The sequence below is a fragment of the Squalius cephalus genome (assembly GCF_949319135.1).
Source record: "Squalius cephalus genome assembly, chromosome: 4".
NCBI lineage: Eukaryota > Metazoa > Chordata > Actinopteri > Cypriniformes > Leuciscidae > Squalius > Squalius cephalus.
In genome coordinates, this window is record NC_137125.1 from 41,448,179 (window position 1) to 41,592,357 (window position 144,179).

At 36.6% G+C, this 144,179-nt stretch overlaps 8 protein-coding genes across 12 annotated transcripts; 5 read left to right on the forward strand and 3 right to left on the reverse strand.

Annotated features, from left to right (window-relative positions):
- The first annotated feature begins 21,008 nt into the window (after positions 1–21,008).
- Positions 21,009–27,371, forward strand: rint1 (RAD50 interactor 1). Its single transcript, XM_079869445.1, has 13 exons — positions 21,009–21,266; positions 21,639–21,880; positions 21,986–22,159; positions 22,231–22,371; positions 23,316–23,472; positions 23,640–23,750; positions 24,046–24,271; positions 24,353–24,490; positions 24,571–24,770; positions 25,469–25,686; positions 25,904–26,084; positions 26,680–26,798; positions 26,875–27,371. Exons 1-13 carry the CDS (start codon positions 21,042–21,044, stop codon positions 27,083–27,085), a joined length of 2,343 nt encoding a protein of 780 aa, XP_079725571.1. The 5' UTR covers positions 21,009–21,041; the 3' UTR covers positions 27,086–27,371.
- Positions 27,318–61,854, reverse strand: cfap54 (cilia and flagella associated 54). Its single transcript, XM_079869444.1, has 69 exons — positions 61,544–61,854; positions 61,310–61,415; positions 61,038–61,181; positions 60,750–60,918; positions 60,605–60,663; positions 59,764–59,907; positions 59,520–59,633; positions 59,304–59,405; positions 59,020–59,212; positions 58,847–58,942; positions 58,651–58,763; positions 58,448–58,574; positions 57,687–57,772; positions 57,467–57,604; positions 57,141–57,288; positions 56,251–56,312; positions 55,918–56,043; positions 55,666–55,813; positions 55,505–55,582; positions 52,613–52,734; positions 52,326–52,508; positions 52,114–52,206; positions 51,822–52,007; positions 51,601–51,743; positions 51,227–51,374; positions 50,938–51,093; positions 50,621–50,743; positions 49,642–49,767; positions 49,052–49,178; positions 48,855–48,947; positions 48,634–48,760; positions 48,452–48,548; positions 48,287–48,372; positions 47,749–47,934; positions 47,401–47,585; positions 46,834–47,009; positions 46,531–46,743; positions 45,841–46,034; positions 45,561–45,696; positions 45,294–45,399; positions 44,968–45,123; positions 43,996–44,199; positions 43,813–43,900; positions 43,056–43,226; positions 42,916–42,982; positions 42,627–42,812; positions 40,759–40,845; positions 40,519–40,641; positions 39,731–39,784; positions 39,472–39,622; positions 39,286–39,389; positions 38,903–39,054; positions 38,206–38,335; positions 37,881–38,043; positions 37,639–37,799; positions 37,393–37,539; positions 37,045–37,165; positions 36,350–36,514; positions 36,144–36,255; positions 30,426–30,546; positions 30,272–30,331; positions 29,751–29,877; positions 29,051–29,209; positions 28,733–28,902; positions 28,561–28,656; positions 28,194–28,300; positions 27,891–28,026; positions 27,691–27,786; positions 27,318–27,555 (listed from the first exon to the last, which is right to left on the reverse strand). The coding sequence occupies exons 1-69, from the start codon at positions 61,690–61,692 to the stop codon at positions 27,436–27,438; spliced, it is 9,042 nt and encodes a 3,013-aa protein (XP_079725570.1). The 5' UTR covers positions 61,693–61,854; the 3' UTR covers positions 27,318–27,435.
- Positions 61,855–62,149: 295 nt separating this feature from the next.
- On the forward strand, positions 62,150–63,673 carry LOC307157076 (uncharacterized protein). Its single transcript, XM_079868849.1, has 2 exons — positions 62,150–62,628; positions 62,857–63,673. The coding sequence occupies exons 1-2, from the start codon at positions 62,213–62,215 to the stop codon at positions 62,942–62,944; spliced, it is 504 nt and encodes a 167-aa protein (XP_079724975.1). The 5' UTR covers positions 62,150–62,212; the 3' UTR covers positions 62,945–63,673.
- Positions 63,674–65,037: 1,364 nt separating this feature from the next.
- Positions 65,038–67,844, forward strand: sco2 (synthesis of cytochrome C oxidase 2). The gene is made up of 3 exons (XM_079868935.1): positions 65,038–65,083; positions 65,760–65,831; positions 66,465–67,844. The coding sequence occupies exon 3, from the start codon at positions 66,476–66,478 to the stop codon at positions 67,385–67,387; it is 912 nt and encodes a 303-aa protein (XP_079725061.1). The 5' UTR covers positions 65,038–65,083; positions 65,760–65,831; positions 66,465–66,475; the 3' UTR covers positions 67,388–67,844.
- Positions 67,845–68,284: 440 nt separating this feature from the next.
- On the reverse strand, positions 68,285–78,103 carry ncaph2 (non-SMC condensin II complex, subunit H2). Of its 4 annotated transcripts, none has more exons than XM_079868932.1 (19): positions 78,054–78,103; positions 73,708–73,837; positions 73,513–73,614; positions 73,082–73,143; positions 72,922–72,997; positions 72,769–72,834; positions 72,446–72,525; positions 72,079–72,245; positions 70,997–71,115; positions 70,822–70,896; positions 70,599–70,668; positions 70,375–70,476; positions 70,243–70,287; positions 70,094–70,164; positions 69,380–69,476; positions 69,086–69,225; positions 68,895–68,996; positions 68,646–68,795; positions 68,285–68,429 (listed from the first exon to the last, which is right to left on the reverse strand). In XM_079868932.1, the coding sequence occupies exons 2-19, from the start codon at positions 73,819–73,821 to the stop codon at positions 68,286–68,288; spliced, it is 1,782 nt and encodes a 593-aa protein (XP_079725058.1). In that variant the 5' UTR covers positions 73,822–73,837; positions 78,054–78,103; the 3' UTR covers position 68,285. The 4 variants fall into 4 exon arrangements, with proteins under 4 accessions (XP_079725058.1, XP_079725059.1, XP_079725057.1 ...); XM_079868933.1 differs by lacking the exon at positions 78,054–78,103 and adding an exon at positions 74,283–74,458; XM_079868931.1 differs by lacking the exon at positions 78,054–78,103 and adding an exon at positions 74,277–74,458.
- On the forward strand, positions 76,795–84,262 carry socs2 (suppressor of cytokine signaling 2). 2 transcript variants are annotated; one of them, XM_079868937.1, is made up of 3 exons: positions 76,795–77,194; positions 79,430–79,684; positions 81,010–84,262. In XM_079868937.1, the coding sequence occupies exons 2-3, from the start codon at positions 79,558–79,560 to the stop codon at positions 81,477–81,479; spliced, it is 597 nt and encodes a 198-aa protein (XP_079725063.1). In that variant the 5' UTR covers positions 76,795–77,194; positions 79,430–79,557; the 3' UTR covers positions 81,480–84,262. The 2 variants fall into 2 exon arrangements, with proteins under 2 accessions (XP_079725063.1, XP_079725064.1); XM_079868938.1 differs by having other exon boundaries at positions 76,796–77,194; positions 81,013–84,262.
- A 3,479-nt stretch (positions 84,263–87,741) lies between these two features.
- On the forward strand, positions 87,742–105,093 carry cradd (CARD and death domain containing adaptor protein). The gene is made up of 2 exons (XM_079868936.1): positions 87,742–88,301; positions 102,195–105,093. The coding sequence occupies exons 1-2, from the start codon at positions 87,986–87,988 to the stop codon at positions 102,488–102,490; spliced, it is 612 nt and encodes a 203-aa protein (XP_079725062.1). The 5' UTR covers positions 87,742–87,985; the 3' UTR covers positions 102,491–105,093.
- Positions 105,094–121,405: 16,312 nt separating this feature from the next.
- LOC307157152 (plexin-C1-like) lies at positions 121,406–141,682 on the reverse strand (the record flags this gene model as incomplete). Its single annotated transcript, XM_079868941.1, has 15 exons — positions 121,406–121,788; positions 121,946–122,107; positions 136,015–136,182; positions 137,017–137,125; positions 137,592–137,771; positions 137,868–138,001; positions 138,937–138,975; positions 139,149–139,242; positions 139,346–139,448; positions 139,561–139,717; positions 139,814–139,922; positions 140,088–140,188; positions 140,301–140,432; positions 140,554–140,673; positions 140,774–141,682. 15 exons carry the CDS (start codon positions 141,680–141,682, stop codon positions 121,576–121,578), a joined length of 2,730 nt encoding a protein of 909 aa, XP_079725067.1. The 3' UTR covers positions 121,406–121,575.
- Positions 141,683–144,179: the final 2,497 nt, after the last annotated feature.

A 144,179-nucleotide genomic window follows, 5' to 3' on the forward strand; every position in this document is an offset into this window, starting at 1 on the left:
TCTTAAAGTGAGGCTAATATTCCTGCTGTTGTCTGTGTCATTAATGTTAAGAAACAAAACAAAAAAAAAACATCATCATCCACCATGTTCGAGAGAAAAGAAGATAGTGAGGAGAGCCTATTGGGGACTAAAACAGGTATTTTTCAACTTTTCATCAAAAAACAAAAAACAAAAAAAATGCAAACTGGTTTGAAATGACATGCAATTGAGTAAATAATGATAGATTTTTCATTTCAACAAAGCTGATGAAGGCTGCTCTGTTTATTTAATGGTATAGCAAATATAATTTAATTTTAATGCAGAACAGTAAAGTTTCACTTGAGCATTTCATTGGCCCCTGAGCAGCTAACACAACCAGACAGAGCTGAGTGAGGTGAAACAGGAACTTCAATTTGACCTATTTCACAGAGTTCATTTCCTGTTTTGCCCACTAGCAGAGAGACGCGTGAAACGAGACACCAAAACACTGTTAATGAATGTGGCCACAGAGAGCGGATGTCACAGCCCCGCATAATAAATGCCAATAATAAGACTCAGTCTGAAACAATAGCCATCTTAACGCAGTCAGGTTCAATGCACGTACATCCCGTACTTTTCTTTGAAGATCAAAGCGCAGTAAATGGCAGACTCATATACGTTCTTGTTTAAAGTTTAGCCAGTGTGCACACGCTAAATGAGCTGGGGTGCTCCCCTGGCAGAAAAAAAGCTTTATCTTAAATCTCATCACCCATACACCTATGATTTATGTCGTTGACCCACCTACTGTGCTGCATTAGTGGGATGAAATGTTCTGTGCTGTGATAATAGAAAATGAATGGGAGGCTTTAAAAAATGCTGTTCCAGGACATTATATTTAAAGAAAGAGGTTTTTTTTATATACACTTGGACAATATCAGGTTCTGCTTTTATTTACCATGATCCTTGCTTTCATAAGCATACCTTAATGCATAGTTAAGTAACTACCAATATATCTACAAAGTAAACATCACTTTTCCTTGAGCCAAGTATATTGGCTAGTACACTTGTTACAGTACGTAACAATCTTTAAGATCTTATTATAAATATATTCAGAGGTCATTTTTAATCTGTGCCATTCTCGGGTTTTTTAAATTCAATTTCACGCTTGCTTTGACAAATTTTCTTCCTTTTTGCATTCAACATACTATAAAAGACTTGGAGGGGGTGCAACTCATAGCTTTATCTCCTTTCATTAGTGTAAATGTCATAACAGGGGTGGGATGTTTTAGACAGCACTTTGAGAGCTCTCTGTCTGCAGAGAGCAGCTCAGCGAGTTGCAAGAATATTCAGAGGATAGGTCCTTTATGTTTCCTGCACCTCTTGCTCAAAGGCAATTCAGTCCAGCGTGGCCAATTCAATTGAAAACCCAGACAGAATCTGTTCCAAGCAGGCCCAGAGCCATTCTATGAGAAAACTGAATAATTAGACCGATTAAAGAGCTCTGATTCTGCGCAGACACTGTGGTAAGGATCGTCTGGTGGGGGAGGGGGTGTTTTCGAGTTAAGGGATTCCTTTAGTAACTATGAGTCTGTCCCGCTTCACCAGCCAGTAAGGGCCCATTATACATGCCCAGTGAAATTTAGCAGTTTAGCAGATAGCATAATTTAGACGTCATGAGATTTCAAATTAGAGCTCTGTCTTTTTTTTTTTTAATAGTGAGACAAATGTGTGGAATAACTGCTGTGAAATACAAGCGGTTTATCAATTGCTCATGTGGCAAAACTCAGGGACCACACTAACTGCAGCTAATGCTATACATTTACATTTTTTTTACATTTAGTCATTTAGCAGATGCTTTTATCCAAAGCGACTTACAAATTAGGACTAAATTAAGCGAGTCATCGTGAAGAGGCAAAAACAACGCAAGAAGTGCTCAAAATACGAAGTTCAGGCATTATTCAGAGTAGCATAAGCCCGATAAGTGAGGTTTTAAAGGGGAAAGGGACGTTTTTTTTGGGGGTTTTTTTTATGAGGCATTAAATACTTGGAGTATAGTACCACCCCCTTTTTTTATACTTAGCATAAAAATATAAAAAAATATACAGTGCATAGTACTAAAGACTTTAAAACTTCTATATTTTCAACACCTAAAATGAATAGCTTTGGGAAAGTTTACTAATACGCAGACTGTTCTTTTCTGGTTTACATTAAAAATGAAACTGAGATGAAAAAAAAAACAAAAAACTATGGTCTCAGACTAACCCTATTGTATTTTCATGGGTGTGATGAGAAATCAATTTTAGGAGGCATGGGTTGTGTCTTCTGTAGGTGTGTTCTCCACAGCTGTGCATGTTGTCTACAGGTCAAAGGTCAGATATAGCAGGCCCACTAAAAGACAAGATAGTAGACTGCCCACAGACATCCAACAGCAGCACACATTTGCACAGTGTCCCGCAAGAGAAACATGCTACACCCCTTCACTCCATTTGGCTCCTCCCTTCCAGAGAGAGATGAGGCACCATTCACACCCTGGAGAATGTTAATTTATAAGTAAATAAAAGCAAAACTAAGAACATTCCACACAGCCCTTTTCATATAATATCTTAATTTTTCACACACACAGAATAAAATGGTGCATGCCAACTCTCTGTAAAACATTTCAACAATAATTACTTCTATTATTTGCTAAATACATTCTTGGTTGTTATTTGGGTCAAGTAAAAATGCCTGAGATTATGAAATCAACACAGAGTTCCGAGACCCAGTGAATGAAATTGTGCACGCATTTTAGTGAAGCATATCAGGTGTTCCTGTGTAGCATAAGCGCTCCCTTGTGGCAATCACAAAACTCGCAAAAGTGATGAACTTGGCCCAGTGCTTTGTCATCAGATCTGCACTTTTGGGTTTACTTTCTTTTCGTTAAGAGCCAGACACAATTTGTTTAGCTGATATTACACAGAAGCAGTTTCTGTGGAAAACAGCTTACTGTAACTGGACGGCCGTCAGGCTGTGTGAGGTTCTGTGCTAATGCCATGAGGTTCGAGTCACGGCTTGGAGAGGGTACCTGTTAGTTGTAATTACCCTTAAAATGCACAGCTGGATTTAAATGGCAGTAAAACAGCAACAAACAGGTGTGAGGGCTGTTAAGGTCTGCTTCCAAGTCAGTCACACAAAACACACCAGGCCAATAAAGTCGCAACCTCACACCAAGGTGTACACGCATGCCTCTGAGATTGTAACTTAGTTACGGTGCAATCACGATCCCTGCAGCTGGCAACAAGTGGTTCCTTTAGACTGTAGACTAAACAAATACCAGTGTCAAAAGACGCTCTGGATGTGACTGGGCTTCCTCAGTGGAAACTGAACCAAGAGGGAAGGACTGACAGAGCTGGAAACAAGTGAAGGAGATGGCGTGTTTGTAGAAGTGTTTGGACCTGGCTGGCCGCTGGACATTTTTCTGAATGAAAGAGACGACTTTTAAAAATCGCACCTCCCTCCATGGGCCTCAGATGCGTAGCTTCCCGAAAATGTGAAACGTTCCAATAAACTGATGCCTCACCCTGTAGGAATCCCTCCAAAAAACACACTGCGCAGGTGCATCTGCACTGAAATAAATTATTTCACTCTTGATCGTTACGAAGTCAGAAGACTATTAGCGTTCCAGAGTGGTGGAAATATTCATGAGTTTTCCCCATCTTCAGATAATAAATCCCCAAGAAGAGTACAATCTAGTGCTAATACATAAATCAGCCTAAATGACCTTGACACAACTACAAAAAGCAGTATGTAAACTATTGCTGACATTGTCATTCATTGGTGCCAAAGAATTATATTTTGCCTTAGTAAAGGTATAGTATACTCTTAAAAATAAAGGTTGAGGGGTTTTCACAGTAATAACTATTCTGAGTTTGCTAAAGAACATTTCAGTGAACAGTTCTTAAAATAACTCTTAGAGTGAAGAACCTTTCTCCACTACAAAGAACCTTTTGTGGAATGGAAAGGTTATTCATGAAACTATACAATGTAAAAACATGCAAGTTACCTTACAATCTATGTATGGTGAAAAACTGTTTAATATCGCATTACATGTAATTTTATTGTAAAATACCATTAAATCTATGGTTTTTGCAAAGTAAAAACTATGACAAACCATATCATTTATGGTAAAAAAAAAAAAACTCATCTTAACGTACATTAGTGTGTGTGGTTTTTTTGTTTCATTTTATGTTATTTAGTTAATGTTTACTGCATTATTTTAGTGTAGCATTAACCTGATTATGTTTTGTCTTTATGTGTATGACCTTGTACACCTATATATGAGTATGAGTCTATGAGTCTAGTATTGGCCATGTTTTATGGAAAGGCCACTTGAACTGATTCATCTTGTGGCTTTCTATTGTGCCACCTGCATTCTTGTGGTGGTTAGGGATACATTTTAAGAAAAAATGGCAGATTTTGGTAGTTAAAGTCGTTATATTAACGTTACATCACTTAATGAAATATATGGTTATAAGTTAATATACAGGCATCCTTTAAAACTGGAAATATTGTCACAGTATTTTTTTACGGTGAATTTCTTGCAAACACAACCGGCAATTTTTTACTGTAAATTTAACGGGTTATTTGTAAAGTGTAGATTCCAATATAGGACAATACAAAATATACTTTGACAAATGTTTCATCTGTTTTTGTCCATACAATGAAAGTCAATGGGGTCCAAAACTATATATCGCATCTTGTTTTCCTCATTTGTAAGTGGCTTAATGTAATTTGTAAGAGCTAAATGAAATGTAAATAGACCCCATTGATTTTCATTGTATGGACAAAAAAGAAAAAAGACGTCACATTTCCAAAATATCTTTTGTGTTCCATAAAAAAAAAAAAAAGGTTTGGAACGACATAACGGTGAGAATATTTATTTTTGGGTGAACTATTATTTAAATGTTTGAGTTAAAGAAAGAGTCTGGGGTAACAAACAATTTCCTACATCTGTTTTCACAGCTATATACTATTTTCCATAATGAGATTATATGTCCAAAACAAATGAGGCTGAATGCTTCTGAGCTATTCCACCATATTTATCAATGATATTTTAAAGAAATGGACGTAACTTGATATCTCCCTGGTTTAAGTCACAAACACTCACCACCTGCTGAGGCTGGGGAGAGGGGCGGCTGGAACCTCGGTGCAAATCAATCAGCAGGCTAGTTCAGACGAGGACACTGGCAAACGCTCCTCAGGAGCTTGCGTGTCGAGAGGCCTGGCGTGAACTGTGGAACCAAAGCTCGCTGCCAGCCCTCTCCATAACTAAAGCTGATTTAGACTGAGGGCCTAGAACGGGATTAGGTTTCATCCTCTGTCATGCATTTTCATAGTGATGTTTTGAGTCCTGCGGCACTCTTTGATTCGGCCAAAAAAAGCCTGTTTTTTTTTTTGTCTGAATCTATGTAACGTAAGATGAAGAGCACAGCAGGATGAAATGCAGTCCTCTCGATTTCAGTCTTTCCCTCCAAACACTACGAAAAACAAATCTAATGTTCACTAAACTGACCTTGGTGTTATTTAGTACGGTAAACGCTCTCCTTCGCGTTTCCAATTTGTTATTCCTAAGCGAGCCACTCGAGATTATATAAATGGACAAGTCAAGAGAGGCATGGGGATATATATATGCAATGGGGGAATGCTTTTTCACTGTTACATCATGATTTACATACTGAATAAATAAAAAATATCTCTCCTGCTTCAAGTATGAGGCTGTGTCCCAAAGAGCCTTTCAAAGATTTTACAGTGAGTGCAAAATATTATGAAATGTGTTAAATAAAAGAAATGCAATAAAAAGGGAGTTTTGCAAAAGCCTTCGTGCTCCCTACAGCCTAATAAACATCTAATGCCAGCTTGCAATGTTCTGACAGAACAGGGAACTTAAATATACATGCCTAGTCTAGTTTAATTTGAAGGGATATTCAAAACATGGGTCAATGACAAATAAGGCAGTCCAAGATAAAGAAAATAAAATGTTCTAATTTCTAGTTTATAGCAATGTAGTTTGGATTCATATTGGTTTCATGTGGTTCTGAAAAAAAAAAAAAAAAAAAATTCAATAAAAATGTCGTGATGTAACCCTCAAGTAAAAAAGTAATAAGATGTTACATCTTTATCATTTTATAAAAAGTTTTTAAATATATTTTCATGGTACAATTTGTATTTATATTTTCACAAATACCATAAATTATTATAAAATGTCATTACATTTTTTGGGGCGGTTTTACCATATGACATTTTATATCATGAACTAACCGTGAAATAGGCCAAATTGTCTGATATTTTAAGAAACATATTGATCTTAAACCAGTATTGATCTTTTTTTTGTAAGAAATTATTACAAAAAAAAAAAAAAAAGATTGGAATAAGGTTGTACTTAAATAGATCTAGACATAATGCTTATTTAAATCATTGACCTAAATATTAAATTATGTTATGCTCTACATTATGCTCTACATTGTACCCGGGGAGAAGAACATATATCAACAGTTACTTTAAGAGTGATGAAGTGTTTAACTAGCCAGGTTCAACAGGTAAACTAAGGTCTGCCCTTCACACATGAAAGAATCTTAGAACACCAATAAATGACCATTATCTAAAATGTCATATGTTTGACTTAAGTCAAAGCATCCTTCACAGTTCCACAAAGATGGCTTATCAGTATAAGCCCTTCCACTCTCACTCTCGACAGCTGATCCATAGTAAACAAAGAAAAATGGACCCATGCCAGAGTCGGTCATTATGATCTTGTCTTCCTGACCTAGAGTTTACATGGCTTGGCCCGGTGAGCTGGATTTCCAATTAAAAACTGGAATTCTCATGGTAGGAATTTGTGGTAGAAAAAAATCAAAATTCAAAATTACATGAAATGAAAACCATTTTAACAGTTGGTCAGATGTTCTTGCTTCCAATGTAGCTCAAGATGCTCTTTGGATTATCTCAAATCATGCTGGAGAATATGATCATCAGGACTTGTGGAGTTCATGCAGCTCGAGTGCTCCTGTCATTAATGCAAAAGTGGGACAAACCAAATATTAAGAGATTAAATACAGACCCTCCAATCACCTGCTAGCCAAACATAACACTATAGCCTTAGTGTGACATCCAACCAAAGTATTTAACATCTCTAATGTCCAAAGTCTTTGTTCCAAAACCTAGCATTTCCTTAAATCGAAGCAAAGAGGTAGGCAGGGGTTAAATGAAAAAGCAGCTCTTGTTCAAGCTATCAGCCCTCCACCCCCACCCTGGTTGCACTTGAATCTTTTTGCCACGCGCTCGCGGTTCTTCCCTGCCAACTTTTTTTTTTTGTGCGTTCCTCCTCCTCTCTTTCTCCGTGCCTCAAACCTGTCAAATCCTATAAGCGAAAACATATTGAACGCACACTATTTTCTTTCTTACTCCCCCCACCCTCCCTCCCTCTCCCCGTTTTTCACGGGACTGATGGATTTTCAATCTCCGAAACATTTGTCTGCATGACATCACCCCTGGGTTTTAACTGCATTATTTCACCAGATACTGTACTGAGGAGAGAAACACTTTCATTACCTCCATAATTCACTTTGGAAAATGTTCCTCAGACGTCTTCCTTCTCTTTAGTTTAGCTGGTTATTACTACAGGAGCAAACCCCCATCCTTACTTGTCACAATGGCATGCATTTCATTAACTGCCTAATAACAAACTGTGATTACAAAACACTGTGGAGGATGAAATTCCTGGATGCTGACCTTGATAAAACCGCAGTGCATGGTCATTAAATACTACATCAAATTTCCTTTTTGAATGGTTAAACACATGAAACTCGAGTAAAATGCATTACCTTTACACTATTTGAGCTATTATTTGAGCAGTTATCACTGTACATACATTACCGTTCAAAAGTATGGGGTCAGTCAGATTTTTTAATTATTCAACAAGGATGCATTAAATTGATCAAAAGTGACAGTTAAGACATGTATTGTTACAAAACACTTCAGGATTTTAAATAAATGCTGTTCTTTTTTTGAATTTTTAAAATTTTTTATCAAAGAATCCTGAAAAATGAAATAATGGTTTCCACAAAAATATTAAGTAGCACAACTGTTTTCAACATTGATAATAATCAGAAATGTTTATCAGCATATTAGAATGATTTCTGTAGGATCATGTGACACTAAAGACTGGAGTAATGATGCTGAAAATTCAGGAATCCATCACAGGAATTTGTTTTACTGTATTTTTAATCAAATAAATGCATTCTTGGTGAGCACAATAGATGAGATGTTTCAAAAACATCAAAACATCTTACAGACCCCAAACTTCTGAACAGTATAGTTGTAATTAAAATTATTCAACCCCCATTGCAAATCAGATTTATTGGCAACATTTACAGACTTTTAGCTGTTTGCAATGAACAAATCAAACAAAAGTAATTGAAATCGCTCAACACAACAAATGTTTCAAGTAGTTCCTGCAAATTCAACTGAAAATGCAACTTTTAATGACTTCCGCAGTCTCAAAATTATTCAATAGAATCCCTCACAACAGCACAAATCTGCAAGACACGTGTTGTCTCAAGCACACCGGATGCAACTAATCAACAGCTTCGTTAGTTGCACCAGGTGTGCTTGAGCTAGAACACGACATATCTGAACTGGCTAGGTTTGTTGAGTCACGTTTGACTGCATGTTAGAAATACAAAAGAATGGTCCAAAAAAGTTAAGAGATCTCATCGCCCTTCACAAGGAACAGGATACAAAAAGATAAATGTTACTAGAGACACCCATTGGAAGCATAGTTCGCAAGTTCAAAGTTAAAGGAACAGTGGTCACACTACTCTAATGAATGGGGCAGAAAAACTACACTACTGGATGGGGCAGAAAAAGGAAGCTATCAACAACTGCAACCAGATTTCTGAGAAGGTCACAGAAAAACCCTCGAGTGACTGCAAAAGACCTGCAGCAAGACTTGGTGGCAACAGGCACTGAGGTTTCAGCTTGCACAGTAAGGCGCATACTAAACGCATGCCAGAAGTCCAAGATGGTCTGTGGAGCGGTGAAACAAAACTAGAACTTTTCGGCCCTATGGATCAGTGGTATGTCTGGAGGAAGAAGAATGAAGCATATGCTGAAAATAACTCTCCGTCTACAGTTAAGCATGGTGGGGCTTGGTGATGCTCTGGGGCTGCTTTGCATCCTCTGGCACTGGAAAACTGCAGCGTGTGGAAGGCAAGATGGATTCATTGAAGTATCAGGAAATCCTAGGAGAAAAAGTAATGCTGCCAGTGAGGAAGTTGAAGCTTGGACGTCATTGGACCTTCCAACAGGACAATAATCCAAAGCATACCTCAAATTCCACCAAGGCTTGGTTGCAAAAGAAGTCCTGGAAGATTATACAGTGCCCATCACAGTCACCTGAACCCCATAGAAAAATCTCTGGTGGGATTTGAAGAAGTCAAGTCAACTTTATTTATATAGCGCTTTTCACAATACAGATTGTATCAAAACAGCTTCACAGTATTAAATAAAATAGTACATCAGTGTTTGTTTCTAGTGTAAAACGTCCACGTTTGGTAATGCTGATCAATAGTATTGTTGATTGATTAATTAAATTAAGTATCCCCAACTGAGCAAGCCAAAGGCAACAGTGGCAAGGAACCGAAAAACTCCATCAGGTGACCTGATGGAGAAAAAAAAACCTTGGGAGAACCCAGGCTCAGTTGGGGGCCAGTTCTCCTCTGGCGTTTATGAACTAGAGACCGGATTTAACTGTAAGATTAAAAATATTATATAAATGCCTGGCTGAAGAGATGCGTCTTTAATTTAGTTTTAAACTGGGAGAGCGAGTCTGAGCAACGAACAGTATCAGGAAGGCTATTCCAGAGTTTTGGAGCTAAATATGAAAATGATCTCCCTCCTTTGGTTGATCTGGATATCCTAGGTATGACCAAAAGCCTCGAATTTAGTGATCTTAAAGAGCGCGATGGATTATAGGGCGATAGAAGATCCGTTAAATAAACTGGAGCTAAGCCGTTTAGGGCTTTATAAGTCAGTAGCAATACCTTGTAATTAATACGGAACTTTATAGGTAACCAATGTAGTGATGATAAAATTGGTGTTATATGGTCAAATTTTCTTGATCTAGTAAGAACTCTAGCGGCGGCATTTTGGACTAACTGTAGCTTGTTTATTGAGGATGCAGGACAACCAGCTAATAAAGCATTACAGTAATCTAGTCTCGAGGTCATGAACGCATGAACTAACTTTTCTGCATCAGAAACTGATAGCATATTATGTAGCTTAGCAATGTTTCTAAGGTGGAAAAACGCTGTTTTTGTAACATATGAAATATGATTTTCAAAAGACAGGTTGCAGTCAAGTATAACACCCAGGTCTTTTACTGTAGAGGATAAAGTAACAGGACATCCTACTATGTTAAAGTTGTATTGTGAGAGGTTTTGTGGGCGGTTTTTTGAACCGATAAGTATTACCTCTGTCTTGTCTGGATTTAATAAAAGAAAATTGCGCGTCATCCAATCTTTTATATCTTTAACACACTCTGTCAATTTGGATAATTTAGCGTTTTCATCCGGCCGTGATGAAATATATATTTGAGTGTCATCAGCATAACAATGGAAACTAATTCCATGTTTCCTTATAATATTTCCAAGTGGCAGCATATATATTGAGAATAATAGAGGGCCTAACACAGATCCTTGCAGCACTCCATAGTTTACTGGAGTTATGATCGATTTTTCTCCATTTAAACAGACAAAATGGTATCGGTCAGATAGGTATGATCTGAACCAGCTTAATGCTTGTCCTTGAACACCAGTATAATTTTGTAGTCGATCTAAGAGTATTGTGTGATCTATAGTATCGAACGCAGCACTAAGATCAAGTAAAACTAGTATTGAAGGCGGTTGCAGCACACAAACCAAGAATATTACTGAACTGGAGGCCATTGTCCATGAATAATTGAATAATTTTATGAATGCAGAAGTCATTAAAAGTTGCATTTTCAGTTGAATTTGGGGAAACTACTTGAAATGTTTGTTGTGTTGAGCTATTTCAATTACTTTTGTTTGATTTGTTCATTGCAAACAGCTGAAAGTCTGTACATTTTGCAAATAAACCTAATTTGTAAAGGGGGCTGAATGATTTCGATTATGACTGTATTTACATATATACACACACACACACACACTGATCAGCCACCACATTAAAGCCACTGACAGGTGAAGTGAATAACAAATTATATCGTTACAATGGCAATACATGCAGCTCGAGTGCTGCTCAAAATGCAGTAAAACTTAAGGCTGCTCATAACAGAAAGGTGTCAGAACAAGGGGTGGGATATATTAGGCAGGAAGTAAATAGTCCGTTCTTGAATTTTATGTGAGAAACAGGAAAAATGGGCAAGTGAATAGATCTGAGTGACTTTGACAAGGACCAAACAGTGATGGCTAGAAGACTGGGTCAGAGCATCTCCAAAACAGCAAGTCTAGTGGGGTGTTCCTGGTATGCTGTGGTTAGTACATATCAAAAGTGGTACAAGAAAGGAGAAGTGGTAAACCGGCATCAGAGTCATGAGCACCCAAAGGTCATTGATGATTTTGTGCGGAAAGAAGCTAGCCCGTCTGGTCCGTTCACACAGAAGAGCTACTGTAGCTCAAATTGCTGAAAAACTGAAGGCTGAGGTTGAGGAACATGAGAACATGAGTGTTGCCTTGGCCTCCAATTTCCCCAGATCTCAATCCTATTGAAAACATCTATGGGATGTGCTGGACCAACAAATCCAATCCACTGAATCTGCTGCTAATGTCTCAGTGCCAGATACTGTACGACAGGACACATTCAGATGTCTCGTGGAGTCCATGCCTCGACGCAACAGAGCTGTTTTAACAGCATAAGTGGGATCTACACTATATTAGGAAAGTGGTTTTAATGTTGTGGATGATTGTTCAAAAAATATATTTTATTGATAGCTATAAATTTATATTAATATTAATTTTAACCTCTTTTCCACTGCCGCAACTATTTTAAACTGAATTAAAAAAAATTAAAACAAACTGTTGATATTGTTATAAAACTATTTTAATTTTTAATAGAATTATTAGAGGACTAATTTATATCATCAATATGCTATAGTTTATATTTTTAGATGATATACATTTTCTTTACATCAATATTCACATCAATATTCACATAAATCAGTGTCAGAAAATAATTAGAGATTACAAAAGGTGGCTTTAGCGGCCATTGTGTTGCGTCTCACCAGCTGACAGCCTTACGCTGAACCCAATGCGGATGAGGGTACACTGAAAGCATGCTTACAAAGAGAGTCATCAAGGCAAAGGCTATGCCTATCAGTCTCTCTTCCAGCTTGCATGGGAGTGTAGGTGACTTTACCTTCTTTCATCAGCCCCAGAATTCACAGACGACGACAATTTGAGATGTTGTTCTGGCCTCATTTGCAGTTCTGGAAACCAAACGTAAAAGAAATTAGCTTTTATACCTTCAAACATCACAGAAATACATTTGGTACAAGCAAATTATTCCTGCAAAAAGAATTTGTTTAACTTTCAAGGAAGCAAGCGTTCGATTATAAGGCTTGTTACTGTGCAAAAGGTCCCTCGGCTGTAGAAATCACTGTAAACAGTTCTGGTGAATAATTACTGTTTTATCAGTTTTGAAAAACACATCTGATTGGCTCGTGGATGTGGGATGCCAGCAGACACAACACACAGCAGACTCAAGGTAAGCACATCTTACCCCGGCATGTGTGGTGGTTTATTAGAGGGAAGGCAAAAAGCATGCTGAGAGATGTGTCAGGTCTGGAAGAGCCAGATAGAGCCAAGCGACGCCCTCTGATGACAGACAGCCTCACGAGTACTGACGTCTACAGCACCATGGGCAGATGAGGCCTCTTGTAAAGAATTAAAGAGCAAACAAACATAAGTTAATAAGCCTGTATAAGGACTGCTAATCTTACATTAAAAGGTAATGAGTGACTGTTGGAGCTGATAAAGGGCTGCTTTAAATGGGATTTGGTCATTGTTACATTACTGGTACGGCTTTTATCCTCTAAGCCAAAAATGACAGCAGTCCTAACCGCCACAGCAAATGTGGGAAAACAATGCGTTGACAACAGTTAACATCAACCTGAAATGGCTTATGAGTCATCATCAGGTGCCATGTAGTCTGGTGGTGTGTCAAATATTTAAAACCTCCTCTGAATCATTTGGTCACCCTTTTGTTGAATCTAGCTCGTTGTTGAAATAACTCGTTGGGACTAATCTCTCTGGGTGCCAGACATCACTGCAGTCAACCTGTCTGATGGTAATAGCACTGCACTGTGGGTCACAAACCATTTTAGTCAATTGTTTTTTATAATTGAGAAGATGAGAAAAGCATATGGCCATTTTAAGAGACTGCAATTGTCACTCATAAAGCTTTATAATCTATCAGGCATTGTAAAGCAATCAGAGAGGCTGGGAATGAATTCACAGGTCTGTCTTATTCACTCGTTTATAAATAACCTTAGAAGACTCTGTAATGGATTTTTTCTAAACCTGACTATCTATCGTCTGCAAATCTGTCGCGTCTACTGATCGACACAGAGCGTCTGCAAATCGACACTTAACCTTTATACTCTAGCTCTCTGCGTCTTCCGTCGACAACTGGCCGAGTCTCTTACCCTAACTTCTTTGCTACGCAGCATAAATAACAAAAGTAAATGTCCCTCAGATGGTTTATTCAAACGGCCGGGATTTCTCAAGCAATACTCAGAGAACCTCAACCCAACAGAAGAATACAACAGGCTTTATAGGATAAAGCCAGACACATCAAAATAGAATCATCATGACTAACATGTCAAGCTCTATCAATATGATTGGTTAAATTTTTTAAAGCAAGCCACCCCCTTTCATTACCCTTTGTTAGTGACATCAGCAAAATATCAAAAACATTGTAAGGGGTTAATATTCCAGTCAATCATTTCACAATACATTCAAAGAACAGAACATTGAGTCCATTTTCAAAGTTCCATTTGACCAAGGTTACATTGAGTCAAAAGTTTGTCAGAAGGTTAGATCATATTGGAAGTTTGTCTGATGGCTACATCCTAAATAAAAGGAAGTAAGAATTATGGAATGGAAAGTTAGTCACCATCAGACATGAAAATGGGAAGTGTGATAAAAGTTTAAAATCTAAAGTCAGATTTCCATGGTTAGTAACATAAGCTTATCTATAAAAAATCCACCGCAACTCCCATGAAGTATAATGAATGAGTGTCATGACACAGATGAGCTTTACAGCTAAAAATGAATGCTAGTGTGTAAACCATACGACAAAAAAATAATTTTTCAAAAATGTTTCCTATCATTGTTTGGATAAGCAGGAAGTCCCAACTTACACCACTGGTTGAACCTGAAGTTGACATGAACAAGGTGCGCTCAGTATTTTTGGTAACCCTTTGCTAAAAGTCTTTGTATTTCGTTTTCATAAAAGTATTTCATTTGTATTAATTTCCCATTATAATGCATTGTATGGTCTCATGAATAATTGTAACCACAGTTATAATACATTAAAATACTTATGTTACACCTTTAGAAAGTATAATGCATGAGTAAACACAAAAAGTAAAGTAAAAACACATGACAATCAACCAATTTCCAGAGTAAGCAAATATTACTTTTGGCTACAATTATTTATAAAAATTATAATGCATTAATGTATATATAAATACTTGTATAAATACATTTATAATGCATTATGCATAAAGGCTTTTATTAAAGTGTTACTGTATTTTTTTCCCTCATTAAAAAAGTGTATGCAAAGAAATGAGTAATAATGATAGATATTACATTTAAATGGTAATTAAGAGAGATTTAAATAACATTCTGGACAATACGAACATGCTTATATTTATTTACATATTATGGATGAAAATTGATAAGTAGAAAATATAAAATTTTGTATAATAATAATAATTTGTCAAAATAAATGAAAAGTAACACTAAATACAATAAGGTGCGGTTTAAAAATGCATAATCTTTTTGAGATTTGCAAAAGATTAGATGTAACAGTGCTAATAAATTAGAAGTGATTTTAAAGAGTAACTTTAAGTGAGTGTTAAATGACAGCAAAGGTATTCTAAATGAGAAAAGGGGGAAATGAGCAGCACGCACAATTAAATGCAATATCCAGTGTTGTTATAATTATCTAAGACTATTATAATATTACTTAATATAGTAATATTAGTTAACATTAGATGAAAAACAAGAATGTTAACCAAATTAACTGAAATAAGTTGAAGTTGAAGTGTATTAAAATGACTAAAACTAGAACTGAAACAAAAATTAATTAAAGAAATAATACAAATGGCAAAAGATACATAACAGTTACTAAACTCATAATTAATAAAAGTTAAACTAAAATTCAAATGAAAACTGAAAATATAAAAATAAAAGCTATTTAAAAATATGAAAACATACTGTAACAATATAATGTACAATACAATGTACAAATAATACTAAAATATACCAACAATAAAATAACAATACCAACAATATCGGCCGATAACGATTAAAAAAACAACAACTCTAATTTCAGCTGATAACAGATTGATATATTGTACTTTTCTAGTAGTCAAGTTAAAAATTATGCACACTTACAGTATTATCAGTGGCAGAAAAAAAAGCCGTTTTATTTTACATGGAGCTGAAGGCCACAAATATTTAAGATCACATGACTAGCAAAAACATTTAAAAAATACTGAGTGCACTTTGACCATTTTACCGTGCACAAAAACAGCATTGAAAATGTGTTGTGAGCGTCACTCTCAAAAGAGGAGGTGGATGCATCTCATCTGACATCTTCAGACCACACCGACCTCAAATTTATGAGCATTCTTTCAGCTGCAGACCACACTTACTCAGAGGGACTTACTGGACCTCTTCACCCATACCCAGGTGGGCTGGGTAAGGTGAGACATTTCATCACTTTAAAAGAAGAGAGGGGGCAAATTTTATCAGCAGATCTGAGATCCAATGACAAGCAGTGGAGCGAGGCGGCTTGGGTCCTGGCAGAGCACTCCACACAGGCCTGATACTCTCCCTGGGGCTTCGCTCTCCATGTGTGGTCCCCCTCTCTGTTTCTCTCAGGGCTGTGTGCCTCCATGCACATGGACAATATGACAACACTGACGGCCTGAGATGAGCCAAGACAAGAAAAACAATCAAGCGAGGGCTGTGAACTCGACTGTGAGAGCTGGATTTTCACTGCCCTCCACTCCCTATCTGAAAGCGTCTCCCACAAACACGCACATACACACTGGCTCCTCTCTTTTTCTTCCACACTCGGCTCGGTAACGTAGCTTAATGGAACGATGGTAAAGATCCAGATAAAACATGCCCCCCTTCTTTTACGTCCTCCATATGCTTTGATTTCACTGCTCTGAAAGGAGGGAAAATGATTCATGCCGTTGGCGTGCGCAGCGGAGCTGCAGCTGGACACTGCACCTGCAACTCCCAAATCTGGGAAAACAAGCTCCCGGGAGCAGGCGGAGAGAAACAGGCCAGGCTTCACACACACATACACAATCCCTCGTCACAATCTAAGGGCTAATTGATTTTTTGTATACAGGAGAGTAGCTTAAACTCTTTCATTTATAGAAATTCAATTGATGCATTTATTAAAACAGCTATGTTGCCACAAAAACAGGAGGCATCATCACCTTTGTGATTCAAGTCAGTAAAAAGCAACTTTTCCCAACAATAAAGGCTTTATTTATCAAGAACAGTTGACTTTTGGCTTTCATGATGACTTGTTGGACTGTTTATTAACGAAACTGGAATGTCAAAGCAGTACTAGATCAAGAGATCGTTATGTCGTCTTTTGTCCTGTCCACAGGAGAGCCTCTAACTCATAACACAGTCCTGTGCGACTGTTGCCCCCAAAAGCGAATTCTCCACAGTCTCTCTCACACACACGTACACACATTCCACAAGATACCCCTGCACATACACAAACATACCAAGAATAATGACCCTATCATTTCTTAATCCTCAGAGACTCGAGCATTGAGATTTATGGTGTTTTTAGGAATCGGTATTAAAGCATCTTTTGTTGCACTGAATTCTTGAAAAAAAGTCTTTAATGTTGCAAAATATCAGCAGTTATAATTAATTGATTTTGTTTTAATTTCTTGAGAAGTGTCAGGACATCTACGCCTCACTTGCCCCTGTAAATTGCCCTAGCATATTTTAAACGCATAAAACACAAGTCTGATACATTTAGATAAAAACTTTGTTTTTGATTTTATATACATTTATTTATTCATAAATTACTTGATGTAACTGATGTATGTAATTTTAACCCATATTTAGAGAAAATTAATTACAATAAATATTGCTTAAATTATTTATTACAATTACTAATTAAATATAGATATCATTTAATTGCAAAGTTCACATATAATAATAATAACAATAATATAATTTTACTAATTACTCCCAAAAAATGTGAATAAATATGAGAAAATATTTCTATATTTAATAATTGTATGCTTGTTGCTTTAAAATAAGAGCTGTTGTAATTGCACTAAATATTGTTTAAAATTATGTATTACAATTATTTGAATGTAATATAATATTATATTAATTTGAATATAATTGAATAACATGGGTATTTTTTAATTGCAAAGTGCAAATCTAATAATAATAAATTATATAATTTATTATTTATTGTAATACCCTCCCCCCCCATAAATGAGACCATTTTACTATATTTAAGGATTTTTGCTATAATGTATTTCAGATGTGTGAGCTGCTGTTGTAATTAGTTATTGTAAATAGGCGTTATTTAATTGCAAAGTGATGCTACAGTGTGTTTCTGAGGGTTAAACATTAATTCATATACAAAAGGGATTATTACAGAACTTAAAATGTCTTTAAATCAGTGATATTTGCATGCCAAGCTATGACACAGGAAAACAGACGCACAAGGACACTGACACACACACACTCTCTCACGCAAACTTGTGCAGCCTCTCTATTCACACGCAAACAGCTGGGTAAGGAATGTGGGAAAAACATGCTCCCAGATCTGTTTTGAATAGCACTAACTTCGCTGGTCACCCACTGCCGCTTTGAAGCATTCAGAGGCACTCTTGATACTTCACAGAAAGACTGTAATGCGGGATTATGGAGGTGCGGCTGGATGTTAGAATTGCTATGACCTTTGTCCTATAGTGAAAGAGATGACTGTACCTTATGATGGTGAATTTGGCTCCATAACATGCATATGGTTCCTGTTTAAAAAAAAAAAAAAAAACATGAGATTTGTATCCATGTGTATACATGACAAAAACACAACAATAAAAGACTGTTTGACCTCTATCTCACAGTTAGATCAAATAATCTGTTTCAACGCCCATGATGGTGACAGACATAGTAACATATCAACCTCAGGTAAGTCCTGAATCATGGCCACCCACATTCTTTACTAAATACACATAACATGATAGCAACTTAAGAGATTTTTTGGGAGATATGAGCTACTTAGAACTAAATATGCAACTTTGGTTAAGTCTTTGGCATGAACTGTACAAAAGGGGCTGATTTGGTTTGGAAAGTTTCCCTATAAACAGTCCCTTCTCCCTGGTTGATTCAGATTTTCCTGGGCTGACAGCACTGCTCAGCTTCACTCCCTGACTCAGACTGGGAGGGTCACACTGTAAGACCAAGGTTGTCGCTAAAATGCTCAGGGCCCAGAACCAAAATTTTATGGGTGAGCTGCTTTTCCCCCGGGGGGCTGAACGAGTAAGCTATGCTCATCAACGGTCCAGGGACAATGTTCTCGTTTGCCCGCTCTCCTGACGATAACCGTGCGTGGCTGTACTTGACTGACTTGTTTCATTCTGACAGTTTGAAAATGCCAATATGTTCCAAATGCCTTTAATGTATATACAGTAGGTAATCTATATGACTTTTCAGGACTTATTGTATATACACTATTTACATTTTATATAGACACTATATTAATAATGCACAAATACTATTTGAATACGTACAGTATGGGTCCAAAAATTTGGAAACATTACTATTTTTAATGTTTTTGAAAGAAGTGACTTATGAGTGACTCATCAAGCCTGCATTTATTTGATCAAAAATACAGAAAAAAACTTATTGTGAAATACTATTACAATTTGAAATAATGTTTTTTCATATACTTTAAAATATAATTCATTCCTGTGATGCAAAGCTGAATTTTCAGCATCATTACTCCAGTCTTAAGTCACACAATCCTTCAGAAATCATTTTTATATGCCGATTTGATACTCAGTTATTATCAATGTTGGAAACAGTTGTGCTGCGTAATATTTTTTTGAAACCTGTGATACTTTTATCAGGATTCATTGATGAATAAAAAGTTAAAAAGAACAGCATTTATATAAAATAGAAATCTTTTTCCAAAATTTTGACCTGTACTGTGTGTGTGTGTGTGTGTAATATATATATATATATATATATATATATATATATATATATATATATATATATATATATATATATATATATATAAATACACACACATATACACACACATATTTACAAAAATAATAAGAATATAATTAATATTTGTATTAATATTAGTGTATATTATTAACAATAAATTGTGTGTGTCTATGTATTTTTATTTTACTATCCCGAAAACAACAGACTCACCAGTATTCATCTGGGCACTGTTACAGAAGAAGGGGGTCCAGGGTTTTTCTAGGGTGCTATACATAAACTTGAAGGCACTGTGTGATGCTTACTGCCATGTTAAGCTGGACTGGTATACCTTGCCAGTTTAAGAAACTACATACAGCTGCTGCTCAGGCCAGAATTGACTTTGGCAAACACTCTGAAACCTCAAGATCCTTAACAACTTATGTCCTTTCTGCCATCCAAGGCAAGCAGAGCCCTGTCAGAGTCATGTCAGGAAACCTCAAACCAGCATAGTGTATCAAAGAGGCCTTCAGGCACTAATGCCAGCGCCTCCTGCAACTAAATGAGCCAAGCAATAACATTTTGGGCGATTTATGTCTTTTGCACGACCACAATACTAGGAAATGACATGAAATATTGTATAAATGCTTTTACAGCACTAAACGTGGTGACAGTAATGCTTGAACGCAAGTTAAATATAATGTTACCAATGTAGTAACGCACAAAGCATATGTTTGGCAAATATTTAGACATAATAAAATATATATGCAGGCACCTCTGCAGCGATATTTGTATTTTATGCGAGTTAGCCATTGTTCACGCCGTTATTAATTGAGATAACGTTAGCTGTCTTAAAGCTGTCGTCTCCACGCTATTTTAGACTTTTGTTTCAACTATATGGTGAAAATTTAGCATATACAGGTTTCTAAACACAAAAGTGTCGAATAGTTGTGAAATAAATGTCTTAATCCACGCTGCCAGTGCCAGGTAGAGAAATTGAAACGCCACAAACAAGATCGAAGGTTGAGCTCATGAATGTTAATTAGATTACGTCGCAAACGGTTTTGTCTGGATTACGTTTCTGGAGTGTTGCGTACGTCATTACGTATATTAATATTCATGAGACAGAACGTGTAGTCCAAAATTCACAATTAAAAACATTTCACAAATAAATTCAAATAAATTATTCAAATTTGAATAAAATGTAATATGTCTGCTACAATGTAGGCACTGCATAAGAACAGCTTTCTTTATCCGAAAAATTACAATATCTTAAAATCATGATGTTATCCATGATTTGCTATTATTTTATCATGATTATTATCATGATAATTATTTTAATGTAATTAAATTAATTAACGTGTATTGAAAGACCTAGTTTCTGTAAACGAAAAGGTCTGGAACAAGAATTTTTGTTACCATTTTATCTGAAGTAAAAAACAGAAAAAAAAATCATAACATCGCTCATAAGAATTATACACAAGTAGAACTACTAATAATTTCAGTAGCATTTGTCTGCCAAAAGAGGGAGCCGCTGAGACTAAACCCACTGATGACGTGTCGAGCAACATGGCAGCGCCTATGATGGAGCATAACAACCACATCAGCAATGATTTTTCTCATCTAAAACGTACAGATAGCAGTACATCTGAATCTTCATCAGAGGATGGAAACCTTACAGATGATGTAGTCGAACTTGTACAGAAAGAGATAGGTGGCGATCTTAAGTCGCTAAAGAAGGTGTCAGGGCTTTTGGAGAAATTGACATTAGAAAACAAGCAGCTGGAGGAGCAGGTAAATACAGCTATAGAGACTCTGTGAACATTTTATATGTGTTTATATTTACATACACCTTGCAGAATGTCATTCAAAATGCATGTTATTTGTTTTTTTTAATACCGTCCCGAACAAGTTATTTTACATAAAAGATGTGTACATATAACGTTAGTCTACACAAGACAAAAAAAAAATAGCTGAATTTATGAAAATTACCCTGTTCAAAAGTTTGCACACTCTTGATTCTTAAGTGTGTCATTACCTGGATGATCCACAACTGTTTTTTTGTTTGTTTTTGTTTTGTGATGGTTGTTCTTGAGTCCCTTGTTACACAGAATTTAGCATTCATCCTAATGCAAATCCAAAAGAACACTTTGTCTATGCGTGCAGGTGCTGACCGTATCCTCTTCAGTGCCGTTGCGTGTGTCCGCTGCCCTCTCCGCAGCAGAGGAATCTCGAGTGAAGCTGGAGTCTTTACTGGAGCAAGAGAGACTTTTGTCAAACACTTTGCAGCAGCATCTGCAGGGCGCACAGGTCTGGGCTGACAGCATCGGGCAGGTCTTGGGTCAGCTTGACACATTAGAGAGGCATATGAAATACCTGCAGTGTCTGGCTCGTATTGAGGAGCTCAGGTAAGGCTTAAACCCTACATTGTGTGTCCAAATGTTATGGAGGCTCATGTAGGTTTATATTGGTATCCAACACATTTGCTCTTCCCTTCTTTCATGTTGCGTTAGTGACCGTATCCAGCAGTGCCTGATGACCAATAGCGTGTGGGATGCGGTGGGTGCAATAGACAGCATGGCCTCTCTGGATATGGGTTTGCGGGAGTCAGGCTGTAGCCACCTGCAGGCTTTCATCAGGGAAACACTTCGCTTTTGGCACAAGATCCTTAAAGACAAACTGTCCAGGTATTAGACGTTTTCCGAGTTATGCTATTTGAAAGTGCTGATTTCACGCTAAATGTTTGGTTCTTATTCAGTGATTTTGAGGAAGTCCTGACGCAGTTCCACTGGCCATTCATCTCGCCCCCAACACAGACCCTCTCTCCCCCAGCCAACGCACAGGAGATCAACAGCCAGCTGGAGCTACTGGTCTCCCAACTTCTCTCTCTCCAAACCTCGTATCCTTAATATTCTGGAATCAAATCCACCTAAATACAGATTCATTTTCTCAATACGCTCCACTAGATTGCTTAATGTCCGTAACTCGAAGTAAAGTGTGAGACGAACTACACCTACTGTTAAGACTTACTATTTTTTTTATTATTATTATTTATTTATGCTTTCAATTTCCCTTATGATGTCTACAACAATTTGCTTAAAGTGTGAGACTAACTACATGATGACTAACTTAAAGGGATACTTCACCGATTAGCATTAAGCTTTGTATCAGTAGAAACCCGGTAGAATTTTCGAATGACCGTGCTTCCCTCCCTCATGTCCCCCTGAGACGAGAGATTTCTGTATTGTGTGTCTGGAAAAAAAACTTTTTTGTCCAGAGGCTAGAGACTACAGCCAGTAGTAGGAGCTAGTTCCGCATGTTTTCAACCCGCCCATAGGGGGATCTCACGATAAAACGGCGTCTTTTCAGTTTCGAGTCAACTAGTAGCCTAGTTGTATCATTTCTTCCGATACTGCCCTCTGTAACCGGTAGGCGTGGCTTGGGAGTGACCTCGTAGGCCAGCTAAGCAAGTGCATTCTGGGAGTTGTTGTCTTTCATCCACATGAGCCAAAAATACATTTTCTGGCTTTTCTCAGTCTAGAAGGCACCAACTTCAAAAATAATTTCACATTTCTACTACATAAATGACCCAATTTAAATACACTGTTAAGGACAACTGTTTTATTTTTATTTATATATTATTATTTATAGTTATTTCCTTTTTTTAAAAGGTATGAAGCTAGTAATTTTTCTTAATTTACAACACCAATTTTGAGACAAACTACAGCAGACCCTGTTATTTATTTATTGTTTATTATTATTTTCTTTTTTTAAGTTATTTATTTCAGGGTTTTTTTCTTTTTTAAATGCGAGGCTGATCATTTTCCTTAACAGGTGTTGAAGTGATGACCTTATATCTGAGAAGAAGGAAATACCATCTCATCCTGGACAGTCCCAGACTCCTCCACTCTCATTGCCCATTCAGATCATGCTGCTTCCCCTTAGTAAGCGGTTCAGGTATCACTTCACTGGAAACCGCCAGACCAACAATTTAACAAAGGTCAGAGATTACACATTTACTGTCATTCAGACTAAAATAAGTTTCCTTCTTCATTTTGTAAAACAAACAAACACAAAGAGTTGTGTGAATGTGCAAGCTACTGATAAGTAAACATATGTACAACAATAAGATCTGATATTCACTTAAATCTTCTGTCACCTTTACAGCCAGAGTGGTATTTGACCCAAGTCCTCATTTGGATGGGAAACAGCTCCAACTTTATGGACGAGAAGATTCAGCCTATATTGGATCGTGCTGGGAACAAAGTTAACGCTAGGGTATGTTCAGAATTGCATTGGTTAATATTGGCACGCAATGAACATTTTCCAAATGCATGTAAATGCTCTTAATGTTTCATTCTAAAAAAATACAAAATGCCATTACTCGATCTTCCTGTGAAACGTCAGACTTCTCTCTGTTGATATTTGCCAAAATGTATCTTTCAATCGTTTCATTAGACGTTCATCACATTACAGAAGAAAAGATCTGTCGCTTCTTCCCGCTTTATCACGACTTGAAAAATGCTGACAAAGCCATCTCTAAGCTTTAAAGTCTTCTCAATCTATCCTCCAGGTGGAGTTGTGCAGAGGACTCCTGACTCTGGCGCAGGAGAAGTTAGCCCAAGATGCTCCTCGATTGCTCTATGACGATGCTCTCTTCTGCCACCTAGTGGATGAGGTGCTGCAGTTCGAAAAAGAGCTCCGCAGCACCCACAGTTACCCGCGCGCCTACCCTGGCGTCTTGCACATACTACTGGAGGAGACCGTGTTCCAGAAGTGGCTCAGTGTGGAGAGAAAAAGTGAGTCTAAATGCTGCATACTTGGGTCACGACTCGATTTCAGTTTTGATGATAAATTAAATTGTGTATGTTGCCCTCTAGTGGCTGTGGAAAAAGTGGACGCCATGCTGTCTACAGAGGGAGCATGGAGCTCTCAGTACAAGGACATCACCGATGTGGACGAGCTCAAAGCACCAGATTGTGCAGAGACCTTCATGACCCTTCTGCTGGTCATCACAGGTATTGATAAAAATTCATCCTCAGATTTGATTCTTCTAGTTAAAACTTGTTTCTGAACCTATCCGCCATCCTTTTTTCAGAACGGTACCGCTCTCTGCCATGTCCGCGGGCTCAGCTCAGTTTCCTGGCTTTGCAGAAGGAGCTGGTGGATGATTTCCGCATCCGCCTCACACAGGTCATGAAAGAAGAGTCCCGACAGCCGCTGAGCCCCCGCTACTGCGCCATCCTCAACGCTGCCAACTACATCTCCACTGTTCTCAGTGACTGGGGGGACAATATTGTAAGTGTTTTTGAGTCACACTGAGGCTAACAGGAGTTCACTTTGTATGAGGGTGTTGATGCTAAGTTTTTTGTAGTAGTCGTTTGCCATCTTTTAAGATAATTTCTTAGTAAAAAAAAAAAAAAAAAAAAGACTTTCCAAAAACCGCTTAATATTTTTTAAAAGTTGTCCACCAAATCAAAGTCATGTGGTGCAACCAAGAGGCAGAAAAAAAATCAAATCAAATAAAATGAAATCATAGAGAAGAACCCCTGAGGACCCAAACCCAATAACTCAGATATAAATAGCATATATTTTGACCTTTTTATGACAAGGCAAAGTTAGTTCAGGTTGTAAAATGTCATGTGACCTTCTCAAAAAAAAGTAATATTTATTTATACAATGTAATAAATCATTATATTAAATATAAAAATATTTTTTTTTAACTTGTTCGAAAATAATGACTAGGATGTGTACACTTGCATGTATTCAAGGTGAGAGGAAAATATGTTATTACTATTTACTTCATTGTTAGACCACATGACAATTTTAAAGTTATTATATTTAATCTTTGGTTTAAAAACCATTTGAAACCAACATGAATACAAAGAGTACATTTCTAAGATTTAAAAAAAAAAGATTCTTTCTTATTTTTGTTGTGGACACATACAATTAATAAAAACTGTGTACAGATTCACTTTCATTGTGTTTTCTCTCAGTTCTTCTTGCAGTTACAGCAGGCGGCGGTGTCAGTGGGCGAGGAGATCCTAGGCCCTCTAGGGGCCACGGAGACAGGCCGACTGGCCTCTCTGGAGGGATCTTTGTTTGAGGCTCTTTTGGCTCTGCTGGAGAGGCTACGAGGAGACATGCTGGGACGATTATTGGATGCGGTCATGAGAGACGTCAAGGAGAAGGCACAGTCATACTGCAAGGACAGGTATGGGTGGAAATAACCTGAAACTGTTGTGCTTATGATGCATTTAAATAATTTCTTGTGAGAATATGCTTTTTGCCAGTGTAGTTTAATGTTAAGCCTCAAGAGCCTTTACATTGCTCTTTGACTAAAATTAGATAATTAGGAGCATCTCAATCTGAGCATCTGGGTAGCTGGAGGAAGTCATGGTGGCATTACTTCAAGGATCTTTTTGTTTCAGGTGGATCTCCTTGCCATCACAAAATGACCAAGCCACTATGTCGTTATCCAGCTCTGCATGTCCCATGATGCTTTGCCTGCGGGATCACCTGCTCCAGCTGCAGCAGATGTTGTGTCTTCCTCTTTTTCAGATGTTCTGGCAGGGCCTCACAGAGAGGCTCGACTGCTTCATCTACGAAAACGTCAGTCTCTTGCTTCAACGTTTTCACTGTTAAACCCTAATTTACCACAAGCGAATGTTGACACAACTATTCAGAAGTTTCTTATACTCAAAAAGGAAGTTGATCAAAATACAGTTAAACAGTAATATTGTGAAATATTATTACAATTTAAAATAATTACAAATTTATATTTCAATATATTTTAAAATATAATTTATTCCTGTGATGCAAAGATGAATTTTCAGCATTATTATTCCAGACTTCATCAGATCCTTCAGAAATCATTCTAAAATTTGCAGCTCAAGAAACAATTCTTATTATCAGTGTTAAAAACAGTTGTGCTTTTTTATATTTTTGTGGAAAGCGTGATACGTTTTTTTTTCAATAAATTATGTCTTTGATAAATTGAATGCATCCTTGCTAAAAAAAAAAAAGTCTTTCCAAAAAATAAAAAATCTTACTGACCCCAAACGTTTAAAAAATAGTGTAAAAAAATGTAGAATGCTTCAAGAAAGAGACGTTCATTTCATAGGCAGGATTACATGTACATGTACATGAAGTCTGTGTACAGTAGTTTGATGGAGTGTGTTTATCTGTTTTTTGCTCTCACTCACAGTTGATCCTGTATAACCATTTCAATGAAGGCGGAGCTGCACAGCTTCAATACGATATGACCAGAAACCTCTTCCCTCTGTTTGGACACTACTGCAAGAGACCTGAAAACTTCTTTAAACAGTACGTCTGTTTATTCAGAGCTAATACTGTAAATAGAAAAAAAAAACATTTTAATTTCTCTCTTTCCTTGTCTCAGTGTGAAGGAGGCCTGCATCATCCTGACTCTTAAGGTTGGTCCGGCATTGTTGTTGTGTGATGTGCTGAAGCAGTCAGATGAAGATGATGGCCTTCTAAACCATCAGCAGTCCAGTCCAGAGTCAACGCTCAATGAGCTGGGAGTCTACAAGCTGGCTCCCAGTGACGTGCAGATCCTTCTCAACCTCCGCTCAGCCTGGCTGAACCAATGATAATGAATACACCAATCCCTTATTTAGGATGCTTTACCAAGCACTAAAACACCTCTCATACTCCAGATATGAATGAATAATTCTCCTACATCGGATGAGCTACAGTATTTAAAGTGAACTGAGGGAAATACGAAGAGGATGCGGATGCTGATGTAAAAACAAAACATAATAAAGTATAAAAAGGAAAAGTAGAAGCTTTTGCTGACATTATGAATAAATTAATACATGTTTTAGTGCTTTCCTCTTTATTTGGTGTTAAAACATTAAAATATTTTTTATAGCATATTAAATGTGTAGTTGGGCTATTTTGTGTTATCTTATGAATCCAGGGCAGATCAAGGCTGCAGGTTTTAACTCAGAAGAGAGAGGAGCCACGTGATGAGGACTGTATCTTGCAGCATGCCTCCTGTTGCAGGATTAAAGCAGCATTCCAGGCTCTGAAGAGTCTGCATGCTTGGGTCAAAGGGCATCTGCATTGGTAGAATCAAACATTAGAGACAGAAGCACACACACAAAAAGATAAAGAAAGTTGAACATTTTAAAATCTAATCAAATTAAAAATATGAATAAATACTATAATAGTATATAAATAATTCTAAAATTACAGTAAAAATGTCTGTGACGGGTGCTGAATTGAAATCAGGCTTAAAAAAATTCCTGATCTCAGTGCAGACATGTTTGGCCTTTTCCAAAAGCATTTCCTATAAGAAACAATTGCAAGAGAATGAAAAAAGAGGTTAATAGTGTATTCAACATTTAGTGTTCGACTGAAGGTACATCATGGCAATTTAGGGCTCAGAAAGACCTGTTGGTGTGTGGTGGAGGTAGCCGTTCTGTTCTGCTCTTCTGGGCTGAAGGAGGAGGCTGAGCTGGTGGAGGGTGAAACATGCCCATCAACCTCTACACATGTTGAGCTCAGTAAGGCATGAACAGCCATCAGCCTGCCAGTGCATTAAGCCATAAGAGAAAACTCAGTTGTAATAACTGCCACTTAAATGAAATAAACAGAAACAGAAAGGTCGGACAATAATGCACTCCACATTGCACCTAATGTGAAGAAGTTTTTCTTTATTACGTTTTTCTTTGGATAGATGAACATAAAGTCTACCTGTCCAAACAGATTGTCCTCTGTCCAGCCTGTAGTACAGCTATTGTGTCTGCAGTAGAGTTTATTGCTGATATAGGAGCTTTATTCACAGTGAACAGAAGCAGAATCTGAAGAGATCAAACACAAATCTGCTGCTTAGGATCTAGAAATACATCATATGAACAGACTATACAGCTCATTTGGTCCGAACAATTTCCATTTCTAAAATTAAAAAAAAAAAAAAAGTGTTTTTAGCTGATGTTCATTGACAGAGAGAACCAATTAATCTATATACAAAGATAGCTACGGTAAATGACCAAAAAAAAAAAACGCTTAAATAATTTTTGAAAACACAATGACAAACAGAAATGGACGAGTATCTGACTACCATGTTGTCCTCGGAGGAGGGTCTGTACCACTGGATGATCAGTTCCTGTATGTCCGTGTTGGCCCAGGGGAACAGATCTGACAAGGGCTGATCGTGCTGGCACAGAGTAATAAAGAAACAATGTTTTTATTTTTTTTTCTCATCATTTTAAGATAAATGTGTGAATATGAACCTGTATTCGCTGAGGCGTCAGTATTAGAGCTGAAAGGGGATCAGGAATAGCCCACTGTCCTCTGTAAGATGGGTGGTGACAGCTGAAGAAGGTGTGCAAATATGAGAGTCTGAGAGCAAGTTTGGGGTCACCGGACGTGGACAGCAATCCATCAACACCCTGCATTGCACCTGAATAGCACAGCCAATTATACCATCATATAAAACCGGATTGCATTAAACAAATAAACATATACAGTACAAATGCTTTCAAAGAGTAGATTTATTGATTGATTAATGAATTGAATAACCTAGTTTAAAAGAGATACTTGTGCTGTACCTGGTTGTGAGGACACCTGTAGAAGGTTGATTAAGTGCATGTAGTAGCGGGACATATGAACCCAGGTCAGCTGAGGGCACTTCCTGCTGTGTATCTCGCTCTCAGCGTCTATGAATGCTTCAGGTCTGGGGATACAATTCTCAGTGTTTCCTAGCCCCCCTGCCAATGAAATCAGCAAGAAATTAATACTTTTATTCAGCAGGGATGCATTAAATTTATTAAAAGTGTCAGTTTATAATGTTACAAAAGATTTATAATTCCAATAAATGCTGTTCTTTTGAACTTTCTATTCATCAAAGAAAAACTAATTAAGGTTTCCACAAAAAGAATAGGCATTTTCAACGTTGAAATGTTTTCTGAGCAGCAAATCAACATATTAGAATAATTTCTGAAGGATCATGTGACACTGAAGACTGGAGTAATGATGCTGAAAATTCAGCTTTGCCAACACAGGATTATTACATTTTACAATATTTGTTATTTAAAATTGTAAAAATATTTTTTCTGTATTTTTAAGCAAATAAATGCAGCCTTGGTGAATATGAGACTTCTTTCAAAAATATTAGAAAATCTTACCAATCCCAAACTTTTGAACTGCAGTGTACATCAGGGTACAAAATCGTAATCATAAAAAGAATAAAATACAGTACTCCAAAATCCTATGTCTAATACAAAACTGTGATTTGGGGTTAAAGGTTACCACAAGGGTGGAGAAGATCATTCAATGCAAAGTCAGGCAGGGCTTTTATTGAAGAGAGGGGTACGGGGCCTTCAGTTACTCCAGTGAATCCATGCGAATGGCCATATTTGCCAAAAACTTCTGAGGTCTATGAAGCAAAAGGATAAAAGAAGAATGGTTATCATTAGTTAATGTATAATCTGACATGAACTAACAATGAACAAAACATTTATTACAGTATTTATTAATCTTTGTTAATGTTAGTTAATAAAAATACAGTCGTTCATTGTTTGTTCATGTTAGTTCACAGTGCATTATCTAACGTTAACAAATACAACTTTTGATTTTAATAATGTATTAGTAAATGTTGAAATTGACATTAACTAAGATGAATAAATGCTGTAGAAGTACTGTTCATTGTTAGTTCTTGTTATCTAAAGTAGTTAATTAATGTTAACTAATGAAACCTTTTTGTAAAGTGTTACCGAATAATTTACATTGAACACACTCCATACAGATGTGTGGATGATGTCAATACAGACCTTTAAAGCTATTCTCAAACAAATCCAGCAGAGCAATAGGCAGGTCTCTCTGACTGTTTCCTGAGGAAATCACACACATGTGTACATAAATATTACAATATTAAACATTTATATACATAACTCGGCTGTTATATACAAACACATTTCACAACACCTTGCTGGTCTCGTCAGGTGTTGGTGATGGGGGAGGAGTCGGATGTCCAGGGGGAGGGGGAATCTGCACAAACTCTTGCAAGTATATCAATGCCATTTCCAGGTAGCACCTATGTGCCAATCTGAAATACACACATACAAAACAATGTGAGTCCTGTCTATATATCATATCATGAAAAAAGGAAAAATTACCAAAAAAAAAATCTTTAAAGCTACACTGTGTAACTTTTTTAGTTGATTCTTAGCAAAAAACACTTAGTTCTTTCAAAAATATCTGTGCTCATTAATGTATATTTACTTCTTTCAAGTAATAAAGTATTCTCTTAAGTTTATAATCTGCCATTGAAAGTACATACGGGTGAGGGGTTCGAATGCCGGTCGCCATGTTGCCCCTCCATCTTGAAACTACATTAGCCAAAGAGGGACATGCCTGTAAATTCAAGCTTCGCCTTTTGCGTTTTTCACTCAGTGACACCGTGACGAATGCGAGGGGGAGATTACTCGCGAGCTCGCGAGTGCCGGCAGATTTAAAAAAAAATAGTGTGGTGTGTGTGTGTGCGTGCGTACTCACATTTGAAAGAGAGAATTAAAACGTCAACGCGACAGACAAATCATCAAGAAGACCATAGTCAATATTGGAGTAACTTTTCCCAGATGGAAAGAGCTCATGAGGAGAAAAGATTTTAAAACGGACGCCGAGGTTGCCTGCTTTCTTCTCGACAGGTAATTCAGCCTGTTGTAATTCATTTGTGTAAATTCGAAGTTTTATAGTTTCTTGTCTAACCATAGCATGGTTGTGCATAACGCCAGAACGACCTCTAGTATAACTTCATCCTCACGTCATTGGTGAAAAAGTATTGTTTACCTTGTAACATAAATCTGTGCTGCGACGGATCACAGGTAATGAATAGTTTTAAAGGCGCAATTTTTTAAGCTATATAAAAAAAGGACACTGTAAATTTTAGTTATTTTTAATTGCTTTTACTTTGTACACATTGTAACGTTAGCCTAATCTGATTATGCTGGGATAGCCGATTCCAAGGGTGACGTTTACCTCCTGACATCTGTCCTGTAGTTTTATTCATAGACGTATTGTTTATTATTGTCATGGACGAAGTCGATAACTGGAAGCCATGTTAATCTTGGAATAATACGGCCACCGTAGGAGTTGAGAGGAATATTCAATATTCACTGGGTAGTCATATACAATTTCACCGCTAGATGGGGGTAAAAATCACACAGTGTAGCTTTAAAATGATGCTGGTTAAACTTCATCCACACACAAAATAAAATCAGCATCTTTTAAGCCATTACATCAACATCTCTCATCATGGGGGTGGGGGAACGGATTCTGACAGCTGGATTGTTTGCCGTTTAATTCTGTTCCCCCCATGTTTCTTACACAGGGAGGTTCTAAAATGTATCAAACTGATCCTGTCTAGTTGGAGTCCATAGCCTTGTGGGCAGTGCACTTGCATATTGTACAGTTCTGCTTTGGGAGACCCAAGTTCAAGTCCCAGCTAGTGGACTTTTCCTGATTTTTTCCCCCTTCTCTCTCTCCCACTTCACTTTCTGCTTACATACTGTCTTATCATAAAAAAGGCCAAAAACAACAAAAAGTTTAACTTTGAAGTACTGACAGCTTATCTTTAAGCTCCATCCACAAACATTGGAATCGGAATCTTTTAAGCCACTACATCAACATCACTCATCATGGGGGTGGGGGAACGAATTCTGACAGCTGGATTGTTTGCCGTCGGATTCTGTTCCCCCTTGTTTCTTACACAATGAGGTTCTAAGATTTATAAGATTGAAGCTGACTAGTTGGAGCCCATAGCCTCATGGGCATCATGCTTATATGTTGTGCAGTTGCGCTTTGGGAGACCAAAGTTCAAGTCTCAGCTTGTGGACTTTTCTTGATTTTTTCCCCCCTTCTCTCTCTCCCACTTCGCTTCCTCCGTACATACTGTCTTATCATAATAAAAGACAAAAACACCAAATTATTAATCTTTAAACTGATGCTGGTTAAGCTCCATCCCCACACAGATTGGAATCAGCATATTTTAAGCCACTACATCAACATCACTCATCATGGGGGTAGGGGAATGGATTCTGACAGCTGGATTATTTGCCGTCGAATTCTGTTCCCCCTTGTTTCTTACACAATGAGGTTCTAAGATTTACAAAACTGACACTGGCTTGTTGGAGCCCATAGCCTCGTGGGCAACACTCTTACATATTGTGCAGTTGTGCTTTAGGAGACCCAAGTTCAAATCCCAGCTCATGGACATATCTTGATTTTTTCCCCCTTCTCTCTCTCCCACTTCCCTTCCTGCCTACATACTATCTTATCATAATAAAAGGCAAAAACACCTAAATATCAATCTTTAAACTGATGTTGGTTAAGCTCCATGCCCACACAGATTGGAATCAGCATCTTTTAAGCCACTACATAAACATCTCTCATCATGGAGGTAGGGGAACGGATTCTGACAGCTGGATTGTTTGCTGTCGGATTCTGTGCACCCATGTTTCTCACACAAGGGGGTTCTAATATTTAACAAATTGGTGCTGGATAAGCTTCATGCACACACAGGATAGAGTAGCATATTTTAAGTCACTACATGATCATCTCTCATCATATCAGCTTAATCATCTTTTTGAACAAATCAGCTGAATCAATGATTCAATGACTCACTCGTTAAGACAGTAAAATGCTTCGTTCCTGAATGAATCAGCCATTTGAATGAATCGGTTGAATCTCAATGACTCACTCATTAACAGGGACTTGCTGCCACCTCCTGGCGAGTTTAATTTCACAATTAAAGTATCTTGTTTCTTAAACAAGGAGGTTCTAATATTTATCAAACTGGTGCAGGATAAGCTCCATGCACACTCAGGATAGAATCAGCATCTTTTAAATCACTAAATGAACATCTCTCATCATATGGGTGGGGGAACGGATTCCGACAGCTGGATTATTTGCAATCAAATTCTGTTCCCCCCTTGTTTCTTACACAATGAGGTTCTAAGATTTACAAAACTTAATCTGGTTAGATGGAGCCCATAGCCTCGTGGGCAGCATGCTTACATATCATGCAGTTCTGCTTTGGGAGAAACAAGTTCAAATCCCAACTCGTTGACCTTTCTTGATTTTTTCCCCCCTTCTCTCTCTCCCACTTCACTTCCTCCATACATACTGTCTTATCATAAAAAAAGCAAAAAAAACAACTAATAATTAATCTTTAAACTGATGCTGGTTAAGCTCCATCCACACACAGAATAAAATCAGCATCTTTTAAGCCACTACATCAACATCTCTCATCATAGGGGTGGGGGAACGAATTCTGAAAGCTGGATTGTTTGACATCAGATTCTGTTCCCCCCATGTTTCTGACATACTGAGGTTCTAAGATTTAAGAAACTGATGCTGGCTAGTTGGAGCCTATAGCCTTGTGGGCAGTGCACTTGCATATTGTGCAGTTGTGCTTTGCGAAACCCAAGTTCAAGTCGCAGCTTATGGACTTTTCATGATTTTTCCCCTTCTCTCTCTCCCACTTCGCTTCCTCCGTACATACTGTCTTATCATAATAAAAAAACAAAAACACCAAATAATTAATCTTTAAACTGATGCTGGTAAAGCTCCAACCACACACAGAATAAAATCAGCATCTTTTAAGCCACTACATAAAGATCTCTCATCATGGGGGTGGGGGAACGAATTCTGAAAGCTGGATTGTTTGCCGTCGGATTCTGTTCACCCATGTTTCTCACACAAGGGGGTTCTAATATTTAACAAATTGGTGCTGGATAAGCTCCATCCACAAACACATTGGAATCAGAATCTTTTAAGCCACTACATCAACATCACTCATCATAGGGGTGGGGGAACAGATTCTGACAGCTGGATTATTTACAGTAAAATTCTGTTCCCCCTTGTTTCTTACACTATGAGGTTCTAAGATTTACAAAACTGACACGGGCTAGTTAGAGCCCATAGCCTCGTGGGCAACACACTTACATATTGTGCAGTTGTGCTTTAGGAGACCCAAGTTCAAATCCCAGCTCATGGACTTTTCCTGATTTTTTTCCCCCTTCTCTCTCTCCCACTTCCCTTCCTGCCTACATACTATCTTATCATGATAAAAGCCAAAAACACCAAACTATTAATCTTTAAACTGATGCTGGTTAAGCTGCATCCACACACAGATTGGAATCAGCATCTTTTAAGCTACTACATCAACATCACTCATCATAGGGGTGGGGGAACAAATTCTTACAGCTGGATTGTTTGCAGTCGCATTCTGTTCCCCCATGTTTCTCACACAAGGGGCTTCTAATATTTAACAAATTGATACAGGATAAGCTCCATGCACAGACAGGACAGAGTCTGAATCTTTTAAATCACTACATGAGCATCTCTCATCATATGGGTGGGGAAACGGATTCCGACAGCTGGATTATTTGCCGTTCAATTCTGTTCCCCCCTTGTTTCTTACACAATGAGGTTCTAAGATTTACAAAACTGATGCTGGCTAGTTGGAGCCCATAGCCTCGTGGGCAGCACATTTACGTAGTGTGCAGTTGTGCTTTGGGAGACCCAGGTTCAAGTTGCAGCTTGTGGACTTTTTTTCTTGATTTTTTCCCCCATCTCTCTCTCCCACTTCGCTTCCTGCCTACTTACTGTCTTATCATATTAAAAGGCAAAAAAAAACACCAAAATATTAATCTTTAAACTGATGCTGGATAAGCTCCATCCACACACAGATTGGAATCAGCATCTTTTAATACATAAACATCACTCATCATAGGGGTGTGGGAACGGATTCTGACAGCTGGATTGTTTGCTGTCGGATTCTGTTCCCCCCATGTTTCTTAAACAAGGAGGTTCTAATATTTATCAAACTGGTGCTGGATAAGTTCCATCCACACACACAAAAAAAAATCAGCATCTTTTAAGCCACTACATAAACATCTCTCATCATGGGGGTGGGGGAACGGATTCTGACAGCTGGATTGTTTGCAGTCGGATTCTGTTCCCCCTTGTTTCTAACACAATGAGGTTCTAATTACGGCTACAGCTATCGATTATTTTAGTAATCAAGTATTCTACCGATTATTCCATCGATTAATCGAGTAATTGGATAAAAAATAGTGGTAATAAAAATAGATCCAAGTGAACAACAGCCTTTAAAATGAAATATAAAAATACAAATATATAATAACAAACAATAATAATTGGTTCAAATACTGTAAAGTATCAAAGTAATCATATGGGTTTTATTGAACAACACTGTAATATTACCACTTTAATATGATAAGACAGTAAGTAGGCAGGAAGCGAAGTGGGAGAGAGAGATGGGGGAAAAAATCAAGAAAAAAAGTCCACAAGCTGCAACTTGAACCTGGGTCTCCCAAACACCATGTAAAATAAATGATATAAACTAATATAAACATAACTTGTTTACATTATGTATTATAACAAATGCCTGCAGAGGGCGCCAACAGCCTGGTGTTGGTTGTTGTTACACTACGGAATGATCAAATCCTTGTTTAATATTGGCCAAACAACATGTAATTCAAATGTCCACTTAATCTTTAATATTTGCCCACTTCTGTACGATAGAAATGCAACAGCCGCTGTAAAACCATCTGCGTTAACACAAAATTGGAATGCGGATGGCCGAAGTATACTTTGGGCTTTAGTTAAACAACTTACCGTAAGCTTTGGCCATGAGTGTGCTTAAATGTGGTTAAACACCCAAGCAAGGCCTCTAGGACTTCCTGGGGACCAGATTTTTGCATGGAAATGAGATGTCTACCCACCACTCCTGCAGACACAAATGATCAACCATCCATAACTGGTTCACAAGATAAGATATATCAAATATAAAATATATATAAAAAACACTCCATATTGATCACCTGTACAGTAGAGGATATCAGCCTCCAGCTGGCGGTCTCTGTTGGCAGAGGCCTGAGAGATGCTGAGTGCAGACTGCAAAACTTCTTGAGCAAATATTAAGGGCCTCCAGGGCTCCTCACCTCCCTCAGAAGAACGTGACAAGGCTTGTAATGCCAAAGAGCGACCTGAAACAGAAAGAATCAATACACAGCATAATAACATTTTGAGCCTTCAAAATTGCAGTACAAACTAAGTTTGCATTTTTAGAAGGAAATACCCCTGCATAGCAAAATAATTATTTTAAAGTTTTAAGTTAGGTGTAGGTTCGAAATGTAACATTTTATTTTGTGTAGAAGAAATGCGTAAACAGACGCGAGGAAGAAAATACCAATAACAGCTTAGTATGCAAAATTATATAAGAAAGAAGACCAATCACAATTTAGTACTCAAATTTTACATATTTTCAATTCTGAACATTCTTTCAATATAAGTCAATAGGAGAATTATGTGCATTTATCTAAAACAAAACCAAAATAAAGCAAGAAACAAAAAAACAAAGCAAAAAACAACAACACAAAGCATAGCATACGTAAGGGTATTAAAAAAAGTTTCTATACATTAAGCTGTTCTGAATTAATTGCAGGTTAAGAACAAACACCTAACCATAATGTTAGAGGAATATCAATACAGAGCTGCCTTATTGTAGTTGTCATACCAATCCGCATGGTTGTCTTGGCAAGCAGGGGAAGCTGTGGAAGATAAATATTCTTTAGGCCAGCTCGTAGTTCCACCTCGCCTCCTTTTTTGAGACCTATAGACTCTCCAGTGGCACAGAGCTGAAAACAAAGAATAATATTACCACTACAAAATATGTAAAACACATGCATTTAATATTTTTGTACTTGTATGTTAAATATGACCATGTGATCTGGGAGCTGTACAACTTTACCAGATCTTTACTGTCCTAAAACATTTTAGATAACAACAAATGGGAATTTTACATACATTTTTTCTCTTGCGACTAGTTATAACAAACATTTTGAGCATAAAAATGTAACAAAACCTGTTGCTGCAGTAGTTTCTGTGTGAGCAGGTGGAGAGTCTGGCTTCCTGTTCCTCTCAGTTCACTAAGTAATAATGCAGCCTCAGCTAGAGCCATTTGAGAACGCAGAGATAGAGCACTACGCCCAGACAACAAGCTCACAATTTCCTAAACAGACACATACAGTATGTGATCGGCCAACAGAAACAGTCAAGTTCAGGTCAAATAGCACTAAATCACAAGCAACTGTCATAGCTACCTACTGACCTGTAGCATGGCTGTACTGTCTTCTCTGGGTCTGCCACGGTGTGTGTTGAGTTGGACGCCTTGTAGGAGCAGGAGGGCTTTAGTGTCAGGATCTCCCCAGGCCTCTGCCTCAGCCAGACCCTCTTTCAGCAGCCGGAGCGCCTCTGCACTACTGTCTGTACCTGCACAAACACGTGCGAGAATCATCAACAAACACCATCCAATGATATTTCCACCAGATTAAGCTTTTCGGAGCAGCTAACCAGAGTAGATTGCAGTTCCAGGGATATGGCCTACGAGGGAACGAACAACTGCTAGCCTACAGCGCAGCCAGAAAAGGAGATCCATGCGTTCTCTCGCTTCCAACTCTTCTGGAAGATCTCCGGTATGGAGATCGAGAACAGACTTTGAATCCCGGGAGCTAGTCTGTAGAGAAAAGACAGATTTTCTTTAAAACTCTTAAAAAACTCTTAAAACTCTTTCATTTCATTTTTTTTTTATGAAACTGAATCTGTCCTTTAGAACATGAGACTCAAGATCTGAATTAAGTATTGAATTTATTTAAGTAAATCAGAGGTTGATCATTACCTGATATGCTTTGGCTCTGGGCCGTCTGAGAGCAGAGGAGGGTGGTTTAGGAGGAGGTAGCGGGCGTAAATCACTTTGAAACACAAGAGAACTCTGGAGGAGCCTCAAAGCAGACACTGACAGATCTGCACTACAATAGAAATGAAAAATGTTTAGATTTTTAGTAGATTCAAACATCTAGACATACATGAATCCCCTGGAACATACACTACCGTTCAAAAGTTTGGGGCTGGTTAGGTTTTTTAATGTTTATGAAAGAGGTCTCTAATGCTCACTAAGGCTGCATTTATTTACTCAAAAATATAGTAATATTGTGAAATTTTACAATTTAAAATAACTGTGTTCTATTGTAATATTTTCAGCATAATTACTCCAGTCTAAATTGCTGATTTTTAGCTCAAGAAACATTTCTTATTATCAATGCTAAATCAACGTTGGGAGGCTAAATATTTTTGTGGAAAACTTGATACATTTTTGTCAGGATCCTTTTGGGGAATAAAGAACAGCATTTATTTGAAATAGAAATCTTTTAAAACATTATACATGTCTTTGTTGTCATTTTTGATCAATTTAATGTTTCCTTGCTAAATAAATAAAATTCTTCAAAAAAAAATCGTAATGATTTTGTAACAGTAGTGTATACACCCACACAACTACAAACTAGCACTCTTCCTCATGATTTATGTTTCTGCACTACCTGGCAGCCATTCTGCCCTGCTGCATGTTGATATTGGACATCAACAGTCTGATCTCCACTGCCAGCTCCATTTCTTCAGGATCAATGCTCAGCGGATGTGGGGTGAAGAGCTCAGGACTAACCAGAGCATGTGCTTCTTTTAGGAGTATGGCCTGAACAGGGCAATAGAGAGACATTATGTTAACTTTGTCCTTAATGTTCTTGGCATTTGGTAGATGCATTTACTGTATATTTGTGTTTATAACGTCATACATCATAGCCATTATTGCTATAGGGTCAAATAATGTTAAAAACATTGTATAAGCCTAGATCTGGAAGAACAATCTAACAGTAAGGATAGTTGGACAGCTTTAATGTCATAAAATGAAGATAAAATGGATCACCTTGACTTCTCCTAATGTGAGTTTCCTGGCACTGAGCTGGAGACGCTTGGACTTGTCACTGCTGGAGGCATCAAGCAAACTTTTCTCCTGAGATTTGGATAACTCTGTGGGTTAAAGTATATGATTCAGTAAGGGTTTATGTAGATTTATAATCTGTTATTGTCCATAACAAACTAGTAATGAGACCTGGAGGTGGTGGCTCAGGCAGGTCTTGTATAGTACTGCATATAGCCAAGATGAGATGAACTCTGGCCATCAAGAGCCATGTGGTGAATCTTGAGCCATAAACAGCCATGATGTCCTTACTTGGCCTCCTATTGACCACTTCTTCCAGAACCTAAGAAATGGATTGTATAAAGCATGATATTCATATTCAACAGTACAGTATGAAGTGAATATCGATCATTTTTATTAATGATACAGCTGTGAAAACAGGTCAACTTACTTGAAGATTGGAAGGATCCAACAGGGGTTTTCCTTCAATAAATGTTTCATTTGCCTGTGGGGTTTAATGTGCATTTAAAAATTACAAGACATAAAAAAGGATAATGTAACAATTATTATACTATATTCATTAGCATACAAAAGTGTGGGGTCAGTAAGACTTTTTTAATGTTTTTGTAAGAAGTCTCTCATTCTCACCAAGGCTGCGAGGTAAAAACAGTGATTGTTTTTATTTAATTTGTGAAACAAATTAACTGTTTAAAATAAGTGTTTCTATTTGAACATATTTAAAACATAATTTATTCCTTTGATGCCAAAGCTGAATTTTCAGCATCATTACTCCAGTCTTCAGTGTCACATGCTGATTTGCAGCTCAAGAAACATTTCTTCTTATTATCAATGCTGCAGAAACCATGAAACATATTTTTTCAGGGTTCAGCGTTTCAGGAACAGCATTTATTAGAAATAGATTTTTTTGCAATAAAATAAAATGTGAAAGTCTTAACTATCACTTTTTTATCAATTCAATGCATCCTTGCTGAATAAAAATATTATTAAAAAAAAAAAAAAAATCTTACTAACCCCAACTATTGAATGGTAGTCTAGAAGTGTAATGTAAAAAGCATAAAGTGATGAAATAAAAAAGAAAAGAAAAAGTTTTTAAGATATTCAAGAAAAAAAGAAAAAATTAACTGAACACTTCACTATACAGAAGATAATTGCATGTATTGTTTTTGTCTAAATATATATGTAAGCTAAACATATCCTATATTGTTTATGGTGTTTTACCCAAGATGGCTTCTCCACTCTGTGGGGGCATCCATGAGGCACAGGGATTTCTACGCCAAATGTGAGATTACTGAGTTCTTTAACCGCTTGAGAGAAGGCCCCTAATTCAGTCAATACCTTTATCTGTATACACACAGAAACACTTGATTAAAACTCATAAAACAGACAAATACATCCACTGCAATACAGCTTTTCAATACATACAAGAATAACAGAAAGACACAATGAAGTCTTTCAAACCTTCAGGATTCTGCATCTGACAGTAAGGTGTGGATCCAGACACACAGTTTTGGCAATATACAGGTACAGAGCCAGAACAGGAAGAGACTGAAATAAGCAGTAAGACAGGTGTTGAATATTAAGATGTATCAGACATCAAATGCACAAAGGCTGCTCTTAATATGAGTGTGTTTAGGGGTGTGTGATATTGACAAAAAATTATATCTCAATATTTTCTGGAATTTTATCGATAACGATAATTAGACGATATTTTGCTGTGTTATTGTACTGGTATCTTTGTAAGTTTAGGACTGCCATGGACAGCTGACTCCTAAAGTCTTTGATATTCTGTGTGGTGGCAGTTTCCAGCAATGACAGAAATGATCTGAAGTTTAAATAGATTTTTTACCTTTTATGGGCATTTTTTTCTAACCTAATTAAATGTATGCATCATCTTTTGTGTCAAAATTCTTACATTTAATCAATAAATTAAATTACAATAAGATGACACAAGATGGGCTGTTGCCAATCAAATGAAATCAGTATTGACAAAATTTATTTTTGCAATGCAGAGGAAACAGAGAAGCTGCATCTGAAGTGGCATTTGGATATATTTACAGACTGTTTAATGCAGCTCAGAGGCGACATGAATGCATTTAACCTGCAGTTACAAATGCATGGATGATGTTTTGATGTTTTAAACAAAAAACGTTGAACATTGATATTTGAAATTATAAAAAAAATGAAAAGATATGAAATTAAAACTGCCGGTAGGTGGCAGCAAGTCACTGTTAATGAGTAAGGCCACTATTTTAACAATCTAAGCGCATAGTCTAAAGTGCAGGATGCAATTGCACTTATGCTAGTTTTACGATGGGAAAAATGGTCGACGCGCGCGGCGCATGGTCTAAAAGGGTTGTCCCTATTCTCTTAATGAGTAATTAAGGATTGTGGACCCGCATATAGGCGCACATTACAAACGCGCTCTTTAAATAAAAAAATATATTGCGCCATTGACTTTAGACCAGGTTTTGGTGGTCAATGGTGCGGTTTATTTCAGTTCCCTCAAAATAGCAACACGCCAACAATGCGCCTGAACACACCTCGTTTTCAGACCAGCACACCCATATTTGCATAAATAGGTGCAAATGCATTTGCTATTTAAACAACGTGGCGCAAGACGTGAAAATGATAACTGCGTCAGACTGAAACTAGCAAAAAAACAATTGCGTTGCGCTTGGCTGTATGATAGGGCCCTAAGTCCAAGATATTTAACCGATTCATTCAAATGGCTGATTCATTCAGGAAGGAAGCATTTGACTATCTTAATGACTCAGTCATTGAATCATTTATTCAAATGATTTGTTCATTCACCGCTGTGTGTTGCTAAGAGATGCAAAACGTTCCTATGGCTTTTTTAAAAACTATTTACATTGACAAAATGGATAATAAAGGCAATATTTTGTCTAAAATGTAAGTCTTAACTTCTTGTTTATTGAACTGTTGTAAACATCAATATCACATTTGTAATCGTGCTAATATTTGGAGAAAACCGGCACTCTTTGTGTGATATTAACTATATTAAATGATATATTTGAAGAAACCGGCACTCTTTGTGTGATATTAACTATATTAAATGATATAACAATAAAAGACATGCAGAGGTATTTTGCCCCCTTATCTTAAATTTTGGCAGTGAAAGCGTGCACTCTAAATGCACAAGCGCACTAGTCTAACCTACTAGACTACATCACGTAGTGTATGCAATGCACTCTAGGTGTGTTGTAAAGTGATGGACATATGCGATAATGTCAGATTGCATATCATTAAAACAACAATTACGATATTATCATAGACGATATATATCGCATACCCCTAGGCTATAGTACCTTGAGAAGGTGTCCTGAGGTATATAGCCAGTGGCAGAGAAAAGACAAACTGGCAATAGTGGTGCCAAGATTCCCACGATCCGGCTCAGAGAAGAGGTCGATGCCTGGGATAAGCTCCATCTCCACAGAGTATGTGGAGTATGACAGGTCTGTCATCGGATGGGGCATAGAGGCCATCAGTAGGCACTGCAAAGCATATGACCTTAGTAAACTTTTTGTATTGGCTCAGATACAAAAACTGAGGTCCTTTCTTTCAACTGTAATAACATTTCAGTGACTCAATTCTGACCTTGAAGAGTTTGGCAGAGAGAAGGCAGCATTTTGTGCGCTGGTTGATGTTGGATGTCAGGATGTGCCTGTCAATAGAGGAGAAATCTTACTGCTTTAATGGAGCACCATCACAAAAAAACTTCATGGTTTCTCACTCACTGTGCAATTTTGGCGGAAAGCAAAGCTCCCTGGAGACAACCCCATATCCCAGCATGCCGCAGGGTTTCCTGAGAGGAGCTGCAGCTCCATGAGTCACCATCCCAAGATTCCAGAACTCCAGAGTCTTGCAGAGCACAGTCCAGAGCCTTACTCCAGAAACAGTGTGCAGATCTATACAAAAACAAACATACTCCCTAATACAAGATGCACTTCATCTCCTCTTACAGTGTATATGCAAAACATTAAATTACCTAGACTAATGTTTAAAAGTTTGTTTTATAGCATTAGCTATAATCATCATCTTTTCACGATTCGTTAATCTCAATAGCTGTAATAGTAAAAACTTTGTAAAAGTATTCGAGAGATTACCACATGTAATGCTGGCTATTTCATATGCAAAGATGTCAGCCAGTGACAGCAGTGGGCGTTTATACTGAAGTCTCACACAGACACGCCCCTTCAAACAGAGCGTTCAAATCAGAGGCTAAAGGCTAGGATAAATGCCTTTTATTTCTAAATTATGACCATTTTTTATGTAAAAATCATACTAACAAGGGCACCCCAGGAAACATTATAAAATAATAAAATAATCCAGTTCATGACCCCTTTAAATAAATACAGCCTTGGTGAACATAAGAGACATCTTGGCGAAAAATCTTGGCGACCCCAAACGTTTGAACAGTAGTGTAAACATACAGTATGAAACTGCTCAAACTAATAAACAAAGCAGGAAAACAATGCAATGAACACATCATACTTTCGATTTCCATTGAAGAAATGCAGGTTTCCAAGGTCATGGAGTGCTTGCACCTGGAGGGAGTTGTACTTATTTTCTTGAAGATATTCTGCATGAAATAACAAAACAACATATCTGTACTGCAAAAGCTTGTTCATGAACAAATTCAGCTTGTAATGTGTTAGAGTTTAGATCGGTTCTCACTAATTGCATTGTTGTAGGAGGAGAAAACAGTCTGGAGCTGGGATGTAGGGAGGGTGGGGCTGTAGATGGAGCCCAGAGAGTTGAAGTCTTCTGTGGACAGGTCTGGAGGTCTGACACCTGGCGGGATGCAAGCTGCCATGCTGAATTCCACTTTCCCCTGCAGAACGCCGCTGGTCTCTTTGGAGAATGGCACCTCAACATACGCTGAGGCCACATATAAAGGGTGATTGAAAGTAAAAAAAAAAAAAAGTTGAAAGTGTTTAGTTTTAAGTCCTAAAATACAGAAGAAAATTAGAATGGCATGGGTTACCAAAAGTGCTTTTAAAATAGCATTTTTTACTTTAGTAGTACAATAAGTTTTGCAGTAAAACTTTTTGTAATTTAGGTATAATTTAATGTGAAAGTCTCATTAGGTAATGTTCTGTACTTTTTGCCATGGCCTAAACATTTTATGGTTGTGATGTTCAAAAGTTTGGGGTCGGTAAGATTTTTTAAAATGTTTTTTAAAGAAATCTCATTTGCTCATCCACCAAGGCTGGTTTATTTGATATAATATGCAGTAAAAATCACAATATTGTGAAATATTATTACAATTTAAAATAAAGTTTTCTGTTTTCCAAGATACAGAAACTCTTTAAGGGTTAATATATTTTAAAATGTAATTTATTCCTGTGATGGCAAAGCTGAATTTTCAGCATCATAACTCCAGTCTTCAGTGTCACATGATTCTTCAGAAATTCTAATATGCTGATTTCCTGCTCAAGAAACATTTCTTATTAGAATCAATGTTGAAAACAGCTGTGCTGTTTACTATTTTTGTGGAACCCATGATACATTTTAATCATGGTTCTTTGAGGAATAGAAATTATAAATGTCTTTGCTCTCACTTTTGATCAATTGAATGCATCCTTGCTGAATAAACGTATTCAAGGAAATAAAAAATCGTACTAATCCCCTGTGGGTCAGACTTACAGTGCTGTGTGTCAGCCAGAAGCAGCAGGAGTAGAGTTCGGCTGTGCTGAAAGGTCAGCAGTGCGTGATTTCTTCTCTCCAGAGTCTCTCTGAAACACTGCAGTGTGTCCTTCACATCCAACGGTACACACACCAGACACATGGCTCTCTTCATATCTGCAATAAAAGATGAAAATAATTATAAAACACACAAGTAAGACTTAAATATGGTCTTTAAAAAAATAAAAAATACAAATCATTATACATGGCCCAAATGTGACATGCAAACCACACAAAATTTATCAGAAGATAAATGGGACCTGGCAACCCTTTTCTGTAGACTGTACCTGCAAGTTCCTTGAGCTCTGGGTTAGTATCATTTGCAGTAATCATAATCTGACCTTCTCCACAAGGAAACAGCAATTGTCTGGTTGCATAATTCCGGCAGGTAACCTATGGACATCAGTCACAAAACTTAGTCATTTTACCAAATCTAAGGATGCACATCTGGAGTATTCATTGCAAATGTTTGTTGAACAGGCTTCGAACTCAAAATTTTAAATAGTTCTGCCCAAGTTGATAAGAATGATGTGTATGTGATCATTTCTGTCTACCTTCTCTCCAGAGATCATCCCAGTGTAGATGAAATGAGGTTGAGGGGCTGGAGGACCACTGAAACAGCTGATCCTGTCCAACAGCCTCCTCTGTGCATGCACCAGAACAGGTGTTACCATGTGAGAGTAGCGCTCCCTGAAACCCATGACGCATTGCACCTTGTATTTCAATAGCTACTCTTTTGTGAGAGGAATTCTATTCATAAACTTTTCAGTTATGTGTATACTTTCAGCAAGTACATAAACCAAAGCCACCAGCATCAGTGAGTTATAAGCGTACCTAGTGTATGTGTTGAAAAGTAGTGCGAGGTGGGCGAGAGTCTCCCACTTGGACTGGTAGTACAGAAGCTCTAATGTGTGCAGAACCAGGGTCCTCAGCCAGCGCAGATCTATCATTGTCCCATCGTCCACTGGAGCAGAGAAGTACAAGCTGGCCTCAAGCTCCCTTTCTTCATCATCATAAACATTCCACAGCTAGAGAATAAAAAAAAAATTGTTATGTCAGATAACTTTATCCTAAAGTTTAGTGGTCATTATATAAAGATATCTGAGTGCAGAATGAGGCAAATGGCCAATCAAGTATCCGAATCAAGTATTCCAGAGAGCTGTAACAATGGCGCATAACGGCATGTGGTTTTATCTTGCAGGCCATTTATAAGTGGATTATTAATCTTAATTTAGCACATGTATGTGCATTTGAATTATAATTAATTTAATAAATGATTGTTTATATAATATAATCAACAAAATAAAATAATACAGAATTAGAAAATTCTATTCTATTGAAGAATTAATATTAATATTTTTATATTATTTTAATTATCGAACTAAATTAAAATGCTAAAAAAATGCATTGTGATTAATTAATGTACCTATACTGACACTCCCAGATTTTATATAGTTAATATTATATTATGTACAGTGGGCAAAAAGTCAAAAAGCCACTGTTTTAGAGGTGATGTGTATTAACCTTAAGCTTCTCCATCATGTCCATAAGAAGGTCTGAGGCCAGCACCAGTAGAGGAGTGATCACTGTATAGAGCTGCTCTATCGTCAGCTGTCTGGCATGGGCATCAGGGCCTTGGGCTCGCTCTATCATCAGGGCAAGTGTGCTGGTTTGATCCCACAGAGTCCGACACACCCACTGTAAAGTTGTCCAGTGACTCCAGCGATGTGCTAGCACCTGATGTTAAAAATGGGAGATGCCGTTGATAAAATCACACACAAAAAAGAGTGTATCAAATTAGACCTATTAAAATGAAACTGCATTTACCATAGCTCTGCGCAAGTATATAGAGGCTTTGTCAAGTGTGTCCAGTAAATTAAAGGTGGCTTGACCAGTAGGAGCGTCATCAGCTTCAGGGCTGTGGGTGTGCCGAAACTTAGAGTCCACTTCACCTTCCACTTCACTCTCTGTAGAGTTCAACTCCTCATCACTGGTGTTTGGTGCTGTTGAAAATGTAGAGAAATGTATGACAATCATTCACTGCATCTACATGTAATGATCTACACTACCATTCAAAAGTTTGGGGCAGTAAGATTTTTTTAAAGAAATGAATACAAAAATTACATAAAAAAATAAAATAAAAATAAAAAATATATATGTCATTTAAAATGTCAATCCTGTGACGCAAAGTTGAATTTATTACTCCAGTCTTCAGTCTCACCTTTAAAAAGTAATTTTAAATTACAATATTTCACAATGTTACTGTTTTACTGTATTTTTGGTCAAATAAATGAGAAGACTCTTTTCAAAACATCTTTCAAAATATCTAACCAACCCTAAACTTTTGACCGGTAGTGTAGATTCAGCTGTCATGCTAAAGAGACTTTAACCCACCTTGATTAGTGTGTTTAACTTTGCGTTTCACTTTTCTTTTGTTAGCACGGGATCCAGGACGAGGTACAGATTTGGGACATGGAAGAGTTAGTTCAGGTGGCCTGATTTGCAGTGAAACGTTCTTCCACATAATCAGCATTCCACAATGAGCGAGAGAGAAGAAAGACTGCGATAGATGACTAAAACTGGAACGGATAGAAAAAAGCTCAAGTTTCAATCGAGTATGTTCAGAGAAACCAATAATATAAGCGTTTTTAACAGGACATATAAAATAGACTTGATATTCAGAGTAAAGACAAAGACCCAGACATTGGCATTATTCTCAGTTTTTCTGTTGGATCTGCATACCAGAGCTGGGGAGGTGGTCCAAGATTCTTCCTCAGCATGCCTAGGTGGGCACGAGCCAGGCTCAGATTGACATGGCAACGCCACAGCGAATTCTCAGAGCGCATCCGCCTCAGCTTCCAAAGGCACTTATATCTTCTGATAAGAGCAGCAAGTTGATTTAGCAGGATGTCCACAGCTTTGAGCTCTCTGAGAGACACAAAAGCAAATACAGACAAAGTGTGAAATATGTAATCATGTATACTACCATTCAAATGTTTGGGGTCAGTAAGATTTTGTAAAGAAAATAAAACATTTATTCAGCAAGGATGCATTACATTGATAAAGATTTCAAATAAAAATCGTTCTATTTATCAAAGAATCCAGAAAAAAAAGTATCACAAATTTTGACTGTATTTTTAATAAAATAAATGCAAACTTGGTGAGCATAAGAGACTTACTTAAAAAACAACAACGTTTGAACGCTAGTGTACACTTTAAAAATACATTTTAAATATGCAATGTTTCAATATTGTGCAAGCTGGGCCGGATATAGCTTTACCTTTCAGAGTTCTGGCTCTTGAATGCAATCAGTAGTCTTTTCTGTAGCAACTTCCTGTTACCCCAAAAGGTGCCACCTTTTTGTTTCTGAAATGTAGTTAAATGGCATTTACAAACTGAAAGAGATAAGTAGTGTGTTGCCGCATTTTAAGTAACAGAAACTTACCTCTGTGTTGTACTCTATCACAGAGGTTGTGTACTCTTTCCACTCCTCTCCTGGTACACTCGAGTGTTTCTTTAGCACGAACAGAGCATCGTCACGTCTAGCAATATTACAGACAGCAAAGAAATGTAAGACAAAACACCTACACACATTGTAATCATAGACCCAAACAGAGACACACTCACCTGCTGAGCCAGTTCAAGATGTTCCGCTCCCACCGCAACACCAGATCCAGCTCATCTTCTAGCAGGGCTTTCTGGAGCAAGTGCACAACAAACTCCAAAAAACAAGACTTTTGCTTGAACTTCATCACTGAATCAAACACACATACAAATACAGAAAATGAGTGAATAATAGCTCATTCAATGAATCAGATTTTCTTTAGTATGTGTTGTTTGCGTTATACCCTCTTTAAAGGCATGCTGGAGGGAGCTGTTTTCAATCATCATGTAGAGTACGACAGGGTCTTCCTGTCCAGTGAGCTCACATCCATGAGACCCTGCAACAAAGGCCACAACAAACTAAAATTACAAAACAAGTTCTTTATATGGCAAAAAATGTATATATTGCCATTCTGATCTGAGATATATGAAAAACATGTACCTGTTTTGTTACAGGAAGTGACACCATAGTTTCCTAATGTTTCTGCTTGCATGTTTTTCATGACAATGGCCTCTAAAATCTTTAGCTGTTCACTGGGATCCTCGTCATACGTGGGAGCTGTCTTCTTCTGGAAATCAAACACACACACAGTCATTAGTACTTATGAATGTAGCGCAGATAGAATATGTGGCATACTATCCCAAAGGGTCTATGAATGAATGAATGAGGCATTTATATAGCGCTTTCATATGTACTACTCTGTACACCCAAAGCACTGTCAATCACAATCATGACAGGGGATCTCTCCTCAACCACCACCAGTGTGCAGCATCCACTTGGATGATGCGACGGCAGCCACAGTACAACGGCGCCAGTGCGCTCACCACACACCAGATATAGGTGGAGAGGAGAGAGAGTGATAGAGCCAATGGGTGGAATGTGGCCAGGACACCGGGGTTACACCCCTACTCTTTACGAGAAGTGCCATGGGATTTTTAATGACCACAGAGAGCCAGGACCTCGGTTTTACTTCTCATCCGAAGGACAGATGAGACGTAGTTTATCTATGATAAACCAGGCAAATCCCATACCTCATCCTGCTCCATTGATGTTTGTTTGGCGGGTTGCAGAGGGGGCTCAGTGATTTCCTGAAGTAGTTTCTTTCCCGACTCAAACACAGATGATGCCATGCCACTCTCCTGAGTGGAGCGCAAGCTCTAAAAACACACAGAAATGCATCATACACATATAAAACATGCAAACACAATCATTTCAAAAGTGAAATCTACAGGATGCTGGATGAAATAGTTTAGACACAAATAAATGTGTTTCTCACAATCTTAAAAACACTTCAAGTTCCGTATTAATTACAAGGTATTGCTACTGACTTATAAAGCCCTAAACGGCTTAGCTCCAGTCTATTTAACGGATCTTCTATCGCCCTATAATCCATCGCGCTCTTTAAGATCACTAAATTCGAGGCTTTTGGTCATACCTAGGATATCTAGGTCCACCAAAGGAGGGAGAGCATTTTCATATTTAGCTCCAAAACTCTGGAATAGTCTTCCTGATACTGTTCGTTACTCAGACTCGCTCTTCCAATTTAAAACTAGATTAAAGACGCATCTCTTCAGCCAGGCATTCATATAATACTTTTAATCCTACAGTTAAATCCAACCTCTAGTTCATAAACGCCAGAGGAGAACTGGCCCCCAACTGAGCCTGGGTTCTCCCAAGGGTTTTTTTTTCTCCATTAGGTCACCTGATGGAGTTTTTCGGTTCCTTGCCACTGTTGCCTTTGGCTTGCTCAGTTGGGGATATTTGGGGATATTTAATTTAATTAATCAATCAGCAATACTATTGATCAGCATTACCAAACGTGGACGTTTTCCACTAGAAACAAACATTGATGTATTATTTTAATTTAATACTGTGAAGCTGCTTTGATACAATCTGTATTGTGAAAAGCGCTATATAAATAAACTTGACTTGACTTGACTTGACTTCAATCTAAAGATTATATTATATTATTTCTTAACAGGTGAGCAGTTTGTTATATGTAATTACTACCTTGGCTAAATAATATGTCATACAGGCAACCATGTGCTGCAGGGACTCTGTGATGGCAGCAGGGCGTTTCTGCTTAAGGACTTCTGGAATCTCCAGCAGTACTGAAAAGCACTTCAGAAGCATCTGAAACACACAGAAGCATCTAAATTCACCTTTGCTTTGGCAAAGCCATCATATAAAAAGCTGATTTAATAATGAAATTATGGATCTTCTAATAAAATGTTCCCCCTAAACCCGAACCAAATCTAAAAAAAAGATTCAAGACAAGCTAGCACAGACATATAAGTATTATCAAGCACATTTCTAAAAGTAGTGACCTCAATGACAGGCTCTGAAGGGATCTGATTGAAGATTAATGGAGCGAGAAGACCGTAACAGTTTACTACAGCCTGCAGGGTGCCAGTGCTGTCATTGAGGTGCAGAGCAAGATCAATGGCCACCAGCATCCGTTCACACTCCGCAAGCCTGGCCTCCTGTGATGGATGTGCCGACAGAACAGGTTTATAAGGACAAGGGTGAATTACTTGAGAAAAACTAGGCTGCATTATCACTTATGATGATTTATATAACCAATTTTAAGGCAAATTTCCCTTTGTAGGCACTAACCTGGCCCCAGATCAAAGGCCCCCCATCACAGAGACTGTCACAGAATAGTGCCCCCTCTTGGATGTGAATATCTGTCTGGATGAAAATAGTGGAGAAAAACAGCTGCTGTAGGAGAGGAGAAGAAAACTGTAGGGTCTCTGGGCGGAGCCTGCATGAAGGAAAAATAGAACACAAATGGAACAGATATATAATAAGACACATTAAATTATATTACATTACATTATATTATATTATATTATTATAAGATTTTATTCAAGACCTTCACAAATAATAATTAATATTAATTTATACTCAAAATAAATTGTGCATTTCAGATTCTTTAACTAAATTGATTGTTTCTCTTTGAAACTGACTGAAACAGGCTATTTTTCGACCTTGTTTGAGCCAGCCTTTCAAGACTGGCTTCTTGTTCCGGCTCTGGAACCTCAGGATTTGAGCTTGAAGAAAGGGTAAAGTGGCTCCATAGCTCATTACAAGCTCTTTTGGCAAGGCTGTGGAGTCCTGTCTGATAGGCCACCTAAACAACATAAAATCTGGCATTAAGGAATGTGGATGGATGTTTTGGGAGACACACAAAAAATTCCGATCCACGTACCTGAGCTATGTGGGCCCAGGTTGTTAACAGTGGTAGAGGCAGAGAGGCCAGTAGAGGCCTGGTGGTCTCTCCAATGGCACCGCCCACCATTTTGCCTTGAGCATCAAAAGCACCCACTGCAAAAATGTACTTCTTATCAGGTTTCAACCCGCTTACATGAAGTAAACATTCACCTTTGGCAGGTATCTGATTGAAACACAAATTTAATTTCAGTTACTGAGTATGAATGAACAATACAGACATTAAAAAGTTAAGCTTGTGATTTGATATGTCAAAGTGGCATTTACCCTACCATTTCTCCAGTCCCACGTAGGTAACAGTCTTTAAGTCGTACTTTTAGGTTGATACCCTCTGCATCTCTTCCATAAATACAATACCAGCTAACCTAGATAAGGATAAAAGTTAATTGATGTTTTCAGCATTTACACATCAATATCACAGTGAATAAATCCAAAGAGCCATTGACTGATTTCAGAATTATGTTTATAGAGAAGACGTGGCAACCTCCTCTTCCAGTGCGTATGGCGCAGGTGTGAAGATCATGGAGCAGTTAGATCGTGTCAGGAGTATTGGGGTTGGTGGTGGCTGTCTCTTCTCTGCCAGTCCTAAACTGTTCTCTAAAGGAAATGTACAACTAACCAGCTTCCTCTCTTCCAGCTCGGCTTTCTCCATCAGCGTTACGGCCTCCTGGAGAGAAAAAGAGACAGTTTAGATCATGTTATCTGAAAATCAAAACCAGCAGCATGATGGGAAGTGGAGCCAAATGTTTGGAGTTGACATCAAATACTGACCTCAAGTATTTTCTTGGTCTCTCGACTAGTCTGGTCCTTCCTGAATGCCAATAAGGCCTTCTGCGCCAGGAAAACACTCTTAGAGATCTTATTCTTCTTGATTTTTTCAAGTTCCGTAGAGTCTGTTAAGGAATAAATCTGGGTAAAACTGACATACTGTTCCTCTTCAGTCAAAGTTATTGACGCCACATCGAGACAGACGAATAGGAATCTTGCTAGAGAGGCCAATCTACTTCGAGTGAAACTAAACGAGCCAAAGCACATTGGTGTGCAATCATTTGCATCAGCTGTTCAGCCACGCAGCGCAGGTATATAATGAGCAGAATGTGCGATTGCACTTCAGTTTTTTGCTGAGGAGCCGAGCACTTCGATGCTGATATCTAAACAGAGTGTGAACAAATTATCAGGAGGATCTCTCATGGCTGGTGCAGGCTATACAGCGCGGCAGTAGGGTCGATTTTCTCTCTTTCTCTCTCTCTCTCTCTCTCTCTTTCTCTCTCTCTCTCTATCTTTTGTTGCCTGTGAAAAAAACTGAGCAAAAACAAAAGGGCTGTTTTCACAGCCGTGAGAGCGCTTAAACGCCATTCTTAAAGGAGAACTTGGTAACTTTTTTAACTTAATAAAACTGTCTAGAAATCATTTGGATGGTTAAACAACCTATTCTGGTGATATTGATGACTTTCCCTGCTCCCCCCAGCGTTCCCAGGTGGAAAACCAACCTTGCAACTTGGGGACTGCCGTCCCGGTAAGACAGAAATTGGAAGTCTCGTGAGAAGCGAGAACGAGAACGAGCGCGAGCGCGAAACACGAATTGCTTTACGGCAATTCGACATAAACACACACGCATGTATGATGTATTACCAGATTACCCACCTCGGTAGACATAGCTCCACACGATACAGTTGGCTTGCTCCGATCATAACAAACGCACATGAGCAGCGGTAGAGAGGGGGAGGAGGCTGCCGCAAGTGAGTTTTTTACGTCCGTGTTGTGAAATATACGCCCCCCCACAGCTGTAGGGGGAGCTCGTGGGGAAAACATGCGACAACAAAAGGGAAAATCAGCGAAGAAGTGACTAGAGTTCGCTAGAGTTGCCGAGTTCTCCTTTAAGGCTGGTCAGATCACCAGTGAGAGAGACAGCGCACGACAGGTGCACATTCATGTCCGTGTCCGCTACGACCGTTCCCCTGCGTGCTTCAGCACCAAGAGAGCAGTCCCCTAAAAGAGCTTACACAGGTAGAGCCTGTGTGTTTCTGGATACGGTCGTTACCTGGGATCACGGGATGGGCACGAGTGCTGTATTGCGTGTCTGGGCATAGAACACGCTGAGGCAGCATTCGTGGATGAGTCATGGACACATTGTGGGAAATACCATTGTGGGCGAGATGGTTAAATCCTCCTCGACCCCCCTCCATACCCTCTTGGGACCTTTCCCTGGTGCTTTGAGAACTTCAGGATGCTCCCTATGAGCCTTTGCAATCAGCAGACTTAAAGCTTCTCTCCATGAAGACTTTGCTGCTGATTGCACTGGCCTCTATCAAAAGGGTAGAGGACCTGCAGGCATTTTTGTCTACGAATCATGCCTAGAGTTAGGGCCGGGTGACAACCATGTTGTACTGAGACCTCATCCTGGCTATGTGCCCAAGGTTCCTACCACTCCCTTCAGGGACCAGGTGGTGAACCTGCAAGCGCTGCCCCTGGAGGAGGCAGACCCAGCCCTGGCTTTGTTACGGAGGCCAGCAGAAGGGAAAGGCTGTCTCCAAGTAGAGGATGGCCCACTGGATAGTGGATGCCATCAACTTGGCTTGCCAAGCACAAGGCATGCCCTGCCCACTCAGGTTGCATGCTCACTCCACGAGAGGCATTGCATCCTCCTGGGCGCTGATCCGTGGTTCCTCGCTAACAGATATCTGTAGAGCTGCGGGCTGGGCGACACCTAACCCGTTATAGCCTACGTGTACAGCCGGTCTCCTCCTAAGTTCTCACCCTAGACGGGTAGAAGCTCTGAGAGGCCCTGCTCTGTCGGCTTGCTGCACCCTACTGTGCACCCTTATTGCTCCAGAGTGAAAAACTTGTTGAGTGCTCCAACACCATCGGCCCGGACGTGGCGGAACATCCGGCGCCAGGCCTTTATCCATTGAATCCTTGTGAACCATATGTGTTACCCTGCGAGGATCCCATATGTGTAATTCTTCCATGGCTGCTCCTAAACGGAAGCCTGTGTCTATCCTTTGGGCTAAGTTACCCAGTATGTCATATGCAGTACAATCTTCGGGTTAGTTCATATGTATATCTCCACATAACTCCTTCGGGGAAGAATGTGGGTTCCACAGCATTCTCCTTCCTAACAGAACACTTCCTAACGCTTTGCCAGTGTTATCCAATAATCTCACTGTATGGGTTATCACGGAACAACAGTGACAGATATACTCTGTGTAAGCCCTCTCCTATCGTCCTTCCAGGCAAGAAGGGGCAAGAGGTTTGCACAGGGCGCTGGATGGGGTCAGCAGCTGTGGCCCTTTGGTATGGATTCCTATTCAGCGGTCTCGACGTGGCGTCGACTGAACGACTGAAGAGGAACTTCCCGTCGCCACATCTGCTGCGGCCCGCTGAGGCAGCCAGCTTATCGGCTCAGCTCCTCAGCAAAAAACTTAAGTGCAATCGCACCTGCTGCTCATTATATACCCGCGCTGCGTGGCTGAACTGCTAATGCAAATAACTGCACACCAATGTGCATTGGCTCGTTTAGTTTCACTCAAAGTAGATTTGCCTCTCTAGCGAGATACCTATTCGTCGGTCTTGATGTGGCGTCTCCATTCCCTCCTTCAGGGAACGTGGGTTACCATATGTAACACAGACATTTTGTTCATGTTACTCCGTTTTGAAACTCACCTTCTATTGGTCTGTTTGTTTCTGAGGTCTGCACTCGATTAGTATGTGACTTCTTACTCTCCGTCAAACTGATCTCTTCTGAGGAGAACAAATATAATGCATTCAGTGACATGCTTAAATGTCATTTACCCAAATGTTGAAAGATTGCACATCTCTCTGACCTGGCCAGGAGTCAGATAGTTTGAGAGTGAGTCTGTGCTGAATAACCATTAGCTCTAGGTGTAAATCCATGGAAAGGGTAGTCAGGTCAGTGATACTGCTGCTCTCTGGGACTCTGTTGCTCTTTGAACTCTTGTAATCACCAAACTTCTGTGGTTAAGACAGCAGTCACATTTTATTAAGCATGCTTGCTGTATATAAAGTAACAGGAAGTAACAGAGCTTGTGTTGTAGGAAGTAAAACTTAGTTCGTGCCTGCATAAACAACTTGTCAAAGACAGCAGAACCCCCATTAAGTGACCTGGCCCTGCCTCTGGACACACAATCCACACCTCGTTCCACCAAATCCAATGCAGTTTGCAGCTGTTCAGTTCGGGACATCTGCAGACATGTTTAAAATGAAGTTTTATTATGGTTAAAACCTGACTCAATTCCATAAAACTGCATGATATTTTGTTGGTTTAAATGGCATTCTCAGATTCTAAGGTATTTTTAAATTGTTCTAAATGTTGAATCTAATGATGCTGAACCGCTTATAAACTTTAAGTAGAGTTTTATCTTCTATTTCTACTTTGTAGGACAACATACCATGAACAAGGAGCTTGCAGATTTTCTAACAGGGATGGACTCTTCACTATTTACAGTGGAGGCTACAGAAAAAAACACAAATATAAACACAATAAAACTTAAATATATAACTAAAAGTGCAAAATACACAATACAAGTTTTTCAATGAGGTCTGTCATGCTCAATAAGGCTGTATTTATTTGATTCAAAAGATATTATAGAATATATTTTAGAAATATTTAGAAATATTATGACAATTTTAAATAACCATTTTCTATTTTTTTTAAATGTAATTTATACTTGTGATGTCAAAGCTGAATTTTCAGCAGCCATTACTTTAATATATGTATTACCATAAATACCAGTGTCATGTTTACAATGTCTGCTGTAATAGTCAAAAAATTGTGTATAGACCGGGGTTGTGTGAAACTTAATTGTGGCACATATTTGTTCCATTTGCCCACTGAAGTGGAAAATTCCTAGTCCCCAGTAGGAACTTTTAACTGGAATACCCCCTCAAGTCGGAGATATGACTGGGAAACTCTGGGAAACAGCAACAACCCGACTTTAGAATCCAATATGGCTGCTCAGTGCATCAACCGTCGTGAAACAGTAGTAATATGTTGTTTATAGCACTTCTGTTTGTCTGTGTCTCATTAAACTCAGTGGTGCACAGTGCACACAGTACTATCCAACCTCTATTTGTGGACAAGATACTTTGGCATTATCTGTGAATCTGTGAAAATACCTATTTTTTACATATTCCAAAAAAGCAAGCACAACAAAGGTTTGTCTGGACGTGGCCATCTTAGTTTTCCGACCTGTGTGCTAGAACACGGTCAACTTGGGTGTCACGCCATTCCCAACCCCATCATCCGTCTTCTGAGGTAAATGGAACGCAGCAATAGTACCTGTTTTTCTCCCGGACAGCGGGGCATCCATGCTGCTTTCCAACACCATGGCAATTCTGAGAGTCATTTCAGCCACTAATAAGAAGTCTACTTCAGCCAGCTGGTGCTCATGGGCCACTTCACACAGCAAGAGCAGGGTCTCTATCCACTACAGAACAAAACAATACAAACCCCCCCCCCAAAAAACTTACATGTTTTGGATTCAGCAACTGATTACAAAGCAGCAGCTAAATGAATGCTTTTTAAAATTTACAAAGCAATCATGTCAAAGCAATCAAGTCGCTCATAATAATCAGTTAAGATTTAATGTTTATTGAAATAATAACCTGGTCTTGGTTTGCCATCCTTCCCCGGTAGTGCAGAGGGTCATAGAGCCTCATCTGCGCTCTTTGAAAAACTGTTTTGCATTTAGCCCAAAAGAAGAGCATGATGTCCAACACCAAATCTGCATCTGGCTGGATATCCTGTTTGCACACACATACACAACATCAGGTAACCAACGACAGCTCCATGACCTCTTCAGACAGTGTGGGAGAAAGATCTGACCTTGTCTGTCCTGCAGACACAAGTATGAAGTGTCTGAATAAGATTGAAAAATTCATCTGTCATGATTGCTGGCCCAATATTCTTGTCTGTAATGGAATAAAACAAAAAAAGAGGGATTATGTTTATTTTTGTTTTAAATTAAAATAAAGATTTTTACATAACTAGGGATGCACGATATATCGGCCACCATATCGGTATCGGCTGATATACAGTATGTTAATTTTTAATGTTATCATTATTGGCCGATAAATTAATTTATCGATAAGAAAATTTGGCCGATAAATTAAAGCCGATAAATCATGAATTATTTTTTTCAGATGGGACACTTCAGATGCGCACTGTTCGTCATGATGGTTTTGATTTGATTGAAATATGATTGAAATAACTTCAAAAAGAAAAATATGTTTAAGTGTAATATGTGCAACGAAAGTCTGGCATATAGGCTACATAAAATTATAATAAGAACATTATAATTGTGTGCTTGTTACATGGATTTTAATGGTGAGACTTTTGTTTTCTGTAATCAGGCTCTCAAACTTATATAAAAATTTGGTTTTCGATTTATCGGCCAATATATTGGTTATTGGCTTTCAAATATAAAGAATTATCAGTTATCGGTATCGATAACCCAACATTTTTTATTAAATTAAAGTACATAAAAAATAACTGAAAAAAATTCAATCAATTAATCAATGAATTAATAAAAATCTCGATTATTTGATTATTGCTATGAGTGAAATCATTAAATTCTTGAGTGGTACCAGCTTGACCATCAAAAGCAGCATCTTTCATGGTGGTTTTAACTCTCTGAGTGGACAACAAACCCTCCACAGCCTCCAAAAGCCTCAGTTCCAGCTCATACTTCCTAAACGAGCAGCCCTCCATGTTCTGTGAACAGGCCAAGAAAGAGACTAAATAAAGCAGTCTGGCGGGCTTTTTTAAGCCGTATCACAGATGTACTCACAGCTAGCGCTGACATAAGAGCAGAAGAGAGCGAGCTGAACGTGCTCCACTGTTCATATCTGAAGAGCTGCTTAACAAACTTCACCGCAGCATCTACTGCAATCTTACTATTTCCTGAGAGACACAAAATAGAGACCCTGAGCAAACACAAATTAGAGTGAAGTAAAATAAATGGCCAGTTAAATTCAAGGACTCACCAGCGACAGCCGTGTCAAAGAGAGAGGAGGTAGGAGTGACTGCATTCACAGAGGGAGGCATGCTCTCATCAAAAGTGTGTTCAGTATCACCAAATGCTGCATAAAAAAAGGGATATTTACACTCTACAATTGATATTTAGTTGCACATGGGCAGAGAGGATGAAAAAGTTTACCAGACAACAAGCTACTGCCAGCCAAAATGAGCTCCAGTACCACGTCCTGGACCTCGAATTCTTCAGGCATGCCGGTCTGCAGGGGCCTGACGGAGCTGTCATGCAGAGCTTCCAGCACAGCCAGAAACCGAGCAGCATTTCCCTCAAACATCTCCATCAGGATACGCTCGGTTGGCGTGCGAGGCCATGGAGTCTGCAGAGAGAAATAAGGGAAACAGATAGAATAGATATTAGAAAAGAACTAGGGAAAAGAGGCATCGTACCTCATTAAAGTGAATACTCACTAGCTGTAGCTCTTTCAAATTGTTCTTCTGTTTGGGTTTGAAGAGGCCTTTCGGTTTCCTGCGGGGTTCGTACACTGAACGCTTAAACACCATCACTGCAAGCTTCTCTCCGTCAATGGAGCAATAACATGATTCAAGACAGGCATGAAAATATAGTAGTTAAAATACAAGAACTATAAAAACAACAGCATGTTTCATTTAGGCTACAGTTCTCACTTTTATTGTGGCCTCTTTATAAGCTTGCTGGGTCTCAAATGACACTTGGGAGCCAGTAATCTCCTCCAGCTTGGCCAGTTCGCTGATCTTGCCAAGGGCTCGGCGCGCAAACACCTAACGCCAGGTAAGGGCACAACAAGAGGCAAGAATGACAGAATGCCTATGTGGTCTCTGATATCCGTCATAAAGCTATAAGATGATTTATCGAGCAACTTTCGACACTGTTTTTGCGTGAAAAACCCACCTCTGCCTGAACTGAAGCACAGTCATGAAAGTAACATTCACACACAGCACAGCAAAGTGTGGACCTCCATGGCAGGAAGTTGGCCGTCAGCAGAGGAACAGAAGTCTCTAGACATGTGCATGCCCATAGTAAGTACTCTAAAACCTGAACGAAGACCAAAAAAATTTTAAAAAACAAAAGTACATAATTTGCACAAAAAAAGCTCCAAACATGAAGGGATTAGATTCACAGAAATGTAATACATGTTGTCAATAAATTTTTTAAGTAGCTGATTTGCTTTATACATATTCACTAACATACTTATTATTATTTGCATTTTTTTTTATCTTTTTCTTTTTTCTATATTTCTGCTTATTTGTATTGTATAACAACCTGAGGTAAACAAAATTAGACTAGTGTGGTCATCTATTAATCTTGAAATATTAATAAGGTTTAGGTACACTGTCATTTTAAAGTTTGGGGTTGGTAAGATTTTTTCAAAAAAATCTCCTATGGTCACCAAGGCTGCTTATATTGTGAAATATTATTATAATTAAAAATAACTGTTTTCTACTTAAAATTTAAAAAAATGATGTGATTTATTCCTGTAATGACAATTTTTTCAGTCTTCTTCAGTCTTCAGTCACATGATACTTCAGAAATCATTCAAATATGCCGATTTGCTGCTCAAGAAACATTTCTTATTATTATCAGTGTTGAAAACAGTGGTGCTGCTTTTATTCATGATTCTTTGATGAATAGAAAGTTCAAAAGAACAGCATTTATTTGAAATATATTTTTTTGTAAACAGTACTGTTACCCTTAAAAGTGTTACAAAGCATGTAAAACTGTTTTTGAGAACCTGTGAAGCATGGCCTGCTGACATCAGGAACCTGCATATGTTATACATGTGTAACGAGCCTGAGGAAATATAGAAAACAAGTCACATCACCACGTATTGTCAGTGTGATTTGTACAGCACCCAGACATATTGATGCTGAAAATACCATTGTACAGGATCCAGCATAAACTTTCATCAGGCAGAACAGCCTGCATCAGAATGCGCAGAAATCCCAGGATGCTCAGCAACTTTTGAAGCCCACCCTGGTCTGGAAGTGCACTTTTCTCTCTCTCCAAATAGAAGATGCATTGGCATTCTCCCTCAAGAGCACGGAACTAACAGACACACGGATCAAAGTTCATTTATTATGAATCAAACCACACAATTTACTAAAGAAACTAACATTTATATTGAAAACAGCTAAATGTAGGCTACTTCAGGAAGGATCTCTAACCGTAAGTTTGGCTCTCTTTGAACCAAAGCCATCTGAGAAGAAGGACTGCTTGAAGTGCTCCACATCTCTTATGCTTTCCAGGCTTAGTGTGCAAAACTGCTGCAGATAGAGTCTGTACCCTTGCCAGAGAGCAAGCCTGTATAGCTTATAAGGAATTATAAAGAGTATTTAGCCTATATAAAGAAAACATTATATTGATAAATTAAGCAAAACACATTTTGAAGTAACTGTGGCAAAAAAAAGGGTAAAAATTAAAATACAGTTGTCATTACCTTAGTGTCAAGGAGGAAATCAGCAGTTTGCAACAGGTGCTCTTCGAAATAACATGGAGGAAGGCGAGATCTATACTTGTTCCATGTTTCAAACAGTTTTATGGACCTGTCAGTTAACAAAGTACATTAATTATACTTAAACGTCAGTAAAATAATATATAACATAATACAAAACACCAATGACATTATTTTTTGTTAAAGATTTTAGCTCTTTTTGTCTTGTTTGTCTCTTACCCCCTGGAGTAGGATCGATTGTCGTAGTTCGGAGAGCCTAAAAGTTTCTTTATATGCGCTTTAAACTCTTTTAGGTCACTTTGAAATGCTGACAGGACAGGGTTGTTTTTATCCAGGGGTCCGTAGAAGGACGCTGGTGAAGGGTCCATGTTTCCAACGGAGCGTGCGCGAGCTACTGTGTTTGAATCCGCTGTTATGGATACGACTCGAGCTCCACTGCTCGCGGGGCACTACCAGGCATACATTATGCATAATTAATGCAAAATTGACGTTAACACGCATCTTCTATGATAAACAGGAACACAATTTCTGGATTAATTTTATTTGCTTTCCTTGAGTGTTGGACGTAAAAACTATGTATATGCGATACAATTTGAATTTCTAAACCTTTCCGATTTTACACATTCCCACTCATCTTTATCAACCAGCCATCTAGAGGCTTTTCGGCAACATTTTTAAAGACGAATCTGCAAATGTGTGTGTGTGTGTGTGTAACAAATATTAATATTTATTACTAAGTAATACACGTAAAACATTTATTATTTTAAATAATATTTTTCAAATTACAACGTTTTATGCTGAATCTGCGACTTCGAAACACAAGTCTTTCGCCGCTTGCTTGAATGTAGTAGCTAACCGCATATAATAAACGTGTTGGGTGCAGGAGAAATGGGCAAGAATAAAGATCTGAGCGACTTTGAAAAGGGCCAAATTGTTATGGCAAGGCGACTAGGTACGAGTATTACTGAAACGGCTAAGCTTGTGGACTGCTCCCGGTCAGCAGTGGTGAAAATATACCAACAGTGGTCCGAGGAGGGGCAAACCACTAGCCGGCGACAGGGTGTTGGGCGCCCAAGGCTCATCGATGAACGAGGGCAACTAAGGCTAAACCATCTGGTCCGAGACAACAGAAAGAATACTGTGGCACAAGTCACACAAACGTATAATGATGGTAATGTGAAGAATGTGTCGCAATACACAGTGCACCGCACTCTTCTGCGTATGGGTCTGCGCAGGTCGATCCGCTGCGCCTCCACATCACAACCCACAGCACTTGAAGGATGTGGAGGACCAACAGGAGATAGGTATAAAATTATGATTTATTTATTTATTGGTTTTTGTATAGATAGATAACTATGCATTGTTCCAGATAATCAAGGTATTTTCACTTGAAAATGAAAGCGTGTCTGTGGGAAGGCAGATCTCCAGGATTTAAAACCTTGATTAAAATAATCAGTTCATCGTAGTTCATCAAGCACATTTGTCCTTGAGTGTTCAGCTCACTCCACTCGTTTTTTCTTTGTCTCCATCAGTTGTTCTGAGGATGTTGAGACTCAGAGGACTCAAATGGCATGTGATGTCATGGAGCATCCTGCGGTCAACAACGAGAGAAATAACTAAACTTTCACATCATATGCCGAAGGCCTTGTCCCCGTCATGTAGAGCTCTCAAAAAGACCCATCAGTCCCTCTTTAGAACATCAGCTCAATGTTTTCCTCCACCACACTACCGTCTACCACCTTTATTTGGAGAACAAAGAGCTTTTTACTCTCAAGACTCCTGAAGAAGACTCAAGAAGCTGCATACACGTTTGGTTGTAGCGCTGCTTTTCATAGGTGGTATTATTGGTATGTGTACCGGGAGAAAGAACAGAGGATCCAGACACAGAGACTGGAGCAGTTGAGGAAAAAAAGGCTGTCGGACAGGGAGACTTCCATTTGTTGGATCACACAGGACAGCGCAGGACCAAACCCGATGAAGAATCTAAGGATTCTCAGTATAGCAACCGGTGTGTTACCTTAAGAGAGCACCTTGTTATATTTTCTTTTGTTTTTATATGATTTAATTTTATAATCATTACTCGTTTGTGTAATTTATAATTTAATTTATTTATATTTTTATTTGATTTACATGTTAAATGTTTTGTTAGATGTTTGTCTTCATGAGTAAAGAGAATGTCTCCATTTCAGTGTTTTTAACGTCTCAGAATTATGTTTTGAAGCAGTAATTTTCCATTGCTTGTGCATTGGTATAATAACACTTGTTGGATTTGCACTGGTCAGATGAAGTCTGAGCATTGAAACACATGCAACTAAGATTATTGAATAAATTCTGTTGTTTTTATCATCATTATTTTGTCTCCTGCTTTTGCTCTTCCCTGGTTTTCTCTGTCCAACTCTCAGGCTGATAGGCTGTTAATAGTTTTGGATACTAGAAAATACTTGCTGTTGACAGCTTTACTGGTTTTGGACACCAGACAAAACAGATATCTTTCACAGGATCCAACATCCGGGGCTGGAGCTGATATTTCTGACGTAGAGATCTATATGATCTAATCAGAGACAAAAACACCCTAAATAGAAAATACCTTGGGTTACATGACACATCACAATACACTACTGTTCAGAAGTTTGGAGCTGCTAAGATTTTTAAATGCTTTTGAAAGGAGTCTCTTGTGCTGACCAAGGCTTCATTTATTTTATATAAAATACTGTAAAATTGTGTAATATTATAATTTATTAAATAATAATTTTAATATATTTTAAAATCAAAATCTTTCCTGTGATGGAAAAACTGAATTTTCAGCATCTTTACTCCAATCTTCAGTGTCGCATGATGCTTAAGAAATCTTTCTTATATGTTGTTTGGGTGCCCAAGAATTATTATTTTTTTTACTATTATCAATGTTGAAAACAGATGTGCTTCTTAGGCTAATATTTGTTTTACCGAAACCGTGATACTTTTTTTTTCATGATTGAAATAGCAATCTTTTGTAAAATTATAAATGCCTTTACTATCACTTTTCATCAATTTAATGCATCTTTGCTGAATGAAATAATTAATTCACACTTCAACTTCACACACGAACAAACGCAAAAATTACATTTTCTAGAGAATCTGCTTTTGTACTTTCTGACAACGATGTGATTAAGGTCTGAAATGAAGAAAAAAAAAACAGCATTCGTATAAATTACAACAACTACTCTGAGAAAGGTCTCAGATTATTACCAGGATAAGTAGGTCCATTCTCTTAAACTTGCTATCTGCAGTCTCAACTGTAAAAGAATATAACGACTTTTAGATTCACAAGGAAAAATATGTAGTCCATTTGTGTTTGTTTTTCTTGTGTGTTGGATGTAAAGCAGTGTATATTCTCTACAATTTCCATACCATATAAATAAATAAACCTTTCAATTTTACACATTTCTACTCAACTATTCATCTCATATACTGTAAAAACATAAATAAAGATTCAACTTTATCATCAACCTGCCATCTAGTGGCTTTTCGGCAACACCTTTAATGACGAATCTATCATTGTGTATGTGTGTGTGTGTGTGTGTGTGTGTGTGTGTGTGTGTGTAACAAATATTAATACTTATTGCTAAATAATGTAATATGTAAAATATTTATATTTTATTTAAAGCAATAATAAAAAAAGCGATCATTAAGCGATCAACGTTTTATGGCTTAAATGAATCTGCGACCTCGAAACACAAGTCTCACGCAGCTTGAATGTTGTACAATCTAACGTTACATGTCTATAGAGAGCCTAAGTCCCTCCCCTTCCGGTCGACCACCATGGGACCTTATTTCGGAAAAATATTGTATGGTAGTCAATGGCGAGAGACAACAAATATTTTGATCTCGTTTGAATTGGGCCCTGATTTACACATATGATGTTTGTCAATTTAAAAGATACATTTTAAAGTCAAGAAAGTCGCAGCTTGATGTAAACCTGCTGAGGTATAAGACTGTGAAAATACGTAATTACAAAGACTACAAACCCAGAAGGCGCACACGCGACGTCATACCTTTTCTCTCAATGAATGAAGCTAACTTTACTGAAGCTAACGTCTGTCATTTTTTCTATAGTCTTACATTATAATGGTAACGTTACGCCGTCATGCCTGAGTGTTTTGAGCCAGAATACACACATACGAGCAACGGATCTTGTGACGTACATAGTGCGAGACGAGAGATGTAGTTCATTGAGCGATTTTCACATAAAACTAAACGTTACTCTTCTGTTTTATGACAAACTGCGACTTTCTTGACTTTCATAATTACCTTTTAAATTGACAAACATCATATGTGTAGTTCAGGGCACAGTTCAGACGGAATAAAAAGATAAGTTATCTCTCGCCATTGACTTCCATACATATTTTTTCCGAAATAAGGTCCCATGAGCCGGAAGCGGAGGGGCGGGACTTAGGCTCTCTATGGTTGTCACATGCGGAGCTCAAGCTTGTATCTTGTAGTGAGGACAGACGACTATAACTGTAGGGTTAGTAACATTTAAACGTATTTTAACCATGATTTTGCTTATATAACACGAGTCCTGTATTTCCACCGACCAAAGATAGTGGTTTAAAGTCTTTTTTTCTCTCACAGAGCTAGCTTGCTAATATTGTCATTGACATGGAATGCGTGTATTTCAGTGAGAGTTTAAAATCCTTCGATGTTTTTATTTGTTTATTTTTATACCGTCTATTTAATATAGTTTATCAATTATCAGTTTAATACAATTATCAGTATTATAAAAAATAAGACAAAAATTTGTATTTATTTATTGGTTCTTACACAGATGGATAACTAAGCATTGTTCCACTGTTTACGGTGAATAAAGAGATTGCAATGGGGTTTTGTACACTCTTATATTCTTTCATAATACATACGGGTATAGGGGTGTTATTATAGTCCTGTTTCTGGAGATTTGCTTGCAGAGTTAAGTTCAAACCCTAAATAAACACCTGATGTACCAGATAATCAAGGTCTTTTCACTTGAAAATGAAAGCATGTCGGTCTGTAGGAAGGCAGATCTCCAGGATTTAGAACCTTGATTAAAATTGTAGTTCATCAAGCACATTTGTCCTTGAGTGTTCAGCTCACTCCACTCTTTTTTCTTTGTCTCCATCAGTTGTGCTGAGGATGTTGAGACTCAGAGGACTCAAATGGCATGTGATGTCATGGAGCATCCTGCGGTCAACAACGAGAGAAATAACTAAACTTTCACATCATATGCCGAAGGCCTTGTCCCCGTCATGTAGAGCTCTCAAAAAGACCCATCAGTCCCTCTTTAGAACATCAGCTCAATGTTTTCCTCCACCACACTACGGTCTACCACCTTTATTTGGAGAACAAAGAGCTTTTTACTCTCAAGACTCCTCTAAAACTCCAAACTCCAGCTCGTTGGCAGGGATCAAGCTGCGTACACGTCTGGTTGTGACGCTGCTTTTCGGAGGTGGTATTATTGGTACCTGGTGGTATGTGTACCGGGAGAAAGAGCAGAGGATCCAGATACAGAGACTGGAGCAGTTGAGGAAAGTGGCAGTCGGACAGGGAGACTTCCATCTTTTGGATCACACAGGACAGCGCAGGACCAAACGCGACTTCCTGGGCCGTTGGGTTCTCTTGTACTTTGGCTTCACCCACTGCCCAGATATCTGCCCCGACGAGCTGGATAAAATGACCAATGTGGTGCGTATTCTGGATAAAGACCCTAGCCTGCCCCCTGTCCAACCACTTTTTATCACTGTTGACCCTGAGAGAGATGACGTGGCTGCTATGGCCAAGTACGTGAAGGATTTCCATCCACGGCTGGTTGGATTGACGGGCACTGCGGAGGAAGTGAAGCATGCAGGACGGGATTATAGGGTCTATGCCAGCGCTGGTCCTAAAGATGAAGATGGGGATTACATTGTGGACCACACAATCATCATATACCTGGTAAATCCAGACGGACTCTTCCTGGACTACTACAATAGAATGAAAAATGATGCCCAGATTGCTGAGAGTATACGCAATCACATGAAAAAATATGTTAAATTATTTCCAGATTAAGCTGAGGAGAAATATGCATTTGCACAATAAAGCTCTATTTTACAAGGATGATCAACCGCATCCTAGTTCCTTATTTGCATTATTAACTGCAAGTAAATAAAACTATTAAAAATTGTTTACTATAATTGAAATAAAACTAAAAATATGAGATGGAAACTTTAAAATGAGAAATATTTGCAACTAACTGGAATGTTTAAATTCTTAAATGAAAAATAAAAGCTAATTCAAAACATTCATAAATACTATAATAGTATAAATTGATAGAAGTGTGTTAGTTCTTTAAACACAGGTTGTACAGTCAATTAAAACTGTACATATAATAGCAGGAATGTTATTTATCCACACTATAACACAAACTCACAAAAATCCAGAAACAGATGTCATACTTCTCACTGCTAAATGTTTGTGGCATCTGATTTTAACTTGCATCAAACACAAAAATGACTTTTTTGCAGCACTAGTTTTTATTTTTATGTGTGATTCTTCTATAATTATATAAAAATGGCTTAGAAACTGTACAGACAGTTTACTTGGAGGTGAAGCGTCCAGAATGTATATAAAACAAACAATTGTACAGACTTTTCTCATAATTTTACACATGAAATATGATATTAGCTTCTTAAAATGAAAAGCAGGTCTCATTTGGATTGCAGTTTGTCAAAACATCAGTTATTTCTTCATCTCAGGACTCAGATTCATCCATGCGTGTTTAAAGACCAAATTCATATGCAAGAGCTGAATATCAGTATACATGTTTGAATTACGAGACCAAAATGCCTAGATAGAAAAGCATAGAAAGTCTTTGTGTGATTTTTATCTCTTTGATGTTGTCTGTGATAAAGAGCTTCTGTTTGGGGCCAAAAGGAAGAAATGATAAGCAATAAACAAAAGTAAAAGGTCAGGGAATATCTGTAGCAGAAGGTGCGTTGTAGGTTTTGAGACGTTCATGAGCCCTCTGTGTAGTCAGTAATGTGAGTTCCATTGTATCTACGCTGTCTTCAAGTCCCTCCTTCTTGTCAATCTCCACTGTGTAATCATTGGCCTGTAATAGAAAAGTAGCGTCAGGTCATAAACTGACATTTTTGTTTTAAAAGATGACATTTCATCTTAAATGTACAGAGCCCTGCACATTGCATGCAGACAAAAATATATATACAGTGGCTACGAATTAAGAATTCGTTCACTTGTTTCAGTTAAATCGTGGCCTCACTGGTTAGTAGTACCAGCAGTCATTGCTCTGTGTACCAGCTTTACCCACCAGCTGTAGCGCAGCCAGCATGTATCTGCAGGCTTCTGTGTTCTCCTTGCCTTCGACAACGAAGGCAAACGATTTTTTCATCCCCACGTTAGAGAGTGCCTGGACAATTCTGTCTCCGTACTCATGGATGTCAAAAGCAAGACGGGTCTCCTGTACACAAAAATTGCAACTGGTAGTTCTCTATATTTATTATTCTTTATGCTGTGCATTTTTGGAAACATTAGAATAGGTCACATCATGCCACATTACCTGGGCAGCAAGATGAGGGTTGATTCCATCCTCCCACTCTTTGACTCTCCGAGACAACGCCGTCTCCTGCGCATACTTCTGAGAGTTCACCAGAAACAGATCCTACATACAGAGAAATCAGAATGAATATACTACCACTGTCCAATTAATGTAGCATTATTCTGATGGAAATCAGTTGTAAGCTCTCGTACCACACTCTTCTTGACCAGATCTTCATAACTCATCCGGCTCATATGCAAGTCTTGGAAAATTTGCTCCTGTTCTCCGAGGTGATCCGCAGGTTGAAGTTCATCAACAAAGTCGTCATGTTCCTGATCTGAAAAGTCCTCACCTGAATAAGATTTAAGGAATACCACAAAATGTTTATGTTTGGTACATTTTAAACAATAGTTCTATGATCTATTTCAATTCATTGACAGTGAAGGGGAATAAAAATCTAGGGTTGGATGATTTTAAACGCATGCATGTTAGTGTGTACATCTCACCCTCTACATCTGGATGCCGGACCACCTCGACCTGGTCCTCAAGATTCTCTGGTTCCAAGTAAGTTTTCTTTAACTCCTCGTCGGAGACAAAAACACCCTAAATAGAAAATATCTTGGGTTACACGACACATCACAATACACTACTGTTCAAAAGTTTGGGGATTGGTAAGATTTTGATAGAAGTCTCAAGGCTTCATTTATTTGATATATAAAATACAGTACAAACAAATAGATAGGAATAAATTACACTTTAAAATATATTAGTATAGAAAACAGTTAATTGTAATACTATTTCACAATATTACTATTAACTGTTTTCTATACTAATATTTTAAAGTGTAATTTATTCCAATGGTGGCAAAGCTTAATTTTCAGCAGCCATTACTCAAGTGTCACATGACTCTTCAGAAATCAATCTAAAATGCAGATTTGGTGTTCAAGAAACATTTCTTTTTCATATCAATGTTGAAAATAGATGTGATGCTTAATATATTTGCAGAAACTGATTAATTTTTCTTCAGGATTTTTGATGAAAAGGACAAATCAAAAGAACAGCATCCATTTGAAATAGAAATCTTTTGTAACATTATAAATGTCGTTACGGTCACATTTATCAATTTAATGCATCCTTGCTAAATTAAAGTATTCATTTCATAGAAATATTTTTTTACTGACATCCACTTCACGCACGCACAAACACAAGATTGTACTTACCCTTTTCCTGAGAATCTGCTTCTGTACTTTCAGACGCTGACCCATTTTACTCACAAAGATGTAATTAAGGTCTGCAATAAAAAAAAAAAATATATATTACAACAATATATAAAAATATATTTATATAGCACAACGCCTCAGATTGTTACCAGGATAAGTAGGTCCATTCTTAAGCTTGCGATCTGCAGTCTCAACTGTAAAAGAAAAGAACAACATCTCTTAGATTCACAAGAAAAATATGCAGTCTATTCCTTTTCAACAGCCTGATAAAAATAACTTACAAGCTTTAGAGTACCAGCTGCCAAAGTCCTGCAGTTTTGAAGAACCCTTCCTCTTCCTTTTTCCAGACTCTTCAAGACCTGCTGGCACTTTATAACACTTGCCTAGAGAGCAGAGAACAAAATAAAACTCCAAACAGCAAAAAATCATATTGAAAAAGAATAATTAATTGAGTTATTTAAAGGTCAATACACCTATCCTGAGGGACATCAGATTGAGCACACACCTATTTTGAGAGGTTTGTCCTCCCCAAACACAGCATATGAGTCGTGCCATTTCCAAGGGTCCACACTTTCCTAGAATATGCACATGCAATTGTTTTGTGAGGCTATGATTATGACAACATCATGAAAGGATGATTTAACAGGCACTACATGTGAACATGGTTACTTGATTAAGTGTACGTGTGATGAAAAGAGAGCATTTTAAGTCAGTGCAGCACTCTATACCTTGGGTTGCTTAGGTTCCTCTGAAACTGGCTGTACTTCAGGTCTCGGTCTCAGCATCCTCCCCTCACTCGGGCCCTAGAACAAATAAAAGGGAAAAAACTTTACATTGAACAGAGCTTTTCTTGAATGCCAAACATAACAAACGTCAACATTCAATCACAAAGCGTTCGGGTACCTGATGCCTTTCTACCCACTCTTCAGACTCCACCTCCATCCCATGATCTTCCAGTGGAGGAAGAACCTCAGCGCCACCATCTTCTTCATCGTAACCACCATCAACCTCAGCAACCCCTTCTAAACACCAGATGACATTAATTAGATAAAAACAAAATAGACCAGCGTGTGCGAATTCGTTAGTCTTGAAATAGGAATATGGTTTACGCACACCATCATTCAAAAGTTTGGGGTCAGTTCAGTAAGATGTTTAACTGATTTTTGAAAGGAGTCTCTTATGCTCATCCACCAAGGCTGATTTATTTGATATAAAATACAGTAAAACCAGTAATATAGTGAAATATTGCTATAATTCAAGAGAGCTGGTTCATTTATTGGTCTTAACCCAGATGTATTGGAGGTGACTGTGGAGAAGAGGATAAGTTCGAAATTGAAAATTGTCCTGCTTTTTGAAGGCCATCCACTACACAATTTGTTCAAAGGACTCAGAAGCTCTTTCAGTGAGCGATTGGTTATGCCTCGGTGCTCTAGTGAGCGCATGAGAAGGTCTTTTCTTCCCGCAGCAGTCAGATACTTTAACAAACACTGTTAATTATTGAATATTATCCTTGTCCTTTTTTATTTATAGTGTTTGTATTTTATACTTTTTAACTGTGAAATTGAATCTTTCTTTAAATTGTGTCTCCTAATCAGGTTTTATTAGTCTTCTAATGCAGAATTATTTATTTGTCTGTTAGCTGTGTATTGTGTTTGATGGCTGTGTTTGAATTCAATTCAAATTCAATTAATTAAAATAACTGTTTTCTACTTTAATATATTTTAAAATGTAATTTATTCCTGTGATGGCAAAACTGAATTTATCATCATCATTACTCTAGTCTTCAGTGCCACATTATGCTTCAGAAATCATTCTAATATGTAGATTTGCAGCTCAAGAAACAGTTCTTATTATTATCAATGATGACAACAGTTGTGCTGCTTAGCTTTTTTCTGACAATTAGTGGTATTTTTTTGTAAAATAAAAAATGATGCAAAGCAAAACATTGGTACAGATTGCCACACACAAGAAGTCTGTGTCCTCACCTGTCTGTAAAGGCACAGGTGCATGTACAGAGAAATTGTGCTGGATTTCGGCAACCTCCTTGAGGAAGTGAGCGTGGGAAGAGCCCAGACGCATCAATCCCGCTTCATCCGTGGTGAAATTATTAATCCGAAAATCCTTACAGCTGCCAAGAAGCTCCCCTTTATGACTAGAGGATAACGATTAACAAACATTTGAGTTCTTTTAAGTACGAACATAATTTCCTGCAACTAAGCCAGACAATATTCTCCTGAAGAGCAAGAGGACTGAACTGGTACTGCTGGGCTGTACGACCAATCATATTATAGATGGAACAGTGTAAAAGTGTGCAAACTTTTTATTTGTCTGTGTGGGTCAGAGTGTCTTTACCTGAGAAGGGGGTATTTCTGTTTCTCATGTGATTCGGCAGGAATGAGAGACTCAGGAGGGAGACGGATAATCTTCACGGGCTAAAGAAGAAAAAGGAATTATTAGACCCAGAAAAAAGCTATGCAATTGCTATGCAAGTTAAGCAAAACAACACCTTAATCTGCAGAACATTTACAAAGTTAGTAATATTACTTAATATCATAAGCATATCTCATATTTAAATCTTACTCAGTCAAGAGAGACAAAATAAGAATAATATGGATGTTCAGTTTACCCATTAAATTGTAGAAACAAAAACTTTGACGGGGAGAAACCCAACTCACCTCTGTTGGATCTTTCATTGTTATATTCTGAGAGTTGACATTCTCATCCTGTTCAATCTCATCAAACTGCATAAAAACAAACATTTTTACTCACAGATTTATAAAACGTTAAGTTGTGTTTAGGGTAACAAGTGTTAATGCTCATTTACACACCTCACAATCGTCACCTTCATTGTCTGAATGGGCTTTTTCTTGGTTACCATCCGATGAAGAACCTTGTTTATCACGTCTGTTGAGATAAACACAAATAGCATGTCACAAACCAATTCAACAGAATAAATGGAAATTTGAGGTCAAAGGCAATAACACCTACTTCTTGTTTTTGTTAGAGATGTAGTCCAATGTTTGAAACACCAGAGTGTGAAGGAGCTCCACCTAAATATTCGGAATAATATTGTAAAGAAAAAAGTGTCCCTCTTAAATCTATGTTAATTTCATAAAACATTTTACAGTACGATTTCATTAGTTAATGTTGGTTAATGCATCAAATAACATTAAAGCCAATTCCAACTCTGAACCAACATACAAAACTGTCAAATTTTCCAAATAGTGTGTAATCTGTAAATTAAACAAAGTAATTAAGTAAATAAATAAGTGATCATACCTAACACATTTCCTTACAATACTGTATTAAGCTATATAAGAGCTAAATGTCTTGTTTAAATTAATTATCATATGTAAAATCACTAAACTTATATTTTAGTGAAATGAATTACTGTATTGCACACATAAAGCATCTTTTACCTTTCTGCCATAGATGCACGTTGATCCTTGAATTAAAAGTGCAGCCTCTGCAAAGTTCATCATGGTTTTCCCACCATCAAATGAAATGGTCATCTGGTCCAGCTGTCAAAAACAGCAACAATATGAGACTCTGGGATAGAAAAAAGGCACATTTAAATCATTGAGATGGTGCTTGATCTCAGTGTGTTTTCTCACCTCCTCAAGATACTCTCCGAGCTGGCTGGCCAGGTCAATGTCCCAGTTCTTGGTGAGGTCCCGCAGGGGTTGCAGTAGATGGGCATATCTCGTCTCTGCAGAATCCATGGCCATGTACTTCCAAAACACCCTGTAAATGATCATTTTAACAGGCATTATGGTTCATTTTTATCATTCATAATAACAAATAACTGCCATCCACCAAAAATATTAAGAATGCTTAAAAGTGATTATATTTTGAATAGTAAAAGAACATGGCATGTTGTATTTGAATAGCAAAGCTTTGTTTTACTATGGTACTGTACAGTCACAGAAAAAGAAAACTAGTTTACATAACATTATATGTTGTTTTTACAGTCACAGTAAAGTGTAAACAGGAGTTTTGCTAGCTGTATAACTACACGCATAAAAATAGATCAGTATTATTACTATTAACATTACATTTGAAGTTTATTATAACCATTCAGATTCACTGCTACACTGTAAGTTATATTTAATTTAAACCGTTTAGTAACAGCTTCACAGCACTGAAGCTCCAGCGAAACGATAATACACATCAAAATGCTCACCTTTACGCGAATAATCAACGGCTGCTAAATAAAAAATATACTCTTATTTGTGTATTTCTGAAAATTATAGCGTTTGTGTCACTAAATTGTGCAAAAAAAATAACATCTACACTTTGGTGAAAAACATAGACCGCAAGGAAGTCATTTTTGTTTTTGCCGCGTGCGTGACGTCAAACAGTAGTCAGGACGACTGCTGATCCACTGCCCCCTGCCGGCCTGGAGGCCTATCGTCTGGATCGTTTATGGTTTTTATGTTTTTTCGTAAAATAAATCCATTCAATTTATTCCATTTTCAGGTAGGCCAAAGGTAACTAATTTGGGATTTATTAGAATATGCTTTATTTTTTCATATATTCAAAAAAAAAAAACAGAAAGATCTTACATAAAATGTGGTCACACGATTTAACAATTAAAGCATAGGTCAAATGGTTTATTTATGTATTTTTTAAAAAAAAAGTGGTAACAATTCTTTGCACTTCACAAATTTTTTATGTTGTTTTTTTGCAATAGTTCAAGTCAACTTTACATCCTTCTCCATAGTCCATATTGCTACTTTACACTGTGAAGGTCTTCGATGACCAGAAGAGGAGGCTATAAGGCAGTCAGAATTATCATCAACTTCTTTAACCCCAGAGATGTATAACCAAAGCGAAAAAAGTTAACAATTACAGAACAGGATTTTAGGATTATTTAATAATATTTCATAGCAATCTCATTTATTTCGTTCTCAAATTTTTATTTTTCGATACAAATCACATGATTCGACACAATCTCTCAACCCCTCACCAACTGTTTCCAGAGATTACATCCTTGCTGGCCTGTAATTTTCATAAGATATTGCAAAATAGTATCTATCCGCATGCGTACACACATACACTTATGTAAAAACATGTATATAGACACTAACTTAGGCTACTAACTAACTAAATTACTGTAATAGCCTAAATAAATACAATCCACTGCTTTGACTTCCATTTAGGGAAGGGAGACATTCAGTCAACAATATGGCATTATTAGGGCCAGATCTTAAAAAACATATTCAGAGCATCTTAACGAGTATTTGATCATTTTAAGATGGAGGCAAGATATTATATTTCATAGATAGATAGATAGATAGATAGATAGATAGATAGATATAAAGTACATGATGTAAGTGGGTGGAGCAGCCTCCTTCCACTTTACTGACTTGTGTAACAAGGAAGAAAAAGCAAGGAATTTTGCTAATAACTAATAACCAGGGGCAATTCCAAATAATGCTGTATGAGGATCTGGCTCTGTGCTGCAGAACTGCTGAAAAAGCCTTAAAAACATGTCCAGTACCTGTGAACATAGACATATATTATGCATGGGGCCAGTTCCAGGGTAGATTTTAGCTAATTTAATTTAACATACTGTATATGAGCCTTATGTGTGTACTTTAAATGATTTCAAACTGAATAAGCAAGAACATATTCCAATGTATCTCATTGGTCTGCCAAGATCTTCCTTCCAGGTTCTCTTAATTTGATCTAAAGAAGAGGATGTTCGGCACAATTTCATTCGTTTTAAAAGCGCAAATAATTGGTTTAACGTGACCTTGTCCCTAAAATTAACAAGCAAACAATTTGTCTCCATGAGAGAAGCAGCCTGTAGCCCGAGCAAGGTCATCTGAGGCATCAGACCTACAGTCACCTGACTCACCTCTGACAGCTATAATCCACTGTTGTCTTTGGGGATTGTAATGCCTCTTACACATGTGGGAAGGTTCTGCCAATTTTATTTATAGAAATTCTTAACATAGGCCTAATGAATTTTAAACTACACTCTATAGATAGATAGATAGATAGATAGATAGATAGATAGATAGATAGATAGATAGATAGATAGATAGATAGATAGATAGATAGATAGATAGATAGATAGATAGATAGATAGATAGATAGATAGATAGATAGATATGCTGTTGATGTGATTTTTGGTTTTCACACACAGGTTAAATACAGCTTTTTATAATTATGTTTTGTCATAGGCAATAAATTCCTGGTTTAAGGTGGCACTTGTTACGCTGTGACTCGCTCACGGATCTTTAAAAGCAACAACAACTGTAAATTCCTTTTTAGTGAATTCTATAAAAAAAATGCCAATCACAGATGTTTTAAAAAATAAATAAGCATATAGAAAGAAAGAATAAACAATAAAAAAAAATAGGCTATATTTGGGGTGTGCAACATTGGACGTATGGCAGTAGCCTATTTAATTGTCCGTCTCTTGTATTTCATTGCTTTTATATAGCCTAAAGAAATTACAAATAGCTCATTATGGTAATATTGAAAAATATTCTTTACAAAAAAAAAGGCATAAACATAATTAAATTAAATTAAATTAAAATGACATGTAGCGTGGATTGTGATAAATATATGTGTCTTATCAAAACAAACAAATAAACAAAAACAACAATATTGCTATTTGACACGACCTTAAGAGAGCACTCGCGTTTCTGACCACGTGATACGATTCCTGGAAAGTTCCTGGAAATTAGTCTTTTGTATACCAGTCATTTTAAATGAGGATTAAGTCGTTAACGACGAGCGCACACACATACACACACACACAAAGCAGAAAAAAAGATTCGTTGGAATATCGCTAAACTGCTGGAGAGAGTAATTATATGTGTCCTGCTCGCTTGGCGCGCGCTTTAACGCGTTTGGACGTGCGGTGCGTTTGTAGACAGAGTGGAGTGTCGCTGCCGAGAGAATCAATGCGAATACAAGGAAAAACGCGTCCCGACCTGCTGAGCATCAGGGCGAGCTGGTCGTCTGACAGTGAACCGATCAGTGTTTCCCATTAATAAATGATGGGTCTAAATCATGGTGCTATTGAACGTCTGTAACGCGAAACGCGCTGGACTTAATTGCTTATTGCTTTCACTTAGACAAAAGGTAAGTGATGTGCGCTTTCTCCGACTGTCGCCTTTCGGGCTCAAGTTTATGTTCAAAATATGTTCTGCTTAATTTCTTGTGCTTCATTATGTCTCAGATAGCAGCTACATCAAAGGATTCGCGCATGTAGAAGTATTTTAATTTACACGTTTTGTAGAAAATACTTTCGTTGATCTTATTTGTCACACTATCCTTTACCAGGAGCTGTCAATGCAGTTTCCTAGGAAAGGCAGTTCTGCGTATTTGCCGTCTCTTAAAGGCAGCCTTTGTTTTGTATTCCTCATGCACGTGCGCAATGAACCATTCACTCGAAATAAGGACGGAATATTTATAACGTTTATGAAGCTCATGACGATTGTCATTTCGTTATTTTATCCAGTTAAAAAACATCAACAGAACAAAATAATAGCAGTTATGGCTGACCTTTGTATTATTCAAAGGAGATTAACACGGAATGACCACTTTCATTTATCACTTTATGCGTGTATTTCAAATAACCAATTAGAAATGAGCTGCAGGGGTGAAATCGCTTTAAATGCGAGCACCACCCTCCTGAGTGAGGTGACAGTAGAAGCTGTAAGGCTGTAATTTAAAGGATTTACTGGACAAAAACAAAATTTTGGAGGTAAGAAGAAAGAGTAATTTCAAATATTCCTTATAACTTCTTTTGCGATCATGACAATGTAGCCTATGTTAAATGGCAGAACTAAAGCATTCACACAAGCTTTTCATCTAGGTTACGTGTTAAAAACTATAAATAAAAAAATGTCTAATTAGACGGGAAGGGTTGAAACATGCACTTTCCATTCTGCTGGACACACAAATATTGAACAAAATAGAAGAGTGTGGCTACACTTACCATAATTGTTGTTGTGATTGACTAACACGCACACACTGTCTGTACTGTGTTTAGCTGAACTTAGCTGCTAACTGTCTGTGTTTAGTGAATTTCTATTTGTTTCAAATTGTATGTTATTTTGAACGTTTCCTATAAGTGGAACAGGTTGAATTAAAGGGGTCATGAATTGAGAAATAACATTTTCCTTGATTTTTTGACATGATGAAAAGTTGTATAAAAACATCCTGTAAGTTTCAGAACTCACTTCCTTTTTAGTTCAAAAACAGCTTTTATTGAAACCAAGCTCCAAAAATGACTAGTTTCAGATTCTGTCACATTATGACATAATAGTGTGATGTAAGGGGACGTTCACACAGAACGCGTTTTTCCAATCCAATGCGCTACTTTTTCATTGTTTTTCAATGTAAACACGCGCTCTACGGACGAATATTGCTGTTTATGCGTCATTAAATCAATCCAGGGACTAAACCGCCAACTTCACATTGTTTCTCGATAGTAGCATGAAAATAATCTGCTATTTAAACTGTGATTAAATTATATACAGAAAGCGATCAAAGAACCCTCCCTTTATAATCGCTGGAGCTGTCAATGACTGAATTCTGGACTCTCGCTAAAACGCTGTCTATACTGCACAGTGAATTTCTTATTTACATCAAATCAATGCGAATATAAGGAAATGATGAGATCACTGCATTCATGCGCTCAACAGACATGTCTGTCATTGGCTGCAATGCTCATCACTGCAACCTTTCATGCCATGGGAGTTATCACGATTAGCTCTGTAATTGTAAAAACGTAGTAATAGCCTATTGTTTCAACAGAGTTCCACATGTAATAGCCTACTTATTTCATATGCAAAGATGATAGCCAAATCATATCAGTGTGCGTTTACATTTAACTCTCACATCGGACATGCCCCTTCCATCATAGTCGAAATGGCCTTTTATTTCTAAATAATGTCAATTTTTGATGTAAAAATCATACAAACATTATAAGTGCACCCCAGGAAACATTATAAAATTATATAAAAAAGGCAGTTCATAACCCCTTTAAATGTATAAAAGAAAATGCGGGTGATGTGGGATCATGATGGTTTGATTACCACAAAAATTTAAAACGACTATAGTGTTACAAACAGGTGGAAGATTGTAACAATAGCACTCTTTGTAGGCTACTATATATTTCTTTACACAGTTCAGAGATAAACAACTTTAATTTCCAGTTTTAGCCTATATGGGAATATTATCAACGTTTGAAAGACAAAATAGCGTCATCGTTACAGACCTTGAAACAAAACATGTTACAACACGTTATATTCTCTTTAATAATGTAACACATTCTGTCATCTAAAACATATATGTTTTTTTTTTTTTCAGATCCGCGCAGCCAAACAAAATCCACGGGTGCTTTGGAAGACTTCTCACATGTTTTGGTTGATTGTAAGAGTCAGTCGTCTTTGAGGGATAATTATAGACATTGACTGGATGCAGAACGCGGTTCTCCAATGACCTGTCACTCATCCGACTCCACGGAAAGCATCGAGAATGAAAGAAGATCGCAAACCGAAACCCAAGTCACGGAGTCCGAACAGAGTCGCATTGCCACTGCCATGAGAGACCTTAAAAACACTGGTAAACGTTTACTGCTCGTTTCCATATTCTATTCATTTGTTCCTCCTGTACCACTGACTGGATTAATGTTGTACAAACACAGCCACAGGCAGTGATTCATATAGCCTACATAACAAACTAATCATTATTTTAAATGCGTCAAATGTGATGTTAAAAGTGATAATAGCGAATATTTAAAGTGATAATTAACCCTCATATACAATTTCAATAAAATGTTTAAAGGTTGTTTTTTAGAGTTTGTTGATGTTTTCAATGCAGCTTCATTTTTTTAATGTCATATGGTTGAAAATGTTGCTTCAGGACTGCTGTTTATTTATTCATTTATGTGATATAATTTGCATCTAGTGTGTTTTTTGGTGTTGTTATATGAGAGAAATATAAGAGAGGTGAATGTCAACAAAAAAGTAAGGCTAAATCGAGTAATGCATTTTTCCTTTAAGGGGCAATTTTCATCACCTTTGGATTTTTATATATAGTATAATTTTTTTTAGCCTTTTTATGTCAATACTTGAATTTAATAAATGCATTCATCCATATAAGGAGATTGGGAATATGTGTAATAAAATGAATTCAAGACAGTATTAAGAACTATTACAAATACCTTTCTGTGGCATTTTTCCCACAAACCCCCCTTTCTGACCCTGATATGAAACATGTGAATGCAACGCAAGTAGGAACTACGTGAATTTCCTGACAAAAGCTTTTACTGTTTACATTTTCTGTCTGCTTTTGTGCAACAAAAGAGTGGCATTATCATGTCTGTGAAGCTTTTGTTATGTTTCCTGGCCTGGCTAGAACATTTGCCCTCAATTGCTTGTGTCGCTTTCTGGTTTCAAGTGCACAAACTAATTTAGTCCAGCACTGCACTGTATATAAAAGAAAAGCAAGATACCGTAATTAAAATGCTTCAACGAGATCCATTTTTATGTTTGTTTGCTGCTGAGAAAAACGATTTGAGTAGCTTTTTTGGGAACATCTCTCAAGCATCTGCCTGTAAAAAAATGTCAAGTACTCCCAAGATGAAACAGTCAGATGGTCTAGTTCAGTATTTCTGGAAAGATGCGTCACTTTTGTTGACGTATTTGCTGTGTTGTTTAGTCCTGCTGTGCCACAGTTGCCATAATGTTTTTAATTAATGTTAATTTAACAGCTCATTTGGGAAGTGCTTGGTTTTTGCTACATTATCAGATGCAAATTAGTCATGGCTTTGTAAGCATGTCCTTTGAGGGAAACATTATGCGTCTCATATTACACAAGCAAACGACTGAACAAATACTGTGGAACAGGATACGTGTGACCATCTGTGTGTCTTCTTTTCTTGGAAGCAGGCTGGTATTGGGGCAGCCTGACAGCCAACGAAGCCAAGGAGATCCTGCAGGACACGTCGGAGGGCACGTTTCTGGTCCGGGACAGCTCTCAGAGGGACTATCTTTTCACCATTTCCGCCATGACATCTGCGGGACCAACCAACCTGCGTATTGAATACAAGGACGGCAAGTTCAAGCTGGACTCCGTGGTGCTGGTCAAGCCCAAACTCAAGCAGTTCGACAGCGTCGTCCATCTCGTGGAGCACTACGTGCAGCTGTCCCGGACGTCTTGTAAGGACAGGACTACCCCTCTCGCCCCATCCAACGGCACAGTGCAGCTGCTGCTCACGACTCCGGTGTACACGGCCACACCGTCTCTGCAGCATCTGTGTCGTATTGCCATCAATAAAACCACACGGCGAGTACAAGAACTTCCTTTGCCTAACCGGCTGAAGGATTACCTGACAGACTACACCTATAATGTATAGAACCGTGTGAACGACAATGACCATAAGTGCTGTGGTTCTATGGATCATAGACCCAGTGATAATGGGGTGCTAATGTCCGGTTTAGGATCATTTATTTGCCTGGAATCCCTCTCCTTGTGCCCAAGGACTACTTTAATGTGATAGTTCAGCCAAAAATGTAATTAATTACGCACTCACATGTTGTTCCAACCCAAACCATGTTGTTTGACGTTCTTTCTTCTCTGGAACACAAAAGAAGATATTCTGTTTCATGAAAGTCAATGGGGACCAAAACAACACTGCACTCCATTGACATATCAAAAATATCCTCCGTGTTCCACAGAAAGTCTTACAGGTTTGGGATATCATGAGGGTGAGTAAACAATGACATAATTATCATTTTTGGTAGAACTATCCTGATAATATGAAAAATATCATAACAATGTTAAGTGTCCTTCATTGAGCACCTGACAAGTTTATGGGTTTCTAACAGTTATATGCCTCAGATGTACAGAACACCTCAAGGTGTGGTGGCGAATAAAATGAACAACTCAACCTCATGTTGTTCCAAACTCGATTTTCTTTCTTCTGTGGAGCACAAAAGAAGATATTTAGAAGAATGTTGCAGCTGTTTTTGTCCATATATTAAAATCAATGGGGTCCAAACCTGTCAAGCTCAAAACTAATAAGGAAAAATAGGTACACTCTTAAAAATAAAGGTTCCAAAATGTTTATTTTTTTATTTTTAGAAGAACCATTTTAGGTTCCTCAAGAACCTTCCAGCGAGCAGTTCTTAAAAGAACAATTTTGGTCTTAGTGTGAATCATAAAAACCTTTTTGTCCAATGGAAAGCTTACATGGATGTGTTAAAGGTTCTTCATGGAACCATTTAAAGAACCTTTATTTTTAGTATGAAGTGAATCCATTCAACTCAACTGGAATATTTCTGAAAGTTCAGGCTATTTTACTTTCACATCATTGATCAAAGCACGCATACACAGACCATATCACGAACGTCAACTGGTGTCAAACCTCAGATGTTAACTGTCATTTGAGGTATCTTTTTTTTGTGTTTCACAGAAGAAAGAAAGCCATATGATTTTGGAACAGCATGAGGGTGAGTAAATGATTACAGAATTTTCATTTTTGGGTGAACTATTCCTTTATAGGTGTCTGAGATGTTTTGCATCTTGTGTTTGTGTCATGGGAGTTTGTAACTGAATGCTTTTTGAGTATGTTTTATTTGCTCACTATCCATGTTATATTTTTGTACTGTAGTCATAGATGATCATTTGATGTCATGGTTGCCCAAGGAACTGCTGGGAATTGGCAAGTACCTTGCGATATGATATACTGTATATCCTAATGTGTCATCATGATAATGTTATACCTACTGGAAAATCACAGTTAAAAAAAGCCCTTTTAAAAACATATATTACTGTTCAAAAATTTGGGGTTAGTAGAAATATATATATATATAAATAGTGTATTTATACTGTATATTATTTTATTTTTTACTTTTATTCAGCGAATTGATCAATGTGTCAGTAAAGAAATTAATAATGTTACAAAAGATGTTCTTTTGAACTTTCTTGTCATCAAAGAGTCCTGAAAAAATGTAGCCTATTGTCGTTTCCACAATAATATTAAGCAGCACAACTTTTTTCAACATTGATAATAATAAGAAGTCCTTCTGAAGCAGCAAATCCGCATATTTGAGCGATTTCTGTGACACTGGATCATGTGACACTGAAGACTGGAGTATCTGGAGTGCCATCACATTTATTCCTGCAGGAATAAATAACATTTTAAAATATATTTAAAATTGTGATATTTTTTTCACAATATCACTGTTTTTACTGTATTTCTGATCAAGTAAATGCAACCTTGCATGCATGAAACTTCTTCCAAAAACTTTGATGTACCCCAAATCTTTGAAAGGTAGTGTATATAAAAATCTTAAGGTGTAATTTAAAAGTTCAAACATGCTAACACAGGTTTTTGCCATTCTCCAGGCTTTAAGCATGTGTATTTTTGAAAATGAAATATTCCATCAGCTTAGTATTTTGTTGCACATTCTGAACCAAGAGTTAATTTATCAGCATGGATTGTTCTGCTTTTGTTGCATATGGTCAACAAGCATTGGCCTGTGTTAACCCTACCTCAGGGGGGTGTCTTAATAAACCTGCATGCTGATTGGTTGCATTTGGAGAATATTTGATTTTATACTGAAGCATCATTTTTGACACAGAACAAGAAAGACATAGATCAGAAGCTTTTTCTTTTCTCCTCACTGCTATTCATGGAGAGATTGTAAGAAAAATCGGATTTTCCTTTCAAATCTGTATTTTGGTTTAACGAAACATACATCATTCTATTCCTTGAAGAATTGGGCGCTGCTTTCCTGTATTTTTTCTCCATACTTAGTCTTTCAATTAAAGCATTCGGATAGTATTATCCCAAAAGCATTGCTCTGAAAATGATTATGGTTGGTGCTTGATGGCTTGATTTTGCTTCTTTTTTTAAAGTTAAGAACTTACACCAAAATTTTACCGACCTAAATCGTTAGGAAACTAAACTCAGATCAACATAAAAGGTCATTCTGCCAACATCTTTCAGATCCAATATTCTAATGTCATTTTTATTTGTCGTCTTCCTGGAGGACATGGTATATCTATAGGGTGGGAATCATGCATAAGTCTGATATGATTTCTTTGCCACTACAAAATTCCTTACAACTTTGTGCTCAGGAGTGAATGGATTGTCTCCCAAAAAGTGAGAAATAAAAGCAATCATAGCTTTAATCACCTGCTCTGTGACTGTCTTTTTGGTAACATCTGAAAATAACATGCTTGGGAGATATAATCATTTTATTTCAGTGCAAAAAAGTGAAGAAAAACACCCTCAAACAAACAACGTGTTTGTTTTTTTCCTTTACAAATTCACTCCTTTATTTCTGCCCCTGAATGAGCCAATCATGTGCAGAACTGATAATAACACTCGTCATCAAGGTCACACACCCACATCCTGGCAATCTCTCAAACATTCAGTAAACCCACATCCTACATAGACTTCTGGTTCTTAATGTACTGAAAATATACAGATAATACAGGTGTCTTGTGTCTTGTTTGGTGATTAAGTTAAAGCAAAGATTCACCCTGGAATATCACCGATTCGTTAATCCAAGTGTTTGCATGTGCAATTTATTTTCATCTGACATTTCATTTATATGACACACTTTCAAGCACTTTCAAGTATTTTTGTTGTGTTTGCCTGTGAAAGTGTTTTGCCACCTGATTTGGAAAGTTTAAGTCCCAATTTGCCCTGTACATTTTCCATTTCCACAGCTTTTCTTGTCCCCTCCATGTTTTTTTTTTCTTCTTCTTTTCTTAGCTTGCACCAAAGCATGGAAATTCCAAGTAACATTTTGAGTCACTCCATATTTTCCAGGGATTTTTAGAATAAACTGTGTGTACAAAGGCTGTGTATTCACAGACGTTTCCTCGAGAGGCAACTGCTCAGCGCAAGAAAGTGACTGTTTCTCTGTTAAATATTGACACCATTCCCAAGAAAGAGCTGCTAAATGCTGGAGTTCTCCTTGTCACAACATAAAAGAGTTGTTTAGTCAAAGATAACGTGGAGATATCACTGTTTTCCGGGTAATCTAAACTTCATTGGATTTTACATGGAAATTGAATGTAATTGACCCCACAAGTGCACCGTCACAGTTTCTGCAGTCACAAGCAAACACATTTAAGTGTTGGCTTCAGAATGTTAGAAGATCAACGTAATCCTATCCCAAGTTTTTGTACACATTCATGTGTTGAAGAACACATCATTTGCTGTGTTCAAGGTAATAAAGACACTGAATGTTTTAAATTACACCAACAAAAATGTTATCTTGACATTAGACATAAAAAAAATAAAATAAAAAAGATTAAACAAAATATCAGAAAAAACCTTACACTTATTATATGAGATCACTATTCCCATTTATTCTGTGTAAAGTCCTAAAGGGACAAATATTTTCTCAAATATAATATAATATATATATATATATATATATATATATATATATATATATATATATATATATATATATTATATATATATTATATATATATATTATTTTATATTTGAAATATTTTAAATATGAGGGAAGAACAAAACACTAAACTTGGTTAAGGTATCTGACCAAATTATTTGGCAAAAAAGGGGTTAAACTATAGCTACAGGTTTTATTTTACTATACAGAAAAGCCACAGGAAAAAGCATACATTCGGTTACAATTCATAATTTCTGAAAATATATCAATTTTCCTAGGACATCACTTTTGGCCATACTGTAGCAGGAAATAATGTTACTGATTTAATTTCAGTAATTATAAAGTGTTAATGTAGCATTAGCTTTAATTACAGCTTTAATTTATTTTTTATTATATTTTGACAAAATATTGGTTACCATGGCACTTTTTCTAAGTAAAAATTATAACTATAAGATATTTTTGTTTGTGATAATTATTTGTGCACACTGAACTTAATTAAATTTATTTATTTACAGGTAGGGCCAATGTAATGACATTGATACATTTAATATTTATATTTTATGAATATGGTTTTTAATATTTATAATTAGTTTCTTTGCAATTTTTCTTTTTTCTTTGCAAAAGTTTGGATGCAATTCCAGAAGAAATCTTCCAAGAAATCCTTAGCGACAGGGAATATTAAGGCTTTTTAAGAATATTAAGACGCACAAACATGTTGACCTGAAATGTGTCAGTGGTTGAAGGTAAGAGGACCTGAACTGTCCAAGTGAAGAATATTCTGATGTTCATATCCCGTTACATGACCGGACCTGGCACTGACTTGGTAAACGTCTTAACAGCTCAAGCGGTCTAGTAAACAGAGTTTAAAAGGTCGCTTCAGGGGCAAGTGCTATGAACTCTCACACATGCACAGAATACAATTCACTGTTGTACTGTACATCTGATAAAAAAAGCAGCCTAATGCAAAGCAATGCAAAAGCACACGTGACACCTTTTGTACCATTATGGCATTATCAGCATGATAATATCTAAACTGTTCATTCAAATTTCAAACAGGTGAGGCGTCACGAGCAGAAGCACAACATACAGGACATTATTCAGAGCAAAGGGCAATAATTATGAAACAGTTTATAAACATGCAATAATACAACATTAGATTATTCATCACATCAATTCAAAACTGAACAATAAATAAATGTTTGATACATTCAGTGACTATACATGATATTTTTTCTGCAAATATCCATGACCTTAATCGACACTGTGGATACTTCCATTTTTAGCTTGAAGTCCATAAGCCTCAAAAATAATGGATTATCTGAAGAGAAAATCCTTGCAAAAAGGCTTAGTGTAAAATGTGCTTGATGGTAAGATGGGCCTTATATAGGCTACTGTTGTATAAGGAGCCATACCATGTAATGAATTAAAAATATAGGGCTCTATTTGCGCAAGGACATGCTGCGAAAGGCAGTGATGGTATGGACCCGCAGGATTGGACATGCAAATAATACCAAGGGGGATTTACGTAGATACAAATTCTTGCAGCTCATAAATGCCATGATATTCAAATAATCCACTCTTCCTGGAACTACTGTTGCTCTGAAAAATCAGAACCAAGCATTTGAATGACTAAAGCCACTTCATGGGCAAAACAAAAGCTTAGCGTTTCAAACAAAATGTCACGAGGACAAGGAAATATTCAAAAGAACTTTCCTAATCAGGGGAAAATGTCAGTAACAGGCATCTTAATAATATACAAAGTTTTGAATTTGTTACAGTTGAATTGTTTTTAAGATTAATTGTTACTACAATAAAATACAATCAAATCGTGTTAAGTTGGCATTATAGGCAAATGAATAAATAAATAGTCTGTGAAAGTAAAATGCATATTAAACATATTAGATTTTTCTTAATAAAATAAATTATAAATGTGGTGCATTAATAACATAGCATGTGATAATGTTTGTTAATGTTTTGATGCTTAATGGAGGCCTATTGTCTACAAAATTGTATAATTGAGGGTCTGGTTGGCAGTGTCTGGGTCTGAAAAGGTTGAAAACAGCTGTATTATGTTAGGTTAAAATACAGCTTGTCAGGTTATTTTGGTTTGTGATCTTAATTTCTGCACAATTAATAGCCTAGTAATTTGCATAGACAGTATGGTAATTTGTGTGGAAATGTACACAAATGTGGTAACAAGAAAGGTGCCTAAAATGAGTTCCTCCAGCACCTCGTTTCCAGCCGGTAGAAATAAATGCGACACACGACGCGGAAATGTGTTCAATAGCGCAAAGTTGTGATATTTCTGTGATACACACACACAAACATTACTTTATGTGCATTTGCCAACATTTATTGATAGGTTAACGAGGATTCATCGCTATTTCCCCTGCTGTTGTAGCAATGTCTTTATAGTTAAGTCAGTTGTTGTGGTTAACATTCAGCATAGGTCGGGCTTTTAACTGGGTCATCGGGTTCAAATATGGACCCAAAACACAAAAAACTGCTCCGATCTCAACGGCTTTTTTTGGCCGAGGAGCTTTTAGTGGACGACATGATCATACAGTATTTATACCAAGAGGATATATTAACGGAGAGTCATTTAGAGGAGATTGAGTCTGAGCCGTCTAATAGGAAAAAGACGTTAAAGCTGCTGGATGTTCTGCCCACTCGCGGCTCGCGCGCCTTCTATCACTTTACACAGTCATTAGAGAAAGATTTCCCCTGGATCAAAGACAAATTACTGCGACTGTGTGCGGAACACACCGAGTCTGAGTCTCCTCCTCCGCCGTTCACAGGTGAGTCCTGCCTGTGTTTATGTAGACTTGCGCTATATTGTTTGAGCTAAATCTCACAGAACAACAATGACAGTAAATAAATACATAAAATGAAAATAAATAGCGCGCGCGTGTGTACAGGTTCATCCTACAACACGAACCAAATGTCCCAAGACATTGAGGACATGTCTTCTCATCACATGTGTGTGAGAGCACAGCTACTGTAATAAATTAATACTATTGTAACAATTTTAAATAGAATAGATTTAAAATGTAATGTAATGTAATTTATATGTATATAGCCTACAGTACCATACCAAAAGTTTGGAAAAATTACTATTTACTTACTATTTAGCATTTACTTGATCAAAAATAAAGAAAAAAACAGTAATATTATGAAATATTATTATAATTTAAATAACGTTTTTCTATTTAAATATATATTAAAATATAGTTAAAATATTTTCTCTGGAGTATAAATACTCCAGGCTTCAGTCACATGATCCTTCAGAAATCATTCTAACATGCTGAGTTGATACTCAGCTATTATCAGTGTTGGAAAGAGTTGTGCTGCTTAATATATATATATATATATATATATATATATATATATATATATATATATATATATATATATATATATATATATATAAATAAATAAATAAATAAATAAATAAATAAATAAATAAATATTATTATTATTATTATTATATATTTTTTTTTACTATGATACTTTTTTTTCAGAAAAAAAAACAGGAAACAAAACAGCATATATGTCAAATAGAAATATTTTCTAACAATACTCTACTATCACTTATTATCAATTTAGCATGTCCTCGCTGAATAAAAGTATTAATTTCTTTAAAAAAAGAGAAAATACTGACTCTAAACTTTTGAACTGTATATATTGTTACAAAATATTTCTATTTTAAATGAATGCTGTTTTGTTTCCTGTTTATTTTTTTTATTTTTTTTACTCATCCTGAAAAAAGTATCAAAGGTTATAAAATAATATTAAGCAGCACAACTGTTTCCAACAGTGATAATAAATCAGCTTATAGAATGATTTTTGAAGGATCATGTGACACTGAAGACTGGATTATGGCAGATGAAAATTCAACATTCAGCTTTGTATCACAGAAATAAAATATATTTTAAAGTAAATAAAATAGAAAACCATAATTTTAAACATTAATAATATTTCACAATATTAGTGGGTTTTATTTTCTGTATTTTTTATCAAATAAATGCAGGCTTGAAAAGCATAAGAGACACAAAATCTCATCTCAGCACTTTTGATGAATGGCTACGCTATTTTTAATTTTGTCATTTCATCTGAATATCAACATATGTGAGATTTAGTCAGTCTAGTCCAGTCCAGTCCAGTTTTGAGGTTAATTGATCTAATTTTATGTCTCTGGAAAATAGTGACATTGTATTATGTTGAATGTCAAAGTTTTTTTCTGTTTATTTGTTAATGAGGGATTTGTCAACTAAATTGTCAAAATAAATTTGAGTTTAGTATTTTACATTAATCACACTTATAAAAAAATATAAATGTTAATAAGAATCATATCTAACGTATTTGACATTCTGTAAAAGTATAATCTTACCCCATAGGGGCCATCTTACCTCTCTTTTAATATTTGACAGTTTGTGCTATAACATCTAAATTACCATATGTTTCTATTATTTCTAGGGGTGTAACGATACCCTAATTTCACGATTCGATGCATATCACGATACTGAACTCACGATACGATATTATTGCGATACTCCAAGACATATAATAAAAGGTTAAGAAAAAATGTACTGTTGATTAAATGCTAAATTTGATATTGTGGGTGTAAATGGATAGGCTTGGACAGTGGTGACACCAGAATAAATATATTCATGATTCTGAACCTGAAAATACAGAATTATTTTAGATGAATATGCTTGCACTCTGTCACTGGCTAGATATATTTAAAATAATATAGGCCACTTTTTACTGGTAACATAAGACTTATAGCATAAGCATTATCAGGACCCTAATATTCCCCCATTATAATACATTATATTCAACATAATATATTGTAGTTTAATGTAGTACTGACTCTGAAAACTTACATTTTTTCTCACAGGGTAATTTTTATTTTGGGTGAACTATCCACGATACATATTGTTGCATTTTTGTATTGCGATATATTGTGACAAGATATATTGTTACACCCCTAATTATTTCCTATAATGGCATATTGGCTGATGCATCATCATGTTGTATAGTTTGTAATATAATTATATGGTTTATAGCTATTTTACTAATATGCAACATAAAATATATAATACAAATCAATTAATAATTAAATATGTAAAAAGAATATATATATATATATATATATATATATATATATATATACATACATACATTCTATAACATTATTCTACTCCATTTTAGATTGATATATCTATCTGTTCCCTCACACTCCCTCACTGTTTCACCTTATTTCAATCTCTGACTCATTGAACCAATCATCCTTTAATTGAGATGAGGTTATGAAAGAGGTCAAGCCAGTGTATCTGTCCAGAGGGTTAAATAAAATATGGTTTAATTGCCCTTATCTAATCACTCCTAACCTCAAACCCAGTTACCAATTCTAGCAGAGAACCTATAACAAATGCATTTAAAGCATAGCGGATTTCCATATGATTTAAAAGCCAATGTGTCTGCATATAGCCTACATTCTGTGAAATGCATTATTTACATCCACACCATTGTTTCAGCTGCACAGATGTTTAAGGAAACAAAAGTTCTCACTGTGTGCTTATATATATTTCAGCTGCTGTTTTGCTGAAAGACAGCTTATTATGTGCTTTCTGTTGTTTTCCCATGAGAGAACAGAACACCCACTAACAACCCCACGTTCACGCTCCGCATCTCCCATTTTTAGTCATACAGTCAAACTAAATCCCAGAACACCTCTGAAAACCCCCCAACCCCTTCCCTTCTAGAAAAACAAGACGAAAAAGAAAAACAGAGGGAGAGCGAGGTATAAAAAAGAAAAAAAGAGCTGAAGTTGTGTTTTGAGTCAGGCCAGATTGGTGCGCTGCCTGGTTTTCCATGAAAGCTGCATTAATTCCTGGCACTAGCGCTGCGGCCCAGCACTCTCGCTGAGCATCCTCCTTTCTAGGAAAAATATAATCAAAGCCGTTTGTTGGCTGCTCTCCCTCTCTCTCCCGTCTGCAGTTGCTGAGCTGAAGATTTTATTGACTTACTGTGGTTCAGATGGTAATATATTGGGGGATGGGGTCGGGGAGGGAGAAAGCATAAAAGAAACAGGGGAAAAAAAGAAGCGTGCTTGTAGATTTCTAGGAAGTCGAGGACAAGCGCTACTCCGAGCAAACATTCTTCACACTTAAGTACTCGCTTTAATTTAAAGATCTTCTTAGCTTAATATGATTGATTGTCAGAGGCCAGACACAAACAATTGTGGCGCTTTGTTTTTCCTTCCCCGCTTTTATGTTCGTCCGCTGCTCAAATTATTAATATTCATGTCGCTATGAATTTGGATCTTAACAGCAATGATGTCATTCGGTTGGCATGGGAACGTGTTTTTCATTCAACTTGCTTTTATCTTCCGTCGTTGTGACGGGCGCTGAATCTGCAGTGTCACGAACACATTAATAAAGGAGACGCATGCACAATCCTTATCATCTTATTACCTACTTTTGAATGGAAATCAGTCAAGTGGGGACATGATATCCTCATTTGTCAAGTCCATTTGCACACCTGCGGGTCATGCGCATTTGCATGTTTATTTATGAGATGCTCGCTTTAAGGAAAACTATGCAAATTGTACCTTAAGCCTTCACTTACGGGTTCTGGGAATCGTCGTACCTGAAGCTGTAAGGTTCCGAATTTGAAGTTGTTTACGAGGTCGAAATGTTCTGTGGCGGGCCTTTAGACAAATTTACCCCAACTGACTTCCATTATGGCTTAAAGGAGAACTCCGGTCAGTTTTAACATTGAGCTCATTTTTTTGTAAATTTGGAGTGCTGTCAGTACAGAGAACAACGACAAAAATCGGTGTTGCCTACACCGTGTTATCCTCTTTTTAAAATTTGCACCCTGTTGACTTCAATGGGGCAAGTTTTAAACCTGCTTTTAGCCTCTTAACATCCTTGATGTGTCATTACAAGTGCCCAGCCATGTGAGTGATTCCTTTAGAGTTAACACGGGTGAATCTGACTGCAGTAGATGTGAAATATATGAATAAAAGTGATAATAATTCAGCCAGCGCTCATACCTGTATTTATTTCCTGTTTTCGGTCGAAGTCCTCAGTAGTCGATTGTCGAGTTCGCGCAGTTAGTTAGTTACCTATGATCACGCGCGTGAACTCGACAATCGACTACTTTTAAAAAGAGGATAACATGGTGTAGGCAACACCGATTTTTGTCGTTGTTCTCTGTACTGACAGCACTCCAAATTTACAAAAAAATGAGCTCAATGTTAAAATTGACCGGAGTTCTCCTTTAATTTAGCATGTTCAGATTTCCCTGTGACTGCTAGTTATAGAGTTATTGTGGAAGTTTTCCTGTCTAAACTGGCTTGTATGAGACCTTGATCATGAGGAGGTGATGAAAACCAAGCAGACTTAGATTATATGAACAGGTCATAATTTTTTAGAAGTCCGTTAATGGTGAAAGCATTTAAGCAAGTTAATCAATAATGGCATGCGAGATACCCCAGTTGTATTCCTAGTCGACTAAGCCGGACTTCTCCTCGTCCGACACTTTTAATAATTTGCTTTTTGAAACAAGCCAACACAGTGCTGTTCACTTGTTTTTGTTGGAACGTCACATCGATTCTCCTCCTCTGCTCCCTCCACCCATTTTCAGGAACATTGGCTTGCGGAGAGTCTTCCTGTCAGAATGTGGAAGCGGCTGCATCGCTTGGCCGTTCCAGCTGGCCTCTACACTCGGATGTGCACAGCCAGTTTAGCCACACAAGAGCGCCGTCCATGTGCCCAAAGGCAAGGCTTAGGCTACAGATGGGGTCTGTTAAACACAATTAATAGTTCTTAGATTTATGGTCCGCCGTTACATTTTGAGCCACTTCATAACACAAAACCATCTGTCTCGAATTGAAGAGCAAATCTTTTACAGTTCGGAAACAGAGAGATTTTGTGTCTGTCTTTGTTTACATGGAGCCGGATTAATGACTTGAACTGATTGTGTCAGTCATCTGAAGAATAACCAACCACAATATGTACTTTTGTGCTGGCACAGTCACTTCAGATTTGTAATTTCCCTTCCCGTCTTTTCACTGACCTCACCACAAAATATTATACAGTTTATTTTTTGCAGCATTTTTATTGTCAAAAAGAAATATAACATTTATTTATAAACTTTTCTTTTCTTCAATCTTTTCTTAAAAAGTTAATAACTTTTAACTTACAAATTGCAAATTTCGCGATTAATCGCATCCAAAATAAAAGTTTGTTTTACATAATATATGTGTGTGTATGGAGTATAATTATTTTCTATATATAAATACACACACATGCATGTATATATTTAAGAAATATTTGCATGTATATACTGTGTATATATATTTATATTATATATAATTTATATTATATATAAATATTTTACATATAAATAACACATTTTTCTTAAATATATATATGCATGTGTGTGTATTTATATATCGAAAATAATTATACTCCATACACACACATATATTATGTAAACACAAACTTTTATTTTGGATGCGATTAATCGTTTGACAGTCCTAATATATATATATGTGTGTGTGTGTGTGTGTGTGTGTGTGTGTGTGTGTGTGTGTGTGTGTGTGTGTGTGTGTGTGTGTGTGTGTGTTTAATTAGCATTAATAGCTCTGGTCTGATAGTTGTTCAGTGTTTAGTATCAACTCAAGTGTTAATTCCATTTGTCTTCTTTGCGTGTACACATAAGCCACATATTTTTGACCGGAAATTTCCATTTGAAAGAGGTGTAATCTTATCTTTCAGTCTGCATTTCTTTCAGTTTAGAGCACATCCAGTTATCTAACGGTAATTCCTTCCTGGAGAAGCAGAATTGTGGTCATAAGTAAAGGAATGTTGTGGAACATTTGAACCCTGATAAAAAGTGGAATGTACTAAAATCACATTTATGAAAAAGAAGCCAATCACATCAAACTCACTCATATCACATCAATCACAACAAACTCAGATATTAAAATAGTGAGTAATTTACATTGTTAAGACACAATGTTTTTGTTAACATGCTCAAGTGACCCAATTCCAATTTTTTCATCCCATGTGGCATAGGCCTCATTCATATGTCGAAATAAATCTGATATTAATTGGATATGTGCATTTGCGTCTGCCATGTAAGCGGACAGATTAGATATTCCCCCGTTAATGCGAGTCGTACATCATTAAAAAAGCGACCGGGCGAATCACGTCAACTCAGGTGGACCACGATCACATGACTTTTCATTGTGCAGGCTCTCCTCTCTCCTCTCCTCCTTAATGCATTTACTGACCTTTAAAGATGGTGCGGAAAGTAAAAGCTTGTATTATCCTTCGTCTTTGTCTATTTTTACTTCCTTTTTGGCCTATGCTTTTCTGGTCAGTACATCTACCTTGTTTTTTTTGCCAAGTGTATATGTAAATGCAGATATCAGATATGGGTTACTTTTACAAGATGTAAGCTGGTCATCAAAAAAATCAGATAAAGTCAACAAATCGTAATTGGGAATCAAGACCTGCAGTGTAAATGCAGCGTATATGTCCTCAGTGAACCCTCCTGAAACAGGAACATTACTGTCACATTGTGATGGTATCCTGCTGGTTTATGTTAGGTTAGATGTTAAATAATTATTATATAAACCAAAAATTGGTTTATATTGTATACTTATTTAGGCTATAAGCTCTATTTTTTAACATCAGATAAACAAGCCTTGTCCTGTGACGTCAAGCTTGTTGAAAAGCAGGGTTTTTTTTTTGTGAGATTTCCTGGAATTTTCCGGAGATATGGCACAGCTTGCTGTTCCCTAGATGCCATGTGTGGGTGGTTCACTATCACCCTGCCCAAAATGAACTAATTTACTTTTCCTAGAGAGAGAGATAGAATTTGAATTTTAACAAAACTTTATTTTACCTTTCTTAAAAGGTCAACAATAAAATGACAAAAAAAAAAAAACTATTTAAAAATACAAACATTATGCAAGTTTCTCTGAAAAAGACAACTGTTCACCCATAATAGTACATCATTTTCCATCAAAACCTTCTATATTATCCATAAAACTATAATATTTATATTCTAAAAATAATCTAGCTCTGACAATGCCTTTAAAAAACACAAGAGCATCAATATAATTGTTATTTTCAATTTTCTTTGTTCGTGTTGCATAAATTTCCATTTTAGCTTGACCCAATAGAAAATTCAAAAATTGTACATTTCTTGTTTTTTCCAAATTTCATTCCTAAAATAAAACAAACATCTGAAAACAACTCTTCAATGGAATAATTTAATCTTCAATGGAATAACTTTAAAAAAATCCAGTAAAGGAATTAATCGTTCACATCTGAGGAAACAATGAAAAATTGTTTCTCTACAATTACAAAAAGGACATTTATCAATAACTTCAGAATTAAAAATGGACACAAAAGCGTTAACAGCGATAATCTCCATTGAATATTTCCAACCCCTTTGGTCAATGGTGGCTTATAAATGACTAAATATTTTCTCCAAGGTGTATCTAACCTATTTTTAAGTTTTTCTTTATTCAATATTTTAACACAAAGTATAAACACTTTTTCCTCCAATAGAATTAAAAACAGTAAAACGAACATCATTTTTAAAAATCCAAGATAACACCTGAAAGTCCTCTTCATCAATTTTCAGTCTTACACCCATGCTCGGAAAAAAATCAGCACGATCAGGTGTTTCACAACCTTTCGTCCAATTCTTTAGCCGCAATTTTTCTTCTTCTGTTAATGAATCTCGAAAACTTTGTAGGATCTGTCCAACTTTCCGGACCGAATGAACACCAAGTCCTGTCGCCACAGCATCCACATTGTCCAATTCTGAGCCTGCTAATAATGCCAGATGTTTTACTGTAACAACTTTAGCTTTGATGAAGGCATCATCCATGCCTGGAGTTTTGACCCATAAACAATTGGTGTTTCTAATAGCCAATATAAAGAGGATTTTTGTGTGAAAAGTTTTCTGCATTCTAGATAGTCCCAAGCTTTAAAAACACTTAAATAAAAAGGAAGAATTCCTCTCACATTTAAAACATTGCTTGCTGTCCAAAAGAAAAACAGTTTGTTTCAATCCTAAATTTCCAACTTGCATTAGAATACGCCCAGTTAATACTCGCCATGATGTTTCTAGGTTACCATATAAAAACTTTTGCACAAATTGTATTCTAAAAGCAGCTTTTTGGCTAAATGTATCAAAATTTGTATGGAGCTAAACTTGCTTAGCCAGCTACCCATCGAGTTGTGTGTGTCATCATCTTACTCAAACATTGGAGTGTCCGTGCTCAACTAAGGCAGAGGCGGCATCTATGCCGGTGAACCGAACAATGGTGTAATGATTCAGTTCGACTCCCAAGACAAGACGATGCTCACCCGACTGGCCAATAGGAACGTGGCCCCGCCCATAACACAATTTTCACAGCAAAAGCAAAATCCTGACACAAGAGCAAGAAATTGCATCGAGAGCAAAGAAAAGTGTTTTGAGAGAAACACTTTTTTTTTTTAGAGAAAATGTTTTCACACTGATAGCAACAAATATTTGAGTTTTTTTCAAAGTATTTTGAGATTTTTTTTTTTTTTCAGAAATAATTAAAAAAATGTCAAATTTATATTTTGTTATGTTCTATGAGAAAATACTTTCTCTCAAAACTTTTTTTAGTCTCAAATATTATTATTTTTTTCTATTGGTATGAAAACCTTTTCTCTCCAATATACTTTTTTCTCTCATGAAATGCTTTTTTGCTATCAGTGTGATAACTTTTTCTCTCAAAAACTTTTTTTTCTCTCTCAGATCATTTATTTTCTCGCATGTAATAAAGACACAATTCTAGCTCCATAAATTTGACCTCCAAACTCTTTTGAAAGATATAAAACACTCTGTGGTAGTGCATTTTTTTCTCAGAAGAAATCAACCATTCTTTGATCTTTCATTAATAAACCAATTGGAGGTTCTAAAATTGCTAATTTATGTCATAATGCAGAAGCTATCAAATTATTGACAATTAATATTCTACCTCTGTAAGACATGTGGACGAAGCCATCTCCATTTTTTTTATCTTCCTTCGACCATTTCTAAAATCCCCTCCCAATTTTTCTTTTCCATACAATTATTTCCTAAATAAACAGCTAAATACTTAAAACCTCCATTACTCCAACTTAGACCACCTGGTATTTGGGGCTTTTCTTCCCTCCAATCTCCTACTAATAAACCAGAACTCTTTTCCCAATTGACTTTAGCAGATGATATATTACCAATATCATGTACTATTGAGGTTATTTTATTTATACCATCTTGATTTTTAATAAAAACCACAACATCATCTGCATAAGCTGATGTATACACAGGTGCAAACTCATCAGCAATTTTAAGCCCAATTAAATCATTGTGAAATCTGTTCAATAAAGGTTCGATAGCTAATTTATACATGCCCAATAATGAGCAACCTTGTCTTATCCCCCTTTTCACCTTAAAATAGGCACTTAAGCCACCATTGACCTTTAATACACTTTCAATACCTCCATAAAGAATATTAACCATATTCAGAAAACCTGAAGAAAAATTAAAAGCCTCCATTGTGCTCCATAAATATTTGTGCTCCACACGATCGAAAGCCGTCTCTTGATCCATTGAAAACAATACAAATTTAAAACCAAACAAATTAGGAGTAAATCCCTTATAAAAGATATGTTATCAAAAATTGATCTACACCGGAAATACAATAGGACTGATCATTAATGTGTATCACATACTCCATTGCCTTCTTTAACCTATTTGCCAAAGCTTTAGAGAGAGCCTTGTAATCAGCACAGGTCTCCAGTTAGCTATATTTCTCAAATCCCATTTTTTTGGTAGCAACGTCAAAACTGCACTTCTGCAGCTCACTGGGAGCTGCTCTTTGGCAAAGCTCTCATAAAGACTGCTAACATATCTGAACCCATTATGCTCCAAAAAGTTGTATAGAACTCAATGGGGATTCCATCGATTCCTGGAGCTTTACCATTGGCTACTCATCACTGCTGAGTACAGTTCAGGCAATAACAATGGTTGCTCAAGTTTAGTATTTATTTCAGCGGGTACTTTCGGAAGACCTTCAAAAAAACTTCTGTGCAATATTAAGATCTTCTTGATACTCAGAGACATATAGATTTGAATAAAAATCAACAGCTCCCTTACAAATTTTTGAGGGTTCTGTCAAATCGTTCCCATTATCGTCCCGTAAGGAATTAATTTATCTGCTTTGGCCATTCTTTTGTTGAAGACACACAAAAAAAATGGTGCATCCATCTCGTTCAAATTCTGAAAGCGAGATCTCACTAATGCTCCTTTCCCTTTGATTCCCAGCAGATCTGTTTAAACATCTTTTTTCTTTTTAACAGATTGAAAATGACTTTGATCGTGAGTGGAGTTGTTAAATTTTTTGGAGAGGTGCACCTCAGGGTAGGCCGAAGGGTACGCGTGCTACACACAGCCTAAGACGTAGCTACTTCGTGTGTTTGACGCAGAATTATAAATTGGGCTTTAATCTCATGCCGCCGGGTGAGCTGTTCAAACCTCATTCCCTCCTTCACTCGCACATGCAGAGAAAGAGAGAGAGAGAGAGAGACATTGAGAGACACTCACACACACACACATATACTCGCTCACATCTATGTGTTTTTATTGCCTTCAAAAAAGCCCAAAACATATTCCTAATCCTTCAAATTTACAGCATCCTCTCACTGGGATGTTGAATTAATTTGGTAAACACTTGCAGCTGTTAAACATGCACTCACAGACACTTTTTAAAATGGAAAGGCTATACTGTACATTTACACTTGTCTCCATAAGCTCTCTTCAGCCTAAAGATGCTGTAACTGTCCCCTCAGATACATTCTTAAAGTGTACGATCTGTTCCCTCCAGCAGCCTGGAGTTAAGCGTCCACATGTACGCACGGAAATTGCATCTGGAATGCTCCATCCTATAAAAAAGAAGCAATTCTCAGAAAAGTTAAGCATTTCGCCGAAACCCAGGCAATGTTCTTTACAGAGCACCCTCTCTTTCTTTCTTTCTTTCTTTCTTTCTTTCTTTCTTTCTTTCTTTCTTTCTTTCTTTCTTTCTTTCTTTCTTTCTTTCTTTCTTTCACAATAATTTATTCATTTTACATTAATATTACTTATTCATTTTTCATTTTCATTATTCATTTTGATTGCCATTGTTATTTTTTCTTTTGTTTTAATCAACTTTAATTTTGTGCTATACATTTTCTATTATTATGCTATAACATGAGTGACTATTAAATTGTGTTTTGCACTTTTAAAATCATGTTTAGTGTGAGTTACAGAGGCTGACACTCAATTGCACACATAAACTAAATGTGACCACGATTTACGGTCAAATGAGTCTTATGAGTCAGATCTTTTAATGAAACCGTTAAAAAGAATCCTTCACTGAATTAACTAATTTAATCTGTTTTAGTGGATTAGTACTTGAAGATCGTGAAAGTAAAATCAGTATCATTACTAATTTACTACTCATTGTACATATGTGTGCTTCATTTTTTATTCATCTTTATATTTTTGTATTACTTTTATTGTATTTATTGTCTATATATTTTAGAATATATTGAAAAAAATGAATGCTAATATATAAAAATATTAACATTTTAAGACATATTTTAATAAAAAAAACATTAAAGCACACACACACACACACACACACACACACACACTGATCACTGTTTTGACAGATTACAGATTGATTTTTTTACATTCACTCCCAATGTCTTTTCTACACTTTCTTCTTCTCTGGCTGTCTCATTGTTTCCTTCTTTTCTTTTCTATACCCCCATGTGCCATTAATCAGATAAAGTATTGCCACAGACATTTTATGGACCCCCCCCCCCCCCCCCCCCCAATGCACTCCCTGCATGAAATCCTCTTTGTGGTGATTGTCGGGGCACCTCAACACACTAATCTTCTTTGTCTCTGGGGTCTAGAAGCTTTAAAACCGTGAAGAACTTCCGGAAAGTGTCCAAATCCATGACAGAATTACTACACTTGGATATATGCCCTGGAAGTGTATCTTTTCTCCTCTGTTTAAAGCTGAAGTGTGCCATTTCTGCACCTATTAGTGTCACAAAGTGGCATTGCAAAAATAATGACTGTTTTCATACATGTTTGGCGAACAATCTTTAGATTTTTCTGAGAAGTAAACAAAGCAAACACATTATAGAAGAAAATGATGAAATGTCCATTGCAGGAGTGTTAGATTCCACTCAGAACAGAAGATACTAAAGATGTGGATGTCCTGCCCTAGATATAGCCTAGAAAGTTGTTATTCTCATGGCCCGGTGTGGCCACTCCTGTCTCTTGACGACAGAAATCAATGGACGTCCTTGATTTTGTGAAGAATTTGTGAAGCTCAAAACAAACTCTCAAAACGACCTTTGCTCCATTCATCCCCACTGCTCAAATAAAACACATCTCTATTCTCTTCGCACGAAAACAATGACGTGTCTTTATTGCGCATGGGCGGAAAGAAAAGATTGGATGTTGATGTCGCCTCCTTGAAATTGATTTTGATGGATTAAACATGTTTTCCTAGTCATTCTCTTCTAATATAATTCAAATGATGTTTACGTTTTCAATAGGCCTATTTCTAAGGCTTTTTCTGTTTGTAAATCGGTTTTGGCTTACTGATGCTTCATAAATATGAGACTAATGGCTGCTGGATTATTGTCATTGTCATATTTTATTCAGCAGTATGAACTTTTTCAGTCAGGGTCATGGTACAGTTTCAAATAAATTATTCAAATAAATATGCTCACATCATATGAGAGATGCTGTTTTCTCACCCATCCGCCGCCAGGGTTTCTGAGGTCAAAATTACACATACAAAAAGTAACTGGCTTGACTAAGAAAAAAGTTTATATAATAATATATTATTGATAGTGATATTTTTAAATTACAATGTCATGTTAATAATAATAATTTATTATTGTTGTAAAAAACATAATATTTAAGAAATATACCCCAGCATGATTGTTCATTCCAAAAAAAAAAAAATATGTGTGTGTGTGTGCATATATATATATATATATATATATATATATATATATATATATATATATATATATATATATATATATATATATATATATATATATATATATAATACACTTTATATTTATTAATTATACTTTTATTTAAAATGTTGAAAAAATATTTTTCAAATCTTTAGCATGTTGTCAAATGAGCAACAGGTCAGTAATTACACTTAAGTCTCAAACATACAGTATAAGTTTTAGACTAATTTGTCAGTCTTTTTCATTGATTCTTTAAAAAGAATCAGTTCAAAAGAGTCATTTGTTTGTGAATTGGATTACACTGGTCATACTGTATGTCTGTATGTCAACCAGAAAGGACTATGTCAAAAGAACCATTAACAGAACCGAACGTCACGAAAATAAGTCACTTACAAAAAATAGAACCGGTTCTGAATGCGAAACAAATGCCCTATTTCCCTTACAGTATTCGTTTTTTTTTTTTTTGTTGTTGCTGTAATTATGTCAATAAATGCAATGAGATTTGCTTGTGTAACACAGATCACAATGTGTGACTTACTGTATTTACTTACTGTGTGACTTACTGAAAATCATTGGTTGTTTCTTTGTTTTCAGTTCAGTGTGGTGTACCTGACCACATCCTTTCGACTGTTCCAACCATGCTGCATCTGAACCAACTGGCCGCTCGTCTGGGTTCGGAGTGGAAGTCTGTGGTGCTGGACCTGGGCCTGTCCTCTGCGGATCTGTACCGGTGCTGTGCTGACCACCCCTTCGCGGTTCAGAGTCAGGTGCTCGCGGGACTGGTGATGTGGACGCAGAGGGACGGAAGAGAAGCCACAGTGGGGCGGCTGCTCCAGAGCCTGCAGGCCGCAGACGTCCCGCCATCTGTCCTCCAACAGGTGTTTGTGTGATGTCATGGATCCTGTTTTTCTGGACTTCACCAAACTGCTCTTGAGCTGTGGAAAACACACGACAGACACTAAAGGAAGAGAGACAGACGGTGTTCTTGTGACATTTATATTTTGTTAAGGAATATACTGAAAATCCATCATGCATCTAGAGACAGTCTCTACAATTTTTTTTTTAATTGATCATGTCATATTTTTTTTATATGTATGCCTATTAATATTAAAGTTATCATCTTTTAAAGGGGGGGTGAAATGCTCATTTTCACTCAATCTCCTGTTAATCTTGAGTACCTATAGAGTAATATTGCATCCTTCATATCTCCAAAAAGTATTTTGTTTTATTAAATTTTTAACATAAAGATAGGCTGTACCGAGTCTTTCCGGAAAAACCCGAGCGGCTGGGGGCGGGCCGTGTGGGCGAAGCTTAGCTGTGCTAACGCGCCAAGCTAGTGACAACACACAGAGACATTTGTTCAACAAACAGTTTTACTCACCGTCCGGTTCCAACGCACGACCGCGAACCTTTATCATTGTGACTGCTCGATCCTTAAGCATTAGACGATCTGCAAATCCGTAGATCTGGGCTTTGTTTATAAAACAATCATCGTCGAAATGCAGGGAACAACAGTCTTACACAACTCCGTTTATGCTCAGGAAAACAAACTCCATCCACGGGTTCCTTAACGCTGGGTTCTTTGGGAATCTGTGCAGGGTTGTCTTGCCCTGGCAACCAAAAACACACTTCTTTGGTGACATTGACTTCCCAAAAGCCGGGCAGGGCGCTTTGATGGCGAACTGCTTTCACTCTCTTGCTCTGGTCTACGAGTGCGCGCGCGGCCGCGATCTTACCGGAGAAGTGCCCTTAGGACCCGTATAAGGAAATTCCGCCCTATCTTACGTAAGACAGAGCCATACTCGAAAAAACTTTCCGAAACTTGTGACAAACCGGAAGGAGTATTTTTGGAACAAAAATACTCCTTCAAACGTACAACTTAGTTTTTGAAACTTTGTCCATGTTTAGCATGGGAATCCAACTCTTTACCAGTGTAAAAAACTCAGTATGCATGAAATAGCATTTCACCCCCCCTTTAAAGTTATGCTTCCAAAATGGCACAGAAATTACCCACTTCACCCCAAAAATCCTTCACACATTTTGCATTTTTCTTTATGGAAATATTGCCTTGCTACCTCAAATGGTAACCCAGAAGTCAACATTTTGCAGCAGTTGTACAATAATTTCAGTTGTTTATTCATGAGAAAAACACTGTTTTATGATGTTTTGGTGAACAGTGTGTCCTGTGCAGATAACATCTGTCCTTGATGAGGTAGGATGAGTTTATGCAACTTTATCCAATCTTTATTTGAAACTATTTACCAGCTGCTTGTTGATACATGTGATGTACTTTTCATTTCTCATTCAGAAACAGGTTGCTCTGCCCACTGCTTCCTCCCAGTTATAACACTTTAAACGTTAACAATTTATATTATGATAAGGGAACGATAAGGGAACAACTAAAGTAACCTTTTGATTTGATTGATTTGATTTAACTTTATCGTCCTTAAAGGCGATTCTTTATGTAGACAGCAGTATACATACACATAGCAACACAACACACAAAAAATAACACACATTTATAATAAATAATTTAAAAACCTAATTGCAGCAGTTATAAAGGAATTCTTATATCTATTTTATTTGCACAAGGGGAGTTTAAGTCTCCGAAGGAAGCAGTTGAAGTTCAGTACATCAGAAAGGACTAACTAGCCCTTCCTAGTCACCCTATCTTGCTGCACATTGTAACTATACTAATCAACTTCCTCCTATTCTTGACATGAAGATTGCCATACCAACAAATAATGGAAAAACTTAAGACAGATACAATAAAACATGTATAAAACATTTTCATAAAGGAAGCATCCATATTAAAAGTTCGAAGTTTCCTTAGAAAATACGCTGAAGAACTTTTCTTCTAATAATATCAGTGTTTGCCTCGAATTTTAGTTTATCATCAAATACTGTCCCTAAATATGTATACTGTTTGACCACTTCTACCTGATGTCCCTTTATGACAGAAGGCAACACGGGTACAGAGCTCTTCTTACGGAAATCAGTGGACATCTCTTTTGTTTTAGAAGCATTAATATTTAAAAATGAAGCATCACGCCATTGAATAAAATGATCTACCACATGACTCAAACTCAGTGAGGAGAGACACAATCACAGTCATCTGCAAATTTAACAATGTGTCTCCCATTAAAAATACTCTGATAGTAATCAGTGTATAAAGAAAACAAAAGAGGGGACAAAACACAACCCTGTGGGGTACCAGTTGAAGACAACAATGCATTAGACAACACGTCATTGACACGTACTCTTTGGGATCTATTAGTTTAAAAATCCACCAACAAACACACAATGTTTAAGTCTAAATGAAAATGATTAATCAGTTTCTTTGCCAAAATATGAGGCTGAACACAATTAAAAGCAGAGGAAAAATCAATAATAAAAAAAAAACGTTCATGATTTTTTTGTGCCTTCCAAATGTCTTAAAATCATATTTAGAACCTTTAAAAAGGTTCAATAAAAATAAATAAAGATATATGTAAACCGGATGTAGAAAGAATAATGCTTGGTAATCATTTTATTACTAAAAAATAGTAACATATGTATATGTAAATATTGTAATTTTTTTTAGAAATAAAAAAGATATATATTTAAAATGATGCTTCCAAAATGGCACAGAAATTACCCACTTCACCCATAAATACATTTTTTGCATAGTTTTTTTATGCAAATATTGCCTTGCTTCTACCTCCAATGGTAACCTAGAAGTCAAAATTTTGCAACAGTTGTACAATAATTTAGGTTGTTTATTCATGAGAAAAACACTGTTTTATAATGTCTATTACAATATAAACATTATATATATATATATATATATATATATATATATATATATATATATATATTTTTTTTTTTTTTTTTTTTTTTTTTTTAAATGCAAAATGGATCTGTAGTTTATGTACACGGGTAACATTGACTTTTTATATCAGTATATTTATAGTTTTTAAATCTATATTTCTTATTATAATTTTTATTATACCATGGTCTGTCTGAATACTCGATCCTGATTGGCTGGAACAGGGCTGCAGTACAGTGACACTCTTCTCACGCCACACGTCCATTTTCTCATGCTGTAAAAAAAAAACATGGAAGCAAAGAGGACACTGACACCGACAGACAAGACAGTGCAGGTTACTTTTGATATAAAACAAAGTCTCAGCTTTCAAATTCTGTCAATTTTATTACGAAATTCAAAAAATACATATTGTTTTGACGCTCTTAAATGTGACGTAACAGATCGCTGTAGCGCCTCAGTTCAAGCGGCACATGAACTGATCTTCTCTTCCTCATTATTACTACTAGCTAACAGTGAGTAAATAAACACGAATGAACATTAGAAGGTATGTTGAAAGATACAGTACAACTTACCGAAATGTATCATGTCTCATGTAATTGACCAATCAGTGTTTCAAAACCCCGGAAATAGGTCAATAAAACAGCTGGAGAACAATGTCACATAAGTTAGTTTTACAAAGCCATTTGCTATAACGTTAGCATGTTAGTTAGCTAGAAATTTAGCTAGAAAATTAACTATAGAGAGGAGTATTTCGCTAAATATATGCACTATTTATAATATTTTTTACTTGTCATTAAAAATAATAATAATTAATTCTATTAATTTGAGTTGTTAATTTTAACCTTCAATAAATAGCAGCTGACAGGGCTCCATGTATGTTTGCAGCATTAATTGAGATTATTTTCCTTTTTAACATGTAGATACTGTAGCTGCCATTTATCCAAATGAATCGATATTGAATCAAGATCGGAATCAAATCAAATTGTAATCGTGGAATTTGTATACAATCAGTAGCCTACCAGTCATTGTACCATCCATGTAAATATTGTAACACGTTGTCACAAAAAAACAAAAAAACAAACATGTTGTCACTAAACTTTAATAAATGAAATGAACATAAGTGAAATTGTTTTGTTACCAAATGTTTTGACAATCACAATACACTTATTGTGATGCAAGTTTTTTTTGTTTTTTACAACCTGCCCTTTATTTCTCACTCCAAGCTAAACTCAAAAGTTTGCACCCCTGTTGGAAGGTGTTCAGTTTAATGCACAGGTTCTATATTAATGCAGTGCTTTCATTGAATGATTGAAGCACACACACGCATACGTCACTCGCACTGTTTTCATTGAAGCTCACATGTAATGGATGTAAGGCAGTAAGAGCTGTGTGTGTAAATCTCACTCCCCTGGCCGCAAGAGGCACGCTATTGACTGATGCTAGAGGCTGTGATCTTTAGCGTCATTGTTAGCGTGCCTGCCTCCCACGTTGGAGACCCCGGGTCGAGTAGGACCGGTTATATTTGGTGTCGTGACCCGGATGGGAGTGAGGTTTTGGGGGTTGAGTGTAACGGATGTAGGCCAGTAAGAGCGTGTAAACGCTAGCGGCTGTGGTCTTTAGTGTCCTTGTTAGCATGCCCGTCTCCCACACTGGTTCGAATTCCGGGTCAAGTAGGACCGGTTACACACACACACACACACACAAGTCACTCGTGCTGTTTTCATTAAAGCACACACATACATCACCCAGAGATCGCGCTACAAACACAAAGAAACACTAAGGAGCACAGAAACTTATCAATGCTGCCTTGTAGGGCTGCATGATTAATCGTTAAAAGATCTCGATTCAAACACCCATGCAATCTCATTCTTAAATGACAATCGGCTCTGTCTAAACCTTTGACTAAATCACATTCAGATCTGTCTTGGTGCTGCCACTGATCCAGAGAGAGCAGTTGTCATGTATAGGTACGAAACAGCTTTACAAACAGTCTTCAACCCCACAGTATCGTTATTTTTTTACAAATATTCATAGTATCACAGAAGTTCTAGGATAAAAGTTTGTAGTTTGAATATAAACACTGATACGGTAGCGATCAAAGTAACTTAGCAATTATTTGGCAATTAATGTGACTTACGTCATTGAATCATTCATTCAAGAGATTCGTTCAAAAACACTGATTCATCCAGTAATGAAACAAGTGAAGTATTAATAAACGAGTCATTGAATAATTAATTCAAACTGATTTAAAAAAAAATCATTCAAATGAATTAAACATTTTAAATAGATGGCAGCAATTAGCATTTTGTCAGCACCTCTAGTAAATTATGTGTTATTTTGTTTAGATGTCTCTTGTGTGTTCAGAATCATGATCTCTATTTGAAACAAAAAAATGAGTGATTCTCAATTTATCCAGAATCGTGCAGCTCTGCTCCCTCGTGAGTCGTCGCGACTTGCTGGTTTTGAAGTAATTAAACTCACAGCTTCGTTGTTAATAGAGAGAGGCTGAACAGATTAAGGTAATTCACATCTCTCTCTCTCTCTCTCTATAATTCAAATGAATTCTATTATTAATTTATTCAAATAAATGTAATCGTACACACTACTTTATCTGTGTGTCTGATTCAAAGTGGACAGAATGATAGATCTAACCAACCATAAGTGATGAAAATAACTGTCATTTTTACCCTTTCCGGTCAAATATTGCGCTGCAAACATCAATAAAAGCTTTAAGTTGTCAATGCTGGCAAGTGATACAGTTAGTGGGATAGGCTAATCCACGCAATCTGTGCATTAAACAATTTGAATGCATTGTGCTTGTGCTTGGATTAAAATCGTGGATTATCCCTTATTTAGGCTAATGCACAGCTAGCTGTGGATTATCCATTACATAGCATAGCCTACTTGTTACTATTTATTTTTCATCTTTTTAAAACACAGTTTTATTCATTTCCACATATATTTTTGTAGTGTGACAAATTAATTTCCAAAAAAATGAATGTAGTCAAGTCAAGTAATAGCCTACGAGCTTGTAAAAACTGCATGCATAATAATTACACAAGAATTGGAAAAAATGTACACATTTGAACAATGCTATAGATGAAATATATAATTTGATTTAATAATATTTGAAATTCTGTTTTCAACAATCTAAGTCAACAGCATCTGGTCTGCTCTATTGTTTTTCTTTCCATCTGTCGCTTGCTGTTTTTATTAAGCCTAAGTGCTGTTTACTCAAAGCGTTATCAATATTTACAGATCAGGAGTTTGTAATATGACACAGGTCATTTCCTAATCTCTCACTTATTAATCAGAAAGTGTTTGTGTGTGTGCGCGTAACAGTGTGTGCCATCATTCGTAAACATTTGCGCGCGTCGGTTTCTCTGCTGTTTATTACGCGCTCATCCGCTCCTCCTCTGGTTTGTTTTCTGCTTTGTCTCCCAGGTGTTACTGCCATGTTATCAGACTTTGGATGCTTTCCTAGAATCTGAGCGTGAAAGAGTTTACACTGATGTATAATTGACTTACCTAGTTAAATATAAATGGCCATCACCAGCCCCATTGTCCCTGAGGTGATCCAATAATGTAATGTTTATGAAATCCCAGAAGACCTTTTGTGCTATTAAATTGATAACTGATCTTTTGTGATCACTGTTCATCTTCTTCAAATGAGGAACATCCATAAAGCACACTACATACGTACCCATGTTGTGGTTTTTTTCTGTATAACTGACTTATTTTCACTAAGCGAGCACAAACAGAACTATCTGACGCGCGCACACGGACCCTCCGTCCTCTGAGTTCCCTAATTCCAGGGAAACGTTTGAAATTCAGCTTAGTGTACTTTTTTTGTTCTGGTGTTTCTCAGAAATGTGCTGGGTATTGTAATCGCAGCCTTCAGTTGGGACGGTTGAATTCATACCCATAAAATGATGTGTGTGCGGTCCAGTGGCTCAGAAAATTCACGTGTGGTGCCAAAAAAGTGCATCAGCGCCTGTAAAAGCATCTCCTCCACAAATAAAATTCCTCCATGGGCTTACAGCATGTTTGGGCTAGATTTAAAAGTGGCTGAAGGCAAAGCGTTAAAGCAGCTCTTCAACAAACAATGTTTTGTACTTCAATGAATTATAGGGGTGGTCACCCGCCTCCTGAACTCTAGAGGAAATATAGGCTATACTTGAGGGTTGCTGTAAATGCCGTGGCGGGCTCCTTGGCTCAGGTTGCCATGGAGACTGGTTTTGGATGGTGTGGCATTCTATATCCTGTGTGCTCTTGATGGGTTGGTCTGCATATCTGCTCCTCTTTTGGTTTCAGTAAATAAATATCTGTACAGAAAGACTGAAAAAAAAATTGTGTTTTTCTGATGTTGTTCATTAGTTATGTTATGACATTAAATATTTTTCTCATGCATTTATGTGAATAATGCTAGCAAGCTGTTGCATCGTGGTAATTAGCATAATGCTAATTTCTACTTGTTTCTGGTGTTTTCTTTAAGATAGTGGCTCAAGATTGTAGCTACATGTAAGAAAATGGTGAATGTGCCATCTCATGTCGCAGTTGTGATATACTGTATAGTCAGAATTGTGAGATATAAAGTCACTTTGTGAGATAGCCTAGTTGCTATTATAAGAAACAAAGTTGCACTTGTGAGATTTGAAGCCACAACTGTGAGATGTAAAGTCGCTTTGTGAGATACTGCAGTTGCAATTATGAGAAATAAACTCCTATCTGTGATATATTGTCACAATTGTGAGATTAAAAGTCGCAATTATGAGAAAAAAAGTTGTATTTTGGAAATATAAAGTCACACTTGTGAGATGTAAAGGCATTTTCAGATATGCCGTAAAATGTTGCAGTTACGAGAAACAAAGTCACTTTGTGAGATATGCCGTAAAGTCACAATTAAGAGAAACAAAGTCACTTTGTGAGATATGCCGTAAAGTCACAATTACGAGAAACAAAGTCACTTTGTGAGATATGCCGTAAAGTCACAATTACGAGAAACAAAGTCACTTTGTGAGATATGCCGTAAAGTCACAATTACGAGAAACAAAGTCACTTTGTGAGATATGCCGTAAAGTCACAATTAAGAGAAACAAAGTCACTTTGTGAGATATGCCGTAAAGTCACAATTACGAGAAACAAAGTTGCAATTACGAGAAAGAAACTCACTTTGTGAGGTATGATGTAAAGTCGCAATTACTAGAAACAAAGTCGCAATTACGAGAAACAAAGTCACAATTACGAGAAAGAAAGTCTCTTTGTGAGATATGCTGTAAAGTCACAATTACAAGAAACAAAGTCACTTTGTGAGATATGATGTAAAGGCGCAATTACGAGAAAGAAAGTCTCTTTGTGAGATATGATGTAAAGTCTCAATTTCGAGAAAGAAAGTCACTATTGTGATAGTCAGAATTGTGAGTTATGAAGTCGATATTACTAGAAACAAAGTTGCATTTGCGAGATATAAAGTCACTTTGTGAGATATACTGTGAAGTTGCAATTACAAGAAAAAAAGTTAAATTTTTTAAATGTAAAGTCACTTTGTGAGATAAAGTTGCAATTAAAAGAAACAAAGTCCCAGTTGTGATATATAAAGTAACAATTGTGTATATAAACTTTTGTCCAATCAAATACTCTTCAGAATGAGAACGTCCCTCCCCCTAATACCAATTGCCTCTGATTGGAAATAGAAAGTAGCCAGTCATGGTTCACGGCTGTTACATAAACTAAAGGTTATTGGCTACCTAAAAAAGGAGCTTCCATATGCCTTACCCAAACATACTTTTTCAATAAACATTAATACATCAATTTGGACTTGTCTGAGCACTTCCCAGTGAAGGTGCCGGAGGTCAGAGACTTGAGTTAAGCAGTCAATTATTTGTACAGTAAAAATGTAGGTGTCAGGAAGAACATTTAAACCTGTGCATCATTCATCTCTAGTCAAATGTGTACAGGAGACACTTTATCAGAACAAACCATCACAGCTCCACACCTTCAAATCCGGATACCTCTCTTATCATTTCCTGATCCTGTGTTTGTATGGCTTAATGGTTCTATTCATGAATAAAGCATAAAGATTAGTGATAAAGGTCACAGTCTCTCGTCTGTTGTCTGGATCACAGTCTATAGCATCCTCCGGTGACCTTCTGAAGAAGTCTTGCTTATCTCTTTGTATGGATTAACACTGTGTTCCCATAATATGAGAAAAGCATCAGACTGTCTTATCAGGATCAATGCAAAAAGTTCAGTTTAGCTGATGTTTACTTTTCAGAAATGCCACTGTCTAACTTGTTTTAAGAGAATACTGGTTCCAATCACCTTGCAATTTTTTTCCCAGGTTTATCTGGAGAAATGATCTGCTACCTGTTAGTATTCCTATGCATCTCATTAGAAGTTGATCATCTGGAGCAGGACTCTTCTGAAAGTAAGTGAAATTTGCTATCTCTGCTGGGATATTGGAACTTTTTAAGTCATGAAATAATGTGTGAAAAATGTTGCTACTCCAAAAATTTTGCTAGCTAAACCATATATAGGATACTGTGTCTGTGTCCAAAAGTCGTAAATAAGTCGTAAATACTTGACAAATGCATTCCCAACCACTATGTTATTGAACTTTAATACATAAAGTAATACATCCTTTCCATTCAACTTTTGGCCCTCAACAATAGAATAATAACAAAGTCGGCATGAAACGGAAGTGATATAGTCTTTTCTTCTCTATTGTAACATATCTGAGTGAAACGGCTTCTCGAACATGAAAAATGCAGTTTAAAAAAAAAAATCTTGTTCGAAAAGCCGTTTAACTCGGATATACACAACAAAAGGGAAGAAAAGACTATCACAACTTAATTCACGCCATCTCTATTCTCTAACTCTATTTATTACAACACATACTACAATTTTTAGTTTATTGTTTGTGATGATAATTAGAGGTAAGTTTAAGAAGCAAATTTTCTGGACATGCACCTTGGTAAGTACATGGTGGTATTAATATCTGATAGCACCACTGTATTTTTTTTATGGACAGAACAACAGAAAGTACGTCAGTCAGTGCTACTTTCTTTTCTAGCTGCCAGTGAGATCAGACTTAGCTTGTCCAACATTATGTTGCTCTATTACATCCTATAGCCTTAAAGCCAGACTAACAGCTGCAGTGAATGAATGCAGGAACAAAGAGTTGTGTCTGAGCTTTAGATTTAGCCTGGCATACCCCAGTCATCTGACTCTGTGCATTACCGTGGTAATGAGCTCACCCCTGTGTTCGGCAGTGTAGTGTTTCAGGCCACACAGTGTTTGCACACAGATGTCAGTTTCAATGAAATATAAAGCTCTGGTAAAGGGGGATTGTGTGTCTATGTGAGACTGTGTGGAGGCAATCTGATTAGAAGATGTAGGGAGACAGTGGACGTTTGTATTTAGAAAATAGGAAAAAAAATTGTTTCTCTTGTACCATATTGAGTCATGAGGGTCGTTTGGGTTAGTTGTAATCTATATTGTGATTTGACTTACAAAAATGGATAATCCTTATCAGAGTCAAAACATGCTTTCAAAAGGAGCCATCACAAAGCAGGCATACACTGTATACTAAATAAAGTGATAAACAATCACTGGGATTTGAATGTACATGTGTTGTGTAATCAGCTGTTATGCCCATGTGCGACATGTCAAACAAGGAAAATAATCCTCTTGAGATTTGTAAATAAGCCAAGAACGCTGTAGGCATTGAGCCTAAAACACTACGGAGATGTTTCCCAGAAATGCTCATGAATAACATGCCTACAAAATGCATAATTTTGCATAGCATTGTGTCTACTGTAGTATATACAGTAAGTAGCATACTGTGCTACTTATATACTACAGTAGACACAATGCTATGCAAAATTATGCATTTTGTAGGCATGTTATTCATCTCATCATACTATAAGCATTACTATACATATGTAGTTTACATATAATTATCTACATATAACTATCTATTCATGTATATATATATATATATATATATATATATATTATTCATACAAACATATACAGGGAATAAAATGATGAATATAGAAATAAAGCTAAAATGTCTGGTATAACCATTCAAATGTTGTCATAAAGAATAAAAAGCCGAATTGCAAGGCTGAAATTTTATTTAAAAAAGTTTATTTAATTATTTTGGTAAAATTATTATTCATTTTATTATATATTTTAAAGAGTAAGCAGTGAAGCAATCTGTTTCTAAATATTATAAATTTGTGGCATAGTCAGTGTGGTACAACCAAAATCCAAGAAGTCAATTTGCTCTTATGTGACTATAAATCATCACCAAGAGGACCCCTGAAGACCCCTTATTAGGGTGTGTCGAGGTTAAGTCTTTATAATATCAGATAATATGTCATTTGTTGGGCAAGGGTATAGGTTGTCGAATATTATAACATCCTAGAAAACATCATAAACAACATCTACAAATGTGTTATATATATATTATAAATGTTATTTTGACACTAGTCACACACTTGATATTTTTTATAGCAAATCTTGATTAAATTAATATTAAAATATAAATATATGAAACCAACATAAACACAAAGATTAATTTGGCAGCTGCATTAAAAACTAGATTTGAAAAATATTTTTTTTCCCTCATCCTGCTGCATGCTTGATGTTTTTACATTTCAATTCAATAAAAAAAATGTTTCCCCTGTGTTGGTCTAGACTGCTGAACCTCCCTTGTTTCCTTACAGTTGTGTTCACAGTTTCTGATTCCTCCCTTTAATTCACGTCCTGTTATTCTTAAGCTGTGGTTGTTTTTGCTTGCACAGTAATGAGCGGGTGGGGTCTCTGCGTTCATATCCTTTGCGTGTGTGTCTGTGTATGTGTGAGAGAGAGACACTTAGCATTAACGCTAGGGGTCAATGTGGCCACTGTGAGCTCTGGGTGTTTGTGTGTAGGGAACGGTGTGTTTTCCTGTGAGACTGTATTCCAAAACCTCAACATTTTGTGTGAATGTTTGGCCCATAACTTGCCCCCAAATGAGAGGTGTCTCTCCCTATCCTGCCTGTTTCTTTGTCTGTCTAGAGGGGCCTACAATTATGATTGTTGGGTACTGTAATCCAACCTAGTAAATCATGTTTTACTGCAGTTCCAATTTTGCTGATCTAGGTATTTGTCAGGGTTTAGAGTTGAGGAGATGAGGCGAGGACTCAAGTGCAGGAAACAAGGGCTTTTTTATTAATAATAAAAATTAAACAAAATACAAACAAAAACTACCCCAAGGAGAAAACAACACTTAAATGTCATGACTTGACTTGACATGGAAACACACAGGAGGAGCATAACAGGGTAGAATTACAACGTACATGCGACATACAAGCCATGTGCTCACAACAAACATAACTAGAACACAAGCACATGGCCAGTAAAACAAATCACAAGCCATGTGCTCACACAAAACGAGACATGAGCACGCAGCTAATGAGAACACTCATAAGCCACGTGTTCACGCAAAACATGACAACGTGAAAGCACACAGCTAGTGTAAAACACAAACATGACATGACATGAAAGCACAAAACACAGACAGAAGAGCCCACGAGAATGAGCAAATGCTCATTCCATACGCTCACGACAGAAGACAAACACTTGGAGCATGAATGTCCGAATCCCGACACAGAACCGATACCAAACATAACATGAGTGCTGGAATCCGAACACCATTCTCCGAAACCAGGCACACAGACAGACAAGGAAATACAAGAGTTTCAGGGCTTTGTCACAAAAACCAAGAACAAACTAGACCGAAGTGACAGAACCCTGACAGAATGCTACAGAAACACTATGAAGGGTTGACCGTTGAGAATCACATATTAATATAAATAGCATAGCCTAATTCATTTAAAAATGGGAATGTCTTCTTTTTTTCGACAGCTGATTAAATGCGATACACATTTGACCTCCTACAAAATTCTGGCAGTGTCAGAAGATTTGACTCACAGTCCTGCAGTAAGACTTCTACGACGACCATCATATTGTCTTCGTTTTTCGAGACAAGCCATGACCAAAATGAACATTAGCTGATTTCTTTGTAGCCACCATTTCAATCCCGCGTGTAATGCAGCTTACTGTCACCGAACACGTCATTGAATGATGATGTAAATTCCACAGGAGTTTTTTTTTTTTGTGTTCGTCCATTTTTAACATGTCTTGACTGTCATACAGTCTGACATTAATGACAACCGAGATCTTGCAGTGTGACATGGCTTACAGCGAGGATCATGTTCGTACAGTCTGACAAGCAATAATCGGAAAGGACTATTATAAATCGCAGTGTGTGCCCTGCTTAACAGTGCATTTTTTATTTGTGTGTCCTGAGGTTGACAGTTGTTTATTAGATTTTCTTTTATTTCAGTACACTAAGTGCACTACAGGGCACTGTGTTCTCACACCCATGTGATCAGACATGCAACACAGATAATAAATAAAGCGCCATATGTGAGAGACAGATTTGAGTGAGCCTGCCCTGGCCAAGTAGATCCATATGGCTCTCGACATATATGATGAAGGCAAAAACACAGCACTGATTCTGCAAACTGGTGGGTCTGCGCTGGGCTTGATGATAATGCACAGCAGTTAACCTTTAGCAGCTATTTTTAACTAAAGGTGCAGAAAAGGAGTGTGTAAAAGAGCGAAGACGGAGTGGAGGTTGGAGTGTGAGGAGACAGACTTTCATAACAGCTCTAACACATAGTTTTATGGCTTAACCAGCGTCACTCTCTCTGTCGCTCACTCACCCACTCACTCACTCTCTCACACACTCCTTAAAGGGATAGTTCGAGCAAAAATTAACATTCTGTCATTTAATCACCATCATGCACTCTTAAAAATAACGTTTTTTTATTGGCATTTATGGTTCCATGAAGAATCTTAAACATCCATGGAACCTTTCCATTGCACAAAAGATTCTTTATAGTGGAAGAAAGTTCTTTACATTTTTTTTTAAATGACAACCACTAATAAAAAAAAAAATGGTTCTTTTAAGAACTGTTCACTGAAAGGTTCTTTGGAGAACCAAAAATGGTTCTTCAATCATGGCATCTCTATAGTTTTAAGAGTGTAATATGGAATATGTTCGTTGCTCTTTTCTATGCAATTGCATTAAATGGGTAGTGAAGCTTTCAAGCTTTAAAAAAGCCACACAAGCATCATAAAAGTAGTCTATGCATTAGCTTTGGGTCATTATTCACTGAAAATATTCATGAGAGAAAATTTTAGTTTTAGTGCTTTAGTATTACTATCTGTTCAGTTTGACAAAAAATGTTGACGTCTGAGTGAAAGGCATAAGAGGATGATCTAACAGAACGCGTTTTTGCTCTTAAAAACAGGAGACACGCATAATAGTATGAATGGAAAAGAAGGCTGGGTCTCGAGCGCAACACGTGGTGCAACGGTCAAAGATGATCATCTAGTGTGTATTTGAATAGAAAAACTAATAAAAAGCTTTATGTTAACAGCGCTGAGTAATCACCTCATCTTCATAAGTCTTTATGATTGGCCCAAAGACTTCTTACGTCAGTGTGTTCTGACGTTGTACGTGATCATACCTGTAATCTTCATTCTGCGTTCACACAGAACACATTACCGGTAAATTTACCAGTATTTTTGAAGAGGTCCTATTCACACATGATCTCTTACCGGTAATTTACCAGTAAAGACTGAATGTGTGAAAGGGGCTAATGTCAGGTTTGTGAACAAATCATTCTTTTGACTTTTAATCAGATTTGATTCACAGAACCGGTGTGAACGATTTGTTCACAAATGTCAAGAATTCTTATGAAACTTAAGTCTGTCTCTCAACCAAATATGACTTCAGAAGAATGGAAAAACTCATGAATCATATTTATGATTACTTTTGCATCCCTTTTGAAGCTTGAAAGCTCCAGTCTCTATTTACTGTAACTGAAAACCAGCAACCAGGACATTATTCAAAATTTCTGCTTTTGTGCTCCATGAATAAAAGAAAATAAATTCAAACAGATTTGAAACAATGAGGGTGAGACGTATTTTAATTTTTCTTCCTGTCAGTCAATATCCATCACACTAATAGGTTTGGTTGTTATGCACATAGATTTATTAAATTTTTTTTCTCATTTCTCTCTCTCTCTTTCTTTCTCTCTTTGAATCCGCATCACTGTGCTCAACTGGAGCCATAGATGGAACATAATGAGTGAAAAACTTTTTCTCTTTTCTCTCCTGAAATGCTACCAGTAACAAAAGATGTGTTCCCAGAAGGGCATCTGCCTTCCTGGTAGCAGCGCCTATACACACACACACACACACACAACCTTGATGTGTCGAATGATGGAAGGAGAGTGTCTTCTTTCATGGTCTAAGGAGATGAGAGATGAGAGGAATTTCTCTGGGATTACCTACAGTACAGCAGGCTTCCCAGAATTCCACACACCAGGAAATGGATTTCTAGGAAGTGGTGATTAGAACAAAGTGGCAGAACGCCAGACAAGTAGGATCACCCTTCAGCAGCTCCTCCCCTTCTGATGCATACTCTCTCTCTTTCTCTCGCTCTTTTCTCTTCTTCTCTCTCTCAAAGTGCCCTAAGTCAAGGACAGTACTAATGCGGATAATATCTTTGTATTATCAATATCATCCTGATAGCATTGTCCCAACATGCATTGCAGATAATACTTGAATACAGTTAACGCTTGAATGAGAATGTCTGGATATTACAATCATCGAGAGATTTCTCAGAAAAACACCAGATCATCATTCCCCAAATCACAATAAATGACATACAGTAAATTTGATTCATGGCACAATGTTTGGTGCTGTATTCGTGTAACATGATTTACTCGTTTTAATGGTTGTGAAATAAGTGCCTGGTTTCAAAGCCTTTGAGTTCAAACATTCACACAAGTAAACAGCTATTCCTCTTTTTGTTACCTTATTCAGTTGTTATATTCACAGTTTTTATGAGTTTTGTTTTATTTTATCTTTAAAGAGACTAATTATCAAATTTGAATGAATGTGAAGCATTTTTTTCTCATATTCAAATATTAATTAAGGTGAGATTTTATTTCTAAATCATGGCTGGAGCTTGAATTATTTTTTTTGTATTTTACTTAATGGAAAAAGACTAATAATTATCAAATTGTTAATTAATGTGAATCATTTAATAAAAAAAATCTCATTCATGGCTGGAGCAGATTTTTTGTTATTTTATATATTTATTGAAACAGTAATGATTATCAGATTGTTAATGAATGTGAAGCATTTATTGTTTTCTCACTCATGTCTGTAGCATGAATGATGAATGTTTTGTTTTTGTATTTATTTGATACATTTCCCTTGTTGAGGTACTTTTTTTTAATCAAAGAAGATCAGTGTTTTAACTGTTTCTTCCTGTCTGTCTTGCTTTCTTTCTTTCAGTCTTTCGCTTCAGCTCACCTTGTCACATGAGATTTACTGAGTGTAAATTAGTGTTGGGAAAGCCGGTTTGTTTGCCCTGCAGTTTAGTCTCTCTCTGATTACAGTCTTCACGTGCTTTTGGCACTTTTATTTAGTCAGGCAGAAAGAATCGACTATAAACACTGAACTTGACCTAACTGAATCGCTGCAATAGAGTTCAATCTAATTTGTGGAATTTACCTCACAAATTTTTCATATCTAATGGTAATTCCAGGAATGTTTGCTCACAGATTGTTTAATGGCTCTATAAAGAGTTGAAAAGAATACCTTTGCACAGAGCTGTCACCTGTCGTGTTAGCCAGAGGGTGAATAGGCCACCTGTGTGAACTGGCTGTTAGGCTTTATGACCTTTCTCTCTCACTCTCTCTCTCTCTCTCTCTCTCTCTCTCTCTCTCTCTTTCTCTCTCTCTCTCTCTCTCTCTCTCTCTCTCTCTCTCTCTCTCTCTCACACACACACACATGCATACACATGATATTATTGGGATCAAATATCCCTACAAAAAACAGTTCCCATGAGAAAAAAACGCAGGAAGGTTTATGTGAGAGGTTTAAGAATATGAGATAAAAAAATACAATTTGCTCAGTATAAAAATGAAAGGAAATGAATGGAAGAAATGTGAAAATATGTTACTTTAATTCAACAAGCTCATTAATACTCGCACAGTCCTCCCAACAAAAACAGAACACCTCGTCCTCTGCCGTCACGAGTTCTGTTTGGTCGGGTTTATAAAACATATTTACACTCATTCCATAATTATTTTCAGTTTCATACATTTTTCCATATTTCTATTCATTCCTGCACATAAATCTCATTGGGTTGCCTCAGGGATGTGGTGACAGCCTGTGGTGCTCCTTCAGCGAGTCGGATCTGTGAGGGGAGGTTCAGACGAGGATTCTGAGAAATCTCCATACCCCTGAATGTGCAGATAACAAGTATTAACCAGGGCTTATTGGAAGCAGATGCCCTTTTCCCAAAAACCTCAGTAGGGTTAATTTCTGAGAGTTCGGGACTGCGTGTTTCTCTGCTGTGGTCCAGGGGAGCATTTGTGTGTGTGTGTGTGTGTGTGTGTGTGAGCACAATGCTTCTGTGAATGATGTTCTAATTCCTTGAAGGGCTTGCTGATGCGTTTCTCTTGCTGATGTGAAACCTGAATACATTTACAAATTGATGTAATCATAGTAGTGGCCAAAAGTGATGTCCAGCCTAGGAAAATTGGCATCTTCACCCTTTATTTAAAAATTATTAAAAATTTAGTAAAGATTTTGTAAGCATATTGCACAGTTGTGCTTGGAGTCTATTGTTTTATTTATGATAACGCAATGAAACATGCCAGATTGTGTGGACATAATTTTTGGCCAAACAAGGAAATTATGAGCAAGAGAGAACCAACTAAATATTATTAGCTGATTTTTGTTGTAGTCAATGTATGCTTTCTCCTGTGAGCTTTTCGTTTTTCTATGCATTTTTTCGCAAAGTAAAATAAAACCTGTAGCTGTAGTTTGCTTTTATTTTCGGCAAATAATTTTGTCAGATAAATACCTTAACCAAGGTTAGTGTTTTTGTTCTTACCTCATATTTAAAATATTTAAAACATGCAAAATATTTTCTCCATATTTTGAGTCTAATAGTTTATTTCAACTTGTAGGGTCATTAAAAACTAATATCTTCTCTGGACATTACTTTATAAATATAGGTGAATTAGAAGGGTGAATTAATTTACCCTCTCAGACTCCCCATCTAACTCTAAATGATCTGTTTAAAAAAATATATTACACATAACAAAAATATGAAGAAGTGGCTTTCCTAGAAGATAATGTGCTTTTGATCCTTCCACAAGCGAAGAGCTCAGGAATACGGCTTGACTTGTTGCTATAGTCCATACCTTTATTTTTATCACTGTCTGATGGCTTGTGTCTCAAAGCATGTGCTGTGTGTATGAGTGTGTTTCTCTGTGTATTTGTGATTTTAATAATTATGCTTTTCTGCCAGAATAATTATGGTAAATTTAGTTCTTTGAAGCAGTTCTTCTTCACAAAGGTCATTTGAAGTGACATTATTAGCAGAATAATAGAGGAAAATATGTCTAACTTCAAATACGGCATTGTTAGATTTAGAGCAAACACTGAGTTTGGAGTTTTTCTTGGTTTCACCCCTCATTTTGAAAAAAGAAAGAATCTTTCCATTTGTGAATTTTTTTAAGATAGGCACTGATTTATTTTGGCACATATTTCTGTATGTATTGCTCAGTATTTAGAAATATAGTATAATGATATTGCAATTAATAGCAGAGATAAGTCCTATAACTGTAGTAATAATCTGACATGGACTTGAAGAAAAGCATTTTAAAATGTTTATTTGTAATTAAACTGTGTTTTGCAGTATACTTATTACATCTATAAAATATAAGATTAACAAGAGAACAATGCAATTGTGTAGGTACAATGAAATGATACAATGAAAAAAAAAACTCAAAGCCTTCTACTACAAAATAATACAGTACTAAATAGCTGACTTGTCCTCTCTGTAGGAACTTTGAATGACGGTGTATTATAATAAGTGAGTGTAAAGCGCCACCTGCTGTCTGGAGAACAGCTCCACAGTATGGATCTGACAAGATCAGAAGGGTGAGAAATTATATAAGAATAATATTACTGTGGGGATCTCTGACTTATAGGTACTGCAGACTTTACTGCAGCATTTTAATTATAAAGACTGTGTGTTTGTGTGTATCTGAATTGCAGTGGCCATTGAATAGAACAAACAGATTGGATAGTGTACACTCGAAAAATTGATAACAAAATGCAAAAGATAAGAATAAAGAATAAGCATATTAAAGAAAATACTATAGAAAAAAACACCAAATACTCTGGACGTTTTCCCGTCATGAGATCATCAGAACCTCCAACGCTGATCTGAAATTACAATGTAATAAATTATCTATAATATCTATCATAAAATATCTCATGAAGTTTACTAAGATTTATATTAAACTTAACAGTCAAACTTAACAGTAATTAAGAGGCAACATTACAGTTACCATATGCAAGAAAATATCAAAACCAGACGTACAGTTATTGAGTCCACTGCTGTGACGGCTCCTGATTCTCCTTTAATCTTACAGATGACGGCCTTGGACTCAATCTTCTCCAAAACACACTGATACTGCTGATCTCCCTGTAGACCCGTCACATTCACCTCACTCATACTCAAGTTCAATGAATCTCTGTTTTTCTGAGAAAGAGATGTAGAAGAGGTTGTGAGATTCACATGCTGATGTGCAAAAACACTGACTGCTCACAATAATATATTTTCTGAGAGTTTTTAACACCAGGGCCTGGAAAAAATAGGCATGTGTGCCAAAACATGCAGACTGTACATTGATCTTAAACTCACTGTAATGCTGAACTCACCTTGATGTTGACCTGGAGGTCGTTGGCCACCTGAAAGGTAGTGAATCCAATGAATTCTGGATCAGGCTCGTAGGACAAATGCTTACAGTCCACAGTGGAGTTTCCAACTTTCAACCTAAATATGTTATATCTATAACCCTTTGGTGAGTGAAACCACATGTCCTGAGAAAGAGAGACAATTAAAATATGACTAAATGAAGCTACATATAAGCTGGGAATACTATAAATAATGTTTTACAATTATACTAGTGGTAAATTAATGAAACAACCTGACAAAGTTCTCATGCACTATATGTGTGACTGTGAAATACTGTTTGACTGTTGATCTCCATATCAGATAAAATGTTGAAAGCTGCTTGACTGGATGTTTTTTTAGGGTAATAGCTCACTTTTAGCCCAATGAAAGCATAATAAGCACTTCTTACCCCTGCGCTTCGGTTGTAATTTGTTTGGAACACTTCATCAGAATCTTGGAAAATAACTGATTCCACAAATTCCATATGGCTCCCTTCAACATGAATCTTCCTTCCACCACTGAATGAAGAGATATTTAAAATAATTTAATCACAAAGCAGACTTCAGAATCATGGAAGGTGAAACTGGAATAAAATAATACTATATAATAAAAAAAACATTATACAGAATATATATATATATATATATATATATATATATATATATATAAGGTTTCTATATGGGATAGAAAATCCCACTTTATTTACAGTATGTATGAAATTTGCACAGCGTTGGAGTCTATTACATGGATAAAAGAAGGAAATCCCCTACATTTTGAACATGAACTCTCACTGTAAAATCCAATAGCTTTCCTGACTCACATGAACTTAGTTAACTTTACTCAGTAATTTAAAATACATACTTCTTACTAGGTGTTTTTGAGTTACAGTCAATTGCAGGGTGAAAATAACAAGTTAATCAATCGTTTGAGTGACGCTTACTTGAAACAAGCAATTAGCAACAAAGGATGCAAATGACATTACTAAACCAGTGAGAGGCAGCAGTGCAGTAAAGCGTGCCTAATGTGCAGAAAATGCGTGCGTATTTCGGCGCCAAATTTGCAGATTTGGAAAGACTGACAGACTGCCTACAATTTTATCTGGAGCTTCGCAACGTTTTTGGAATAATAATAATAAGGTGAGTAATCAAGCATGCGACTTTTGTGTAAATGTTTTTTTTTTTTACTGTCTGTCGCTAATATTTTACTGATTTCCTTAATGTGTACCAGATAATTGTGATATTCTGAGCTTGAAGAATATGGTTTGGCCTGTTTTTGCGCATAAAACTATCAGGTACCATAACAGTTCCTGAAATGCCTGAAAAGCGATTTATTTGTCCCAAATGTAAGAGTTACGTTTTCTATTTTACCATTTTCACTGATGCATTATCCTCTGTTGGCATTGGTTTGTAAATTATTAAGGTTACAAATCTGGTGAAATGATCTGATGATGATTCATTATACTATTATTTTTAATTTAGTAAATTCAGATTGTAATGCAAGCAGCCAAGCACAGTAAAAGATTTTTATTTATTTATTTATTTTTTACTCAAACTCAACTGCTTTATCACTGCTGATAAAATTAGCCAACTTTTAACAAGATGAGAAACTTAGTAATGTTAAGTGATGTTATCCCTAGTGATGTTTCCCTAGTGGAACTCTCATTGCATCAAAGATGGACCAGACCTTCTCATGCGAAGACGTGAGATAGTGGATGCAGATGGAGCAGTGGCCAGCTCTTTTTACAGAGAGACAAGTAAGTACTTATTCATATCCCTTTTTCCACCATGAGAAACCACATTCTTTTTAGGTTTGTCTTTAGAATTGGCCTGTAGGCCTGACCATGCATTGAAAAATTTCCACACTGTCCCATGTTTTTTTTTTTTTTTTTTTTTTTTGCCTGTGTTGTAGGTGTTTGCAGAGTTTAACAGGATATTCACCACAGAGTAACTTTTATGTTGCTGTGGATCGCTACACACCACTCTTTGTCACAGTCTACAAGTCTTCAAGAAGCATTGGAGAGAAATTAGATGAGCTTATGCAGCAAATTAATACAGGGGTGAGTTTACTGCAGCCTTAATTTTTTATTATAATTCTGAGTTGATCATGGTTTTGCTTACAAGCTATCTAGCTGTTGTCTAAAGTGTTGTGGGGTTTTGTTGATAAACCCTTTAACTGTGAACTTTAATCTTAATAGTCACTTATCCACTTAAAGGCATAATGGTAATGACACTTTTTTTTTTCCATCTTCAGAACAAAAAATGAAGATACTTTTAATGAAATCCTAGTCCTTTCTGTTCCTCAATAGGCAGCAATGAAAGAAATCATTAAAGTAGCTCATGTGACTCCAGTGGTTTAACCTCATTTCATGAAGCAACATGAGTGCTTTTTGTAAAAAAAAACTGTAGTCTTAGCTCTCAGATTTCATCAAAAATATCTTAATTTGTGTTCCGAAGGTCTTACGGGTTTGGAACGCCATGTTATTGATTAAAGTGAGTAATTGTCATTTATTGAATTGTTAAATCTGTTTGTTAAGAATGTGTTAGAGTCAGGGTATGGTCTCAAATATATTTATTTTTATTCAGATTTTATATACATTTATTTATATTTTTGTGCTATAAAAGGTTTTTGGGTAACACTTTTACAATAAGGTTAATTAGTTAGCATTAGTTAACATAAACTAAGTACTTCTACAGTACTTCTACAGCATTTATTAATCTTAGTTAATATTAATTTCAACATTTACTAATACATTATTAAAATCAAAGGTTGTATTTGTTAACATTACTTAATGCACTAACTCATGAACTAACATGAACAAACAATGAACATCTGGATTTTTATTAACTAACATTAACAAATAGCAAATGTATTGCTCAATGTTAGTTCATGTTAGTTAATACACTAACTAATGTTAACTAATGAACCTTATTATAAAGTGTTTCCGTTTTTTTTGCATTGTATACCCCATTGCAAACTTGTGTGGACCACCCCTGTGTCAGTTGTTAAGAAAACAAATACAATAAATTTACCTTTGAACTGTATCATTTCCTTAAATTTATTTGTCCAGTTGTAAATGTTATCTTTGTAAAATTGTGAAACTATTCTCAATGATTTATAATAGATGATAGAGAGTAAAGGCAATCGGTTGCAATAGGTTTGCATGGTTTTAACAAGTAAACTGGATTGCTTTTGAAGTAAAGTAAACTCAGTAATTCCAAGTTGTATGCAGAAAACAGAGTTAACACAAATGAGTACATCTAAAGTAAATGGTCAAGTATACTATACAAATTAGTTTTAAGTTACTGGAACTCTCTTGTAAGTATACACTACTAGACATGCACTTGTTAGTACTACACACTATACCTATTTCACTTTACTCATTTTTTTCAAGGCAATCGGTTTGCATGCTTTTTTTTAAGTAAGGTTTACTAATTGGATTTTACAGTCACTCCCTGGGCATGGTCCTGATTATAATAAAATTAACAGAAAGTCAACAGAAAGTCCCCACAATGACATAAACGCCTGTATGTACAGTAGTAGCTGTTCTACCAGTGGTCTGAAAGCTCTTACCTATACCAGGAGACTGTGGGCTGTATTCCTGTGCAGCTGGGCTGGGAACTGTAAGTGATGAGACTGTTACCATAACAACGGTCGTCAGGAGTAACAACACACACTTTCACTGTTCCTTTAGTTCCACTGGGAGGAATGTGGAACCTTAAAGTGTCGCTGGAGCGATCAAACACTGGAGATCTGAGGGGAAACATTCATGCACAGATATACAATATCATTTATATCAATCTACACACATTCATAAATACGACTAAACACAAACACACATAATCTCACTCTTTAGGAATACAGTCCAGATCCCCTTGAATATGGATTTTAGTGACAGATTCCAGGTTTCTTCCTCTTAGTGAAACGTTGTTTCTGCCATGGAAAGAAACCTTGTTGGGCTCCAGAGAGAGAATCTCTGGCTCCTGCAGGAGACAAAATGGTGGGCTCATTGAAAACATCATACAGACAAAGACATGGAAAAAAATCCATAATATAGCACAGTATATAAGTAATTGAACATTTTGTTTTGAGAAGTATTTTAAAGAACATTTTACATGGCCTATGGTGCTTATAAAAACAAAATCCTCAGCACATGACACTTACTTTGTAGTCCATGTCAGAGAATAGATCTTTACATGCATCCTAAAAAGTAGAAAAAGAGAGAGAACTCTGAGCGGTTCATTTACTTCCTGACTTCGCTTCAGTCAACACAATGATATTTCTGCTATCAACAATAAATTAAGTGCAAACAGCCTGCCTTCTTGGCAAAGGCCATTTATACTAACTCTGGCCACCATTTTCTGGTTGAGCCAGACAAAATTACCTAAATCAATTGTGCTGGTAACAGAAGTAGTGGCACATTTTTTCTGAACTCATTCTCCTCCCTTTTCCCATCGCATGTCAGGTCGGAGAAGCATTTATTTTAATTAAAAATCAAGAAATTATTAAAAAAGTGTTATTGTATACTTTTTTTATAGTAAACTACAATACACTGAGGTGCACATAGTATCTGCCACTATTTGCACTGTAAGTAATAATTAGCATCTAACTACTATTTTCACTTAGTGCAAATAGCCGCTACCATAAATGAATCATCTTGACTTTTTATGAAGATAATTGTTATTTCTCAATAAACAAATATACTGCATTGAATAGTTTGGTTAAACATGGTCTCACCTGTACGTGTAACTGCGGTCCAGGTCCATGTTTCCAATCACAACGCTGAGAGGAAGAGGACCACTGACACCCAGATGAGACACACTGCACACACCTGCATTTATTTAATGTCAAATGTGACTGAAATGTGTTAAAACACTTTATGGCATTTTGAAGAATGAAAGAATCTCTTTTAGGCGGTGCAGTTCTTACTGTGTATATGAAGGATTTGGTGAATTATTTGTGATATTCAAGCAGTTCCTCAGTGTCAGCGTCTCTGTGATCTTCTGATCCTCAACATCAACTGAGACATTTAAATCTGAATGGATTACAAAAAAATCAGAATGAGATTTTATAAATGATTACGTGGCTTTCTGGATATAGTTAGTCATCACAAAAAACAACAAAAAAAAAAACAAGTTTGATCAGGACTCAGGATTCTCACACTTATATTTACTGTATGCATTTGCCAGACATTTGAATCTAAATCTTGTCTCTTTTTTTTTTTTTTTTTTTTTGTGGCTTCAGAGGGGTCATGACTTGAGGCTTACTACCATGGTTACTGTTGCTGAGAAAGTGAGAGGAAATAACTCATGGAAATAAGACATTTCTTGTGCGGTTGCTCTGTGGTCATACAATTTAGACAGAACTTTCCTCCCTACAGCCGAACAGACACACATATTACTGAATCAATGTTACAAGTCCCGGAGTTTAAATGAAAAAACAAACAAAACAAAAACACACAGATTATAAGAAAAAGGACTAGGAAAAAAATTATGTTAATTAGTAGTGAAGGCAATTTCAGAATACAGCACATTTGATGTATGTTGTCATCATAGGTTATGTATTGCTGATTTGAGTCTAATGTTGTGTATTTACAGTTTCTTGATCTGTTATTTGGAAATCATTTGTGCTAATTGTCTTTCATCCACCTTATTTTAATCTAGCAGAAGCGGCCATTTTAAAACTTTGAACGTGCTTGGCTTCTGATGTCATACACTTCCAGTTACTTTAGTTGTACAAAAACAGTTTGTTATGCTTGATATTGCAAAATATCTTGATATTGTAAACTGGAATTTGTTATATCATTATCTTAATTTATTATTGTAATCATAAACTCACTGATTTGTTGCACAGATAGTTTAACCATTTCCTGAACTTTGTTACTCTTCCAGTTAATTACCTTTAGCAGCTAATGAATCAGAAATCTCTTATATTCACAGGAAACAGCTTAATTCTACATGAAAGAAAAATAAGATTGACTAATTATTATAGAATAATACTTGTGTGCAAAACTGCAAACTAAATATAATGCTTTCAGACATTAATTGCATGTTATTTGCAATTAAATGAAACTAATTTTTAAATTCAATTATATTAAATACAATTAAAATTACTTTTAACATACTTAAAGGGATAGTTTACCCAAATTTTTTTAATTCTGTCATCCTTTACTCACCCTCAAGTTGTCCCAAACCTGTATAAATTGTATAAACACAAAAGATGATATTTTGAAGATATGGTTAACCAAACAATTGATGGACCCCATTGACTTCCATATGGAGAAATAAAATACTATGGAAGTCAAGGGGAAATATTTTTTTCTTTTTGGATGCACTATCCCTTTAAGTATACATAATTTCATACTCCTATTGTCTGAAATATGATAAACTAAAAAGTTATGTCATATAGCTCTTTAAATATATTTGTAATTATACATTTGCAATGATGAGGTTGCAATTAAGTACTTTTAAAATATATCAACGCATTGAATGACACTACAGTTCAAATTTAAATCAAGTACCTGACTTATTAAAACAAAGATTTAAAATATACTTTAAAGTTTTTTTTTTTTTTTTTGAAATTATTACGAAGTGCACTTTTTAAGTGTACTTAAGTGTGGCAAGTGTTTAGTCATGGAAGTGTACTCTCGTTAATACATATATATATATTTTAAATATATACTTTTATAATATGAAGTACACTACAAGTGCACATTCTTAAGCAAACAACTACACCAATCCAAAGCACTGACAGAGAACCAACCTCCAGTATAAAGTATGTGATCAGGAAAACTACAGGAGCAGTTTGGGAAAACTGCAGTCAGATCAGACCCGTCACACAGATTCACACTTTCTTTGGTGAAGGAACATGAGAAGGCGGGATTTCCTGTGCTCTCCAGACTCAAGGCAAGATGTAGCGTAATCTGTGTAGGAGAGGGTATTGATATGTCAATAGGAATTGCTAATATGTTGTCAAAGGCATGAAAAATAGTTATATAATATTTCAAACAAATATAATACCTTTCTGGAAGATTTGTCATCCCAAGCCTGAAAAGAAACCAGAGGTTCCTGAAGTGAGTCTTTTGGGGTGGACATCCATGGAGATTTTGAACATTCGTCCTGGTTGGAGCATCTAGACAAGCAGAAATATATCATTTAGAGTTGTTATGCCAGGTTGCATCATGTTGGCCATGTTACTGATTTTTTTAAGTAGCTAGCATACTTAATAAATACTTTACAAGTGCAACAGATATGAATCTGACCTCTGTGTGTTCACACACCAGCCGCAGAGAGGATCCAGAGCAGCTCTGCAGTCTTTCAGAGAGCTGTATTTATCACACTGAACCACAGACACTCTTCTGAGCTACATCAAAAACATGAGCAGAAAGCAAATAAACATCCACTATTGCGTTCCCACTGCTTTTTAAAAATGAGAAATAAAACCCCAGATAGGTTGATTACAACAATCAGAAGAAATTTGTTGTCAGATTACAGTTGTTCCCTCCGCAGCTCTAGTAAAACCCATTGCAGCAGTGTTAGATAGTTTCTTAATTTAATGTCAGGATAATATAACGTAAGGTATGGTGATATAAATGTACATTACACTCGATTTTTTTTTTTAAAAATGGCTATATTTACAGTTAATAATTGTGTAAATGCAGCATCATGAAATTGTGAAAAGGTGCCAAAATCTAAATGCTTCACAAATTTTGTCAAGCATGAAAAAAACAACAGGTTAAAACATATTTTTTAAATGTTGAGTATCACTTTTTTATTAACTGTACAGTTTTAAATCTCACCTCTTTCCTCAGAGCGATGAAGATATGTTTGAAATCTGTATCAAAGTGCATTCTGGGAGGCACTGCTCGTTCATCATCAGATTTGTACAGCACTATTGGACAGCCTGGTGTGAATTTCTCATCCAGCATAAACTAAAAATACAAACCTCATCATTATCCAAACTTTACTCAAATCAAATCATTATATGATTGGACTTTATTCATGTAATTTATTCATGTCACTAAGATATCGAGTACCTATCACCGTATGATTATTCACAGATTCCACAAAAGTGCTCAAGTTTCTCAGAAATGCAGAAACTAAGTTACAAACTACAGATCTAACCGAAACTAAAACAGACTTTTAATATAAAGACACAAAAAGAGAGTCAGAGTGAAAATATGAGCAATTAACGAAGCACATTATTAGTCATTGCTTATAATTATTCATTTATTTTTCCAAGTGTCTGTATGTAGGTCCTAAAATTTTTGTGATAATCTCCCCCGCCAATAAATGTACGTCTAGTATATTGAAGTGTACTAAAGACCTTGAGTGTACTTACCATTGAAATAGTTGAAAGTGATGGGTCTCAGTATTATAAATATGTAATTATGTTTTATTATATTAATTATGTTTCAAGTTCTGTTTTGTGTAATAATGCATTTTTTAAAAATCAAGTTACCATTATAGAGATTAGTGTTCCTTTGAGCTAAAATCTGGTTAAGACGTTTCGTTATGGAATATGTGAATGGCCAAATCCACAGATCTAATATTATTTCTGCTCTCAATAGTAAGTTTGGGAAAGAAACCACTTCTTGTGTTTGCAGTAGTTATAGGCCTATCATTTTAATGCCAGGACCATTTTTAAAACTAGAGTCCATTTTCATGACCATGTGAATAACATAAATGACACAATAACATAAAACTTACTTACAGCCTTATTCTTTCTACAGAGGAGGGTTTTTCAGAAATTAGTGAAAAATAAGATATGAGACAGACCTTTATCAGTTGTCCATCACTGGTTCCTATGAACAACACAATCCAGGATCCACTTCTATCTGCTGCCACTGATGACATTGAGCTGTACTTGAACACCACAGAGAGCGGCTGAAGGTTACTACCACTCTGTAACACAAAGAACAAAACTATTATGACTTTGGTGAATAGTGAAATTAAGTTTTGTCATGCAACATATTATATATTCTATTACAATTATTATACATAACTTAAATCAGTAGAACATCTAAACATTTGTAAAAAAACAAAAACATTTGTTTATAATAATTAACAATAAAAACATTAAAAAAGCATCTATATTGAGAACATAAATGCTGATTTTCCAACCTCAGAATCACATCTTTCACCAGTAGCGCAGAAACCCTTCACTTTGCCTTGAACTCTACTGATGTCGTACAGAGCCAGCGCGGTGTTCTCCGGATCCTGCTGATTCTGCGCACTGAACACTCCTGCCCAAATAACACCGTTCCCTGAGGGAATAACGGTGGAGGAGACGAGCACTGGACGAGCTTTATCATTGCAGCACTCTATCGTTGCAGCCTGTAGGGATTTAAAGATGTCTGACTTTTTTCTTTTATTGCTGTCCATCCACAGGACGTGCACTTTCCTCTCCGAGTCAGTCTTTGCGTTGAGAAATAAGTAGGACTCTGAGGGAGAAACTGTCTGGAATCCGTCAACAAACTCCACATCTCTAGCGGTGCTCTGGATGAAGGTGGTTGATTTTTCTTCTATGTAGTTGAAAATCCCACCAGTTTGAGACTGTAAAGTGTTCCACAATTTAACAACAGGATACGGATCTTGAGGTTTTGTTGGTTCGTCCTTTTTCCCAACCAAAAGGTACCTACTGGTACTTGGACCTGCTATGAACGCAACAGATTTCTCATTCTGTCTCAGTCCTACCGATATACTTTCATCGTAAATACTCTTTGTAATGTCATTCAGATCAAGAACTTCACAATATCCATCTCTAAAAGTCCCACAGGTTATCAGGGTGTCGTTGTCGTCAAAAGGCACTAGAATGTTGACTCTGTTTTGATAATTGGCATTAGTGATGTCCTTCCTCTTCTCCTCAGAAAGATCGAGTCTCATCTGATGTAGTCGATGGTCAGTAAGAACGAACAACTTACTTTTACCAACTACAAAGTCCTTGATGTCTCCATCAAAGTTCACTACATCACTGCAAATGCAATGTTTCAAAAGTGGGAGCACAAGTATTGCAAGTAAGTATCCTCTCATCTTGCATATCTGAGAGATCAGCTGAAGTTTCGAGATCTTGTCACAGAGATCAACTGCGCTCAGATGTGCCCACGGCTGAAGTGGATAGAAGTGAAAGCAGCGGCTCTGAAGATGCCTGATGACTTCCTGACTTGTTTTGTAAGTTATACCATATCATGATGAGACACTTTTCATAATCCTAAATAAAATAAGAGTAAAACGAACTCTCTCTTGAAATCATTTTATTGACAGCAGACTTTATATTTATTATAATCTTAAATAACTCTTATCTTAACGAGCAGTTGGACAGGCCTACTTTTGTAAGAGACAGTTGGACAGGCCTTCTTTTGTGAGATCTTGTTACAGTGATCATCTGCTCTCAAATGTGTCCGCGTGTAAGCCTGGATTACCCAATGGGCATTATGGGAACGGGCCGAGGAGCCTATGCGCACTTGGGGCCCAAGCAAGGGGAAGAATTTTCTTTACATTTCAAATAATGACACCATGTATAACCAATAGGGCTGTAACGATACACCAAACCCACGATTCGGTTCGTATCACGATTTTTGATCCACGATTTGATACAAAAACACTGTCAGTGTCGGCTGCAAAGATTAAGTTGACGATGCTGACTCGCAATCTTCGCAGTAGTGAACGCGCCAGAGAGAAATGCACATTTCATACGGATTACATAAGCATAGAGCAGTCTGTTTTCTTTCGTTTTGAATTGTTTTGTTTAAAAGTATACATTTTAAACTTTCTATAGATATATTTCTCAGGTCTGTGAGGCAAGTAGTCTACCGTATACGCTTAGTTCCGATTCATTTATGAGACGAGCTCCAGTTCACGCGCCGGCGCCTCCGTGTTGTGATTATCTATTGTCTGCTATATTTACTTCTTATTTATTAAATCCAGGCAATTGATTGATGAAACATTGATTAAAATGATTTTTTCACCTAAAAGTTAAAGATTTTTTTGTGTCACGTCCGTAACGCATGTGTATTTCCCTCATATTAAATCTAAAACGCATGTGTAGACTGATATTTTTCTAATGTCTGGACGCCTTTATTAAGGGAGTATGGATATATAAACAGACGTTTCAATATATTGGTAGTAAATGCATTTTCTGAGAATTTATATTTCAAGTTTTTAATGTAGACGTGATCCATAACGTTGGAATTGCCCAATTTTTAAAGAATTTATCCTCAACTAGTTTTGTGGTGTAGGTCTACGTATTTTAGAATGTTAACTTCAAATAATACTAATAGTAATTTAAAGATGTGGTAGCATTGGATCTGGATGGGAAGGATAACTCTGGGAGTTGGAAGGGACGTGTCGTGATTCTGCCTTCTCACACCGCGACACAGGTTTGTGGATCTGAGTGTCCGATTTCGGTTTCATATCGCATATCGTTACAGCCCTAATAACCAATAAAAAGCATGCTGATATTTGTATTAATTTAAATAAAATTAAATAATTGGTCAAGCGCAGGTGTAGAAAGCACTGACGTAACAACCCGCCCCTGCGCAGTCTTCAAATAACCCCGCGCTGAATCGAATTTTGAAATTCAAAAGCTTGATTGTGTGGGTGGGGAGGGGGGCCCTACAAGACATTGTGCCCAGGGGCCTCTGAATTCTTAATCCGGGCCTGTCCGCGAGTGAAGTGAGTGGAAGTGAAGCAGTGCTGTGAGAGGAGGGTGGGGTGTTTTAAATACAGAGAAATTGTAGCTTACTTTCTGAAACATTTATCTATCCAAAAAGTTACTTTAGTGAAATGTAATAAAAAAAATAAAAAAAAGATCTGCGTTCCTTGTATACCGAAGCATACAATTAAAAAGTAGAATAGGCCTAAACGTTTTAGAAATGATTTGATGACATCAACAGGAAGGGTTTTTTATGAAGTAAGATTTTTTTTCCACGTAGTTTGTATAACAACTTGTTTAATAATAACATTCGTATTAGTGTCCTGACTGTAAGGCTCTGAAAATCAATATGAAACAAATATCGTAACTGGACACAAATATCACGCACTTCGCAGACAATAGAAAAAGCATAGGTCTACATTTGTAGCCTACAGTATATGCAGAAAGAAAGTAGTTTAAGAACATAATTCTTTGCATTGAAAATCATTATTTAACTCATCGGTTCATCTGGCATAATGATGATGATGATAATAACAACAAAAACAGCCTAATAATAATATTAGCTTAGCTGAACTAGGCTGATATTTGCACACTTTTGTATATATTATGTTATTGAATGTATGAAAAATAAAGGCACTACAATGAAATATTACAATTTTATGCACAGCTGGTATGTTTGTTAAAAATGTGGAATCTTTAGTATACAACATAGTACATGTGATGATGATACATACAGAACAATTCAGATCTGTGTTTAGAAGACCTTTTAGTGTTCTTAAGATATTTAAGGTTTATTTCATGTTAGAAATATAGACAAATTATATTCTATTCTATTTTATTTTAGAGTAACTACGCTGTGCTCTGAAATGTGTGCTGGTGACTAGCAGAAGTAAAGGCATGTTTCTGTGAGTTCATGTGTGCTTGTTAATTTAAATCAGACCAGACTCTTTTTTAAAGGATTTATGTTCGGCATGTTTATTAGTAAGTATGAGGTGTAAGGCAGTATAATGATAACATAAATGATCAGATTAATAACAAAAAATGACAGAAAAATTTTGTAGGTGTTCAATGAAAAATAATCAATGAAAGCATTCTCTTACAAAATAACTGTAAATAACAAACCAGTCCTCTGCAGGAACTTTGAATTGATTGTAAGTATATAGCGCCACCTGATGTTCAGTCTCAGGATTGCTCTCACAGGATATTTGAACACAGAGGTTGTTGAATAGTTTAAAGCTGAATAATTAACTATATATATATATATATATATATATATATATATATATATATATGAAGAATATAAAAGAAAATGCAAACTGCTCAAATGTATAATTCCATAGAAATACGCAGATATAAAAAGTATAGAGCTCTCTAGTCTTAGAAATAGCAACTAATAATTTTTAAACTTTTTCACAAAAAACATTTTTTTTTTAGAATAATTTTTTTTTTCTGTGAGTGTTTTCATTGCTCTTTCATACTTGGCCAGGTGTGTTCTGTGCACGGAGGCAGAACAAATAATTTGTATTCCCCATCCTGAGAACATAATTCCCAATCGTGATCTAAATGACAATGAAAAGCAGTTTTTTAATCTCATAAAGTTGATTTAATAAGATTTAAATTAAACTTAACACAGCACTGTTAACAGCAATTATCAAGTCAAATTATGAACTTCCATGTTTATAGATTTACCAAAGAATTGAAGATATCAAAAACCAGACGTACAGTTATTGAGTCCACATCTGTGACGGCTCCTGATTCTCCTTTAATCTTACAGATGATGGCATTGGACTCAATCTTCTCCAAAACACACTGATACTGCTGATCTCCCTGTAGACCAGTCACTTTCACCTCACTCATACTCAAGGTCAATGCATCTGCCTTTTTCTGAGAAAGAGATGTAGAAGAGGTTGTGAGATTCACATGCTGATGTGCAAAAACACTGACTGCTCACAATAATATATTTTCTGAGAGTTTTTAACACCAGGGCCTGGAAAAAATAGGCATGTGTGCCAAAACATGCAGACTGTACATTGACCTTAAACTCACTGTAATGCTGAACTCACCTTAATGTTGACCTGTAGGTCGTTGGCCACCTGAAAGGTAGTGAATCCAATGAATTCTGGATCAGGCTCGTAGGAAAAATGCTTACAGTCAATAGTGGCGTTTCCAACTTTCATTGACAAGCTTAACAGTCCACTGCCATCATAACGGGGGGAAAGAAACCACGCATCCTGAGAAAAGAGAGAGAATGAAGATATGACTCCAATACATGTGACACGTGAAGCTCCGAAGCAATAAAACACAATAAAATTGCATGAGCTGACACAGACAAACTGCTAATTATTTTCATGTTATGGGTGGTAACTGACAAGCAATTTTAAAATTCTATAATATTTAGTGAATATATATATATATATATATATATATATATATATATATATATATATATATATATATATATATATATATATATATTATATAGAATTTTAATATTGCTTGTCAGTTACCACCCATAACATGAAAATAATTAACGGTTTGTCTATAAAGAAATTAATACTTTTATTTAGCAAGGCTGCAAAAGTGACAAAGGTAAAAAGATTTCAAATAAATACTGTACTTTTGTACATCCTATTAATTAAATTATACTGAAAAAACATATCAAAACATTTTTTTTTTCAAAAACAACAAAAAATATTATTGTCCCCAAATTCTTGAACTATATATATATATATATATATATATATATATATATATATATATATATATATATATATACATATATATATATAGTTCAAGACTTTACACACACACACACACTTGTATACACGTTTGTGAGTGAGGGATAATCCAAGGCCTTAAAATAAAGTAACCCCTTTAAAATAACCAATTACATATTTAGAGTCACTGAAGTGCTTTTAACAATTATATGAGCAGATAAATGACATTTCTTTCTAAATAAGACCTCATGCAGTGCATGTGTGAATCTGGGCTGTTTGAATTGCTGACCTCTGTGTATCAGATAAAGTGCTGTGAGTAATTGCAGGAGTAATAAACACACGTCTTACCCCTGAGCTTCTGCTGTATTGTGTTTGAAGCTCTTTATTAGAGGGACGGGCAATAACTGATTCCACAAATTCCATATTGCTCCCCTGAAGATCAATCTTCCTTCCACCACTGAATGAAGAGATATTAATACATATATTAAAATTATATATATTAAAATATTTATTATAGAGATATTAACCATTTCAGCCAGTAATACAGAATATTAAGAACGGTCTTGCTGTCAGCAAGCAAGTTACTCTTTCTGAACCTCTAAAATTTAAACAATACTAGTCTAAGGTCACATGTGAGTCAGTAAACGGCAGCTCTCAGAATTATGAAACATACAGGAAATTACTTAATGACTCTAACTTCTGATTTAATTTCTTTTAATCTCACATACATGTGTTTCTCCACAGTATCTCAGCAGATTATTACTTTGCAAATCTTCATTTTCCATATAAACAGCATTCTTGCATATTTCAGGATTAAAATGCCATTAGATTACCATGAGCATGGCATTCAAAATGTGCAGTTTTCATCTCAAGGCACTGATGGGATATGGAAGCTGTTCTGCCAGTGGTCTGAAAGCTCTTACCTCCTCCAGGAGACTGTGGGCTGTATTCCTGTGCAGCTGGGCTGGGAACTGTAAGTGATGATACTGTTACCATGACAACGGTCGTCAGGCGTAACAACACACACTTTCACTGTTCCTTTAGTTCCACTGGGAGGAATGTGGAACCTTAAAGTGTCGTTGGAGCGATCAAACACTGGAGATCTGAGGGGAAACATTCATGCACAGATATACAATATCATTTATATCAATCTACACACATTCATAAATACGACTAAACACAAACACACAGAGTCTCACTCTTTAGGAATAAACTCCAGATCCCCTTGAATATGGATTTTAGTAACAGATTCCAGGTTCCTTCCTCTTAGTAAAATGTTGTTTCTGCCATGGAAAGAAACCTTGTTGGGCTCCAGAGAGAGAATCTCTGGCTTCTGCAGGACACAAAATGTTGCACTCAGTAAAGAAAGGACGTACAGGAAAAAAAAAAAAAAATCTATATCATTTAATATGACCACAACATTTTTAATGAACAGAAGTTAAAACATATTTTTTAGAATAAAATTATAATATATAATTGTACATATAAAAAATATATATAATTTAAAAAGCATGATGATTGACACATTGTTTGCTGCTGATATGATGTACAAGAAAACTACTGTTGTTTTAAAGGGTTAGTTCACACAAATATTTAAATTCTGTCATTAATTACTCACCCTCATGTCATACCAACCAAACCCATAAGACATTCGTTCATCTTCGGAACACAAATGAACATATTTTTCTAATGAAATCTGACAGATTTCTGTCCCTCCATTGACAGCTATGCAACTACCACTTTGACGCTTCAAAAAGTTCATAAAGAGATTCTAAAACTAATATGAATTGAGTGGTTTGGTCCAAATTTTCGGTAGAGACTTGATGGCTTTATATAAACTCCTAAAATTAAATCTGTCAGAAAATTTGGACTAAACCGCTCAATCCATATGGATTACTTTTAAAAACTCTTTATGAACATTTTGAAGCATCAAAGTAATAGTTGCGTAGGATGTCAATGGAGGGATAGAAATCTCTCTGATTACAAATATCTTCATTTGGGTATCAAAGATTAACAAAAGTTTTACGGGTTTGAAACATCATGAGGGTGAGTAAATGATGACAGAATTTTCATTTTTGGATACATTTTCCCTTTAAGAGAAGATTATGAGCAAATTATTCCTAAGAAAAAGTAAAAGCAAAACAAAATACTCAGACACTTGTAAAGTCATATTCATAAGTTGAGTCATATTAATTTGAAATAGGAACAAACTGAAAAAACAACATCCCTATTCTGTGAAGTTGGGTTCATAATCAGTATGACACTTACTCTGTAGATAATCTCAGGCCGTAGATCTTTACATGCATCCTAAAAAGTAGAAATAGAGAGAGAACTGAGCGGTTCATTTACTTGTTCATTTACATCTTACACAATGATATTTAAGCTATTAACAATTAATTAATATAATCTTGAATTTTTTAAAGGTTACATATACAGTACGTATTTCCCAATATGTATACGTATAATGAAGCATGTCTCACCTGTATGAGTAACTGCGGTCCAGTTCCATGTGTCCAATCACAACGCTGAGAGGAAGAGGACCACTGACACCCAGATGAGACACACTGCACACACCTGCATTCATGATTCATGATATGATTTATTAATATAACCTATAAAGCTCTGTGTTATCATTTCTGTACTATGCAATTTTTCACACTGAATTTCATTTTCTCACTGTGTATAAGAAGCATTTGTGTTTTCTGTGATACTGGAGCAGTTCCTCAGTGTCAGTGTCTCTGTGATCTTCTGATCCTTAATGGTAACAGTAGCAGAGACTTCTGAAACTGAATAGATTATCAAAAATGTTTATGGTTATAAAAAAAATCATATTCTGACTACAAAATGTACTGTATAATAGCGCACATACAACTTTATTAATAGAAAGCCAACCTCCATAAAGTATGTGGTCAGGAAAACTACAGGAGCAGTTTGGGAAAACTGCAGTCAGATCAGACCCGTCACACAGATTCACACTTCCTGTGGTGAAGGAACATGAGAAGGCGGGATTTCCTGTGCTCTCCAGACTCAAGGCAAGATGTAGAGTAACCTGTGTAGGAGAGGGCAATGTTTGGTAGTCATATAAATTATTTATTAAATATATTCCCTAAATTATGATAAATACTTCCAGATTATGACCCTCTACCTTTCTAGCAGAATTCTCTGTCATCTGAAAAGAAAGCAGCTGTGTCTTAAGAGAGTTTTTTGGGATGGACACCCATGAAGTATTTGAGCATTCATCTTGAGTAGAACATCTGGATAAAAACATCAATTTATCACGTACTGTTTGCACACTGCTCACCATGTCCATATAGATGATAAGAACTTAAAAGACTGTTCAACAGTGAACCATTTTAAGTGATGATAATCAGATATCATGTGTGATGTGTGAAAAGTCCCATGTGATAAAGGCAGATCACCTCTGTGTGTTCACACACCAGCCGCAGAGAGGATCCAGAGCAGCTCTGCAGTCTTTCAGAGAGCTGTATTTATCACACTGAACCACAGACACTCTTCTGAGCTACATCAAAAACATGAGCAGAAAGAGATAAGTGTGACGATTCAATGTAATCAGTAGAGTAGAGACATACTGCCAATGGTTTGTTTGTTAATTGCACATTTCTAAACCTCACCTCTTTCCTCACAGCGATGTAGATATATAAATCTACTGGATCAAAGTGCATTCTGGGAAGCACTGCTCGTTCATCATCAGATTTGTACAGCACTATTGGACAGCCTGGTGTGAATTTCTCATCCAAAACCAGCTAACAACAAACAGAAATACAAATCATAAATTGTGATAGTATTTCAAATGCAGAGGTAAACAACAGATTAAATGGAGGGCAGGAATTTAGAAATGAAAACTTATTGAGAGGTGAAGGAGACCTTTATCAGTTGTCCATCACTGGTTCCTATGAACAACACAATCCAGGATCCACTTCTATCTGCTGCTACTGATGACATTGAGCTGTACTTGAACACCACAGAGAGCGGCTGAAGGTTACTACCACTCTGCAACACAAAGAACAAAAATATTATGATTCTGGTGAATAGTGAAATTAAGTTTTCTCATGCAACATATTCTACATAATGCTGATTTTCCAACCTCAGATTCACATTTTTCACCAGTAGCGCAGAAACCCTTCACTTTGCCTTGAACTCTACTGATGTTGTACAGAGCCAGCGCGGTGTTCTCCGGATCCTGCTGATTCTGCGCACTGAACACTCCTGCCCAAATAACACCGTTCCCTGAGGGAATAACGGTGGAGGAGACGAGCACTGGACGAGCTTTATCATTGCAGCACTCTATCGTTGCAGCCTGTAGGGATTTAAAGATGTCTGACTTTTTTCTTTTATTGCTGTCCATCCACAGGACGAGCACTTTCCTCTCCGAGTCAGTCTTTGCGTTGAGAAATAAGTAGGACTCTGAGGGAGAAACTGTCTGGAATCCGTCAACAAACTCCACATCTCTAGCGGTGCTCTGGATGAAGGGGGTTGATTTTTCTTCTATGTAGTTTAAAATCCCACCAGTTTGAGACTGTAAAGTGTTCCACAATTTAACAACAGGATACGGATCTTGAGGTTTTGTTTGTTCGTCCTTTTTCCCAACCAAAAGATACTTACTGGTACTTGGACCTGCTATGAACGCAACAGATTTATCATTCTGTCTCGGTCCTACCGATATACTTTCATCGTAAATACTCTTTGTAATGTCATTCAGATCAAGAACTTCACAATATCCATCTCTAAAGGTCCCACAGGTTATCAGGGTGTCGTTGTCGTCAAAAGGCACTAGAATGTTGACTCTATTTTGATGAGTGGCATTAGTGATGTCCTTCCTCTTCTCCTCAGAAAGATCGAGTCTCATCTGATGTAGTCGATGGTCAGTAAGAACGAACAACTTACTTTTACTAACTACAAAGTCCTTGATGTCTCCATCAAAGTTCACTACATCACTGCAAATGCAATGTTTCAAAAGTGGGACCACAAGTATTGCAAGTAAGCATCCTCTCATATTGCCTATCTGAGAGATCAGCTGAAGTTTCGAGATCTTGTCACAGAGATCAACTGTGCTCAGATGCGCCCACGGCTGTGCTTTCACTTCCAAGTGGATGGAAGTGAAAGCAGCGGCTCTGAAGATGCCTGATGACTTCCTGACTTGTTTTAGTATGTAATACCATTTCATGATGAGACATATATGATGAAGCAGGGGAAAAAAAAAATTCTTGATTATGTTTTATCATTTGCTGATGTTTTATCTGTAGCGTCTGGACCAATCAGACACACACAAATTATTCATTTATTTAATGAATAATCCAGTAAACTCACTCTCCCAACAAATGCCTGTGAAACTTCCCCCAAAAACTAACATCCCAAATGAAGCTAACACACACTGAGACTGATAAGAGTTTTACAACCCAAAGGAATTTCCAGAGAGCTGCGACTCTCACTTAAACTCTTGCAGAGGAGGAGAAATAAACCCTGTTAATCCTATATTCTATATATAACCACAGTGAGAAATGTGTAAACATGTATGTAATTTTCCCATCTCATGATTTTCCTTTTATGTGGTTTGGCTTTTGTATTCTTGTAAACTCTATTGGGTTAATGTTTCAGACTTTGCATATTATGGTTAACCAAAATCATATGTGTGGCTTGTTTGGTCTCTATAAACTCCGATCTTCGTTTCCCATTTGTTAATTTACATTACATTTTGCTAACTTTGTGATGCATTAATATTATAAGCATCTTAAAGATTCTTGTGTTAAACATCCAATCAGATTACATGTTCAAAGGCCTGCTTGAACAATGGGTCGTAAAGTAAAAATTTCCCTCCAAAGGGAAATCTTCTCATTGGCTGACACACCTCCATAGGGTGTTACTTCTTCACACTTTAAAAACCCAAGATCAGCTTTTAGCTATCTCTCTCTTACTCTCGTACTGGAATGCTGATATGAAGATGATGCTGAACTAGAAGTTTCTAAGGACCACCTAGCTTGTGCCATGCAGGCTGCGGCCTTGTCTTTCCATTCACCAAAGATACTCTGACTACCACTGGTTCTCTCTCATCAAGACAACATCAGCAAAGATCAACTGGAGCCTCAACAAATTGCATCAGGACAGTTTAATTCAAATGGGCAAGACATGCAAGTATCAAACTTAGTCTCATTATTTGATACATTAAGTATCCTTACCCCTTTTAAAGAGGGGCGTGTTAGAACTAAACTGATGGTTTGCTCAAGGCTGTTCATCTGCTCATCTGCTGAATTTCAAACAATGCTATAACTTCTTGCTTTCCTGTATTCTGCTTCAGCTCTCTTTCCCTTGGTAAACTGTATGCATGTATGCGTATTTTAGAGTAGTTTAAGTGTTTAGACTAGTTAATAATCTTGTTCATGTCACACGTAAAGTTGTCCGTGTCTCAAGCTCATAACTGGAGTCACTAATCATTTAGATTTTGGCTACTGCTCTTAGTAGTACTGTAAATTAAGAAAGACATTTCCCATGCCCCGGAAATGTACATTTATTAGAGTTAATAAACAATTAATCCTGAGTGTTCACGGGACAAACAGGTTAATTGATTGTAATATTAATTCACGACAGTAAGTAAATTATATTAACTGATCCAAATATTCATAATCAATTATAACCAGTTATTATTGATTATTAATATTTCATAGAGCTAATTTGCTACATATCATTTAATCATTTAGTTCCTAAAAATCATTTATTAAGAAATCATTAATATCATGTTGTTGTGTTTCTCATTAGTATTATCATTTGATGTGTTTACCATTAGTATAATTTGAAATGTATGTTAAATTATTTTCTTTTATTCATATTTATGCCTCAAATGTAGCTGATTGACTTTGGGTGAACTTAAGCTATAGCTGTTTAAATCAGGTCAAGAGTCTATAAGTTTCCAATAGACAGACAAAGAATGCTCGAATGTCTCAGAATAAAGTGATAAACTAATGTTATCTTAGCTGAAAATCTTGCAGAAGAGACATGTGCAGTAGTTTTGTATTGTGTATTGTATTAAGATTAACAACTTTCTGACACATTTGGGGTACGAGACAATGTGTGTACACCTCAATGTGTGAAACCACAAAAAATGAGATCGGAAAGAGGAAGTTAGCCCTGTGCTGATAAGCATCTGCAGAAGTATATATTTTCTGTTCCGGTCAGTCTACCTTGGACTCCTTCCAAGGTAGACTGAGCTCCTTCGCAACCTTTTCAAAGAGAGATCTCTCAACCAAATTTAATTATCTTTAGGCTAAGAATATTATACTTAGAGTGTTTTAATTATATTTTACTTGGAAATATAAGTGATTTTAACTGTTGTGATTATATTGATGAATTATCCAAACTGGATCTCCTCCCTGCATCAGAATATCTTTTATTTCCACTTAGATCTAAGTGGTATGAGTGATTAAGAGTCGCCTAACCTGGAAAAAATATTTATTACATTTTATTGAAATGAGGATTTTAACTGTGACAAGAAGACAGGA

Excerpts from the sequence above, each read along its gene's own strand:
- sco2 (XM_079868935.1), top strand. The coding sequence starts at position 66,476 with ATGTTGAGACTCAGAGGACTCAAATGGCATGTGATGTCATGGAGCATC.
- cfap54 (XM_079869444.1), bottom strand. The coding sequence starts at position 61,692 with ATGGACCCTTCACCAGCGTCCTTCTACGGACCCCTGGATAAAAACAAC. Across the intron at positions 48,948-49,051 it reads CACTTCCTGTAACAAAACAG|GGTCTCATGGATGTGAGCTC; the intron begins GTACATGTTTTT and ends CCTTTGTTGCAG. Across the intron at positions 30,332-30,425 it reads CACCTGACGAGACCAGCAAG|GAAACAGTCAGAGAGACCTG; the intron begins GTGTTGTGAAAT and ends TGATTTCCTCAG.
- socs2 (XM_079868937.1), top strand. The coding sequence starts at position 79,558 with ATGACCTGTCACTCATCCGACTCCACGGAAAGCATCGAGAATGAAAGA. Across the intron at positions 79,685-81,009 it reads GAGAGACCTTAAAAACACTG|CAGGCTGGTATTGGGGCAGC; the intron begins GTAAACGTTTAC and ends TTTTCTTGGAAG.
- rint1 (XM_079869445.1), top strand. The coding sequence starts at position 21,042 with ATGGCAGCGCCTATGATGGAGCATAACAACCACATCAGCAATGATTTT. Across the intron at positions 21,881-21,985 it reads GCTCGTATTGAGGAGCTCAG|TGACCGTATCCAGCAGTGCC; the intron begins GTAAGGCTTAAA and ends ATGTTGCGTTAG. Across the intron at positions 26,799-26,874 it reads CCTGAAAACTTCTTTAAACA|TGTGAAGGAGGCCTGCATCA; the intron begins GTACGTCTGTTT and ends TCCTTGTCTCAG.
- cradd (XM_079868936.1), top strand. The coding sequence starts at position 87,986 with ATGGACCCAAAACACAAAAAACTGCTCCGATCTCAACGGCTTTTTTTG. Across the intron at positions 88,302-102,194 it reads TCCTCCTCCGCCGTTCACAG|TTCAGTGTGGTGTACCTGAC; the intron begins GTGAGTCCTGCC and ends CTTTGTTTTCAG.
- LOC307157076 (XM_079868849.1), top strand. The coding sequence starts at position 62,213 with ATGGGCAAGAATAAAGATCTGAGCGACTTTGAAAAGGGCCAAATTGTT. Across the intron at positions 62,629-62,856 it reads GGAGGACCAACAGGAGATAG|TTGTTCTGAGGATGTTGAGA; the intron begins GTATAAAATTAT and ends TGTCTCCATCAG.
- ncaph2 (XM_079868932.1), bottom strand. The coding sequence starts at position 73,821 with ATGGCCATGGATTCTGCAGAGACGAGATATGCCCATCTACTGCAACCC. Across the intron at positions 72,835-72,921 it reads ATGAAGGTGACGATTGTGAG|TTTGATGAGATTGAACAGGA; the intron begins GTGTGTAAATGA and ends GTTTTTATGCAG. Across the intron at positions 70,477-70,598 it reads GGACAAACCTCTCAAAATAG|GCAAGTGTTATAAAGTGCCA; the intron begins GTGTGTGCTCAA and ends TCTGCTCTCTAG.